The sequence below is a fragment of the Monodelphis domestica genome, chromosome 4 (genome assembly GCF_027887165.1).
Source record: "Monodelphis domestica isolate mMonDom1 chromosome 4, mMonDom1.pri, whole genome shotgun sequence".
Lineage (NCBI taxonomy): Eukaryota > Metazoa > Chordata > Mammalia > Didelphimorphia > Didelphidae > Monodelphis > Monodelphis domestica.
Window position 1 is genome coordinate 42988540 of NC_077230.1, and position 144179 is coordinate 43132718.

Sequence of the window (144179 nt, forward strand, 5' to 3'; positions counted from 1 at the left end):
AGCTACCTTCCAAATTAAATTAATTTATTCCCAAAATTCAGGGCATCTCACTGGGCTGGCTTTTGTTGGAGGCAGAGTGGAGACCTGTTCCTTATTAGGTAATTAAGTCAGTCAGCTCTAGGCCCCATGAAGATATGTGTTGGCATCATCTTGAAACTGTGTAATTTGAATTTGTTACCCAACTTCCTGTTGTTATGTGCTAATGTAGACAGGATATAAATTGGATGGAGTTCCGCGTCTAGCTCTCTTTCCTTCCTGTGGCAGCTTTGGCCAAGTGGGCTTTTTGAGCAGGTAGAAAAACTTAGTCATGTGGTTCTATTTTGTCATATAAACTTTATAAATATAATACTTGAAGTATTGGACATTAATTTGAACCCTACAAAACCCACCAGTTCCTATGATGAAGTGGTAAGGGAAGATTTGAGGTCTCTGAGGCCATTTCCTGCATGCCTGCACTCCAATCAGAGATGTCCAGGAGAGGGACAAGATGCGTCAAAAGTGGAGATATATACTGTCTCGCGATAGGAAATCACTCTCTCCCCTTGAGCTTGCCTAGCCTGGCTGCTTAGTTGCTTGAAATTATATCTCTTTCTTGGACCCAGCCTCCTGCCTTGCTTGAATACTGTGGCATCTGTTCAGACTGTGGACAGAGTCCACCAACTAGTTAGACATCTTGAACAGGCTTTTAATAAACTAATTTTATATTTTAATGTATACATCCCCCAGAAATTTTCATTTGTTACAAAAGGAAGCCATATGCAGGATAGATGGGAAGTAATTAACAGAGAGAAGATACTAGAATTATTAAGAAGGGTTGGGAAAGGCTTCCAGTTAAAATGGAATTTTGTTGGGACTAAAAGGAAGTCAGGCAGATTGGTAGATAGAGCAGAGGAGGGCAAGTACTTCAGACTTGGGGGACAATCAAAGAAAATGCCCAGAGCTGAGAGATGGAATATTTTGTTCATGGAAAAGTCACAAGTCACAAAACCTTTCCCTTAAAACCACATGGCACACTCTCTCCTTAATACACACAGAGTCTATGAGAGAGAGAATAGAACAAACTTAAAGTACAATAATCATGAGGCATATGTGTGAGGAACACACGTGATCAAGACAACTAAGTTCCAGAATTGTAGGACTTCAGTGGTCTCAAGAAGTTTATTGCATGACCCTGAACAACTTGGAGGAATCTACAAGAAAAAACACTATCCACATTCAGAGGAAACACAGTGGGAGTAAAAACACCAAAGAAAAAGAACTGCTTGAATACATGCGTCGAAAGGATATGGTTGGGGATTTAGACTCTAAATGAACATCCCAGTGCAAACAACAACATGGAAATAGGTTCTGATCAAGGACACAATACCCAATGAAATTGCCCATTGGTTGCTGGAAGAGGGGGTGGAGGGGAGGGAGGGAAATACTGTGATTATTGTAACCAAAGAATAATGTTCTAAATTGACCAAATAAACTAATTCACATGGAAAATAAATAGATAGATAGATAGATAGACAGATAGATAGACAGACAGACAGACAGACAGACAGACAGACAGACAGATAGATAGATAGATAGATAGATAGATAGATAGATAGATAGATAGATAGATAGATGAATGAATAAATAAATAAATTTTTTTAAAAAGAAGTTCATTGCAGGCAGGATATTAGTGATGAGCAAGTTGCTCCTCTGATCAGATAGGGTAGATTCTTGAAGTTCCTGGCCTCTCCATTGGATGGAAGGCTCACCTGGGTGTGCTCCTTATAGAGTATGATATTTCAGCTGGATGTGATGATCAACTGTTGGGCTCTGCTGACCAGGTTGCTCCGTCTGGGTACTTTTGGCAAAATGTGCTGTCTCTGTGGATAAAATAACCTAATGGATTCCCAATGTTTTTCCTTCAATGAGCATCTAAAGTCTCCTCTCCTTAAAGCCTCTGGCTTATCTGGATGTTCCTGTGCTCTTTTTCATAAAGAGAGATCTTTAGTCTAGGATTGACAGAAACCTTTCCTCTTAGACTCCCTAAGGGCATCATTTCTGAGGTTTGTTACTTTCCAGGAAGGAGGTAGAAAAATCACAGCCTCTCTCTCCTATTTGACAATTCTTCCTGGTTTAGAACTAGTTTCCCCTTAGTGAAACACTCCACCCTTACTTAAGGCAAACCAGTTACATTTTCCAGATTCCTATTGAAATGTTATGAAACTGAGGGGTTAGGCTAGGAGATTACAACATTTTATCACATAAATAATATACCACAATCAGATGGGTTGTATACCAGGAAAGCAGGGATGGTTCAATATTAGAAAAATCATCAGTATAATTGACCATATCAATAACAAAATCAAGAGAAATCACATAATTGTTTCAATAGAAGCAGAAAAGGCATCTGGCAAAATATAACACCTATTTATTATGAAAACATTAGAAAATACTGGAATGAAACTTTCCTTAAAGTAATAAACCATATCTATCTAAAAGCATCAGCATTATCCATAATGGATACATATTAAGACCCTTCTCGATAAGATCAGGGGTAAAGCAAGGATACCCATTATCACTACTATTATTTAATATTGTACTAGAAATGCTCATTACAATAAGAACAGAAAAAATGGAGGAATTAGAATAGACGATCAAGAAACAAAATTTATCACTCTTTGCAGATGATATGATAGAGAACCCTAGAGAACCAACCAAAAACTAATAGAAATAATTAACAAAGGGAAAGTATCTACTTGTTCAAAAATATTTATAGCTTCTCTTTTTGTCATGGCAAAGAATTGAAAATTAAAGGTATGTCCATCAATTAGGGAATGGCTGAACAAATTGTGGTATATGATAGTGATGTAATACTATTGTGCTATAAGGAATAAAGAAGAATATGATTTCAGAAAGAGCTGGAAAGGCCTTCATGGCCTGATGCAGAGTGAAATAAGCAGAACCAGAAAAACATTGTACAGAGTAACAGCAATATTGGAGAATGATCAACTGTGAGAGACTCAGCTACTATCAGCAATACAAAGATCCAGAACAATTCTGAGGGACTTATGATAAAGAATGCTACCCATCTCCAGTGAAAGAACTGTTGGAGTCAGAATTCAAATTAAAGCATAGAATTTTTCACTTCTTTATTTGGGTTTATATTTGGGAGTTTTGGTTTTATAAGATTACTCACAAAAATGAACAATATGGAAATTTTAAAAGTTAAAAAAAAAGAAAGAAAGAATTAACTTCACAAAGTTGCAGGATACAAAATAAACCCACATAAATAATCAGGATTTCTTTTTACCACCACCAAAATATACCAGTAATATATAAAAAATCTATTCAAAATAACTTTAAATAATATAAAACACCTGGGAGTATGCCTATCAAAACAAACTCAGCAAGTATATGAACACAATTACAAAACACTCTTCACACAAATAAAGTCAGACCTAACAACCGAAAAAAAATATGAATTGATCATGGATTGGACAAGCCAATATAGTGAAAATGACAGTCCTACCTAAATTAATTTACCTATTCAGTGCCATCCAAGTCAAACTACCCAAAAATTATATCACAGGACTGGAAAAAAAATTATGAAGGAAGAAGGCCTGGCAGTACCAGATATCAAACTATACCATAAAGCAGTAATCATCAAAACAATCTAGTACTGGCTGAGAAATAGAGCAGTGGATCAATGGAATAGATTAGATAATTAACACATAGCAGTAAATGTGCAAAACAACTTAGTGTTCAATAAACCCAAGGATCCAAGGGTTGGGGGAAAGTATTCACTATCTGACAAAAACTGCTGAGGAAAATGGAAATCATCATGGCAGAGATTAGGTATGGATCAACATCTCATACCATATACCAAGATAAATTAAAAATAGATAACTGATCTAGAAATAAACAGTGAAAGCTTTTAGGATAAGAATCCACTATTTGACAAAAACTGCTGAGAAAACTGGAAAACACTATGTCAAAAATTAGGTTTAGATCAATATCTCACCTATAACAAGAGAAGGTCAAAATGAGCATATGGTTTCAACATAAAGAGTGATATTATAAGTAAATTAGGTGAATGTGGAATAGTATACCTGTCAGATCTGTGGGGAAGGAAAGAATTTAAGAACAAGTAAGGGATAGAGGACATTACAAGATGTAAAATTAATAATTTTGATTATATTAAATTTAAAAGGTTTTGTATAAACAAAACCAATGCAACCAAAATCAGAAGAGAAGCAACAAACTGGTAGAAAATGTGTATAACAAAATTCTCTGACAATGGTCTAATTTCTCAAATATAGAAAGAACTAAGTCAGTTTTCTAAGAAATGAAATCATTCCCCAATTGACAAATGGTCAAGAGATCTGAATAGGTAGTTTTCAGTTGAAGAAATCAAAACTATCAATAATCATATGAAAAAATGTTCTAAATACTCCTGATTAGAGAAATGCAAATCAAAACAATTCTGAGGTACCACCTCACACCTAGCAGAGTGGCCAATATGACAGTAAAGGAAAATAATAAGTATTGGAGGGGATGTGGCAAAATTGGGATACTAATGCACTGCTGGTGGAATTGGGAATTGATCCAACTATTCTGGGAAGGCAATTTGGAATTATTTCCAAAGGGCTTTTAAAAAAATGCATGCCCTTTGATCCAGCAATAACACTACTAGGACAAAAAAAAAACAAACATTCTCCAATTGATAAGTGGGCAAGGGACATGAATAGGCGTTTTCAGATAAAGAAATCAAAACTATTAATAAGCACATGAAAAAGTGTTCTAAATCTTTTATAATCAGAGAGATGCAAATCAAAACAACTCTGAGGTATCACGTCACACCTAGCAGATTGGCTAACATGACAGCAAAAGAAAGTAATGAATGCTGGTGGGATGTGGCAAAGCTGGGACATTAATGTACTGCTGGTGGAGTTGTGAATTGATCCAACCATTCTGGAGGGCAGTTTGGAACTATGCCCAACGGATGATAAAAGACTATGTGCTCTTTGATCCAGCCATAGCACTGCTGGGTTTGTACCCCAAAGAGATAATAAGATAAAAGACATGTACAATACACTGTGGTACAATCGAATGTAATGGACTTCTCCATTAGTGGCAATGCAGTGATCCTGAACAACTTGGAGGGATCCACGAGAAATAACACTATCCGCATCCAGAGGAAAAACTGTGGGAGTAGAAACACAGAAGAAAAACAACTGCTTAATTACATGGGTCGAGGGGATATGGTTGGGAATGTAGATTCTAAATGAACATCCCAGTGCAAATACTAACAACATGGAAATAGGTTCTGATCAGGACACATGTAAAACCCAATGAAATTAATTGCGTGCCATCTACAGGAGGTGTTGGGGGGAGAGGAAGGAAAGAACATGACTCTTGTAACCAAGTAAAAATATTCAAAATTGACTAAATGAAATTTTAAAAAAATAACACTACTAGGTTTGTGTCCCAATGAGATTTTTAAAAATGGGAAAGAATCTATACAAAAATATTTATAGTTGCACTTTTTGTGGTAGCAAAAAATTGGAAAATGAGGGAATATCCCTTGATTAAGGAATGATTGAACAAATTGTGGTATATGATGGTGATGTAGAGTACTATGCAATAAGGAATGATGAATCAATGGATTTCTGTAAGAACTGGAACAACCTACATGAACTGAGGTGGAATGGAATAAGCGGAAAAAAGAGAACATTACACACAGTAACTGAAACATTGTGGTTTGTTTTGTGATTGTGTGATTGACTATGCTACTAATAGCAATAGATCCAGGACAATTCTGAGGGACTTATGAGAAAGAATGCTATCCATATTTAGAAAAAGAAATGTGGGAGTAGAAACACAGAGGAAAACATGATTTATCACTTGTTTATTTGGGCATGTGATTTGGGGTTTTGGTTTTAAAAGAGTACCTATTACAAAAATGAACAATATAGAAGTAGGTTTTGAGTGTTGGTATATGTATAACCCAGTGGAATTGCTCGTCATCTCCAGGATGGGGTAGGGGAAGGGCAGGGGGAGGGGGAAGGGACTCAACAAGAATCATGTAACCATGGGGAAAAATGTTTTTAAATAAATTAATTTCATTTAAAAAGAAAAAGAAAATAAAGAGTAATACCATAAACAAATTAAACAAACATGGAAAAATTTACCTATTCTATTTATGGATAAGGGAAGAATTTGTGACCAAACAAAACACAGAGAACAGTATGAAAAATGAAATAGATGATTTTAATTACATTAAGTTAAAAAACTTCTACACAAAACCAAAGCAACCAAGATTAGAAGGGAGACATCAAATTTGGAGTGAAAATTTTATAAGAAGCATCTCTGACAAAAGCCTTATTTCTCAAATATATAGAGAATTAAGTCAAACGTATAAGAATATAAAACATCCCCCAATTGAGAAATAGTCAAAAGATATAAACAGGCAGTTCTCAGAGGAAGTGATTAAAACCCTCCATAGGCATATAAAAAAATGCTACAAATCACTATTGATTAGAGAAGTGCAAATTAAAACAACTCTGAGGTACCACCTCATACCTTCTAGATTGGGTAACATGACCAAAAAGGAAAATGATAGATGTTGGTGGGAATATGGAAAAATCAGGACACTAAGAAGCTGTTGGTGATTCTATAAACTGATACAACCATTCTAGAGAGTAATATGGAACCAGGCTTAAGGAGCCACAAAACTATGCATATACCCTTTGATCTAACAATACCACTACTGAGTCTATATCCCAAAGAAATCAGAGATAAGGGAAAAGGATCTACCTGTACCAAAATATTTTTAGCAGCTCTTTTTGCAGTGACAAAGAATTGGAAACTGAGGGGTTGTCCATCACTTGGAAATTGGATGAATAAGTTGTGATATATGGTTGGAATAGAATATTATTGTGCCATAAGGAATAATGAACAGAATGAGTTCAGAAAAACCTGGAAAGCCTTATATGAATTGATGCAAAGTAAAGTGCACAGAAACAGGACAACATTTTATACAGTAAGAGAAATACTATTCAATGAATAACTGTGAAAGACTTAAAACATTATCTGCAAAGCAAGACTCCAAGATAACCACAAGGGACTCATGAAGAAAACGATATCCATAGCCAAAGAAGAAACTTTTAGAATCTGAGTGGAACTCAAAACAAACCATCTTCCATTATATATCCTTCAAGAGATTTCTATTATATGTGTGATATGTGCTTTCTATCATGGCATATACAATATAGAAATATGTATTACATGAAAGTATGGGCACAACTAGATTATTCATTGTCTCAGGGAGAGAGGGAGAGAGCAGGAAAGGAGAAAACTTGAATTTTAAAATGTCAAAAAACAATTGTCAAAAATTGTTTCTACATGTAACTGAAAAAAATCATTTTAAAATATTACAATGAAGGATAAAAATTAAAAAGAAACTGAGTAACTAGGGACAGAAGTACAGGTATTTTTTCCACCTCTCTACTCTCCCCATCATGGTCTTAATATATTTAGGGTCAGCATAAAAAATTAAATGAAGGGCAGCTGAGTAGCTCAGTGGATTGACAGCCAGCCCTAAAGATGGGAGGTCCTAGGTTCAAATCTGGCCTCAGACAGCTGTGTGACCCTGTGAAACCTTACCACTCTTCTGCCTTGGAACCAATACACAGTATTGATTCCAAGGTGGAAGATAAGGGTTTAAAAAAAATTTAAATGAGAATTTTTAGGAGTTTTGCAGAAGTCACAGATGACACAGAAAACACTTAGAAACTCAAAAAAGCCAAAGATCCATATATACTATCTCATATATATATGTATATATATCAACATATTTTATCTTTTAAAATCATTAATATACACAATTTCATTCTCAAAATTAAAATAAGTAAAAAGTCAAAGTTTGTAAAAAGAAAGTAAAAGCCAGTTGATGACACACAAAGGCTAAAAATGTAGAGAAATCGTGAGATTAGTAACTCATAAATGCATATAAGGTGCTACAAAAACTCCATAAAAGAAAGGGGAAAAAAATCAGATTTCTTCTCTGGCATGAAGAGAGGACCAAGAAATTCTTGAGGACAATTTGGAATCATGCCTGAAGGGCCACAACACTGTACATACCCTTTGGCCCACCATTATCATTGGTCTCTCTCCAAGAGATGAAAGATAAGGGGAAAAGACCTACTTGCACAAAAATATTTATAGCAGCCTTTTTTACAGTAGCAAAGAACTGGAAAGTAGGGGGATGTCCATCAACTGAGCAATAGCTGAACAAGTCATGGTATATAATTTTAATGGAATATTATAGAGTTATGAGAAATGACAACAGCATGATCACAAAAAAAAAAACCTGGAAAGACTATGTGTCAGAGACTGATACACTGTGGTACAATCGAAGGTAATGGACTTCTCCATTAGGGACAATGCAATGTTCCTGAACAATCTGCAGGGATCTAAAAAACACTATCCACAAGCAGAGGACAAACTGTGGGAGTAAAACCACGGAGGAAAGGCAACTGCTTGACTACAGGGATGTAGGGGATATGACTGAGGAGAGACTCTAATGAACACTCTAATGCAAACACCAACAACATGGAAATGGGTTCGAATCAAGAACACATGCGATACCCAGTGAAATCGCGCATTGGCTGGGGAGATGGGGAGGGGAGGGGGGAAAAGAAAATTATCTTTGTTTCCAATGAATAATGTTTGGAAATGACCAAATAAAATAATGTTAAAAAAATAAAATAAAATAAAAAAGAAAGACTTGTGTCCATGGGGTCATATACAGTTGGATACATCTGAATGACAAAACAACAAATATGACAGGCTCTGGGTTAAGTGTTGAGGATTCAAATAAGGGCAAAAAAAAACAGTCTAATTGGGGAGATAACAAACAACAATCTATACTTGAGATAAACACAGTATAAAAGAGGAGAGAGAAGCCATTAACTTAAAGAAGGATCAAGAAAGCCTTCTTGTATGTGGTGGGATTTTAGCAAAGACTTGAAGGAAGTCAGAGATGAAAGAGAGAATTCCAGGCAAGTGCTTGGCAAATTCTAAAGCCTCCTATAAACATTAGTTATTAAGTAATTATTTTCCTAAGTCAGTAGCTTCACACATGAAAAAGCCCTTATGACATGATTTAGGGGTGTCCCTTCCAAGACATTTTCACTTTTCTTTTGGCAAGTATTCTTACCCATCTGCCAAAGTGCACTTATCAGTGTTAATGCTTACTACAATTATTTTTCCATCCACCATTGTATTTATAGGATGCCACCAAGAGGAAGAAATTGCTATCTCCTTAGTATCTTCCCCTCTAAAAGCTTCCCAATTACAAAAAATAAAAAAGAAGCTTCAACTAAAAGTCATAAACCTGACACTTCTACTCATCCTTCTAAGTAAGGTCCTGTGGACTATCATTTTTACAGTAAAAAAGACATTGGGGAGCATCTAGTTTGACTCAATGTCCCAATGACTTCAGTGATTCCTTAGGAAAGAGTGAAGTTTATACTCTGAGTCAAGTTTGGAATGAGTGTGCTGCCTGTGCCATTGTTTCTAAGATATTTAAAAGTAAATTATTTCAAAATTTTCCATTCTGTCTCTTGATTATGAGAAGAAAAAGTCAATTTCCATGACAGTACTGAAAAACATGCTTTACAAAAAAAAAATAGTGATAAAGTGGCTGCCTTGAATTCTTGATTATTCCTAAAAAAAAAAAATTATTCCTAAATTTTTTGGCTTTTTTTTAATTTTGGGGCTGACAATGAGCAAGTCATTCCCTTTAAGGAAAAGCTGATTTGAACCTGCAAAGATTTATTAGAATTACTATATACAAATCTGGAACCTATCGGGCGACCAGTACCGAATAGTGTTAAGCACAATATTTGCCCTCACAATGCTTTACATTCTAGTTGGAAAAACTACTCATGACTATGTGAAAAGTGAAATATCACTTAAGATTAAAATGAACTACACTGATAGAACTGAGTCAGAAGGAATTCCAGAGGACCTATAGTTTATCTTTACTAGAAGAATGAATACCTTCTATAATATCCTGACAACTAGTCACAATGTACAGCATCTCCTAAAGTTAATGTCAATAATAGAATGTTACATTTTAAACATTATAGGATAAATATTCTGCCTTTTGCTACCCAATATGACTATCATAAATAATTACTTTTTTAAAAAGCCTTACCTTCTGCCTTTTACTGATTCTAAAATAGAACAGAGGCAAGGATTAGGTAATTGGGGCTAAGTGACTTGCCTAGGATACATTTGAACCCTGGCCCTCTATCCACTGAACCACTTAACTGCCCCTATAATAAATAATTCTAATAAAGAGTTTTTGCCTTCTAGTTTTCTTTTATGTATAGAAACACTTGTTTTATCATACACAGTAATAGCCATACAATAAACAACTTAAGCTACTCTCAGCAATATGAGCCAAGAAAATCCCAAAGAACTCATGATAAAAATGCCATCCACTTCAAGAGAAAGAAGGGATGGAACCCAAACACAGATCAGACCATTTTCCACTTTATTTTCTTAATTTAAAAAAAATGTATATGTATATCTTCTACAATATGATGAATATGTACATATGTTTTATATGTTAGCAAATGTGTAACTTGTGCCAAATTGCTTACCATCTTAGGGAGAGGGTTGAAAATTTGGAACTCACAATGTAGGAAAACAAATGTAAAAAATTATTTTTACATGTAAATGGGAAAAATAAAACATTACTAGAGAGTTAACAACAATGACAGCAAAAGAAATACACTTAAAAATTTCCTGAGATTATAGAAAGAAACTCACAAGATTTCAGAATGATCCACAGCAGGCCATCTCTTGGCTGGCATAGGAAGTGGAAATCCAGCTGTGACTCAAACAGTTGAGACTATTTGTAGTTTAAGAGAGACTGTGTTTAAAACAGAATATCACGATTTCTGTGTAGGTTTGCCAACTTGTGATTTGAATTCCAAGTCACAGGATTTGTAAAAAGAGAGGTCTTTTATTTCATTCTTGTTATCAGAATTTGTCCTTTGGTGACTGGTCAGTGGGTTCAATCCAAGACTTGCCTCTGATATTGACAGATACATACATAATTACATATGATAACTATCAAGTATTTATTAAGTACTTATGAGGTATCAGCGACCATGCTAAGTAGTGGATATACAAATAAAAGCAAATAAGATAGCCCCTTCCCTCAAGGACCTTATATTCTAATGGGGGAAGAAAATATAAAAATAGGTTTAAAAAAAAAAAGAGTACAGGGAGAGGGTACCAAAAAGGACCAGGGTGAGAAGACTGAAGGAATTCATCAATGAAAGGGCTTTTCTTCTCACTCTGGAAGAGATTATGAATCTCTAGCCATCATGGCATTGTGATAGGCTGAGGATTTCAAATTTTGGCCGTGATAAAAGCTGCACAGAAAGTGTCTGCTGACTAGGGGAGAAAATGGGGCTCTCCTTCACTGGAGCTGATGGGTCAACTGAGACCTGAAAACTCTGGACTATACATTCCCCTTTCCTTCTCTGTTTCTGTTCAAAAGGATAAATGTAGAGTTTTGGTTTTAGTCACATTTTAAAAAGTTGACCCAGCCTAGGTGAAATCTGGTCTACTTTATATGCTTTTGATTTGTATATGGCTTAATTGTGAACAGGAGAGAGGAACAGTATTTGCATTTGGCATACAGAAATAATAAACATCTGAGCCTAGGTCCAAAAGCACTAGCCTTCTCCTGGCTGGGGGCAGAGTACATGTAAAACATTTTTTTAATGTTCTAGCTTCTTTTTTTTTTTAATATTTAATTTTATTTATTTAATTAACTAATTTAGACTATTTTTCTGTGGATACAAGATTCATGGTCTTTCCCTCCCCTTCCCCACCCCCTCCTGGAGCCAATGTTCTAGTTTAACACTTCAATTTAATCATTTTGGAACTTGCTGGGGGCAGAACTAAAATGAAAGGAAATCTAAAGGTCCTGATTTATTGACTTTGGATAAAGTTGGAACTAAACTAGATCCAGGGTCTTCCTCCTGGCCTTTCAAGCTAAAATGAGTCAGAGCACCATTTTTACTTCTGGAACAAGGCTGGGCTGTTGGTCTTGTGAAGTTATTCATCCTTCCCCTTTCCCTGCTCTGGAAAGGAACTGCTGCTGATGACTAAAGCATAGGAAATACTTGGTGAGAGGAGAAAAGGTGTGGCTATGGTCTGTGCCAGTAGAGGCAGCTGTGGCTCAATGATCAAGAGCCTGAAGTTAGGAAGACCAGAGTTCAAATTCAGCCTTAGCCACTTCCTAGTGGTAACCTCTGATTATCTAGGAGGTAGTTAGGCAGCTCAGCTAGTGAGAAATACAAGATTTCAGAACAGGAGGATTCGGCCCAATGCTGCTCACCTCCATCCAAATTTGACCTCTTTCTAGTTGTGTGACCCTGGGCAAGGCACTGACAAAAAAGAACCCATTGGAGAAGGGACTAGCAAACTACTCCAGTATCCTTGCCATGAAACCCCTGTATAACTAAGGCACATGGGGTTATGAAGAGTCAGCCATGTCTGAACTACAGCATCGCTGGCTGCATGCCCATATTCCAGAGCCAGGGGCTAGAGGAGGTAGTCCCTTTTTTTTTAATTTGTTTGCATAGCCCTCACTTTCACACTTGGGTAGAACATGACAAATATTTACGTGGTCCGGAAAAAAGACCTCTATCCTGCCCGCTGATGGTGCTTCTTGTTGGTCTAACAATATATGGTCTGTCTCACAAGAAAACTAGCTCCTCACTCCCTCTTAGCTGGCCTCTGTCTTTCAGGGAGCAGAGCCACTCTTCTCCAGCTCCTGCATGACTTTTCCCTTGGGCAATGCTTTCACGTGGCTCCTTTAGTTGGGAGCAGGTGGCCCTTGGGAGAACAAAGAGTTAAGGAAACTTGCCTAAAGCTTTTGAGGAAAGGATTATTCACCCAACCTCTCTCCATTATTTAAATCCCCTTATTTAAGATCTGAAAGGCAGCTAGGAAGCCTGGTGGATAGCATCTTTCCTGGAGTCGAGAAGACTCATCTTCCTGAGTTCAAATCTGACCTCAGACACTTACTAGCTGTGCATCCCTGGCAAAGCACTTAACTCTCTCTGCCTCAGGTCCTCGTCTGTAAAAAAAGAGCTGGAGGAGAAAATGGCAGAACATTCTAGTAACTCTGCCAAGAAAACCCCCAATAGAGTTACAGCGTCAGAAACAACTGAAGAGCAACAACAAAAATAACTGAATAACATTCATGCAAAGGAAATCTTGAGATTCCGTTTTTTGTCTGGTTTGGGGAAGTTTACAAAATATCATCATTGATAAAATTCTCTCTTATTTCACTCAGAGGCCTTTAGCCAGGATGGAATCTAGGAGCTTTAGAAAGAGATCAGAAAGTCTTCTACTCTGCCACACCTCTATTTTCTCTGCCTTTCTCTTTGCAAATAATGAAAAACATCAGACTAGAGCAGTTATGACCAATCTATTTACATAGGCAGAAAATTCTAAACACTAACCAGAAATGATAAACATTGACCTTAAGTAATGAGAACATTTTGGAGTTTTTACATGTGCTCTCTTGGTAGGAGAAAGCAAAGTAGGGAGAAGAGAAGTCAGAATGTGGATTTGGATTAGTTATTTGGAAAGCGATGGAGAAGTTAGAACCTACCTCTTAGGATGGCTCTAAACATGTCCCATATGGTCATGGCTTGAAGCAAAGGCTTCAGTTCCTGTTGCCCTTATCCCACACTTGTTTCTGACTCACCATCATCTCCACTTGCCCCTATTTTACCAAGACCAAAAGTGAAACCTCCCTTGGACTCCAAGTGTTTTGCAACTCTTACACCATCACTCAGTCCGATGCATTTTGTCTACATTTCTCCCTCCTGTATCTCAGATACATCCTCTTACCTTCTAGCAGGAGTCTGGCAAGGCAATCTGTTCAATTCCAGCCTAGAGGACTTTCCTAGGATAATTTCTCCCAATTGGAGGGGTACCCAGGGTTCCATTGGACTTTGGAAATTGATCTGATGAGGTCAAGAAACCATGCCATATGACTTCTGATTCTTTTTTCCTATTCTTAGAATAAAGTGGAAGAGTTTATTTTTGCCAAGGAAGGTCTTGCCTGCTACTAGAGAAAATGGTTTCTCATGCAACTGAGCATGTTAGTTTGTTGCAAATTGTGTGGCAATAGTTATTCCTTTCCTTTTAAGGATAAAGATTCCCAGAGGTCTCTCGTAATTCCCTGAGGATTAAACCTCATAATAAATTATAATTTAGGGGCATTTTTCTACTAGATCCAGGACTTTTTTGTTGTTGTTGTTCAGTTGTTTCAGTCCTGTCTGACTCTTTGTGACCTCATTTGGGGGTTTCTTGGCAAAGATACTGGAAGGGTTTGCCATTTCATTCTCCAACTCATATTACAGATGAGGAAACTGAGGCAAACAGAATTAAGTGACTTGCTTAGGGTAACACAGCAAGTAAGTGTCTGATGCCAGATTTTAACTCAAGGACAGAAGTCTTCTGACTCTAGGCCCTGCACTCAAAACTAGTAGGCTATGATGCAGCAACAAGGAGTGGGGTTTTTTTTTAAACATTTATTTTACAAAATGCATATACCATTAATTTTTAATTTTACCACGAACTAAAAAATCATTGAAAAACAAGTATATTTCCATATACAAAAGTCAGAATTGTTTTTGAAATCATCAATCTATTACAAATTATTTCTATAAAAATATATTAAATTTAATGTGTTTATACCAACATTACCCTGTTTGTGTCCCATTCTGAACTTACTTTTGTTCTTTTCTTTGTGTTTTATAAATATTACACTAATGCTCTTTCTTTTTTCTTTTTTTGGTACCACTATTACTATCCCCTCATACTCTCCCTCCATTCTCCCTTTCACTCCCATTAAAGTCCTCTCATATTAAAACAAAATCAAACAAAAAAATTTGTGCTGTATTGATCATGTCTGAAAATAAATGATCTGGTAATAGGTAAAACAGAAAAAATATGCTCTTGGAAAAGAATGGAGAATTTAGAAAGACAACTAACTATATGAAAGAACTAAAACTTTTATAAATTCAAGACTATACAATAGAAGCATGAAGAATCATTATTAAACAAAAACATTTGGAAAATTAGATGGATCCATATTATCATGTCAGAGTGGTTTTTGTTGAAAAGTAAGGGCTTTGAACAAAAGACAAAAAGGAATAATATGTTTGTATAAATTGTGGCATGTATATAATAGAATGTAATTGTGTATATAAAAAGTGACAAATATGGAGAATACAAGGAAAGACAGAGTAAGTAATGAAAAAAATAACTCCTCAACTATGACTCCATTTAAAAAGAAAACAAAAATTGTAATTACACAGATAGAAGTAAGATTTTAAAAAGGTATACAAAATAAGCTGCTGTTCTTGTTATTTTTATAAATATTGCTTTTTTGTTTTTTGGATTTATACAAATTATTAACAAGTTAATAAGATATTTTGAAATAAGAATTCTGTTGTATTTTTGTTTTAAACTTTTTTATTTGCAATGTCAAATCTACCCTCCTTTTTTAAAAAGTGAGCAAAACATTCTACATTTTTGGAGAAGAGAAATTTTAGGTCATTCTTCACCCAAGTGGAGAAGCTGTCTGTAGGCCAAATTTTAACATAATTTTGCCATTTTTAAATTATTTCCTGTTGAATCATCTAAGAGCATTGCCATCTCCACCCCTAACCTCTGCAAAGTTGTTGGGAATTTTTTTTCTGGATCACAATGTGAAGCATGGACAAGAAAGGGCCTGGACATTCCATAATACATACAAAATGTCTATTGAAAAATTTTTTAAATTTCTTAGGCCAAGGGTTTTTTGTTGACATTTGCCTTATATGTCTATCTGAGGAATCATAAAGCAAGAGGACAGCCAAAAAGTTATTTCCAAACCCTCAACACATGAGCTCACACATTTTTCTAATCAACTCAGTAAACCAATGTTTACTTATGGATTTTTTTAGTGTATAATAACAGCAGAAGAAAATATAATCAGAAATATTATAGCAGAAAATGAGCAGGTGAAATTAATAGTTTGATTATTTGAAGTATAATTATATCATATATAACACTTTTTGTTAATAGCAGTATTTCCAATCAATGACTCTCAACTAAAGCCAAGATTTTAGCTTTTTTGAATGTGTCATGATCTTCCTCCCAATCCCTACCACTTAGGTAGTTTTGTGAATCTCATGGACCACTTCTCAGAATAATGTTCCTAAATGTATAAAATAAAATATGTAGGATTACAAAGGAAAACAGTTACCCTATGAAGTTATCAAAATGTTTTTTAAAAAACTTTATGTGGTTACCAAAGCATTCTGATGTTGGGCAAGAAATGATCAGTGGAATAGATTAGGTACATAATACATGATAACCAATGACATAGTAACATTGAGCTTTGATAACTCAAAGATCCAAGTTTGGGGGGTAAGAAATCAACAGTTGACAAATATTTCTAGGAAAACTGGAGAACAGGTTGGCAGAAACTAGGCATAGACATCTCATATCATATACCAAGATTAGTCAAAATAGATAAGTGATTTTGACATAAAAGTTAATATCAAGTAAATTAGGAGAACATGGGAAAATGTACCTGTCAGATCTATGGATAAAATAATTTATGACCAAATAAGATATAAAGAGCATCATAGGATATAAAATGGGTAATTTTGATTACACAAAAATTAAAAAGGCTTTTGCACAAAGAAAAGTAATATAAAGTTAGAAGGGGGAAAAAAGAAAAACAAAACTGGTAAGAAAAATATGGAAAAAAAAATTTCTCTAGAAAAGGCCTTATTTCTCAAATATTTAGAGGAATGAGCCAAATTTTTAAGAATAAGAGTCATTCACCAGTTGATAAATGCTCAAAGGAATTTTCAAAAGAAATACTCTAAGTCACTATTGATTAGTGTGACAAGGAAATCACTTTAAAAGACTGATATATATTAATTTAAGGTCGCCAAGGAATTCAGCTATGTAATTCCTAAATGAAAACTCAAGTCAGCAGTCAATCTTTTATGGAGTTTAATTACAATAGGAGGAAGAAAGGAATTAGAGATAGAGAGAGAGAAAAGGGAGAGAAGGGAATAGGGCTTAAATACCCCTTCTGCTTAGGCTGGGCCAAAAGGCCCAAGCCCTTAGATAGCTGGGGCAAAGAAAAGAGATCAGTCCCTATTACTCACGTGACCAAAATGGAGAAACAGTCTCAGAGGCCCCCACCTTCAGCTTCCTTCAGAGCAAGCTTCTCAGAGCACACTCCAACCACTCAGACAAACTCCTCAACCACCACCCTCTCTGAGTCTTCAGACCCCTCTCTCTTTAAGGAAACCATCCAAGTTCCCTCCCCTCAGTTCTCACATCTACCAATCACTGTCCATCAATTTCCCTGTGCCAATGGAGGCTCTAGCTTAACCCAGGACCGCCCAGAGGTCTCTGGCTTTGCACATGTCTGTTGAAGGTCATATTTTCAAATAATTAAATCTTTGATCCTTTGCTACAGCCCTTCCTAAATCCTGTTAACCTGAGTAGGGTAGAGATTGGAATAATTAAATTTTGATCTATGCTGCAGCCCTTCCTAAATCCTGTTAGGACTGAGTAGGGTGGAGATTGATTCCAAGTATCTCCATTGTATCAATTCTAAAATCAATCATGACTCAAAGAAATTCCTGTTCTATGCTTAAGCATAGGTCAAAGTCCTTTCCATTGTTCAGCAAAAGGTTTCTGTCCTAAAGTAATCTTAAGAAGGGAAGAGGAGGATCCTCCCATGCCAATGGGGTTCACATTCCAATAGACTATCAGTAAGAAATTTTCCAAGTATGAAATATCCCAATGGTGAAATTTCCAACATTTATAAGTCTAAGGAATTTTAAGGTTTACATTAGAGAGATACAAATTTAAAAAACTCTGACATGCCACCTAATCCCTTCCAGATTGACTAACATAACAGAAAAGGAAAATTATAAATGCTGGAGGGGATATGGAAAAATTGGGACACTAATGCACTGTTGGTAGAGTTGTGATCAAATCCATCCATTCTAGAGAATAATTTGGAACTATGCCCAAACAACTCTAAAACTGTACATACCCTTTGAGACAGCAATACCACTACCAGGCTTATATCCCAAAGGGATCAAAGAAAAGGGGAAAGGACCTATTTGTATAAAAATATTTATAGAAATTCTTTTTATGGTGGTAAAGAATTATTCATTGAGGGAATGCCCATCAGTTAGAAAATAGCTGAACAAGATGTGGTAATATAATTGTGATGGAATACTATTGAAATGATGAGCAGGATGGTTTCAGAAAAATCTGAGAAGTCTTATGCAAAATGATGCAAAGTGAACTGAACAAAACCAAGTGAACAGTGTATGTATATAGTAAAAGCAATATTGTAAGGATGATCAATTGTGAAGGATTTAACAATTCTAATCAAGACAATAATCCAAGCCAATTCCAACTGATCCACAATGAAAAAATGCTATATACCTCTAAAAAGAGAATTGATGAACTCCAAATGCAGATTGAAGCATACTTTTTAAACTCTATTTTTGTTTTATTTGTTTATTATTTCCTTCTCTAGTTCATTTTATAGATAAGAAAACTGAAGTTTTTGTATCTGGCCAATATAGGAATTTATTTTACTTGACTATACATGTTTGTTTTAATTGTTTCTTTATTCCTCTTTTAAATGGGAGGGGGAAGAGAAAATAAATGTTTATAAAAAAGTAAAAGAAAAAGAAAGAAACTGAAGCAACAAGGATAAAATTATTTGCCCAGGGTCACATAGCTAGTGTCAGATTTGAACCTGAGTCTTCCTAACTTTAGGCATGGTGGCTCTAGTCTCTGTGTTACCTAACTACCCTATTAATTGCCTGAGTTCCCCACTTTCACATGTGCCTACATCAGTGTTCACTCAATCCCTCTAAAATCTTTGAATAGTCTTGTTTATAATTCTTTATAAACTATTTATGTCAAAACGCCAACATCTAGTTAAAATAGAAACTAAAGTAACCTACTGCTGTGATTACTTAGAAGAGCAATTCCCAAAGCAGGGTTCACAGAATAATCCATTGAAGTACAGAAAAAAATTAGAATTTGTATTTATTTTTTAATCTTTAAAATAAATTAAACTTTAATGATAGTTTTAGTTTAAATTTTGTTTTCCCCAACTACTTATTAAAATAATTTATCTTATTTTATTTTATTTTGTCAATTTAGAACATTATTCCATGGTTACAAGAATCATATTCTATCCCTCCCTCCCCAAACCCTACCTTCCCCACAGCCCACACATAATTCCACTGGGTATTACATGTGTTCTTGATCAGAACCTATTTCCATGTTGTTGATGTTTGCACTAAGATGATCATTTAGAGTCTATATCCCCAATCATATCCCCCTTGACCCATGTGATCAAGCAGTTGTTTTTCTTCTGTGTTTCTACTCCCACAGTTTTCCCTCTGAATGTGGATCTTTGTCCCAGCCCAATCCCAGACTGCTAGTAGCTGCTGCTGTGTCTTTGGAATTCACAAACTTGGAGCTGTTCTCCAGGAAGCTGGTAAAGAACTGGATTGTATTTTCCTTAGCCTCCTAACTCCCTCTCCACATGGCTGGGGAAACAAATTGCTCCCTAGCATTTTACCTCAGGGGGGAAGGGGAAAAGGAAGAAGGAAGTTACTCTTCCAAACAGGAAGAAAATTACAAGCATGGTGTACTCTATGAAAGAGCAGTACTTTGCCTATTTCAAACAACTTCTACCATTCATGAGTGCACTGATCCTTTTACTTATTTTGCCTGAGATTGGGGGAGGGCGGTGGAATTCATCTCCCTACAGCCCTTTGCCATTTGGGCCTGCCTAGTCTTAATCCAGTAATGCATTAATCCAGTTTGGGATTCCTCAAAACCATGTTCTCCCTCATTTTGGGAGACACCAAAAATGTGACAAAAGGAATCTGAATGGATAGAGAAAGGAACTTTAAAGAGTCTGAAGGTGAAATTCTTCAGACTTCATTATATTATGAAAGTCTGTATTTTATTGTTTTAAGATTTAATTTTGTTGTTTTAAGTTTATATATTAATGTATTTAATACTATTCTGTTACACTGAATCAGTTTAATCTACTATATTTAACTATTAGATATATTTAGTTACCTTTCCCCTATGACTACTGAACAAAATATTGTAAAACATTATAAAAGCCCATAAACAGCTTTTTTCCATTTTGCATTTATTAATTGTCACAAAGATGATGGGTGGATTAGATATCTTAAAATGATTTAAAGGGGTCTTTAGACATGATTTGTAAAATTTTTTTCCTCAACAACCCTGACATCATTTTGCCTGCTTCTGAGTTATTTGTAACAAGAGGTAAAGAGTTCATTTTAATAGCTGAAGTGAAGCACTATTATAAGTCCCAACTCCACATTTATAAAACTGTGTGAATGGATGGGACATAACAATCTCATATCAAATGAGCTGGGAAGTTGATCCTAGGGCATGGTGCCCCTGCATGGCTCCCAAGAGGGAGCATCTTTCATTTGTAACTTGTCAGCTTATTTTACCCTTCCACCAGAATGATTTAGATTCTTGGTGATATTTTTTTAGACCCAACATCAACAGTACAGAGGTTTGGTTTTTTTCCTAGATTCCTCTGCCATATTTTTGTAATGATGGCAGTAATAGATTTTTTAAAAATATCTCGGCCACGGTTGAAACATTGCTACACCTGAAAAACTTGTGACAAGTATCCATTAGCTTCTAAGGGTTTTTTTCAATGTCATATAGCAGATTCATGTGAATCCTAATGATAGTGGGTTTGTTTGCTATTGTCATTAAATAGGCTATTATAACTTTGGGGATTTTGATACTTTGTGAATGTGCATTATATGTTGTACTATTGTTCTTTATTTAAAACACTGTTACTTTGTGAAAATTATTTGCACTTACATAGTGAATCATGGCTAAGTTTGAAGAGGAAATGGATCTCATTTTTGGGCGAGAAACCTTTGTATTCTACCTTTCCTTAGCTGATACAGTGTGTAAATGATTGTAAGCTATATATTTTTGTATTTTTAAAACTTTTTTATTATTGTTTTACTTGCATGTGCAATATGCTATTTCAGTTTTATTTTTTCTCTTTTTTGTATTTGAAGCACATGTCAACAGTATTAAGATTTTCTTTAACTTTTTTTATTTTGCAGTAATATAAGTTTAAAATACATTTGCCCTAATGTCAATGAATACCCAAAAAGCTTTAGACTATAAAAATGATGCCATTGATTGTTTTAAAAAAATTATGGGACTTTGCTTAATGATTCTGTCTGGTTCCAGTATAAGAGAATACAAAAAGAGTCATTACACAATGCCAAAGAAGCACAAAGCTAAATTGCATAGTGCCAATTGAGCACAAAGTCAAAGAGACCAACAAATCCTAATGGAATTGATGAAATTTTGAGCCAAGACAAGAGGACTGGACTTGAACTTGTTTGGGGTTCAAGGTTGTGTCTGTTTTGACATATATCAAAGGCAGGTCTTCCTTGCCCCACATTCTACCAAGTATTTCAAATTTGACTCCTATAATCTATTCCCTATTCTGTCTTTCATTGTGTGGCAAAACTTTCTGTAGTCCTGGCTGCTGGTTGAGAAATTGCATAATTACATAAATCACTTTAATTCAGTCCTGATTCAAGGACCTGTTATAGGTTTATTTTCCTTTACTTAAAAATTTTTACATAAGACTTTGATAGTCTATATTTCATCCAGAATTTTTTTTCTTTTTTCTTTGAAATTTTTTTGATGTTTTTGATTTGTCTTATCTATTGATTCATATACCTCATAACTCAGCCATGCATTCCTAAGTGATCCCTGTGTTTTTCAACACCATCTTCAGGGGGGAAATGGTGTTATTATTCTAAATGCAAAGTTTAAATTCTTTTTGAGAGTAATTTTAGGATAATAAACATTCTACCTCTTCAAATCCAGAAAGTGAACTGTTTGGAGAAGGCACCATAAATTTGCCTCCACAGATAATATACTGCACCAGAAGATCCAGAGTGAACTTTGGGATGTGGTGATTTGAACTGTGTGGGGTTGAATGCATTTGTTTTTGTATGTGTACTCTTATGCAGAAGGGGACTGCCCCCTAACTGGCTTTTTGTCAATGAGTCTAGCAATCATTAGTTTTGTTCTCTTTTCCTCTTATCCTCAAATTATTGTAATTTCAAAGTCGGTTATGTTTACAAGATCCATTGGAAAGACTAGTCTTCCACAGATCTCAGGAGGAAATGTATAAGTGAAAATCTATTACCCTAAAAAAAGAACTTCATTTCCTGGGAGCCCACTGACTTTCTGTCCTTATGTACTTCCGGTATATGGGGATATTAGGCAGGGATGTGGAGGGTCCCACCCTCTTTTTGGCCCTATTGGTGAGCATGGTGGTAGTGAGTGGGGATTATGTGTTTTTTTTTTAATTTTGTATCCCTTTTATTTCTAATGATCATTAATAAATCTCCTAAAATGTAATATTCTTTATTATTGAGATTTAAATTTAATTTTTACATATCTTAGAACCAATATTGTTTCTAAGGCAGAAGAATAGTAAGGGCTAGGCAATGGGGGTTAAGTGACTTGCCCAGGGTCACACAGCTAGGAAGTGTCTGAGGTCAGATTGGCTCTCAGTCCACTGAGCCACCCAGCTGCCCCCTTGCTGAGCCCTTTCAGAGCAGCTCATCCACCTTTGGTTGTCCATCTCTTACCCAACTCTCAACTGTGGTTCCAAAAAGTGGGCATTGGCCACACCTTGGTAAAACTGTCTCAGACTAAACCAGATTGACTGTAACTAACAGACAAACCTCAATGCATCATCTGACAAAAAGATATATGTATATATAAAACTATGTCTTGCTTATTTCTATTTATCAGTTCTTTCTCTGGAGGTGGATATATACGAATCATTCTTAAAACAATTTTTCTTTTGCTGTATATAATGCTATTTTGGTTCTGCTCATTTCAGTCTTCATAATTTCATGTAGGTCTTTCCATTTAAAAAAATTAATCTGTTTGTTATTTCTTAAAACACGATAGTATTCCATCACAATCATATGCCACAACTTGTTTAGCCATTCCCCAACTGACAGGCATTTCTTCAATTTCCAGTTCTTTGTCACCATAAAGAGAGCTGGTATGAATATTTTAGAATATATAGGTTATTTTCCTTTTTCTCTGATCACCTTAGTAAGTAAACCTAATAGTGGTATTTCTGGGTCAAAATATATACATAGTATTATAACTCTTTGAGTATAATTCTAGATTGCTATCCAAACTGGTTGGATCAGTTCACAGTTCTACCATCACTGTATTAGTGTCCCCATTTTCTGTATCCTCTCCAACATTTATCATTTTGTCCTTTTATCATTTTAGTCAATCTGATTTGTATTTCCCTAATCAAGAATGATTTAGAGCATTTTTTCATATATTTATATGTAGCTTTGATTTCTTCATTCAAAAGCTGTCTATTCATATCTTTCAGCTACTTATCAATTAGGGAATGGTTCATATATTTATATATTTGAAAAAAATTCTTCATATATTTTAAATATGAAACTTTTATCTGAGAAATTGTCTATAAAATTTTTTCCCAATTTAATGCTTTCCTTCTTATCTTGGCTACATTGATTTTATTTGTAAAAAACTTTTCGATTTATATAAATTATCCATTTTACATTTCACAATACTTTCTATCTCTTGTTTATTGATAAAATCTTCTCCCACCTATAAATCTGATATGTAATATTTTCTCCATTTTAATTTGTTTATTATATACCCCTTTATTCCTATATCATGTATGCATTTTGAGCTTATCTTGGTAAATGGTATCAGATACAGGTCTGTATCTAGTTTCTGTCAGATTACTTTACAGTTTTCTCAACAATTTTTACCAAATACTGAATTCTTATTCCAAAAACTAGAATCTTTATTTTTGTCAAATGTAAAGATTCTATGGTCTTTTACTACTGTCTGTCTATTCCACATCTACTTGATAGTTTAGAAAATTACTACTTTATAATAAAATTCAAAATCTGGTCCTGCTAGACCTCCTTCCTTAACATTTTTTCTCATTAATTCCTTTGATATTAAAGAATTCTAAATTATAGATTGTGAACTTTTTCTGAGGACACAGCCTCTCTGTCCTTTGTATTCTCTACCAGCAGATAGGATGGACTCTGTAGCAGTAGGCACTCGGTAAATTCTTGTTAATTATCTTTTATTGATAGTTTTTGGATGTATCTGCTAATTTTTAAGGGTCTGTCTTGTGGGTTTCCCACCTTTTAGAAACTATTATACTTCATTATTTCATCTCCTTTTGAGGAGGAAGAAAACAAAATGTGGCACTTCTTTTCCAAAGAACAGTGTCTTCTGCTACCAGCAATTAAGGTTATCTTAACTTGCTCCATTTCAAAGAAGGCAACAGAGTGAAAACAGATCAAAAATGTGCTGGTTTGTTTTTGCTTGAATGTGTTTGTTTGTTCTGAGGCAAAGTTCCAATAGGGGAAGGGAACAGAGAAGAAAGGAAAGGACTGATCAGTCTTTAAGTAATGAAAATGATACTAAAGACAAAGACAAAGAGAAAAGAAAAAAGGAAGGATCTCATGTATGCTCCATTGGTAAGGGACCATATGATGCCAAGAGATCTAGGGGAAAGTCACTACCACAATGGGTGGATGTGACAAGAGTGTCAGGCTGAGAAAACTGAAACACTAGAAGGACTCCTATTGATGAGATTACAGAGCCAAATATGTATTGAAGCATCATGGTACATTAAAATCAATTTAATTTGTCCATGGAGATATCTAGAATTGTGGAGAATTATAATGGTTTATATATTATTTTATATTACTATTATTAATTATATTCAACTATTTCATGAATTAACTCAAACATCTTACATTTCATTTGTTAACTTAAAGAAAAAGGTACATTTCTTTGAAAGAATTTGAAATAATGAATAATTTTATCTTGTTCCTCAGTGTGTTTTATGTCACACAAGTTGCAGAGATGGGAATGATTAAAATTTGTGATACATTAAAATTTTTTAAATCTGGATCATAGTTTAAGCTTATTAAAAGACAAAATTCCTATTGTGGCACACACATTTGATTATATTAAAATATATATTTAGGGAGCAGTTGGGTGGCTCAGTGGGTTGAGAGCCAGGCCCAGATTCTGGGTTCAAATCTGGCTTCAGACACTCCCTAGCTGTTTAGCCCTTACACTCTTCTGTCTTGGAACCAATACCCAGTATTGATTCCAAAATGGAAGGTAAGGGTTTAAAAAAGATAGATATAGATAGATAGATAGATAGATATAGATATAGATGTTGATATTGATATAGATATATTTAAAGCACCACTACTACATTAGCTATTAAGGAGGTCTGGAGAGCCGAAGACCAAACTCCTCCCAATGCCTTCCTTTATTAAGGGCAGAGATGGGGCTTTTCAGCCTACTCTGCCTTTGTTGCTTTGGCTGATTTCAATTTCACACATGATTTCCTGCCTCCTTTTGAACGTTGTCCCCCTACCCCAATTAGATTGCAAGGTCTTTGAGGGTAAAAACTGTTTTTAATTAATTATATCCCCAGCAATTTAGAACAATGCATTGCACATAGCAGGTAATTAATAAATGTTTATTGGATTGGATTGGAATTATATTTGTGATGTACCCAAAAATGTGTATCAGAACAAGTCAAGACCAATTGTCTTATTAAAAAAGCAGGGACTGACTGTTTCTTGGATCCTAACATTTACTGTTTATTGCACAATACAGCAAAGCATAGAAACAAAGAATAAAGCAAAAAGCCATGAAGCTATTTGGGCCAAGTGCAGAAGTGGGAAATTTATCAAGGCAAGATGTAAAAATATGATCTGCAAAGAGGACTGGCTTTCATTTATTTATTTTTTGCTTTGAAAAAGCTGTAAGGAGACTCAGGAACAGAGAAGAGTGGTGTTCAGTATTGTTTCCTCTAGGCCAAAATGTAATCTGTCCCTTTTTAAAGAAAACAGAGTAGTCTATGTAATGAATCTGTGGTTTTAAATCAACACTTCAATGGTTTTCTCTAGGCTAAGTTCCACATGCTCTGAAAGAAAACAGCATCCCTATTCTTAACTATCACCTCAGAACAAAGTCTCTGTGTAAAAGCAGTGAGCTATTTTTTTCTCCCAACTAACATATTTTTCTAGGAGAATAACAACTTTAATATGAAACTTTCTTTTGAAGCGTTTTTGTTGTTGTTGTTGTTGTTGTTTTTTTGCCATGTATCAAATTCCACTATAGCCAAATGAGGGATCATTTGAATTCCTCACATGTGCACTGGGCAACCTTTAATCATACTGTTCAGAGATTTTTCAGTCTGAATGGTGGACTGGTGAAATAAACCTAATCTATAACATCACTGGTTCTTCACACTATAACGAAGAAGCAAGGCATTGTAAATGACCCCAAACTTTTTTTGGCTGATGAAAAAATGAGAACTCATTTCATAGAAAATACTTCTACTGAATGGCAGGTTGGGTAATTGAAATAAAGAAAAGATGTTTTTGGTCATTGGAATTTGAACGATAGCAAACTTAATTCTATATGTTGGTTGAACAGTTTGAACAATTACAATCTTTTTCTCTCTGTTTATAATTGAAAGTATTGGTAACATTTCCTAAGTACTAAAATATTAGAACCAAAAGTGAGAGAAAGAAAGAAACAGTACATTCGTTTCTAATGGAAACTACTAGCAGTAACTACTATCCAAGGCTCACAATGGAACTCTCTTTGAAAAAACCCAACTCCAAACACCTGACTTATTTTTACTCCATTGTTTGACTTTCTCAGATTGAAGGTTATGTGTGAGTATTTACAATTTCATACATCTGCACCCTTTAATCTCTGCCCTTCAAACACCATGCTTCATGGACTGGATTCAATTTTGTAGATCACTCCAAAAATATTCTTCCCTTTATTTTGCCTGTACCCAGATTTCTCTGGAAACCTCAGAATTTAGCTCATGTCTAGATCTCCATTTATTTGACTAAAAGCATTCTTAGTTCCCTTATAAACAAGCAAGGTAACAATGCATATTGGATGTAACACAGCTTTTATTTCACTCCACAGAAAATTCAGAACAAAGAACTCATAAGAATTCATCAACAATACAATAAACCACATCAATAAGATCTCTTTCCCTCTACTTCCCATATCAGAAACCCCTAGAGTCTTCAGACATACCCAATAAGAGTTAAAATTCCCCTAAAAAGAAAATGGGCCAGCTAGGTAAGTCAATGATAGAGCACTGGACCTGGAACCAGAAAGATTCAGTTCAAATCTGATTTCAAATCTGGCCTCAGAAACTTCCTAGCTATATGACCCTGGGCAAGTCACTTAATCCTGTTTCCTTCAGTTTACTCATCTATAAATGAGTTGGAGAAGTACCACTCCAAATAGAGCCATGACAAGTGAGACCTGATGGAAAATGACTGATAACAAGAGAAAAAAACTTGAAGTTACTAGAAAAACAGCTGCCTTGACATCCCATTTCCAATACTTATATCTTCTGTGACCTTTGGCAAGTCACATAAGCTTTCTCAGCCTCAACATCCTCATTTAGGAAATGAGTTAGGGATGTCTGGATAAGATAATAATACAAAAGCTGATAGAGAAGCCTGACTCACCCAAGTAACAATGGATAAAATACTGAAAAAGTAAACAAAACAAAGCAATAGTCAAAGCAGAAAAGAAAAAGAACACCTGCCATTAAAGCCAGAACTAAACCAAACTAAACAAAAATAGCTTGAAGCCTGTGAGTACTTCTAACCCTACCTAGGATTAGATACCAATGCAGTTTCTGGTAACTGAGATCAGAAGCCAGCTGGAATTCTGACCTATTATAACAAAAGCAGGACAAAAGAAGTCTCCATGTGTAAGCAGACAGGACCCAGCTGTATATTCCCCAAAGATCTGGAAGTCAAGACAGACTCAGCATTTAGGCACCTGATGCAGATAATGAGGTTGGGTAGGTTTTGAAAGACCCTTAAGACTAGAGTATCTTCAATATTTAAAAAGTATCTGAAAGAAGAGGACAGAAGGAGCCCCTGATTTGGGAATGTTTAAGCAGAAGGAGACAGAAACTAACTTAAGCTTAAACCAAGAGACTGGGACAGAAGCCATAGATTGAGATAGATGATGGTGCCTAGAAGTAGCCACGGCATTTAGAATTGCCAGTGGGATCCAGACTACAGAGAAGACAGAAAGAACCAAATAGGGCTACTCTACTTACACAAGAATGCTAAAGGAAACGGAGCCCTGACCCTGACATAAAGTCACAATGAAAGAACTGAGGTTGGAAATATGTTTAAACTGTTGGAGTATGAATGCAGATAAAAATCTATGATTTATCACTTGACTATTTGGGTATGTGATTTGAGGTTTTGGTTTTATAAGATTATTCACCAGCAAAAATAAGTAATATGGAATGTGCTTTGCTTGATAAAAATATATATATAACCCAAATTTAATTGCTTGTCAACTCTGGGAAGGGGAGGGAAGAAATATAATGGTTAAGAGCAGACCAATAGCTGAACCTAGAAGGGTAATTCTATAAGTACAAGCTGTAAGAATTAAAAAGGGTTTGTCCAAATTGTAAGAGTTTAAAAAATTAGTGGTCACCATTTATAATAATTAAAAATGAAACTATGAGTCTATTTATTAGTAGCTTTAGTAGCTTTATTACAGCAAAGTAGAGATAGTAAAGTGAGAGAAATATAGGAAGGAGATAGGAAATTGTCTAGCCTACCACTTTTAAGTGTGCTCCAAGGAAATCTAGCTCTCTCCCCCAACAAAGTTCCAATCTCTGGCCAGAAGAGTGGGAGAGTCTCACCAAAGACAGCATCCCTCCAAAGACAGAAGAGCCGAAAAGCCAGTGTCTCCAGCCAGGCTTTCCTCAACCCAAGAGAGTCAACAAAGCCAAACTCCTCTTTCATCCAGAGCCACCAATGCAGAATGACTCTTTCAGTAAGAGCCACCAATGCAGAAGAACCACCAAGGGAATAATAATAATCTTCAGCTCTCTGGCCTCATCTTTTATAAGTCCTTTCCCATGTCACTGCCTATCTCTCTTGTTTCTACTTCTTTTCACTGTGGGCTAGTCTATATTTGCATATCTCAATGGTAAAAAGACCTCCAGATCACTGATTAATTAAATTAAAACAGAGGGAGGGGAAGTCCAAGTGCCTAATTGATTGTCAAAAGTTGCTGATTGATTACATTGAAGTAGAACATCAGAGTGGGGAAATGAAAAGAACTATAAGAGTGACTGAAGAAATGAAATTAGAGATAAAAAATGAAATTCTAAATAAAATTTGAAATCTAGGAGAAAAATTAAAAAGAGGATAAATTGATTGTAACAGAAGGAAGAAAATTATTTTGTCTAAGTAAAACTTTGCCAATTCTGAAAAGTAGAATGGAGCAACCAGAATTATGTGATTCCATGAGACAACAAGAAATATTAAAATTAAACCAAAAGATTGAAAAATACAAAGTATTTATCAAAAATAATTGACCTGGAAAAGAAGTCTAGGAGAAATAGTTTAAGATGGGAAATTGAAGAGATATACAGCAATTGGGAAATGGTTGAACATGTGGTATATGATTGTGATGGATTACTATTGTGTTTTAAGAAATGAGGGGGGGGGGGCAAGCTGGGTGGCTCAGTGGACTGAGTCAGGTCCAGAGATGGGAGGTCCTGGGTTCAGATATTTCCTAGCTATGTGACCCTGGGGAAGTTACAGCCCCCAGTGCCTAGCCCTTACCATTCTTCTGGTTTAGAACCAATACCCAGAATTAATTCTAGGACAGAAGGTAAGGGTTTAAAAAAAATGATGAGCAGGGTTGAAGCAACTAGGTGGCTCCATGGATTGAGAGCCAGTCCTAGAGCCAGTCCTGAACTCAGACATTTCCCAACCATGTGACCCTAGCCAAGTTACTTAAGTCCCATTGCCTAGTTCTTACTGCTCTTCTGCCTTAGAAACAATACATGGAAGGTAAGGACTCATTTTTTTTTTTAAAAAGAAATGATGAGCAGGATGCTTTCAGAAAAATTTGGGAAGCAATTGATAAATGATCAAAGTATAGGAATAGGCACTTTTCAGATGAAAAACTCAAAGCTATCAATAATATGAAAAAATGTTCTAAGTCCCTCTTGATTAGAGATATGCAAATTTAAACAACTCTGTACCCCCTTGTACCTATCAGATTGGCCAATATGACAGTAAAGGAAAATAATAAATGTTGGAGGGAATGTGGCAAAATTGGGACACTAATCCATATCTGGTGGAGTTGTGAATTGATTCAACCATTCTGGAGGGCAATTTGGGATTATGCCCAAAGGGCTATAAAAGAATGCATACCTTTTTAAAAAAAATTAATTTAGTCAATTTAGAACATTATTCCTTGGTTACAATAATCACATTATTTCCCTCCCTCCCCTCTTTCCCACCCTTCCCGCAAGCGATGTGCAATTTCATTAGGTATTACTTGTGTCCTAGATCAGAACCTATTTCCATGTTGGTGTTTGCATTAGGATGTTCATTTAGAGTCTACATCCCCAATCATATCCCCTTCGACCCATGTCATTAAGGAGTTGTTTTTCTTTAGTGTTTTTACTTCCACAGTGTTTCCTCTGAATGTGGATAGTGGATTTTCTGGTAGATTCCTCCAAGTTGTTCAGGATCACTGCATTACTACTAATGGAGAAGTCCATTACATTCGATTGTACCACAGTGTATCAGTCTCTGTGTACAATGTTCTCCTGGTTCTGTTCCTTTCACTCTGCATCACTTCCTGGAGGTTGTTCCAGTCCCCATGGAATTCCTCCACTTTATTATTCCTTTGAGCACAATAGTATTCCATCACCAACATATACCACAATTTGTTTAGCCATTCCCCAATTGAAGAGCAGCCCCTCATTTTCCAATTTTTTGCCACCACAAAGAGCACAGCTATGAATATTTTTGTACATGTCTTTTTCCTTATTATCCCTTTGGGGTACAAACCCAGCCGTGCTATGGCTGGATCAAAGGGCAGACAATCTTTTAGTGCCCTTTGGGCATAGTTCCAAATTGCCCTCCAGAATGGTTGGATCAATTCACAACTCCATTTTTCCATGGTCACATGATTCATGTTTTTTCCCTCCCCTCTTGTGGAGTCCACGAGCAATTCCACTGGGTTATACATGTACTATCACTCAATACCTATTTGCATGTTATTCATTTTTATAATAGAGTAATCTTTTAAAAACCAAAACCCCACATCCTATATCCATATAAACAAGTGATAAATCATATGTTTTTCTTCTGTGTTTCTACTCCCACAGTTCTTTCTTTCATTGTACATAGCATTCTTTCTCATAAGTTCCTCAAGGTTGTCCAGGGTCATTGTATTGCTACTAGTAGCAAAGTCGATCACATTTGATCATTCCACAATTATTCACGTGTATAACATTCTCCAGGTTCTGTTCATTTCATTCTGCATCAGGTCATGGCGATCTTCCCAGTTCATATAGAAATCTTTCAGTTCATCATTTCTTATAGCACAATAGTATTGCATCACCATCATGTACCACAATTTGTTCAGCCATTTCCCAATGAGGGACAACCCCTCATTTTCCAGTTTTTTACTGCCACAAAGAGCACAGCTATGAACATTTTTGTACAAACATTTTTCATTATTATATCTTTGGGGAACAATTATATCTTTGGGGTACTCAGTAGTGGTATTACTTGATCAAAAGGGCATACCTCTTAATCCAGCAATACCACTACTAGGTCTACTAAGTCTATATTCCAAAGAGGAAAAAAAAATGGGGAAAAGACCTGTTTGTACAAAAATATTTATAGCTGTGCCTTTTGTGGTGGTGAAGAATTGGAAACTAAAGAGATGTCCCTTAATTGGGGAATGGCTGAATAAAATGTGGTATATGATGGTGATGGATGTAGTACTATTGCACTATAAGAAATGATAAACAGGATGATTTTGAAAAGAACTGAAAAGACCTATGTGAACTGATATAGAGTGAAATAAGCAGAACCAGGAGAACATTATATATAGTAACTGAAATATTGTGGAATGATGAAATGTGATAGACTTTGCTACTAACAGCAATACAATGATCCAGGACAAATTTGAGGGACTTATGAAAAAGAATGCTATCCACCTCCAGAAAAAGAACTGTTGTAGTATAAATGAAGATAAAAGCATATGATTTATCACTTTACTATTTGGGTATATGACTTGGGGTTTTGGTTTTATAAGATTATTCACTGACATATATACAAATGGACATTTGAACCCCAGACTTCAATCCCCAGAAGTCCTTGGTACTTCCCAGAATTCCCTATAATCTCACCTGAGTGTGAGAACACAATTTTTATTTAAAGGGCTTTCTGCCTCCCAAGAGGCTCTTCTTCCACTTCTAAGCACACACATCTCTCTACCTGGCATGCAGGATGTAGAGTAAGTGGCTGTGAATGGGCTAATGTGCCCTAGGCACCTGCCTTTCTTATTTTGTATTTTCTTATTTCCTTGATTTCTAATAATCTTTAATAAACCTCTAAAAATATAATCCTTTTAGCAGAGAAACTAATTTAACTGTTACACATAAATATGTAATATGGAAATGTGCTATGCTTGATAATACATGTATAACCCAAATTTAATTGCTTGTCAACTCTGGGATGGGGAGGGAAGAAGGGAAGGAGACAACATGAATCACATAACTTTGGAAAACTTATGTGGAAATTTGTTATTAAAGTAAAGAAAATAAATAAAGCAGCAACCACACTCTAAAAAAAGAAGAAAAACTTGGGAAAACTTATATATGAACTTGTTAACTGGGAAATAATACAGAATTACCAAAGTAGTCAGAAAAACTACTGCTTAATCAGGATAGGGATAAGGAATGTAGCTATTTTGATCAAGATAATGATTCCCACCAAAAAGATAATAATCCAAGACAATTCCAAAGGAACTATGATGAAAAATACTATACACCTAAGAGAATTAATGAATTCTGAATGCAGATTGAATAATACTTTTTTTATTCTATTTTTCTTTTTGTGTGTGTCTGTGTTTCCTTTTGCCACATAGCTAATATGAAAATGTTCTGTGTGACTTCACATGTAAAAAAAAAAGAAATAATTTAATAAACATCAAACTATGTCTGAAATCTATGTCTAAACAAAAACCTAAGGAGAAAATTTCAAGAAGTTGTTTTAAAAAACAACAGATCCATTAATACCAAAGGACATAGAAAAAGTAGAAAAAATCCATTATGCCCTTCTGAAAGTTCAAAATGAAATCTCATAGGATTATCATGGCCAAAATCTAGAACTTCCAAGTCAAAGGAAAAAAAAATCTGCAGGTAGCTAGATACAAGAGTTGAAATATCAACATACAACAGTCAATATCACACAATACTATGATACAACTATTTTAAAGGAGATAAAATCTTGGAATAAGATGTTCTGTAGGCAAACATTTAAAGGCATATAACTAAGAATAGTTTGTCATGTGAAAATGTCTTTAATTCTAGAGAGGAAAAAAACTTTTTTAGTAAAATAGAAGACTCAAGTATTCCTGATGAAAAAGACCAGAACATTGAAAGGCAAAGAAGAGAACCCTAGAAAGGTAAATACATTTGAGTAACTGGAAGGGTCTAAATAACAATGAAGTGATTATATGCTAATTGAGGGAAAAGAGACAAATGTTTCTCCAGAATTCTCTAATTCCTACTTTTTCATTTTTTTCCCTTTTGTGGAGCAAAATTTCTCTATCCAACTCCATTGTTTAAGCATGTATGCCTTTGTATTCTTTCCTCCTTTGACCAGTCCAGATAAGAGTGAGATTCAAGTATAAGACACTTCTACCACTTTTTCTTTTTCTGTGTTTGTATAGATAATCTACTTACACAACCTGATTATGTGAGATAATTTTCCCTTTCTTCTCCCCTCTTTTTAGTCTTCTCTAAATATCATCAAGAGATAGCAGAATCACTCCCAGGCCTTGACTAGAATCTTTCTATGATCTATAATGATAATAGTATTTAAAAGTTTATTCTTGTTTATTTCTTTATCATTATCCTTTCATGTTTACACTTTTGTTTCTCAACTCCTGTGTTTGAACTTCAAAGTTTCTACAGAACTCTAATCTTTTTATAAGAATTTATAGAAAAATTTTTTCTATGTATATTTCTTCTATTTCACTAAAAGTCTATTTTTCCCTGCTGTAGTATTATATTCGATTTTGCTGGGAAAAATTATTCTTGCTTGTAAGTCCATACCTTTTGTCATATGTAATATTTATTTTAAACTGTCTTCTTCTTTATAGATGGCTGTTACATCTCCTGTGATACTTACTGTCTGTGGTTTCCAAGTATCCCAATTATTTATTTATAATTACTTGTAGTATTTTTTTATTTGAACTAAAAGCTCTTCATTTTGCCTATAGTGTTCCTAGAAATTTTCATTTGAGGGTTTCACTTAGATGGTGACCGGTAGATTCTATTTCTAATTTTGGTTCTAATAGATCAGAGCACTCTGAATAGTTCTTGATATATAACTTCTAAGCTTTGGGGGGGGAGGTTTTTTTGTTTTGTTTTGTTTTGTCTTGGTGTTGTTGACTTCGAAAAATACAAAACCACTAAGTAGTCAGAAAAAACAAATCTTTAATCAGGATAAAAGTCCTTCCTCAACTGGGGTCATTAAATTCTTTAAAGTTTATTGTTTGATCAGAGACTAGGTCTGTCTGGGGCTTCCCCCAAGGCAAGTTCTCAAGGGAAAGGGCAAACCTGGGGCTCCCAAAAACCTAGTTGGACACTGGTCCAAGTATTCAATGATTCTTAAAATTTTTTTTCTCCTTGATCTATTTTTGGTTGCTTTTGCAATGCGAAGCTATATTTTTAGTGTTTTGACTTTTAATATATCATGTTGTTTCACAGAATCATTAGCTTCTATTTTGTCCCTTAAAATTTTTAGGAAGTTTGTTGCTTGGACAAAGTTTTATTGTGACAAGCTATTAATTCCCTTTACAATTCTTTCTTCCATAGCTCTCACTTATTTTTCTATGTTTTTCTCCTCTAGTGCTTTCATTTCATGTATAAGAACATTAACTTTAAAAAAATCTCTTGCTTCATCTTGTGTGAGGTGGAATTAATGTTTAATTCTCCAAGTTACTAATATCTCCAAGAGCAATACCACTAGGACTGCAGTAGAAAGTTGGCCCCTCCACTACGACCTTCTCCCTGCAGGACTTCACCCCGTGCTTCTCCTTGCAGGCCAAAGGCCTTACAGTCTGTAAATGTTTTGGGGAGGGTCTTTGGAGTTTGTCTAAGAATTTGCCCTAGGTTGGTTCCAGACTGATCTTGTCTTAGACTGACCAGTAAACCCTGAAGTACCCAATGATAGAAACTTAAGTACCCCTTTATCTTAGAAGTTTCTCTCTTTGTATCAGAGGCCTCTCCCTAATGGTCAAGCCCCATGGTTAGAATGATGCTCTTATATGCATTGTAAAACATCAGTCTCTCCTAGGTAATCTAGCCCTATACTCCTCTTTGCACTCCTGCACTGTAAAGCTAATCAATTTAACATTACTGTTCTTTATTTCTAGATTAAAATCTGTCTCCAAAGCTTGACCATTTTCTTAAAAGTTAATTTGAAGGAAGGCTTGAATGTATAAATAAGTCTCTTGTATTTTCCTATAAATTAAGAGTTTTTCTGTAAATCTGGGGTCATTTTGTCTTAGGTAAATGACTTGAGAAATGGCCACTCATCTCTCTCTCTGTAAATCAGGGGTCATTTTGCCTAGGTCTATTCTGAGTTAACACTAACTTAAGTATCCCTACTTAGTACCTCACCAGACTGTGTAGTATGAATCAGATTTTCTTTTAGTACCCCTACTTAGTACCTCACCAGATACTAAGTAAGAGTGTTTGCAAGTCATTTGCTAAAGTGGGTAATAATTCAGTGGATTTTCTCCTACGTCACCTCCCCTAAGTTTTCACATCTACCAATCACAGTAGATATTTTCACAGGACTGACCATTTTTAATTCACACCTGAGTAGACTAAACTTTTGAGTAATTCACACCTGAATAAACTAAAGCCTCACACCTCTTGCTAAGCTTGCTTGAACTTTTAGTGATTAATTTGACCTTCATAGGTACTTAGCACCTTTTTGTATTAGATCTAAAAATAGACCCAGCTTAAGGGTTTTAGATTTACTTTAAGTATGGGTTAAGTACTTTTCATTGTTCAGTAAGGAGTTTACAACTTTATCTTCCCCTTAAGGTATACCTAAATATGGATGGAGTAATTTTTTAAAGTTCTCACATTCCTGATCAAGTACCTTCATTGTTTAAAATGGGTTTAGCTTAATCAAAATCTTCTGAAGTAGAGTCTGAGAATTTTTAAGATTCACAAGTCTGAGAAATTTTAAGATTCACAATCCCCCCTGATGATCATTGGGAGACTAGTCTCCCCACTGACCATTTAACATCATCATCTTGTAGTCCTAAACACACTTCTAACTACAGATTCATACAATATTAAATTTTCTTAAGAGGAAATTAGAGTAGTGAGGGAGGAAATAGAAAAGAAAGAAAACAAAACCAATGTTTTGCTAGGTGCATTGACAGAAAGCCAAATTAGGGGCAGTCCCTTTTGGCATAAATGTGTACATTTACAATAAATATTCAATCAAACTTCAGTTCAATCAACCATATCCAAAGTTCATTATTGATCTTCTTGATGTAGTGTGGGTTTTCTGGCATCTTTCTGCAACAGTTCATTCTCTGGATTTAGGAGTTAGCAATCTTCTTCCTTGAAGATCTTTTCTTGAACAAAAATCAAAATCTTGGATTTTTATAAAAATACAATCTCAAACAAAAAATCAAAAATCTAGGATTATAAATTAAAATACAGGATAAAATAAAATAAAAAAAATGTGCTTGTTCTTCTAACCTACTGTGTATTAGGGCTGGGCTTTACACACTTCTGAAGAGAAGGTCTGACTGGACATCTTGCTGCTTTTTGGGGAGATAATGAGTGTTCTGTTACTCTAGACTCTCAGAGACAGTTCAGCCTAGGGACCTGTAAGCTTTCAGTTCTTCTAGCCTAGTCTGACGCAAGGTGAAGTCTGATCACTATCCTCTTCCAACCTCTCCATTTGAAGTCTGCAAGTTTTTGATTCTGCACAGCAGTACACTGTTGCTAGATTCAGTTACTCTCATCTAATTGGGAAGTTCTACTGGTTTTGAGGCATAGAACTATATAGGCTACCCTTTCATCTGGGAACCCTGACCTGGTCATTTCTCTACAGGTACAGTAGTACTTCTAGTTGGACCTGAGATTCTGCCACTGGGGATGGAGTCACACTCCTGCTCTGTTATTATAAACTTGCTGCTCTGAGCCTAGGGCCAGCAGTCACTGACTACTCCTGAAGGTCACATGTACAGATCCTTTTCTGTAGCCTACCTTGGATCTGTGACTCAAAACTTCATAGTGAACCACAAATAAAGCTATTAATTGGCACCTGTTCACACATCCCACCTTGCCTCAATCTAGGTCTGAGAACTTTTCTTGTCCTGGTCCACAGATTTCTCTATCTCCCTAAGCCAATCTGGGCTGAAAAATGATTCATGGTGACTTCTTCTTGGATTTCCCCATCAGGATGCTGTCTGGTGCATTTTTCAATCTGTTTGGAGGGGTTCTAGTAGGGAGAAACTTGCTGAACTGCTCATGCTACTTTGACATCTTGGCTTTAACTCTTCATGGAGTTCATTCTGAACTGGAATCTCTCTCTCTCTCTCTCTCTCTCTCTCTCTCTCTCTCTCTCTCTCTCTCTCTCTCTCTCTCTCTCTCTCTCTCTCTCTCTCTCTCTCTCGCCTTCCTACACCCCCACCAATTCTACTCAAGACTTTAACTACTTTCCTGTTTTTCTTTTCTTTGTCTAAATTTAAACCTAGAACGATGCTTAATGCAATATTGAGATTCTTCAATTATTATAATTTTGTTATTTCTCCTCTCCTTATCCTCATTTGTTACCTAACTGGGTTTTGGTTTGTTTCATTGTTTTATTAATATATAGACATTCTGATGAATTGGAGGAAGGACAATTAAAAATAATATCCTTCTACTTTACTAAATGGAACCTCCTCCTATCATCAAGACAGAGCTTCCCTCCTTTTCTCCTATTTTTGATCCTTTCCCCCTTCCCTGTATTCACTTCTCTCCAGACTCTTTTCACCTGAAAGACCACAAGAACTAATTTCCCCTCATTAGCAGCTTTTGATTTTAATTGGACGAATCACAACTCTTTGTCTTCTTCCTTCCCTGTTCCATTCCTTATACTTTCTCATTTTGTAATGTAGTTTCCCTAAAACACTGGCTCATCTGTAGGTAAGGTGCATGTTCTGTTGACAGTGGCCCAAGGCTCCCTTTTTTTTTTTAAACCCTTACCTTCTATCTTGGAATCAATACTGTGTATTGGCTCCAAGGCAGAAGAGTGGTAAGGGCTAGGCAATGGGGGTCAAGTGACTTGCCCAGGGTCACACAGCTGGGAAGTGTCTGAGGCCAGATTTGAACCTAGGACCTCCCATCTCTAGGCCTGGTTCTCAATCCACTGAGCTACCCAGCTGCCCCCATCCAAGGCTCCCTCTTTACTATTACTTAGAACTCATTTCCACCTTCAATCCCAGTCTCTGTGTATATTTAGAAAGAAATCTCTTACTGGTCACTTTACTCTTGTGTTGCTCTCTTCCTGTCCTTGTCTGCTACATTTGTTGAACTCTTCTGCATTTCTGTTGTCTGAGGGAGTTGGAGAAACAAATAAGCTTTTCAGTTCTAATTTTCTTTAAGAACATTCAAGTGCTTTTTAATCTACAAATACCAAACCATTTTCATTTATGTTAAACTAAGATTTGCAATGTAAGTCACCCTGAGGTGCATCTGAAAAGGTACATCTGAAACTCCATTACTCTTTGGAATAGGTGATTACCTTCCTTCCTGCATTTTCAGGTACTCTTGTATTATTCAAATAGTCTTTTATTATTTGAATTTCTTTTCCTCTATATTTAATGGTCTTTCTACTACTTGCTTGCAGAATTTGTTGTTCCTAGAATAAATTTTAAAATTTAACTATTGCATCTTTGAATGTTACTGTGCTTTTGTTTGTTTTTCTTGAAGTGATTTATGAGTTCTTTCAATTAATATTTCATTTTCTCTGTTTAGAAGTTGTGAGTGGTTTTCTTGTATTGTGATGTTCAGGTTTTTTGACTGGTCATGTTCTTCTGGGGAACCTATAGTTCTTAGGTTGTCTCTAAATTTCCTGTCTTCAAAATCAATGTTTTATTTGGATAGAGGTCATATTTTCTTTTAATATTATTTCCTTTTGTTTCTTTTCTAGATTGTCTTTTACTTCTTTGTATTTCCATTCTTATTCAGTTGATTTCTCTTTTGTTTCTTTGGGGAGACTTGTCACTGGAGATTCAAGATTTTCTATTCTGACAATTATTTTATACTGGTCATAAATTCAACTCACATAATTCATATTCTGCTTTTAAACCACTCAGAAACAATGCTGTGGTTTTGTATTCTCTTCAGATTTGTCTGTGTTCTCTCTCTCATCAGTGAGTCACTTCCTTTTATTTTGTGGTATTTATTCACAGATGTCTGAATTCATTTGCTATATCTGATGTCCACATTTCCTACTGTTGTTCATATTTTCTCTGTTAATTTATTTGGTTATTTTTGAGGTCTTTGAGATTTCTTTCTCTTGATTTCTTTGGCAATTTCAGTCTTTTTCTTCTTTAATTTGTGCCTGTTGATCATTGACTTCCTTCCTTCCAATGATGGCATCCTCTTTCCACCACAGTTCACCAGCCTATGCTTCTGCCTCAGATGAGTTTAAAGGGGACACAAGTGACTCCAGCTAGATGCTGGGCAGTTTTCTCAGGCTTACTGGAATGCCATAGTCCCTATCACATTGTGTCCTGTTTGGTTCCATCTGTTCCTCAATTTTCTATCTTAGTTGTTTAGAGAGCTGCCATGTTGGTGCTATTGCAGCCAAAGATGTTTGGAATCTGGGTTTCTTAAGTTGTGGTTGTGAATCTAGGTGTATGGAGGGAGCTCTTGGGGCTTTGACAATATACAACTGAATTTTATTTCAATCCCAGGCATTTCCTATCCCATTCCCTTTATTCTTCTACTCTCTGGTAGAGTTCTTTTGCTGAATACTACTGAACTACCATAGTTTTGGCCATCAAGGCCCCAGTAAATTCCTGCAGCTTGAAGTTTGAATCTCCAATGCAGTGGAAAGAGGGAGGAAAGACTAGGTTGGATTTTGTTGCAAACCTAGGTCTGGTCAGCTAGTGTAGTTTCAGGTAGCGTGGAGAGAGAGGGTTGTCTTGAGTGAGTTTAAGATAGGTATTAGTTCATTTTTTTTTTAACCTTGTTTTGGGTTCCTGGTGTCCTAGACCACGGAGATAGCTATAGTTGCTTTATCTTTGGCACATAATTTGTTTTCAAGAGGTCATGAAGATCAGAAAAAAAAATGTGTTGTCCTCCATTTTATTTGGTTAGGTCTATGGTCACTTAAAAAAAGGATTGGTAATTTTGTTTACTTTTAAATTGGTTTTTACCAATGCCTGTTTTTTTTTAACATCATCATAACTCCTCCTATTATCTTTCTCTCTTCTTCCCTTCTACAGAGTCATTCCATAATACAAGCAGTATTTTTTTTAATTGGATAAGTTAGGGTTAGAGTTAAGGTTTGGATTAGGGATAAAGTTAAAGTTAAGGATAGAGTTGGGGTTAGATTTAGGGTTAGGGTAATAATTAGGGATTAGTAATATTTTTGTCAAAAAAAGGAGGGGTGAAGAAGAGAAAAAATCAGCATGTAATCAATACATAAAGTTTGACAATATATGCAATGTATAATATTTGTGGACTTTCCATTTCTGCAAAGGAACAGAGTTGGGATACCTTCACTTTTCTCTTCTTTCAAGTCATGCTTGCACTTTAAAATTCTTCAGCATTTACTTGACTTTTTTGGTGGTTTTTCTTTCCTTTTACATTGTGGTAATTATTGTATATGTTGTTTTCTTGACTGTTTTATCAACTCTATATCATGCTTCTCAGCATTCATCACATTCATTATTTCTTATATCACAATACAATTCTGTTAAATTTCTGAACTACAATTTGTTTAGTTAGTCATTAACCAGTTGTTAGGCATATATTTTGTTTCTAATTCTTGACTATCACAAAAAATGATAGGCAGAAAAGTGTTGCTATCAATGATTTGGTGTCCTTTGGTTTTAAAGTAATGGCTATTTGTATATCCCTATAGTTCTTCAAAGTCCTGTCTCTTCATCTGTTTGCTCAGGAACTATATTCAAATAGTTCTCCTTTCCAAAAGTTGGGTGATTTTCTTCCTTAGTTTCCATTGTTATACATTTCTTGAAATTAGGCTTCATTGTGTCCTTACTACATTTCTTCTGCCTTCCCTGCTTTATCTTACTTTAAAGGAACTCACTTAAATATATGCTTCACCCTCTTTTTTTTTTTAAACCCATACCTTCTATCTTGGAATCAATACTGTGTATTGGTTCCAAGGCAGAAGAGTGGTAAGGGCTAGGCAATGAGGGTCAAGTGACTTACCCAGGGTCACACAGCTGGGAATTGTCTGAGGCCAGATTTGAACCTAGAACCTCCCCTCTCTAGGCCTGGCTCTCAGTCCACTGAGCCACCCAGCTGCCTCCTCATCCTATTTTTTTTTACAGGTTTTACCCTCAAGAGTTATGGCATGAAATGTTTTTTGAGAAAGGCCTCATTTTTCAAATATATAGAGAACTGAGTCAAATATATAAGAATACAAGTCATTCCCCAAATGATAAATGGTAAAAGGATATGAACAGGAAGTTCTCAGATAAAGAAATTAAAGTTATCTCTAGTTATAAGAAAAAAAATGCTCCAAATAACTCACTATTGATTAGAGAAATACAAATTAAAACTCTGCAGTACCACTTTATATGATTGACTAATATGACAAAAAAAAAGGAAAATGATAACCATCAGAGAGAATGTGGGAAAACCTGGAGGAGCTGTAAACTGATATAACCATTCTGGAGAGCATTTTGGAAGGACGTCCAAACATATGTATGTACATAAAACTGTGCATACCCTTTGACCCAGCAACACCACTAATAGTTTGTAAGAATTGAATAACATTTCTACCCAAATATATATTTTATAAAGCTTGTTAAGAGGGTAGACAATCATTCCTAAGTAACCTGACAACGTGGCCCCTAGCCTGCATGTCTCTTCTCTCCTTCCCCCCCTCACCTGCCTGCTCTGTTCTCTTCTCGGTTCTCCCCAGATTCTCTCTCGATTCACCCCCTCAGAAGCCCCAAACCTTGACTTTTATTGACTCACAGTATGTAGAGGGACACAAAACTTGCTCAACTGTGTTATCTCAGGAATGTTTGATAGATAGGTAAAGCTCCTCAGGAGGGGGAGGGGATAAACTTCCTTGACACAAGGTCTATATCCCAAAGAGATCAAAGAAAGGGGGAAAGGACTTATTTGTATAAAATATTTAAAGCAACTCTTTTTTGTGGTGGTAAAGAATTGGAAACTGAGGGGATATCCATCAATTGGGTAAATGATTGTAACAGAATACCATTGTGCTATAAAAAATAACAGAGGATGATTTCAGAAAAACCTGGAAAGACTTGTATGAACTGATGCAAAGTAAAGTGAGCAGAACCAGGAGTAGGGTGTACACAGGATCTAAGACAACACCAAGAAATTAATGATGGCAAAATCTACCACTGCCATAGAAGGAAATGATGGAGTCTGAATGCAGATTGAAGCACAACATTTTTCACTTTATTTCCTTCATGAATATTTTCTTGTATGTGTGATCTGTCTTCTTTCACAACAAAATGAATATGGAAATATATATCACTTGACAGCAAATGTATAACCTATATCAGATTCCTTGCCATCTGGGGGAGTGGGGAGGGAAGGAAGAGGGAAAAAATTTTGATCTCAAAATGTCAGAAAACAAATGTTAAAAATTGTCTCTACATGTATTGGGGGAAAATACAATAAAAAATCACTGAGGAAAAAAAAGAGTTATGGCTGGCTAAGTTTTTCAAAATGGAATGAATATTATGCAAAGGCAACAGATGCCAGGTTCTGACATGAAATGAATTCATGCCATGCTAATGACCTCGGCTGTCATTCTACTATTCACAAGGACTATTATGAAATTAATACTACTTAAGCCAGATATATTTACAGAAGAGTATCCATTTTATGTCAATCAAGCCTGCTGGGAAAGCTGTGATGTTGTAGTGTACATTGCTATGTCCTTGAAGCTGACCTTATCCTTGACAGTGATAAAGACAACATAGGAACAAAAGCTTGGCTGTGGATCATAGCGGTACATCAGAAATTTTTCTCTAGTTTACATTTTAACTAGATGTTAGTACAGGCAGAATTACAGGCAAGAGACGGGGATTATTATAAACTGATAGTATGAAGGCTGAAATTATATGGAAAGCTAAACAAGTGAAAAGCAGGCAAGGAGAATAAATACAGTATGCCATATTGCTTTTCAATTGTTTTTACTTGTATCTGATTTGTTGTTGACCCCATTTGGGTTTTTTTTAGGCAAAGATACTCCAGTGGTTTGCCATTTCCTTCTCCAGATCATTTTACTGAAGAGGAATGAAGGCAAACAGGGGGAAGTGACTTGCACCGGGGTCACACAATTAGTAAGTGTCTAAGGCCAGATTTGAAGTCATGAAGATGAGTCTTCTTGATTCCAAGTCCAGTGCTGTATGTTCTATGCCATCTAGCTGCCTCATATTAGTAAACCTTTTTATTAAGTATTCCATAAATATATAATTCAAATAGCTTAACAGAACAAACAAGTGGGAAAAACGAAGTAATGAAATGAAATCCAAAAGAGGAAAATTTAGCAGTCAAGAATGAAATCATGAAAAGAAAAATTTGGGGTAAATTTAAAGAAAGCAAATGAATCAGTCACCCAACAAGAATTAAGCACCTATTATGGACCATGTTCTGTCCTGGGCTTTGGGGATACAGATACAAAGAATGAAACAATCTCTACTTGAAAGAAACTTGCATTCACATGTGAAAGACAAGGGAGGGAGGTAGTGCATTCCAGGCACTGTTGATGCCAATACAAGGAACTTGCTTGTGAAGAACAAAGTAGAAGCCAGTTTGACTGGATTGTGGAGTATAACAGAGATTAATGTCCCTGGGGCTGGAAAGACAAGTTGGGGGCCAAGTTACAAAGGGCTTGAAAAGCTAACCAGAGGGATTTCTGCGCCATATGACCTACAAGATGGAAAACTTAGACATTTTCTCTGATCCTTCTACCCTCTCCAAAGATGCCAAAGATAAAGCGACTTTAGCTGTCTATGCAGTCTAGGATACCAGGAACGCAAAAGGTTAAAAAAAAATGAACTCACACTTCCCTTCAGTCACTCAGGGACCCTGCCACCCCCACTTTCCCTTCCCCATGCTACCAGAAGTGAGGCTTTACTGGCTTTCCAGAGGACCTAACTCACACCTCAGTCTACTCTCTCTCTGTGAGTCTCAGTGGACACTGGACAGGGGCAGTAATCTAGACTGCTAAAGATTTCTGTAGGAGATTAGAGAAACAGTAAGACTGGGTCAAGACAGGTGTCTTAAGTTTGGAATATGGCTAGACCCCACACCCCAACTTTCAAAACTTGAAAAAAAAATATTAGAGACAATTGGAGGACAATATAAAACTCTCATGACTTTAAATTACTTTAAAAATTATTTTTAAAGTGAGAGTGAATAGTCTAGGCTAAAGCCAAGATTACAAACTACAAACCCTGGAATGATGGTGCTTTTGCCAGAGCTGAGGAAGTCTGGAGGTAGAAAAAGACAGTGGATTCAATTTTGGGTATCTTGAAATTGAGATGTAAGACTTATAATTTTTATCTCCCTCCTTTCTTCCTTCCCTACCTCCTGGAGTTGTTAAGCAATTCAGTCTGGGTTTTATATATATGTATTATCACTCAAAACAAATTTCCATATTATTCATTTTTGTAAGCAAATAATCTTGTAAAACCTAAATCTCAACTGTGAGACTTATACAATTTGAAATATGTGATAGGCAACTGGTAATAAAGTACTGAAGCTGACATATGACATGGGCTAGATCTAAAGATGTGGGATAGCTCAGCATAGTAATGTTAATTAAATCTTTGGGAAATGAGGTTATCAGGAGAGAGATTAGGGGCAGCTAGACAGCTCATTGGATTGAGAGCCATGCCTAGAGGTTGGAGGTCCTGGGTTTAAATGTAGCTACAGACACTTCCCAGCTGTGTAACCCTGGGCAAGTCATTTAATACCCATTGCCTAGCTCTTACTACTCTTCTGCCTTGGAACCAACACAGTCTTGATTGTTAAGATAGAAGGTAAGGGTTTAAAAAAAATAAAAGAGTCACAAACATGCTGAGGGAGAGAGACAGAGACAGAGAGAGGGGAGAGAGCAAGAGTGAGAGAGGGGAGAGAGACAGAGAGGAAAAGGGAAAGGGAGAGGGAGACAGAGAGGGAAAGGGAGAAGGAGGGAGGAGGGGAAGGGAGAGGGAGAGGGAGAGAGACAGAGACAGAGACAGAGAGACAGAGAGGGAAAGGGAAAGGGAGAGGGAGACAGAGAGAGGGAAAGGGAGAGGGAGAGGGAGAGAGAGGGAGAGAGACAGAGACACAGAGAGAGAGACAGAGACATATGAGAGGTGGGGGAAGGAAAGAGAGAAAAAGACGAGAGAGACAGAGAGAGAAAGAGAAATTGTAGATAGAGAAGAGAATGTGGTGGATGATAGAATTTTGAGGAATATTTAGGGGCATCATATGGATGAAAAACCAGCAAATGAGACTGAGGAACAACCAGATGGGTAGATGCTGAACCAGTAAAGAAAAGTATTGCAAAATCTCAGGGAAGAGAATATTCAGAAGAAGAGTGTAGTCACCAGTATCAAGTGCAACAGAGATATAGAGAAGAATGAGAACTGAGGAAAAAACCATTGGATTTGGCAGTCTTGGAAAGTTTCAGCTGAGTGACAAATTCAGTAGCCAGATTACAAAATATTTAGGAGAGAAAGTGAAGATAATGAGCATAGACAGCTTTTTCTTTTTAAATAAATTCTTGCTGACTTATTTTATTTTTTAACATTACCATAGTTTTGATTGAATTAACTTCAAAGAGATGAAATTGCTAAGTGATGGAAATAAGGAAAGAGGCTATAAGTGACAACTTGGAGCAATGATGTATTCTGATTCCACTTTTAGGATAAAGTAGCAGTGAATAGAGCACTGAGCACTTAGTCCGGTAGACCTGCATTCAAATCCAGCCTCAGACACTTACTAGCTATGTGATCATGGGCGAACCACTTTGCCTCAGTTTCTTCATTTGTAAAATGGGGATAATAATAGCACCTACTTCTAAGGGTTGTTGTGGGGATTGAATGATATAATAAATGTAAAGTGCTTGGTACACTGCCTGACACATAGTAAACAGTACATAAATGTTAGGTATGATTATGATTTTTACAATTATTACTGTGTGAGGAGAGGGTGGGAAAATGTGCTGGAGAAGAGAGTTAGAATACAGTGTTGTCAGAAGGGAACCACGTTTCGGTGATGGGTTGTGGAGTAAGAAAGAGGGCCACCATTTATTCAGCTCCAAAGGCAAAAAAATGAAAAGTTCTGATTACATTTTTGTATAAAACAGAGAGGTGTGGCCTAGAGGATGTACAGAGGGTTGCCCTTCCTCTCAGGCCAACTTGGGCTCAAGTTCTATCTGACACACTCTGAGTGACCATGGGCAAATCATTTCACCTTTCATTGGCCTTTTCACCGGTGTCTGACTTTTCATGACCCCATTTGTTGTTTCCTTGGCAAAGATACTGGAATAGTTTGCCATTTCCTTCTCCAGCTCATTTTACAGATGAGGAAACTGAGGCAAATGGGTGTGTGAATTATCTAGAGTCAGCCAGCTTCTAAGTGTGTCTGAGGCCAGATGAGTTTTGACAGTCCAACTAGAAACCAAAATTTTTCCATACAATCAGAAACTATATTTGATTGACATGATCTGAAAATTCTATGACATAATTTTAATTACTTATAGTTTTTATTTTATGATGAATTCAATCAGATCTGTAATCCCTAATGTTTGGATGGATGTTCCTCCCAATGATGAAGTTCATCCACTGTCTCTACCAGGCCAGTTTTGCTCATAGCTTCCTACAGTCAGTACAGGGGATCTACACACCATGCGGAGGAGCACACTTTTTTCTTGATATTGGCTGCCCAGTGGTTATCCCTATCGTTTACCACATGACCTGCCCATCTTATTTTCATACATTTCTTTGAAACATCTTTTACTTTGGTTCTTCTTTGTCGTCTGCTCATACCCATTCATGAGCCTCTCCACTGCCCTCTGGTTGATAATCAGTTTTAATTCTGCAAAAACTATCTTGGTCCTTTAGTTTGAAGCCATCTAATACCATCTACCTGAAGAATTTTTTGGAAAAAATTACCAATATCTTTTGTCTTTGTGGTCCCTTCTCCCTCCCCTATCTAGAGTTCCATTCATTGTAATACTGGAGAGAGAGGAGAGGAGAGGAGAGAAAAGAGGGAGGGAGAGATAGAGGGGGAGAGAAAAGGAAGGAGAGAGAGAGAGGCAGGAAGAGAGAAAGGGGCAGGAGGGGGAGAAAGCAGTTAAGTAAAACTAACACATTATAGTTTCCTACCTCTGCAAAAAAAGAGAGATGTACAGCAGATAGAGTACTGTCCCTGAAGACTGAAAGACCTGAATTAAAATACAGTCCCATACATTATTAGATATGTGATCCTGGGCAAGTCGCTTAACTGCTGAATGCCTTAGTTTCCCCAACTGTAAAATGGAGATAATCATTGCTAGGGTTGTTGTAAGGATCAACTAAAACAGGAAGTATCTGGCTGTCAACATGGAATCTAAAAGCCCCCAAACTTGTAGCCTAGAAAGATTGAATGACCCCCAATTTACTTAGCTTAAAGGTGAAAGCCTCAGGTTTGACCTTGTCACATGAGAGTTCCTCCCTGAAGGAAAGTCCAACTTCATTGGTATAGGAAGGAGGGTGTGATATACTGGGAGAGAAGAGTCACTCGACTTCGGTTTGGGCTTAGCCCCCACCTGAAGTAGGTTCAGTTTGGGCTTAGCTCCCACCTGAAGTGGATCGCCAATTCCTGTCAATTCCCCTTGGGCTTGGCCCCCACCTGAAGTGGATTGCCAATTCCTGTCAATTCCCCTTGGGTTTAGCCCCCACCTGAAGTGGATTGCCAATTCCTGTCAATTTCCCTTGGGCTTAGCCCCCACCCTCCACCCCCCAAGTGGGCTCAGTTTGGGTTTAGCCCCCACCTGAAGTGGATTGTCAATTCCTGTCAATTCCTGAGGGAAGTTTGCCACTCAGTCTGAAACTGCTAGCCTGGGATTTCCTTCAGGGTGGATTCCCATGGGAAAAGGGAACCAGGACAAGCTTTGGGGTCTCCAATTTACAAGCTAGTCCTAAAACTTTGGGTTCATCAGATCTTACTAGGCTACATTTGGGGTTCCTAGATTCCATGTTGACATTTTGTTACCATTGTAGAGTTAATCAACTATCCCTTTCATTCTTAGTCCTCATGTTCACCTAGAAAGATATTTAATGGCTCCTTGGAATTGTCCAGTCTAGTGGTTGGCTTTCCCAGGGATCAGGGACCAGAGCATCCAGGGTTTAATCCTCAGACTCTGCATAGGCATGTGGCACACAGCTCTGTGAAGAGGCCTAACTCAGCCCTATATCTCTTTCCTTAATTAAAGAGTGGTTTTCCTGACTAATAGTTCTGTGTTTTTTTCCCAGTCAATATGGCACAAAGATCGGCTTATAATAGTTCATTTATACCAGCTTGATTTCTCTTATCCACTCCCACCTTCCCTTCTGGGTTCAAATTGATCATGTCCATGAAACAGAATTGTTTTTTTTTGTTTCCTACTTGCGGTTTCCTTTATGCTTTTGCAGGGATTGTTTATGCAGTTCTCCCTTTTCAGCTAACTTCACTTTGCATCAGTTCATGTTTTCTCATACTTCTCTGTATTCTTCCTATTCATCATTTCTTGTGGTGAAATAATATTCCATTACATCCATGTAGCACATGTCTGCCTCAGTTTCCCCATCTGTAAAATGGAGAATAAAAGTAGCCCCTTCCTTTCCAGGGTTGTTGTGAGGATAACATAAAACAATATTTGTAAAGTACTTTGCAAACATTAAAGTACTATGGACTAGTTATTAAAAAGATTTCACCTGCCAATTTGGGGTAGTGTTTCACTGTTTTCTTCCTAGTCTTCTGGTACACAAACTTTTCCTTATTCCTTTCCCCCACTTTTACTCCAATAATTATAATACAATCAATTTTAGTTGGATCAGCCAACAGCCCAACAGTTGGGCTCACCCTAGTCAGGCCTCCCTGGCTGCTTCAGCCTCCACAGTGAGAACGGAAGGTCCTTGAGGGCAGGTATTCTCTCCTTTTTGCCTTATTACCCCTCTGTAGCGAGTGTGGCTCTGTAAATGCTTTCTATTTTTTCCCATTGATTCATTCACTCCCAGGATGGGATTTCAGCCTCTGACACTTCTGACTAGACCCCCAGACAAGTCCCTTAACCCTGTCTGCCTCAGTTTCCTGGTCTGTAAAATAAATTGGAGAAGGAAGTGGCCAACCACTCCAATATCTTTGCCAAGAAAACCCCCAATGGGGTCACTGGGTCAGGGATGAAGGAAATGACTGACCTACAGTTTAGGATTCCTTACTTTTTCCTCCAGTTTGTGTAGGGAAACTGAGGCAGGGATCTTGATCTTCCCAAGGGCAGAAAAGGAGTTAGTGAAAGAGCAGGAAGGGGAATTCTGCATCACCATTACACTAAAGCACTAAATCAAATGCTTCCCCTTGACCTTGTTTTTATTGTATAAAACAAAGGGAGGGAGGTCCAGTGGGAGGAGAGCCTTACATTGTTTGAAATAAGCCCCAGGCTTGGAAGGTTTTTTTGTTTTCCACTTACTTTTCATATCAAATAGGGTTAAACAAAGTAATTCCAACAGAAAAGATGAGAAAGGTCTTGTAAAGACAAACTTTTTCTAACCCAGGAAGCTTTATATGCACCTTCTAGAACTTTCTAGAACTATGTTCTTTTGTACCCCCCCCCCCCAACCCTTTTTGTGTGTGTGCAGGGCAGATCCTCCAAAGTGACAGGATGTCTCCATCGATAAGAAACAACCAAAGATTATTGGTATTTGACCCAGGATCACAATTATATATTAGGAGAATGTTGTTTACCTTCCATATAAGTGAAGATAAATGAACTAAAATTGGACCCTAAGTGAACTCAACATTGATCAACAAGGTTTAACTTAAAATGAAATACATTAAATTCCTAGTCAAGGTAGAAGAACACGTGTTAAGTCCAAGGAGGTTTATTCATGACATTTTATTCAGTTTTTTTTTCAATTGTGGCAAACCTGCTAACATTTGATGACTTTTATGCGTCTTTAGAATTTGGAATCCCTTTTTCAAAGAACTTTTTTATTAGAGAAAAATTGAAAAATGACTTGATCTTTAAGCAACCCTCAGTGAAGTGGGAAGCTCGGCCTTTATATTGTTATGTAAAAAGTTACTAATTCAAATTGTTTTCCCCCAGGAACATTTTGTCTAAACTTCCTAACATCTATGATCCCTAATAAGTATTGTCTTCAATATATATTTTTGCTTCCTATTTGGTCATGCGAGTTGGGCGATTTCCATCCCAACGGCTAGATTCACAGTAATAATAACTGTGATTTATTTACTCTGCACCTTACTTTAACCCTGTTCTATACTGGACAGACAAGAAAAATGGGGGGGGGGGGGCGGCACTTGTTGCAGTAGTTAGAAGGGGTAAGCAAGAAGCATTTTTCTTTCTTTTTTGATAAGGTAGTGAAAAGAGAGACACGCTGGAGAAAAATACCCATTTACTTTTTTGCCCCGGGAAAGGAAAAGGGAGGGCTAGTTTGTCGCGTCGTTCCCTCCCCTCTTCAAACCTAGGTCTGCGCTCTTCTATACCTAACCCGGCAAAGAACCAATTAAGGAGAGTAGCTGCTGCAGTTTCCCAGAGCTGCACCCATCAGCTTTGCACCTAAGATATTGAATTGGGAGAGATGCTGGCGCGCCCAGCAACCACTAGTCCGTCCTTCTCGGCCGGCACGCATAGGATAGAGGAGCTTTTTCTCCCAGGTTTTAAGTTTTCTCCTTCTCTCCCCTCGGTTCACTTCCCCCTCTGGGGTTAGGCAGAGCTCTTTTTTTTTCTTTCGGCAGCGGAGTTCTTTCTCCCTCCCTCCTAGCGTCCGCACGGTCGCGTCTCGCCCCTCCTCCCTCCCGTGTGACTGAGCAACCCGGCGCTCTGCAGCTGCGGGGCTGGCTCGCTAGTGCGCGCGCCCTCTTTCTCTCTCCCTTTTCTCTCCTCTCCTCCTGGCTCGTCCCTCCCTCCCCGGCCTCAAATAGCGAAGCGCACTCGCCAGTGCAGCCTAACACACACACGCGCACTCACACAGACACACGCGCATACACACGCACTCACGGTTGCACACGCAGCAGAAGCAAGCAAGCAAGCAGCAGCAGCGGCCGCCTCCACCAGGCATGGCACTGGGCTCTACCTCATTATGGCAGCCGCGCGACACAACACCCTCGACTTCCAGCTCTGTGCTAAAGGTAACACGCGGTCCCCCCCACTCCCCGGGGCACCCGGTCTAAACGCTCCCGCTCTTCCCATCCGCCTCCTTCTCCAGCTACTGGGGTCTGCAGGGGTAGGTATCGCAAAGATTGAACAATACAGGATTGCCTGGGAGAGAGAGGAAAGACGCCTTCCTCCTCGCCCTCCCTCCCCCTAGGTCTTGGGCGTCTCTTTTCTGCTCCTCCCTGGAATAACTCGACCTCCCCGGGGTGTGCTTTTTTTTTTTCTCTCCCAAAGGCGGAGGGGGGTGGTGGGGAGGCGGGAGGCGGCTGGCCGGAGCCCTAAGGGGCCAGTTCCAGGGAGTCGAGCAGGCCGGCGGCCCGGTGCTCGCTGCTTGCTGCAGAGGCCACGCTCACGTTGCTGCCGCCACCGCCGCCGCCTTTCCCCACTGCCTCCCCTGCCCCGCGCTTGCTCTTTCGCTCTCGTTTTGCTAAGCTGGGGCCTCACTCATGCAGCGCCAGCCTTCTCCCTTCCATGCTTGCAAGCTGGGGTTTCCCCCACCTTCTCTTTTAGCACCATCCTAAGTTGCTTGCTTTTTCTCAGTGTCGACCTGTCAGCTCTTTCCCCATCGCCAACCCCCCCCCCCCTCTGCGTTACCCCCCTTTATAACATACGTTGGGGGTGGCGCGTGTGCATCTCTTTCCATTCCCCCAGCTCATCCCCGACCCTTTCTGCATCAGCCCTCCTCCATCCATGCCCTCCGCTTTGCATCCTCCCCCTGGAGGCGCACCCCGTTTCTCCTGCCCCATCCCTCCCGGAGCGTTTTGATTCCTCTTGGATGGGAGGGCTCGAGGTGTGTGGAGGCACCTAGGCTAGCGAGGAAGTACAGAATCGCCGCGTACAGGAAGGTGCATGTGTACTGCTTGTTAATATTGTCTTTGCCGCATGCGTGACCTTATTATGCTCTTGGAGGAAGGTGAGCGTCCCTTCTCCGAGCCGTGGCCGCGGCTTCGTCTCCCCCTCAGCCTTTTATTGGACTTCTCGTCAGTATAATGATAAGAGCTGACCGCATCTTGGACGGCATTGTTGCCCAGAAGTATGGGGAATGAATAGAGCTGTGGGGAAAACGGGCTTAAGGAGTTAGTACGCCCTCCCCGCTGCTTTCAGCGACTTATCCTAGGACTGGAAAGTGATGGACTGTTCGCAAAGTTCCCCTTCTCAGCAGAGCTGATAGGAAAAGTTCCCGAAGTGGATGTAAACGTAATTATTATTGTTAGGATGATCTGATTGGGGATGGAAGTGACCGAATGACCCACTGGCATCCAATGTGTTACCAAGGCTGTTGGCGGCCAGAAGGGCTGACCCCCCCCCCCCCCAGTTAATTTTGTACCACTTTTTTTCACTCCTTTTTAATAGCCCGAGTTAAGGTCCCACCCTTTCCCCGTCCCTTCTTTCCCTTCTTTAGGGTTTCGAAGTTTGAAGCATCCTTTCCCCGCTGGTCAGATTCTGTGGTCTGACTGCACATTGGCCGGGGTAGCTTTCTGAGTTCTCGTCTAAGTGCAGACCTGTGATAGTCAGGAAGGAGGTCTCAAGTCATTAAAGCTATATATAGTATTGGGATTTATTTACTCTAAAGCTAGACGGAAGTGAAAACACAGATAAAGAAGAGATTATATACTAATAAGAGATTAAAGAGATGTCGATAATATTAGACCTGAGGAATGATTACATCTCCAGATTTAAGATTTAGGTCAAGGAAGTACTTAGGTTTATATCAAAGTTCTTTCTTTATAAGAGATTTTCAAAGAAACTAGCTTTAATAGTGTGAAGTTGGGATGAACTCTCCCCTTATATTCTGGTCCTTACAATAGCTAGTATTTATATATTCAAGAAGAAGGATTTACAAACATTTCTTTTGAGTTTCACAATTAGCCTGGGAGGTTAGGTGCCCTCATCACCATTTTACTGAGTAGAAACTGAACATGACTTGGCCAGGGTCACTCAGCTAGAAAGTGAAACTGGACTTAAACTCTTGCTTTCCTAAGGATAAGCCCAGTAATGTTTCCATACTAATCAACAAATCAATTGTCAAACGTTTATTAAGCATTTATTGTATGCCAGGCACTGCTTCCCCTTTCCCCCCCAAAAGGGGGAGGTAAACGATAACCCCCTTCTCTAGGAGCTTGTATTCTAATGGTGAAGACAACCTGCAAATATATTCAAAGCAAGCTGTTTACAGGATAATTGGGAATAATTAATTAGAAGGTTTGGGCCAGGCTTCCTATAAAAGATGGAATTTTAGCTGGGCCTTAAAAGGAAGCCAGGGAAGTCAGAGGAGAAGGGAGCATTTCAGGTACAGAAGGGAGGGACAGTCACCCAAAATGCAGGGAGGTAAAGAGTGAGGGTCTTGTTCTTGGAACAGCCAGGGTCACTGGATTAAACGTCCCAGGGAGGTCCCCCTTACTGGGGAAAAAAAAGCACAAACTTTAATAATACTTTTCTTAAAGATTTTCAGATTTCTTAAATTGTTGGATACATTGTAAAACTGACTCACTTTAATATTTATTGCTTTTTTTTTATTCTAGGCTCTACACAAACAGTTACAAGATAGATACCTACTTGATCATTTTTAGGATTTGTTTTGATCTTAATTTAGTAAAACTCCCTCCCACAACTCTAAGTTTCATCGTAACTGTTTGATTTTACAAAAATGGAAGAGCATAAAATTAATTTTTAAGGGTCAGCTATGCTTGGTCCCAGTGTCTGCCTTATTTTTAAAAAGGACATATTTTTATTTATCAAAACTGACCAAAACCTAAGAAACAAAATTAAGGGGGAGTTATTTAATATTGGTCCAAAGGCCCAAAACTGAAAGAAAATGTAGGCTTTTGCACTTGGAACAGCCAGGTGAGGAATCATCAGATCTCAACTTGGCAGTATTTATCTAAATACCGTGAAAGGCATGCCAAGAGGCACAAAATTTAAAAGGTGATTCAGGGCAGGGTGTGTATGGAGAGTGGAATTAAAAGCTTTTATAGAGTAAATCCCTTATAACAAAGCAAAGTTTAGCCTCCTGTAGGGTGTGCTTGCTTGAAATATAATCACTTTGTACTTAGATTTTTTTTTCCCCCTTTGAGGGTATCAGAAAAAGAATGCCCTAGTCACCTCTCTCTTTTAATGATTTTAATGGATTATGGGCAGGAAGGTTTTAGGATGGCTTTTTCTTAAGACCTTCCAGGGCCTTCCCAGGCCTGATCAGTTTTTGTGCTCTAGGAACATAAATTTATATAAAACATCTTTCCAATCGTCGTCTTTAATGCCAACAATGCCCTCCCTTTGAGATTTGTCCATTCAGTCATTGCAGTCTCTTTGTGACCTTGTTTGAGATCCTCTTGGCAAAGATACAGGAGTGGTTTGCCGTTTCCTTCATCAGCTCATTTTACAGATAAGGAAACTGAGGCAAAAAAAAAGTTGTCACTTGCCTACGGTTATACAGATAGGAAGCTTCTGAGGCCAGATTTGAACTGGGGAAGATGAGTCTTTTTGACTGCACCCTGGTGTCCCCTAGCTGCCTATTTATTCCCTCTGATTGTCTCCTGTTTATGTGTAGAGTATATCCTATTTGAAGATACTTGTTGGCATATTGTGAACTCCAGGAAAGCAGACTGCCTTGCCTTTCTTGTATTTCTACAATTTAACACTGTGCCTGGCTCATAGCAGGCACTTAATCGATATTGCTGGACTTTTAATATTAATTTCTGCATAATAGTTGTGTTGGGACAAGAAAACTAGATATGAAAATTGATTTTTTGAGTATCTTAAGTATCTGATTCTTGGCCTTTCTCAATATAAACATGAGTTTTTCCATGAGTACCTCCAAGACCTGGATCTTAAATTTGGAGATTTAATCTTTCCTCAGCTCCAATATCTTACATCCCTTTAATGTTTATTAATAAACAATCTCTGTGCAATCTCACTTCCCTCTAGCTTCAGAGTAAATAAATCCACTTCTGAACATCATTCATTTATTATTCGAGTTAATTTTGATTTTATTCAAGTTCAACGTTGGGAATATTAAAACTGGCAAGAGAGACTTGAAATCTAGTTCACTCCTGTTCATGTTCCATATGGAGAAACTGAGACTCAAATGGTGAAATCACTCATCTCTTCTGAGTGAATGTGTAGAGATAATGGATTTGGAAAGTGGTAAAGTACTATATAAATTGGAACCAAATTTAGTCCTTCCATGCCTGATTAGCTATGGGACTCTTGAGAAAAACCACAGATTTCTTTGCTTCCTGCAAAATGCAATTAGATGAGTTGATTTTAGGTATCATTTAGGGCTGAGGAATTTTTTTTTTGGTTGAATATCAGACTAACAGATCCCCCCCTTTATTTTATTCCAGTAACAAATATACACATAAATTTTTCAAGGTTATATGATTCATGTTGTCTCCCTGCCCTCTTCCCAACCCCTCCTGGAATTGACAAACAATTCCATTGGGTTATACTTGAAATAACAGACTTAATTAATGTATTTTAATGGATGAGGAACTTCAGTGCAACAGGAGTAGTTGGGATAAACTTTTGTTTTCTTAAGGTAACCAAAAAATGTTTGTCCTGTAGTTCATAATCAGTGTCAGAAAGTAATTAGATCAGAGATAATGAGAACTAGTATAGCCCTTTTAAGATTTGCAAAGCCTTAACAAATATCTGATTTTGTTCTCACAGTAGTTCTAGGAAGTGCCCTTACACACATTTTGCAGATGAGGAAGCTTAAGGCATACTGCTTAAGTGACTTGCCTAGTCAGAGGTCACATAGCAAGTAGATGAGGCTGAATTTGAAGGCCCACTGCTTCCTGTCCTAGCTGAGACCTTAAACCCTTACCTTCTGTCTCAGAATCAATCCTATGTATTATTGGTTCCAAGGCAGAAGAGTGGTAAGGGCTAGGCAATGGGGGTCAAGTGACTTGCTCAGGGTCACACAGCTGGGAAGTATCTGAGGCCAGATTTGAACCCAGGATTTCCCCATCTCTAAACCCAACTCTCAAACCCCTGAGTCACCCAGCTGTTCCTGAGACCTTTCTTTTCCCTCCATTTTCCTTAGTACTTTGTTTGGCTCCCAGTTTTGCTGCTCATCACATTCTAATTCTTAATGTGGCCTAGTCTTCCCTATCTTCCTTTTCCCCCATTAATTTGCAAAATCTTGGAATTTGGAGAACCTGATCCTTTCTTTTTCATCTTGGTATCTTTCCCAATACAGTATGTCTAATAGTCTCTTTTTTCATTTACCTTCTCCAAGGCAGAAGAGTGATAAGGGCTAGGCAATGGGGGTCAAGTGACTTGCCTAGGGTCACTCATCTGGGAAGTGTCTGAGGTTAGATTTGAACCCAGGACCTTCCATCTCTAGGCCTGACTAGCAATCCACTGAGCTACCCAGCTGCTCCCATCTAATACAGTCTTAAGATTATTTTTAACATTTTAAATTATTTTAAATATTTTAGTATTATAAAATATTTTTAAAAGTTGCTGTTACCACTATTAAGAATTGGAAAGACTCCCTAACAGGACAACCAGTGTTTTCTCCCAGTGCTAATGATGTCATGGAAACTTTTGGCTTCCTTGGGTGGTATAGCTTCTGAGTTGTCTAAATGCTAATAACCTTTATTATCTCTACTTTAGTCTGTGCCTGTCATCTCTGTATAGATTGTGGTTGTTTCCATTTTGTCTCCCTGGCTAGGCCCTGAGCTCCTGGAGAGCAGGGGTTGTTTCTGTCTTTCCTTTGGTACTCCCAGTGCCTAAAGAGTACCTGGCACGGAATGGGCATTTAGTAAATGTTTCTTAGCCAACCAGACTGAGCCCTCCTGGAATCTAAAATTGAGCGAATTCATAGACCCTCTCCTGATGGATCTTTAAAAAACAAGCCACAAAACCTGGTCCAGTGTGGAACATTTGCAAGCCAGAAGACGAAAGATAGGTCAGGTCAGAAAGAACACTCATCTCGGTTTTCAGATTTCTGGCTTCTGCTCTGTTCTTTGCCCTGGACTGGGTCACCTTGGTCAAGTGACTGACTTTGCTAAATTGTTTTCACCCTCTGTTTCCTAATTGCTAAGATCCTTGCAGTTTTTCTTTTGTAATGGATTAACATTTTACCAAAGAGAAGACAGTCTAATTTTTTTTTTTTTTTGCAATACCTCAATCAACCTGAGATTTAATATGCCTGGGCTAGATGAACTCTTACGGCCCATTTTTTAGTCTTCAGTTATTCTTTGTATTTACCTAATTGCTTCCCTTCCACTAGTAGGGTTATAGAATGCTAACTGTGAAAGAGACTTTAGGGATCTACTAATCCCAGGTCCTCTCTTGAGAGGAGGAACCAAATTCGCAGAGGCTGTGATTTGGCCAAGGTCAAATTGCTAGTTAAATCTCAAAGCAACTACATATTTTTTTCTGTCATGCTTTTTAAATTTAGGGTCTTCCCTTCTTTCCTCCCTCCCCTCCCCTCCCTTCTCCTCTCCTTTTCTCCCTCCCTTTTTTCCTTCCTTCCTCTCCTCCCTCCCTTTCTTCCTTTCTCCTCTCCCTCCCTTCCCTCCCTCCTTTTCCTCTCCTCTCCTCCCTTCTTCCTTACTTTTATTCCCTCTCCAGATTTTCAATTGTTTAATGTCTTTTTTCATCATCTCCTTAAAGAAAAATGATCGAATCTTAGGAAAACAAAAAATATTGGGTCAACAAAATGAGACTATTTTTGCATTCCTTAAGGTTCCTTAGACGGAAGAAAGCCATGAATCAGCAAATCCTATCACTGGGTTTTAAAGTTGCCCTTATTTCCCTGGAATATATCTCTTCCTGACTCAGGCAGAAATTTGTTTTTGATTGACTATATGTGCATGTTTGTAACAGTGTTCTGGTTTTCTTTGTTCTCAATTGGGAGAGTATAAGGATGGGTAGGAGAAAGGGCAGATTTTTGTCCAGTGAAAAACAATTAAATTTTAAAAAACCCTTAAATTTGCCTTAGAATATTGTGTGTTGCTTCCAAGGCAGAAGAGTAAGGGCTAGGCAATGGGGGTCAAATGACTTGCCCAGGATCACAGAGCCTGGGAAGTGTCTGAGGCCAGATTTGAACCCAGGACCTCCCCTCTGTAGGCCTGGCTCTCAATCCACTGAGCCACCCAGCTGCCCCACAGGGGCAGACCTTCTATCATGGAATAGAATCTTCAAGCCATGGGATTTTTCCTTGCATTGGCCATTCATTCTCCAAATTCCAGTGGGGCAGTTAGATATGCAGCCTGAGGGGGAATGATTTAGTTAGAAAGAGTACTCAGATTCCAAATCCAAGAGCTTGGTTCTGTTCTGTTATTAGCTGTGTGACCCGAGACTAAACTGTCTAACCTTTCCTCGTTTGGGAATGCTTTTCCTAATGACTTGACAGGGTGGGATTATTGAGGAAATGGCCAAGACCGCAGAATTGGACCCGTGTCTTCCATTTTGAATCTTTTGAGGAAATAGCTTTGAAAAAAATCCTCTTCAATGGGAGATCACTGCTTTTGGCCATAGATGGCTTTGGGGTGGCGACAGAACCAAAAGTCACATGACCAGTCAGATGGTCCCCTAGCCATCCTGAACTGTTCCCATGATGCCATGGTGTCAACACTTCCATTTATTTGAGGGATGTAGGGAAAAATAAACTCTTTATGTTAGGTAACTCCGTTGATAGCCATGAACTATGAAGTCTCAACTCTATTTGGGCATGCTGTGGCGTTACGGGGTAGATAAAGTGGGCCAAGTCCAGAATGGCCTACCACATGGAATAGTGTACTAGAATTGGGAATTGACTTTTTTTTTTTAAACCCTTACCTTCCATTTTGGAGCCAATACACAGTATTTGGCTCCAAGGCAGAAGAGCGGTAAGGGCTAGGCAATGGGGGACTTGCCCAGGGTCGTGCAGCTTGGAAGTGCCTGAGGCCTGATTTGAACCCAGGATTCCCCATCACTAAGCCTGGTTCTCAATCTCCTGAGTCACCCAGCTATCCTTAATAGACTTCATTTTTTAAAAGTTTCATTTAATTAATTCATTAAGAAAAGAGACTTCATTTTTTTTTAATGGGGACTCTGCCATTAACTAGTTGTAAGAGCTTTGGATAGTTTTCTTCATTCTTAAAGAGAGGGGTGTCAATTTTACTATTTTGTTTAACAAATTTTATTCATTTAGAATATTTTTTCCATGGATACATTATTCATGATTCATTTTCCCACCCTTCTTCCCTCCCTGGAGGGGTGTCCATTTTAAACCTCCGAAAATCCCTTTCAGCCCCTGTAGGCTTGGGTGCTCCTCGATGCTCCTTGCTGGGGAGGATTGGAATATGCCCCCCTCTTGATTTTCTACCTCCTGCCTCCAAAATCATGAAGATTATCTTCAAAGAGAAGTTATTAGAGAGGTGGCCTTAAAGCTGTTACTAAACCAAAGGTTTTTAATTATTTTGGTGTCATGGACCAGATCTGGGCAGTCTGAAGAAGCCAATAGACGCTCTTCTCAGAATGTTTTTAAATGCAAGATTACCAAGAAAATGCAATAGCAGAATTTTTTTTCTGAGATTTTTAAAAAATTAATTTATTGTTTAACTGGAAAATTTTATTTAATTAAGAATATTGTTCCACAGTTACATGATTCATGTTCTTTCCCTCCCCTTCTCCCAGAACGAACAAGCAATTCTACTGGGTTTTACATGTATCCTTCAGAACATTTTTCTTAAACATATAAAATAAAATGAAGCATGGAGCGGGGATAGCAGGGTGGCTCAGTGTCAGGCCTTGAGATGGGCAATCTTGGGTTCAAATTTGGTCTCAAGATGTTTCCTAGCTATGCGACCTCCTCCAGCAAGTCATTTCACCACCATTGCCAAGCTCTTGCTGCCCTTCTGCCTTTGAACCGACACACAAAATAAATAAAATGGCTCATGTGCATCTTTTAAAATGATTTTTACGGACGGGCATTTCAGGAGGCAGATAGTTAAAGGCAGTGCATGACTTGTCTGGCTTACAGACATCTGCCAAGTTTGGCATTTAATGCTTTCTTTATTGTGTTTATTAAATACTGCTTCCACAGCAAGAGCTTAATTGGACTTAACAATAAACACCTTTTACTTTGCCCCAAGAAAATATTTTACACATGAAAAATTCATTTTGTCAACCTAACACTTTTCTAACAAGTAGATTTCACATAAAGATAGTACTAAAGCCCCAAGTTTTGCTAATTTTCTTACATCTCTGAGGCGACACACTTTTTGATTCTTTACTCTGAGCAAGGTGTGTTAAATTTCTGATTACTGAGACATGTTTAAAACTAACACTTAAAGGTAGCCCGAAAGTGTTTTATTCAAAGCAGTTTGTAAAAAGTTGTGGGTTTGCAGTTGAGGAAGGGTTGGTTTGTTTGGGGAAATATGGGTGTTGTAAAAAGTATCAGTAATTTTTTTCTGTTAGTTGTGGTTGCTAGGGGCAATCTCAGCTTAGGAGTTATTTGTGTTTGAATTTATTTTGTTTTTATTTAATTTTTATTTCTGAACAAATTCCTCCCCACTCCCTTATGCAGTCAAGTCATTTTTTGGTAGCAAAACAAAAAGAAACTATTCAGTAACACATTAACAGAGTTTGACTATTAGGGGATATCCATTCCAACTCATTTTTGCAAATAAGGAAACTTAGGCACAAAGAGATGAGGTGAGTTGTCCAGAGTATATACAAAAGTAATAAATGGTCAATGTGATTTGAACTTGGATCTTCTGATACATATTTGAGACTTATCTCATCCACATCCTGTTTTTTTTTTCCTAAGTTCAAATTTTTACATTTTATTTTGAATGTAAAGACCCAATTAAATGATCATGTCAGTATTCTTGGAGAAGAAGGAAAGAGTAAAAAAAAAAAGTATAATCACAATGTGAAATTCTGTCATGTTGGAGCTTTTTAAAGTATGTAATAAATTCAACACATAGGTTTCAAAGCTGTCCTGTTTGTGATAACTTCCATTCTCTTATGTATATTTGAAAAAAAAAAAACTTTTGATGACTTTCCTTTTTTTTCTTACTATTTAAAATTTCATGAATTTTCTGCTTAGAGATCCCATTTTGGAGAATTCATTAATGGCTCATAGAAAAGTGTTATCTGGGCCTTAATTATTTTTTTTTCTTTACCTAGAGAAAGGGTGCAAGAGATAGAGAAAGGTAGGAAATAAGTACCAGCCCAAGGAGGCTGATGGAGCCAATTAAGGATCATTTGATTAGCCAGAACAATGTAGGAGGTGAACAAATTAGTTGGGGATTACAAGGAAATTGACTAAATCAGTTGTGTTGCTTTGTTAACCTCTGAAACCCAGCAATCCTGAAATCCTGTTACAAAGTTCCTCAGACCTTGGGAAAAGACTATTTCTTCAACCATACAGTGGTTGGGGAAATCAAATTAGGTAATAATTGTAAAGCATTTAGCAGATTGCCTGGCATGTAGTAAGATGATAATGATGATGAATCTTTATTTGAAAATTTTTATTTAATTTAGAATATTTTTCAATGGTTACATGATCTCACGTTCTTTCCCTCTCCTCCCACCTGCCTCCTGTAGCCAACACTCAATTCCACTGTGTTTTACATGTGTCATTGATCAAGACATTTCCATATTGTTGATATTTGCACTAGGTTGATCCGTTTTAGTCTGTCCCCAAAGATTATTATTATTATTAGTTGTTGCTGTTGATCCCAGAAACAGTTTTAGATTGAATTAGTCCATTAGCTAGGAGCAGTGGATAAAGCATTGGGCTTCCTATTAGGGAAACTCATTTTCTCAAGTTCAAATCAGGCTTCAAGACACAAGCTGTGTGACTGGGCAAATCCTTGAACTCTGTCTCCATTTCCTCGTTTATAAAATGAACTGGAGAAAGAAATGGCAAAGCGCTCTATTATCACTGCCAAGAAAACCTCAAATGGTATCAGGAAAAGTCAGGACTGAAAAATGACTGAACAAAAACTATTCATCTGGGCATTTACCTACTTAAAAAAAATGTTTACCCCCCTAATTACATGTAAATTTTATTTTATTTTTAAATTTTGGCCAGATTCTCTCCCAGACTCTCTTCCCTTCCCTCTTCCTGATAAAGATTTTACATGTGCAATAATCATTTACCTGCTTTTGACTAGAATCTGGGAACCTGGATTTTGAATCCCTATTATCTATGTGATCTTGGGCAAGTTACTTAGCCTTTTTTTAAAAATAAAATATTATACATTGAATGTATTTTGGCAAAATTTAGTTTGTTTTTTGTTGAGGAGATAATAGCATATATGAAATGACTTGAGAAAAGTCAAATGACATATTTTCTTTATTTTGAACCTGGACCTCCATGCAGATAAATTTTAGTAACCCAGGTAGTAAGTGACAGAAATGGGATATGACCCTTCATCTGGTCCATGGCTTCTAACGCCAGTTCCCTTTTCATTTCTCATGCTATGTGAAATCTTGTTGGTTTTAGATTATTTCATTTCCTAATTTCTCCCTTTGTCCTTTTCCAGCCATCCAGAGAGCCATCTCTCGGAACAAAGAATAAAAATGAAAGTGAAAAAAAAGCTTTTCAGCAAAACTAACCAACTATCCATAAAGTCTGAAAGTAGATGCAAAAATTCCACAAAGCAAGAGCCATTTCAAATTTGTTCAATAATTATATAGTATTTAGTTTTTTGGTATTCTTTGCATTTATTTTGTCAGTCACCAGGCTTATTGTTTACCTGTTTCTACTCCATTTTGCATCAGTTCATAGAAGCCTTCTCATACTTCTTTTTGTTCTTCATATTGGTTTACTATTTCTCCTGTACTAAAGTCTGTCTGATTCTAGACATAGGACTTGGAAGAGATCCAAGGGGTCTTTGAGTCTTAAGACTTTCACAATAAGTGAAGTGACTTAACAAGTCACTTAGATTGCTGGGCCTCCATTTCTTTATGTGTAAATGAATGGGTTAGATTAGATGGCCAAGATGAATTATTTAGTGAGGTTCATATTTCAGGTGACTCCAGAATCCAACTTTGACTCTTATTTTCTTTATTTTGATCCTGGAATCTCATGCAGATAAATTTGAAGTCTTTTGTCAATTACAGTATTTTTCCTGGGAGCACTGAGAAGTTGGAAGACTTAACTAGGGTTGTACAATTAATATTTTGTCAGAAGCTGGATTTAAAGGTCAGGATTTCTTAAGAAATTGCTTATTTAGTAGTAGAATATTTCACATGTGTCCAATAGAGATCACATTATTAAAGTACCCCACACATTGTTGTAGGGGATAACAGACTTTTAAAAGAACATGAAATAGTATATAAAGATGCAACAATAATTTCAGTAAACTTTCTGGGCTGAGTGCCTTGGGAGAAACATGGAGTCTTGCCAGTGTACAAAGATAACTCAGTTATAATGAGGTATTGTAAATGAAGGTAGATCATACCAGGCTATTTTTAGCCCCATTCAAGATAAAAGGAAATTATGTTGGCAAATGAACAGGCAAAACTAATGAGTTGTTGTTTGAAGATTGAAATACTTAAAGGGCCATAATAGTTTAGGCTGAGTTTTAAAAGACATTCTTAAGTTCTCACCAGATTTATGTTGATATTTTCCCTGTAATAGGACAGAATTGCATAATATGCACATGCATATGGACTCAAAGCATTACAACCCTTTCGAGGATTTTTTGTTACCATTTATTTTTATATATAGCAATATGTAACATAATATAATACATATTTGTTATAAATATGTAATAAATTATAATCTTATCCAAGAGAAATTCTCACATTAACAATATCAAAATCTGTCATATTTTTCTTCTTCCCAGCTCTTCCCCCTCCCTAAGAAGGCAGAAAGTATGCTATCAGTTGTACATAGGTTATCATGTAATACATATTTCCCTGTTTGTCATGTTGTTAAAAAAAAAGACATATTGTTTACGCAAGGAAAAAAAAAATTCGTGGAGGAAATAAAGTGAAGACTGGAATGTTTCCATCTGCATTCTGTCCTTTTCTGTCACGAGTCAAGGACTTCTTGTTAAGAGATGACTTTATGTGACCATGAAATTGAATGGAGAGACTATCCGTCATCTTAATTTGCATATCAATTTGAAAACTTTTTATACTCTTAAAAGATTGAAGAAAGGGCAGCTAGCTAGGTGACTCCATGGATATAGAGAGCCAGGCCTAGAGTCCATATGCATATTAAGTTACTTTCTGCCCTATTACAGGGAAAATGTCAGCAACACAAATCTGGTGAGAACTTGGAATGTCTTTTATTATGGCCCTTTAAATAAGCATTTCAATCTTTAATATTCCTAGCTGGGCAAAAACTTAGTCCCTAATGCCTAGCCCTTGCCACTTTTCTGCCTTGGAATCAATAGTTAGTATTGATTCTAAGATGGAAAGTCAGGGTTTAAAAAAAATTGAGGACAAATATTATAGCTTTCTAATGGCTAATAACTACTGATAATTCACCACATTAGAAATAAAAACAGTGGACCCCAACCCCAGATCAGTTTGTGTCTGAGGTATTATAAATTAAGGTAGATCATACCAGGCTATTTTTAGTCCCATTCAAGATAAAAGGAAATTATGTTGGCCAATGAATGGCAAGAAATGAGGAGTTAGAAAATTTAACTAGGGTCACATAATTAGTATTTGTTACAAGACTGATTAAAAAAAAATTTTTTTTAAACCCATACCTTCTGTCTTAGAACCAATACTGTGTATTAGTTCCAAGACAGAAAAACCGATAAGGGGCCAGACAATGGGAATTAAGGGACTTAATCCATCGACACATAGCTAGCAAGTGTCTGAAGCTAAATTTGAACCTAGGACCTCCAGTTTGTAGGCCTGGCTCTCAATCCACTGAGTTACCCAGCTGCCTCCAAGTTCAGGGTTTCTTAACAGATGACTATGATTTAGGAGTAGATGATTTCACATATGTGCCGTTAGAGACCAAATCTGCATGTTGGTTAGAAATTAATACTGACAAATTTAAAAAATTATTCATTTAAGAGCAACATACCCATATTACATGTTTAACGTAACTATTTTTCATGAAAAACTTTTTTTTTCCAAAACAAAAGTTTAGTGAGAAGAGTGACATTATTTTACATATTTTTGCAAATCTCTGGTGTGTGGCTTAAGACTGCTGGATTTTCATATCCACATCTACATTTAGTCCCTTTGAAGTATATAAAGATCTGGACTCACATAATGTTCCCAGCACATTGAGTAATTTTATAAGAGTGTAGACAAAAGTCCCATGGGTCATTTTCAGGAAATTGATTTATCTGTTGAAGTGGTTGTGTGGGAGGGGAGCAGGTGATAACTGTATTTAAACAGTATATATGAATGACTTATTGCCATTACCTCCTGATCCTGGCATCACCATCTTTTGGAAAAGGGAAGTTTTAAAAAGGAAAAAGAATATATTTGTCCCTTGCTATATTACGGTTTACTTATCGGAACTTCACTCTACCTCAGGTTCAAAAAATATATATATCTCTAAAGTTTTCATTATATTGTGGGATTTTGTGGGTGAATACCCTACTGTATACAATGGAAATGCAGTTTGCCACTACCACTTGTGCAAGGCACACTATTGACTGATGAAATGAAAAGCAACCAACCACAGTGCTGTATTCTCTATCCTGGGCACTGATTGGCTCAGGGACTATAGTATCAGTCTGTTTGCTCTCCTGCACTATGCCCATACATTCAGTATCTCCCCTTGTCCTCTTTATATCAATGTCTGATCGCTGTGTGTAGTGTTGCTCTGCGGTGTTGTGTTAAATTTGAATTATTTCAAGCCCTATGCCACCCAAACATTCTGCCCCTTCTAAGGCTTCTGGCAGTGAACCTCAGTGCCAAATTACATAGGTTTAAGAGTAGAAAGTTGTTTAAGAGCATACGAAGTGTTTATAAGAATGTGAGAGGTTAATAAAGTGTGGAAAAGGTTTCTAGGAGAGTGGGAAGGGTTTATAAAGTCTTTAAAATATATATATGTATATATATGAATATTAAATATAACACCACTACTAAGTAGATTTTCAACTATCACAGGGGTCTCTGGAACGTAACTCCCGTGCTAGGTGAGGGATCACTGTTTATTATAACACTTGTAGGATCTACCTGACTAGGTAAAAATTGAATAAAGTCATTTTCTGGGGACAGCTGGGTAGCTCAGTGGATTGAGAGCCAGGCCTAGAGACCGGAGGTCCTAGATTCAAATTTGACCTCAGACACTTCCCAGATGTGTGACCCTGGGCAAGTCACTTAACCCCCGTTGCCTAGCCCTTTACCACTCTTCTGCCTTAGAACCAATACATAGTATTGAGGGTTTAAAAACAAACACATCATTTTCTGATCTAGGGTGATATAGATTGGGCTCTGATCCCAAACGGAATGGTATATGGTAATGTTGAATTATTGTATTTGGGAAGTTGTCCAGCCCTTTTATCCTTGCCACAAAATAGATCTCTATCATAATCGTATGATCTCCTAATGATGTTGAGACTCCTTGATTTCTTGGGTTAATTACAAATAAATTGAAAGACCACATGGTAGGGACAGGCATTAAATTGGCATTAAAAAAAAACCTTACGATAAGAAAATTGAGGGAATTAATCTGATTGTGTTGCAGGAGCCCACAGGAGGCCTTCTAGCACATGGTAATTTTTTGAGAACTCAAGACAAAAATTCCATAGAGGAATTTTTTTTGGATATTATTGATTAATCTATTGAAGTGGTTGTGTGGGAGAGGAGCAGTGATAACTTGAATTTGAAGAGTATATACAAATGACTTATAGCCATTAACTTCCTGGATTCTTGCAGCCACTCTGAAAACCAAGCAGTTGTCTTGATTCATATTGGGATTGAGGACTCTACTCATTTCCAATTTAAATTAATTCAGGAGGCACAGGGGCAGCTAGGATTGAGAGCCAGACCTAGAGACTGAAGGTCCTGGGTTCAAATGCGGCCTCAGACATTTTCTACCTGTGTGTGTGTCTGGGCAAGTTATTAAGAAATAATCACCCATCTAGGGTGATTTAAGTCCAAACCATCAGGCTTTTAAAAAAAATTTTTTTTTTACATATCTAAATGATTTTTCCCTACCTAGATTGCTGCTAGAATTTTATGTGCATATTATGTTCACATGCTTCTAGAATTTTATATGCATGTTGTATATACATGCATATAATTCCAAGGAGTTGGATGGTGAACACACACATGTAAAATATTAGAGCAATCTGGGTGGAAATGACACATTTACAAAAATTTTATAAAATCCAAGGCTTGAGTCAAGTTAACATTATTAAACAAAAGATCATAAAATAATTCTTTAATTGGTTGCTATCAAGAAAATCTTTACTAACTACTAGTATTTTACCATAATCCAAATAAACTCTGAACTGGGCCAGAGCCCAGCCTCCCTGATAGGCCAGTGTATATTCCTTGTCCCTCCCCTGGATATCCCAGGACACTTCTGATTGGCTAACAGTCACTGAGGGGGTGGGCTCAGACCTTGGTCCCTCCCTCATGACTTAATCACAACAAAGTCTCAAGAAAGTCTGCAAATCCCATTCTTCCCTGACTGGGTCAGATAGCTGCTGAGCCCTGCCCCAAATCCTGTTCTCCACAAAGATCTCAACAAAAGGGAGCTCCCAATCCCAATTCATAGCTTGGGGAGAGAAAGTTTTAACTTCAAACTGTTCTAGGGAAGCTAAATTATTTCACCAAAGATATCCCTATTTGATATTAATTTTCTACATTGGTTATTTGCCTAAGTGTAATACAAGTTCTGGGTCCAGTTATGGACAAGTTTTAATTTTTCTCTTTGTATAATTCCATCTTGCTCTCCAGAATGGTTGGCCCAGTTCTCAGCTCCATCAACAATGCATTATCAGGGGAAGTGAGATGGCTCGGTAAATTGAGAACCAGGCCCAGAGATGGCAAGTTCTGAGTTTTTGTTTTTTTGCCTTCCTTTCTTAGTAACAGGTCTTATGTTAGAAGGGCAAAGGCTAGGCAAATGGGTTCATTTGAACTCCAATCTTCCGACTCCAGGCCTAGTGCTCTGTCCACTGAACCACCTAGCTGTCCCCAAACTGTACTTTCATAGCCTATGAAATTCTCAAAATATCCCTGAATTTAAAAAGCAACATTTATTTGTGTCACACCCATAGTGCTTACATAATAATTCTTTATTCAAAATTGTTCTTCAGTTAATTTAACTATCTCCCTACTGGGTTCAGTTCTGATTCAAATGAGTCACTTGTCTGGTGCATTTTATTTTTAAGCAAATAAAGATCTATAATTACAGTGGCCCCTTCCTCCCCCACTAAATGGTTAAGAGGAACATCCTATCAGAGACACCTAGATGAGGAGAGAGGAAGATCTGAGTTCAGATCCTATTTCAGACCAGGGCAAGTCACATAGTCTGTTTTGCTTTCCTCATCTATAAGATGGAGGTAACAATAGCCTCCTAGGTTTTTTAATAGTTAATTCTATTTAATTTTAATTTAGTAGTTAATTATATTAATTTAATTAATAATTACCTGCTATGAATCCTTCCACTTCATGTTTGCTGTCTACTCATCTAGTGAAAGGTTCTCTTTCCTCAATTGATATTCAGCATAGCAGCAGCAGCTATTTCAAATCTCCAAAAGCCTCTTCCAGCATCTCCAAATGAGTCCTTAAAAGAACTTCTCTTGCCCTACCAGATTAAACTTATCTCCTTTTCCTTATACCTGCAGATACTTTTTAAAAAAAGGATAGCTTTTTGTCATTTTTAAAGAAAAGACAAGACCTCCATGAACTGATGTGGAGTGAAATAGGCAGAACCAGGAGAACATTGCACACAATAACTGAAGTATTGTGGGACGATCAAATGTGATAGACGTTGCTGCTAGCAGCAATGCAGTGATCTAGGCCAATTCTGAGGGACTTACGAGATACGAGAAAGAATGCTGCCATTTCTAAGAGAATGAATTGTTGATGTAGAAATGCAGATGAAAACATGATTTATCACTTGTTTATATAGGTATATGATTTGGGGTTTTGGTTTTAAAAGATATATACTGTTACATATTACTATATTATATATAATAAACATAACATATCTATTATAAAATGAAGAATATGGAAATAAGTTTAGCGTGATAATACATGTATAACCCAATGGAATTGCTTGTTGGCTCTGGGAGAGGGGGAGGGAGAAAACAAGAATTATGTAACTGGGGGAAAAAAGACAAACCCCAAACATTTTACTTTTCCATAAAAAATCCTCTCAATATGCTGTCAATTGATCCATCTATTTAGAATGTCATCTTCCATAAATATTTTACTTAAAAAATAAAACAAAACCAAAACATTTTATTTTTCCATAAATTCTTTTCTCCCAGGTTCTTCATTGAAGAGAAAAAAAATAAAACCCCAAACTCCTGTTAACAAATATGTATAGGCAGGGGTGGGGGCAGTTAGTAGTACAGTGGAGAGAGCACCAGGTCTAGTCAGGAGGAACTCGGTTCAAATGTAGCCTTGGAATCTTCCTAGTTGTGTGACCCTGAGGAAAGAAAGCATTTAACCTCATTTGCCTTGCCTTTGCCTTTCTGTATTAGAGTTGTTACCAAGAAAGTAAGGGTTTAAAAAAGAAAAAAAAGACCAAATATTTAAAGGCAAATGATGCTTAAAAAAAGTCTTATTCTACACTCTTAAATGCATCTCTGACCCCTCTATCAAGAGCTGAGCAGCAGGTTTAATCAGGAGTCTTTTGGGATTATGGTTTGTCATTACATTGTTCAAAGTTCTCAAGTCTTTCAAGTTTAAATGTTCTTTTTAGATTGTGCAATTTTGGCTCCATTACCCACCCCCTGTCCACTTAGAGTGAGATAAGAAAATGTATAGCGTAGTTCCTCTGGGACTTTTAAAGGTTATGCCCCAAGGAATGCTGACCTGGGCACAAGGGGGCCTGTTTTTCCCAACAGGAAGTTCTTCTATTAGTGTACTTTCACTTAGGAGGATTAATGATCAGGAAAAGATTTAATTTTGGTTTGTGCCTTGGTAGGAATTATGCCATTAATATTGTCATGAATAGACCTAAGTTCAAAAGTCGCTTATACCTATTAATGGGATTGTATATTAAACTTCTTTCTGTGAAATCCTTTAACATGAATAAAATAATGAAACGATTTTAAAAAGTCCAGTACAAAGTTTTCTTTAATTCTTTCATTAGAGTCTTAGGCATCTTTCCCTCATTGTGTTAATATTTATGCCTTGTTCTTGTGCTTGGTAGAATTCCTTCATCTTTTGCCAATTGTAGTCATAATTTTCCATAGTCTTTGATCTTTATAGAGTCATCCCAACACTGGCAGGGTTTTTGTTTCTTTCTTTCTTTTTTTTTAATTAGTGGTCTTGGGACTCTCTTTTATGTGCCATACTTTTTGAATGCTAGATGTTTCCAAAATACAGGTTAAACGATTTAACACAGTTTTAAGTGATGCAAATGATTGCTTTCTTTTACATCTTTGTGGTGATTTGTGGTGCTATGCAACCTGGAAGGGTGAGAGCATTGATGAAGAAGAATGATGTGAGAAACCTTCTGAGGCATGAGAGGAGTTGAAGGGAAACCCAGGGGGGGAAAGTGAATCTTCAGAGAATAAATCTATGCATTCAGTACCACAAACATGAAAGCATTTCCTAGTTGTAGTTGGGGTATACATCTGGGGGAGAAGTCTGTCTGGAAAGAGCCTGATGCTTTCCTGGGAGGGTATAACTTGCCAATTTTCAGAAGGATAGAAGAGCACTTAAATGACCAGGACTTTTAGATAAGGTCATGGGGAAACTGAGGTTTGTTTATATTTTAAGCTTTATGCTAGTCATTTTCTAGTTGTCATTCAGAAATAAATTCCTATGAATAGTGCATTTTGTTTAGGCACACTTGGATAGGGTGAAGTTTAGTGAAGGTGTAATCCTTGCAAATTTATTGTTTAAAGGGAGATAAGACTACCACATATCATGCAATGACAATTATACTTTTTCTCACTTTAATATTGGCCCTTGTTGTAAGAGCACACTCAATACAAAACCAAAACCCCCAAATAAAACTGATGTGGAAGGGCGTATGCTTTGATTCACATATATCTGACTCCCAACAGGCCTTCCTCTGGAAGTGGGATAGCATTCCCGGTCATAAGTCTTTCAGGATCTTTTCAGATTGTTGCATTGCTGAGAGTAGCCAAGTTTTCACAGATTATCATCTTAAAATATAGCTCTTATCTTGTACCATGTTCTGGTTCTGCTTGTTTCACTCAGCATTAATTCCTGCAGATCTTTCCATCTTTTTCCTGAAATCATCTTGCTGATCATTCTTATAGTACAGTAATATTCCATCACCAACATGTACCACAATTTGTTCAGCCATTCTTCCTTTGATGCACATCCCTTTGATATCCAAATCTTTTCTATCACCTAAAGAGCTGCTATAAATAGGTCTAATAGTTTAGTGTCAATCTGTCAACAAACATTTATTAGGCACCTACTGTGTACTGTGTTTTACAAATACAGTAAATGAAATAATTCTTCCTTATTAGGAAGGTGCATTCCAACCCATTCTTTTAATATCATTTGGAAGGATCCTTAGATGACAATTCCCTCCCTTGCAAAAAAAATGTGGAGGAGGGGCATAATACATCTTACTCAGAATTGAAATAGATTTTATATATTCAATATATTCATATTCATTATTCATTTTTTCATTCATTCATATTCAATATATTTAAATATTCAAATAAAAATTAAATAAATTCAAATAGATTTTATATATGTAATCTATAGGTTTCTAGATATCTTCATAGATAAGAAATTTTCCTTTTCTATATGCTAACTCAATGTTTGCGTACCATTAAGTCCATTCCTATAAAGAATTAAGTCAGTCATATTTGAATAAATAAAAATTTTATTAATTTATCTCAAGATTATTTAGCCCTTGATTGAAATAACCCCCTTGTTTCAATCATTTTCTACATTTAAGTGTAGAAAGAGGATGTGAAATTTACAAACTAGATAGATAAGTTGACTATTTTCTGGCAATTCTCATGAAAGTTTTGGTGGTCACTAGTGAGTAAAAATGAGATTTGTGGATTTTAAAGCCATTTTACTATTTCTCTCTTTACTTTCACTGGCAAACATTCATAAACAAGTGGTTTCTGAGTGCCACCTCGGTTCCATCACAGTACATTTCCTCCTTTGCATTCTTAGGCTTTACTGCAATATGGTTCTTCGAGAATGAATTTTTAAGCAGTCACATGCAAAAAGCATTTATTTCTTCTTAATTTTCTCAGTCATCTTTTCAGCTTGACTGCCCTATGATATTATGCAGGTCATCTAAACTTATCCCTCAAGCTTAGGACACTACAATCTGAGGATTTTTTCCCCCTATCCTTTCCCTTTTTTTTCATCTCCTAAACTGGCTCTTTCAAATCCCATTGAACTGTGGACTTCCGCAAAGTTATATTACTTTTTTCCCCGTACTTTGGTGAAAGCATCTTTGCAAGAGGGGGGTTGGTGGTAGTTCTCATCCTGAGGTTTACGAACTTGTTTTAGAAATTATTTTGTTAACTATGGTTCAATGTAATTGGTTTCTTTTGTGTCTACATATTTTTGTGCATTTAAAAACATTACTTTGAGAAGAGGTCCATAGACTTCAATAGAAAATCAAAGGGAACCCACTGGAGCCTAAGGGAAAAAATGATTTAATTTATCTAGTATATGCCATCTCTTATCACTACTTCACAGTGCTTTTTGCAGCTTCAGCTAGGCCAGCTTGTCTTGCCCCATGGGTGGCAATGCGTTGCTTGGCAACAGAATTATGCCCATTCTCAGCTATGTGTTGGAGCCTGACTTGGTCTTTATAATTAGTTGTTTTTAAAATTTGCATTGTAGTGTAGTAGTAATTGTTCATATGCATGTAGTTTTGTTTTTTTTTAAATTCTGTGTCCTTTACTTTGGATCACTAAATATCTTCTCCCTTGCTTTGCTCTTTTTTTTAAACCCTTACCTTCTCACTTAGAATCCGTGCTTTAAGTATTGGTTCCAAGACAGATAAAGAGTAGTAAGTAATGGAGTTGTGGCTTGCCCAGGATCACCCAGATTGGAAATGTCTGAGTCCACATTGGAACCCAAGACTTCCCATCTCTAGGCCTGTCTCTAAGTACACTGCGCCATCTAGGTGTCCTGCCTTGTTTCTTTATTTACATTATTTCTTATAGCCTAGTAATTTTCCATTAATTGTAAGCCACAATTGGAGTCATTTTATCTGGTTTGTTTGGAGGTTTTTGCTACCACAAAAGTACTACTATATCCATAGGTTAACTACATAATAAAATCAAATTTCAAAAAAATATAGACTTTTGAAAGTAACTCAGTTATATTCCTTCTATCAAGTGACTCTATAAAGTGAAAAATAACTGAGTACTGAAAAGTGACTGTGAAACTAATTGAAGATGTCACTGTTATGTAAATTAAGAATCCTTTCCATCTTTTAAAATTTATTTCTTTTATTTCATTGGGGTCCTTTGGTAGGCTTTTTGGGTCAAAGGATATGGAAAATTTAGTCAATTTCTTAGCATCATAATAGTATTTCATATTGACTGGATCAATTCACAGTTCTACTGACCAGGTCCCTCTTTCAGGAGCTTCTTTAATATTCCTATTATTACTTCTTTGACAAATTGGGTTGATGACCTTTCAAAACTGGTAGGAAATTGTTGATAATCATTTTGCCCCTATAAATTGCCCACTGTAAAACTCGAGGAGGGCCATGGATTATTAGTTGGCAAACTTTATAAATGCTTTAAAAGCCCTCCTTGCCCCCCAAATATCATCTTTTAAATTTTTTAAAAAGTAATTTCTAAACCCCTCCCCCCCTTACATGATTCTCATGTTGTCTCTTTCATCCTCCCTCCTGGAGTTGACAATTCCACTGGGTTGTTTTTTTTTTATATAACTTTTAAAAACTCTTTTAAAACCAAAACCCCAAATCATACCCATATAAACAAGCGAAATCATGTTTTCTTCTGGACCAAACATCTTTTTTCTTTTTCTGCTTGTGAGAATATCAAGAAGTATTGGTGGAATAACATTTATCTGGTTGAACTACTTTTTTTTTTTAATAAAAATACTTTGAACTCTATTGTTCATATGCTTATATGAATTAATATTAATCAGATTACTTTTCTCTTAAAAGTTTCATATTGAGATAGCTAAGTGACTGAGTAGATAGTCACGTCTGGAATTGGGAGAAACTGGGTTCAAATGTGGCCTCAGATACTTGCTAGCTTTGTGACTTGGAGCAAGTCACTTAAATTCAGTTGTCATAGCCCTTACTGATGCTTGTATTGATTCTAAGACAGAAGGTTAGGGTTTAAAAAAAAATGGCTCATGTGGGTACTTCTTAAGTAGGAAGTTGTTCTATGCAGGGCAGGAATTCAGTTGGAGGAGGCAGGCACTAAAGGTAGAAACATCTCCACTGGGAGAAGGCTGCTGGAGGTGTGCTCATGGCAAGGTCAGGAGAGAGTAGCTACACTTATAGCTGTGGTTGCCATAAAGACATTATAAGCTTTCATTCATTAATTAAGCTTTCAGAGCTTAATTTGTTCTCTTGCATTCAAATGTTGGCATATATATACATAGTGGGAGAACACGACAATTAATTTCTTTTTGTCACATTTTGGTTTTTAGTTAAGTTTCTTTTTTTTTTTAAACCCTTACCTTCCATTTTGGAGCCAATACTGTGTATTGGCTCTAAGGCAGAAGAGTGGTAAGGGCTAGGCAATGGGGGTCAAGTGACTTGCTCAGGGTCACACAGCTAGGAAGTGTCTGAGGCCAGATTTGAACCTAGGACCTCCTGTCTCTAGGCCTGACTTTCAATCCACTGAGCTACCCAGCTGCCCCTGGTTAAGTTTCTTATTAAATTATTTTACTAATATTTTTGGGAAAAAAGATATCATTTTGCCTTTCCTGGAAAATGTTTGCATAGGTTTAAAGCTAGTGGGGTGTCAGGCTATTTAGGGCCCACTGCTAGGAGGAAAGAGGAAGCCTTTCTTTTCTGTTCCTTCTCTAGAACCTTGTATTGCTTTTGTTTTCAAAAAAATTTTCCCACTCTTAGTTGTGATGATACCTAATTACCAAGAAAACCCAATTGAGGGACACAGACGTTAATTTTTGAGCTTCTTCCCCCCCCTCCCCCCCAATGCTTTTCACTGAGGAAGAGTATTAAAGACTGATAACTTAAGAAGTTTCACACTGTGTCTTCTGTATTCCTGAGGAATATAATTCTAGCCTTATAGGTACATTTCAGGTCACTTTGCATTTCCTTCTCTATACTCAATATCTTAATATCACCTCAAGTTCATTTGGTAGAATTTTGAAAAATGTGATAAAGTAGATTCATGTGGGTTATCAATCAAGCATTGATTTCTTGTTGACTATGACCTTTTTATTCTGTCTTTTCTCTAACCATATCCCTCTTTTTTCCCCCTATAGCTGATGGAGATGCCATTCTTAAAGGTCTACAGTCTGTTTTTGAAGAGCAGGCAATGACAGAAACAATTCACACTTGGGAAGATCATGGATATTTAGCAACCTACATTAATAAAAATGGCAGGTAAGGGCAGGCTTTAAAAATGATTTTTATTTTTAACCTAAATATTAAAAAGGATTTTTATAACCTAGCAGAACATAGGATTCTTTTTTATTTATAAAGATACTTTATTTTTGCCAATTAGACATAATACATTTCTATATAAGTTTTCTACAGTTATATGTTCCAAATTATCTCCTTCCCTTTCCTCCCCTTTCCTGGAGCTGGGTTATACATGTATTATCATGCAAAACATAACCCAGAAATCAGGATTATTAAAAAACTTTTTTAATTTTTCAGTTATAGGGGTTTTCAGTTTCTATAGGGGAGGGAGAAAGCACTCCCATTGGGCTGCTGGGGGGAGGGATGGGTGGAGTAAGGAATATTCTCAGGGAATATATAGAGTAGGAGTGGTCTGATAACTGTTCCCCTCCAGCTCTGCCACCTGTGAGCCACCCACCTTACCCCCTGTGTACTCTCATTGGCTCCTGGGCAGAAGGGTGGGGATGTGAAAAAATATCATCAGGCATAATGGAGAGGGGGAGGGGAGCAGCTCTGCCTTTCTAGTAACAAACTGGGGAGAGTAGGGTATGGAGGGAAGGTGGCCAAGTGCCTACAGAAAGCACTCTGCCTGCTGTCTTTGGCACCTGTGATATAGATTTGCCATCACTGCTACATTGCTGTCCTATTTGTAGCATTAGATAGGGAAAATATAGATTGAATTGCTTGTCACCTTTGGTAGTGGGGGAGGGAAGAAGAGAAGGAGACTGAATCATAACTTTGGAAAACTTATGTGGAAATTTACTAAAATTTAAAAATAAAAAAAAAAGTTTTGGAAAAAGGTAAGGAAATGAAGACAACTTTCTCCTCAGCCTGTTATAGTCTGGTTCTATTCTCCTATTCCTGTATTTAGCCCCTACTGTTGCATGCTAGGCCTTCTCCAAATACCTAATCTTTCATATCATTGGTGACTTTTGAAGGAATAGTTTCACCAATCCTAAAATCAAATGGCTTTTTTTTTTCAGTCTTTATCATGCTTGACCTTACTAATATTAGCTGGCACATCAGGCTTAAGAAATTCCTTATATAAAAATCATTAGAGCCCCGTTGCAACCCTGTAAAGTTGTTCCTACAACTATCATTCTGATTTTACAAAGAAATTGAGGCTCTTATAAATTACTTGTCCAGGGTCACCCAGCTAGGCCACTGAATTCCAGGGCTCTTTACTGTCATTGTTGGACACAGATATCTAGATGACAGCCTCTTCTGATAGGTACTTGGTTTCAGAGACATTCTATCAGGGACATACAGACATCTCTAGATTTTTTTTTTTAATTTTGGTTGTTAAATGATTTCTCCAGTATAAAGAAAACTTTAAATGCTATTCGTGATAGCACACATAAATAGCGAAACTGGGTCAAGATTGTCATTTGACTTGGAAAACATTTCTTTCCCTGTTATTTGTTGGGTCCCTTTTGCTACAGTTCTATCACCCACCACTGTCCACTTTCATTTACCACCCACATATAGTGTAGGTGACAGAATGTCCCATCTCCAGCCCTAGTCTTCCTTTTCCAAGCTCTGACCTGAACATTTAGGACATTAGCTACATATCCTAATTGCACATCTCTAATTGCTGTGTCTGAAACCTCTTCCTCTAAAAATTATTCCTTCTCACTTCACTATCTTTATCAATAATAAAACTATTCACACAGGATCTCAATTAGTTGGATCTTTCAGGCATATTACATACATCAGAAACTGTATTTAAAAGTGGCCAGAAATGTAAAGATGAAAATTAATGGTTGGACAATAATTTTATAAAATTATGTGGTTGCCAATACTTATATCTCGAGTCAGAAGTTTATTTACAAGTATTTATAAATAGAGCGGAAACAATAAAGAAAAGAAATGTGAGGGGGATAGAGAAGTTATCTATCCTATCAACCTAAATGTTTTGTTCCAGGTCTTCTTAATCCAGGCAGAGATTAATTAGCTCTCAAACCAGGAAGGCTGGTGGAGAGTAACCCTCCTCCAAGATGGAAGCTAGTCTCTTAGGAAACTAGGAAAGGAGTCAGCCTTTCACTCACCGAACAGAGTTAGTCTTAAGTTGAAGCTGATCTCCAAGCCCACAATCCAAGCTGCAGTCTCCAGGAAAGCTCCCTCAGAAGACTCTCCCCAGTTAGAAGACAATCTCTTCAGACTATCAAATCCTGCCTTAGATACAAGTTGTGTGACTTCAGAAAAGTCCTTTTATGTCTCTGCCTCATATTTCTTCATCTGTAAATTGGGGATAATAGCCCTCAAATCAGTAGGATATTATGAGGAATATAATCAGATAATGTGTAAAATGTTGTACAAAGTGCTATATTCATTATTTTTGTTCAGACATTTTTTAGTTCTGCTCAACTCTTTCTGACCCCATTAAGGATTTTTTTGGGCAAAGTAGTTTTGTCTAGTTCATTTTAAGTTGAGGAGACTAAGGCAAACAGTGTTAAGTAACTTGCCCAACAAGGTCACAAAGCTAGTAAGTATCTGCCGACAGATTTGAATTTAGGAAGATCAGTCTTCCTGGAATTCCAGGCCAAACATTCTATCCAGTGAGCTGACTAGGATTTTACTGTTATTTTGTTATAATTCTTCTCACTTTCAGTTAAGGAATACTTTGAGAAATCTTGAAATCGAAGGGCCTTTTAAACCCCCAGTCCATATTATCTTATTAGCTGTCACATAATATGCTTTAAGGTTTAAAACATTACTTATGTAAAATAATCTGTATTCCTGCAGATTCTATTCTTAAATTTTTTGTTTTGATTTCTATTTCTTTTGTCTGTTACCAGTTATTAGCACCTTAATGCAGGCCTTGATTTCTTCCTCTCTGAAATGTTATAATGCAGTGACAGTTCTATTTCCTTTCTCTTCCTCATTTAATCTTCAAGCTTTTACCAGTTTTATTTTGTTGAGGAATTGTTCCAAATATCTTTCTAGTAATTCCTGAGATTTGGCCTCTTGTTTTTACTTAGCTGTGTGGTTTTTTTTTTGGGGGGGGGGGCGCAAGTCATTTGTTTCAGGGACTCAGTTTCTCCTTGAAGGTCTCTTTCCCTTCCTAAATCTATGATCTTTAAAATCTTATTGTCTCCTGAGTAAAATTCTGTCTCCCTTGCTTGGCAGTCAAGGCTTTTCCATAGCCTGGCTCAAGCCTCCCATTCCAACCTTATCATATCACTGCCCTCTATACACACACTAGCCAATTCTTTGTCCTTGGCAAACAGAACCTTACTTTGTTTCTTTTTCCCTTTGCTAAGGTTGTGTCTAAAATATCTTCCCTCTTTTCCTGGTTGAATTTCTATATCCTTTAAAGCTCAGCTCAAATACTACACCTTCTAGGAAGCTTCTCTTGATTTTTCTCCACAAAAGCCTTGTCTTGATGTTTCTACAATTAATTCACAACTAATATGTAGTCAGGAAGAAGAAATTGAAGATGCGTAAAAGATGAATAATGGAATAGTGTTGGAAGAAATCTGGGAATAAATTGAGGGATTTATAACATTAGAAATAAAGAACCCTTCTCCCTCTTGCCCCAAATATCATATTACAACACGACCCAATGAATCATCCCTTTTAACAGAGAATAAAGAAGGAAAACAAATTAGTTCAGCCAAATACAAAAACACAAAACTGGGTCTAACAGTCTGCCCTGCCCATGGTCTCCCCATCTTGGGGCAACATTTCCTAAAAGTCTTGTAGTGTTCTCTTTTGTGGTAGGTTGTTCTGACCATTTATATTGTTAAGAACCCTTTTGTGTATGCATATATTTTGTACAAATCAGAATAAATATTCTACTTTGCCAGTCAGAAAACAGTCGTGTAAATTTTAAATCACAACGGCTTTTTGTTTTCCTATTACTTACTCCTTGTGATAAAGAGGCCTTAGTTATGCCTCCAAATATCTGACTACTAAATCACCACTTCATGACTTTTCCTTCAATAAGTTTCTTATGGGAAATGTGGTGAATTTAAGAACTTTTAAATGTTTGTCCATTATAGTTTTCCTTGAGGTTTTTTTCTATTGGCCTTCTAGCAGGAATTGGTAGTAGTAGTCTCTCGGTAATCGAGGATGATAATTGTCTTTGTGTGTTTTCATCTATGGTGTATAGATGAGTGTGCACAAAGACACTTGTGCGTGAAGGAGATTTAAGTGGAAAAGTCGATGCACAGAGACAGTCCCACTCTCTTGGCGTTGGAAGCCTGGGTCCAGTGGCACTAAAATATCTATCCACCTATCCATCCGTCTATCTAAAATCACTTTTACCTGGCTGTGTACCTTAGACTTAGACCCCTTCATAATGAGCTGATTAATTTAGGGGTCTGAGGAATATGATGTTTTGCAATCACAGTTTTGGTTTGAGGGTGAAAATGAGTTCCTTTATAAAAATCTAGCCTTATAATTTAAGTATCTGAGCAGACTATACTTACCAAAAATGATAATCTTGCTTGTCACACCTAAGACATGAATAAATTCTCTAGGCAAGAGCCCTACCTGACACACAGCGATCCTTCAGAAGAAATTGAAAGTAGATTTCTTTCTCAGACAAAGGAATTGACTAAGAGAACGTTCAATTTTATGGTATAGTATTTTGAATATGAAAAGTTTTAAAAAACTGAAAGCCTCTTTTACAGGAATTTTAGAACATTTCCCCCATTCTACTATACTTGAGTATCAAATATTAAAACATATTTCATTTGCTTATATATTCATCCATTTATTTATTTCAGTTTTGCCAGTCTGAGAATTTACCCACATGGATTGGTGTTGATGGATGTACAGAGTTACAACAATGATTTGAAAGGAAAAGAAGAAATTGACAATGTAGGTATTTCTTGCTTTTTATCTGGATGGTGTTAAATGTAACTGGTACTAACTATGCCTGCTGGTTTTTTTGCCTATCTTTTTGTGTCTTGATTTTCCAGTTCCAGTTTTTTGGTAAGCTACCCAAATTATTTTCCACTAATGATGGCCAGAGACTTGTAAGACACGCAATTTTTTTTTCTTAAAAATTCTCTGCCTTCATGAGTATCGTTTTCTGGTCCTTGGCTTTTGAGTGCACAGAAAGAAAGTTGAAAACCTAAATTTTTTTCTCCTTTAATCTTCCTTTCCCTCTTTAAACACTGACTAGAGATACTTTAAGTTAAATTTGTATTTTAGGGAGGTGATTAAATTGTGTCAGTCTAACCATTAGAAAATGGTTAGAGACATTTTTTATAAATGAATCTTTAACATTAGATAAGTCCCAGAGTATTGGACTATGATTTTTTTTCTTTTTTTCTTTTTGGGTGGGGTGGGATCTGGATCTCTAACATAAACTCCACTAATGTTGTGATTCCATGGAAATAAAGACCATTCTGATCTGACAGCTTATTACAAGTTGTTACACATATCAGAGCTGTTTTGTTTGTATAAAATTCTTTTTTTTTTTGTAGCTACTAAACAAACTAGAAGAAAGAATGAAAGAACTATGTCAGGGCAATATTGGAAGGTTAAAACGGTGAGTCTTTGGTCTGTATTTGAATGTTTTATATACTTTTTTGTTTTTCTAATGACCGGTGTTCTTGCTTAACCATGATCTAAGACATAGAAAGGAACCAGATTGCTTAGGAAGGCCAGAGAGTAAGTAGATCAAATGAGGTCTCCAGTTCTAATAGGAGCCAAATTTTAGGGTTCTGTTTTCAAACATGACCTTCCTTCTGGGTGGTTAATTATATTAGAGGAGTTTATGGAATTCTGAGTCAAATAACATTGATTAAAGTTCTTTTATGTGCCAGGCAATGTGCTAAGTAATGTAAAATAGAAAAAAATGAGGCAAAAGTGCAGCCCCTGCTCTCTTGGAGTTTACATGGGGTAAATGTAAACCTCAGTATAAGAGGCTTTTGTTCTAAAGTGTATGTGGGGAAATGGGGATGACATATTTTCTATGTCCTAGACAATTTGGTTATTAAGGCAACAAATACAACTCTTGAACAGACATCTTGAGGTTCAGGAAAAGTTACCAATATCCCCTCTATCTTCCCCTTTCCTCTTTCCCCTTTTTTCCCTTCCCTTCATTTTAGAGTCAATACTGTGTATTGGCTCCAAAGCGGAAGAGTGGTAAGGGCTAGGCAATGGGGGTCAAGTGACTTGACCAGGGTCACACAGCTAGGAAGTGTCTGGGGCTAGATTTGAACTTGGGATCTCCTATCTCTAGGCCTGACTCTCAATCCACTTAGCCACCCAGCTTCCCCCTATCCTTTTTTCTTGTAGGGATACATATTTTAACTTATTGGGTCCCTTAAAAAAGGGTTTTTTTTGTTTTTTCCCTTTCTTAATTACCTTTGGTGATTCTTTTGAGTTATGTATTTGGGCATCAAGTTTTCTGTTTAGGTTCCGGTCTTTTCTTTACAAATGCTTGGAAGTCTTCTATTTTATTAAATGACCATACTTTCCCCTGAAAGAATATAGTCAGTTTTGCTGGCTAGTTATTTCTTGGTTATAGACCTAGTTCCCTTGCTTTCTGAAATAATCATATTCCATGCCTTTTAGTCCTTCAGTGTAGTTGCAGCCAAATCCTGTGATCCTAACTGTAGTTCCATGGTACCTGACTCTTAGCAGCTTGTAATATTTTTTCCTTGGCCTGGTAGTTCTTGAATTTGGCTATAACATTCCTGGGTGTTGTCAGTTGGGATTAAGTACAGATCTGTGGGGTCTTTCAATCTTCACGTCTCCCTCTTGCTCTAGAATTTTGGGACAATTTTCTTGGATAATTTCCCATAGAATGTCCAGGCTTTTTCTTTTGTCATGATCTTCTGATAGACCAATGATTCTCAAGTTGTCTCTCCTGTACTTGTTTTCTAAATCTTCTGTTTTGTGGATGAGGTGTTTCATGTTTTCCTCAATTTTTTCATTCTTTTGATTTTGTTTTATAGTGTCCTGCTGCCTTGTGGAGTCATTTGCTTCTAGTTGTTTTATTCTAGTTTTTTAAGACTGGATTTCATCCCTGGCTTTTTGGTCATCTTCCTCATCTTTCATCATCTTTGCCTCATTTTCAAGCTGATTAATTTTGGCTTTCAAGACACTATTTTCTGTTTCCAGACGATTTGTTTTGCTTTTTAAATTCTTTCCCCAGTTGTCTTCAGTCTCTCAACTATTTTTTGAATTGTATATTGAGTTCTTCCAAAGCCTCTGTCCAGTTTGCTGGAGTTTCTGTGTGTTTTCTTGGTGTTCTTTGATCTTCCTCTGTTCCATTTGCTCTTTGTTCATTGCTTGGATCTCATTTTGTGCTGGATCTGTGAGTTTGGGCTGTTCTGGCCTGAAGGGGCTTATTCTCTGTTCTGCTGTTTGATTAGGTTGGTCTGATCTTCCCTGACTGACAGCAGAAGCTGAAAAGGATCTGGGCTTCCTGCCCTGTTGTCAGAGTTGTTGCCTGTACTTTGTTGCGGCCTTTGCCATTGGAGCTCAGTTAGCGAGGCTCTCAGATCAGTCTGTGGAGGAGCCCTGTTGGAGCTTGAGCTTCCCTGTCCTCTGGAGGCTTCTTATCTGTCCTATTGATGAGATTGAGCCAGGGCAGAGTTGATCTGCAAAGCTGGCTGTGCCCTGAGGCAAAAACCTCCAGGAAAGGGAGGGGGGGAGATGGAGCTTCTAGCCTGAGATTGGGGCTGCCTGCTCTGTGTTTCTCCTCCAGCTGCCTTTATGCCACCTGTGTTCTAATCCCTGAGCCTGGCACAGCTTTGCAGGCCCAGAGATTCTAGCCATTGTTGGAGGCTTGGCACTATAGACAGGGGAGGGGTCCTGGGACCTTCCTTCTTCCCCTTAAATCTGGGTGTTCTAGAATTCAGGCTTTTTTTGGGGGCATGCCTTTTATGTTGGGTCCAGGAGAGGAGGGTCCCCTAGCTCTGTCCTGTTAGTTTTCAGTCCCCTCGAAAGGTGTTTTTGATTGGTAAGGAAGGGTTTGCTGAGGTTTTGAACTGTTGCTGCCTTTAAACCACCATCTTGACTCTGTATATGGATTTTTATATGATAACACTATGTAAAATATAATTTCTGTACAAAGAAGGCAGAATTAGTTTATCTTTATATAAATAGAAGCTGGGGGAGAGAAGAAGAGGAGAGAACATGGAAAAGTATTCTAAAAAAATGGGAGGAAAAATAAATATATAAAAGCTTCTGTCATGTATTGTTGTTCAGACTCCTCCTGCAAATTCATTGTGTGTGTGTGTGTGTGTGTGTGTGTGTGTGTGTGTGTGTGTGTGTGTGTTTGTCTCCTGGACTAATCATGATTTAGTTCTTAAAAGCCTCTGTCTAGAGTGAGTGGATATTTCCTGGTTGCAGAGAGGGAAAATGGAATGGACGTGACATTTATAAACAGAAAGTTTGGTTATATTCATTTCTTCAGATTGCCGGCTCTTGTACGAGGAGGCAAGATTGATAAGTATTGGCCTACAGCTGATGGACGCCTGGTGGAATATGACATAGATGAAGTTGTATATGATGAAGATTCACCTTATCAGAACATTAAAATTCTGCATTCGAAGCAGTTTGGAAATATCCTTATCCTCAGTGGGGATGTCAGTAAGTATTTCCCCTTCTCAATCAAGTCTGGCTGAAATGAAGTCCCTTCATGGTTTGGACTTAGTACAACTTTATTCAAGTTTGCTTTAAGAATATTGAGGCTATAAACTTGCGTAAGACACTATGTATTTAAAACATTTTAGTATTTTAAAGTAAAAACCTTTTATTTAATTGCCATTACTACATTTCCCCCCTCCCAGCACCTCAATGTTATGCAAGGCTATTGGATGAACAGGAATGTTGTTTATCCACAAGCTTCTCCTCCTCCCCAAAATCATGGTACTTGATGCATATTTTTAAAATGTTACATAATTAATTGAAATATTAAATTAAATATTTTCCCATGGCTACATGTTTTCTCCTTCCCTCTGCCCTCCCCCCTCCTGGAGCTGACAAGCAATTCCACTGTATTAATACATATATTCCTATAAAGATGATAATTTTTAAATGTTAAATAAGTATTTTCATTTCTGTGCTTAATTCATTTCCCAATAATCTGCCTGTCCTGCATATTATTTTTCTCTTATAATGGAAAAACAAATGAATCAACCAATGTGTTGACTGCAATGTATAGAATGTATCATTGCCAAATTTCTGCCAAGAAGTTAGTGTGGTTCCAGTGTCAATGATCTTGAATCCAATATTAATGGGATTTGATCTAAATTGTCTTGTTTCATAGTTTTATCTAAATCTGATTTATTCTGTATCTGTTCCTACAAGACTTCTTTTTTTTTTTGAGTTCCTCATTATTCTTTGTGGCATAATAATACAATAACTAGCATTTATGTCATGCTTTAAAATTTTGCAAAATATGCTTTTACAGATACACTACTTTTGATCATAGTACTATTCCATTGTACTCATGTGTCACAACTTGTTCAGCCATTCCTCAAAATATGGGCACTTGTTTTGTTTCTAATATATTTTTTTAAACACTTACCTTCTATCCTGGAGTCAATACTGTATATTGGTTCCAAGGCAGAAGAGTGGTAAGGGCTAGGCAATGGGGGTCAAGTGACTTGCCCAGGGTCACACAGCTAAGAAGTGTCTGAGGCCAGATTTGAACCTAGGACTTCCCCTTTCTGGGCCTGGCTCTCAATCCACTGAGCTACCCAGCTGCCCCCTCTAATATTTTTTAACTAGGTAGTGGGCATATTCTTTTTTTTTTTTTTTTAATATATGAAATAATCAATAGACAAGATGAATGGTTTTGATATAGAAGACACCAAAATCCTTGGTGCTCAAATTTTTCAACAGTAGAAATCACTATGGTTTTATTAAGATGACCTGAAAGATATTACATTACCATATGATTTTTTAATGATCACAGGACATTTCCATTTCACTTGAAGCTGAATTCTTTTCTGTCTTGTTTCCTCCCATTTAATTGTGAACTCCTTGCTTTCCTATTTATATCCATACTTCTTAGCACATAGTGCTTAATGAATGCTTTTATTATTTGTTTTTACCTGCTAATATAATTGGCTCCTAATATGGTTATAATTCAGTTTCTGCCCTGCTACTTGACTGATTGCATCTGAATCATCAGTGCTAGGTAGTAGGGAGATAAACTATTCTCTGGACAATGCACAGAACATATTGGCATTTTGAAAAATAATTATTCTTAAAGGTAAAAATAATTCTTAAGGGATTACAGTAGATTAAATGTTTTTGTTTTTTACTTTTTATGATATGTAAATTCTAAGATTTGTATAAAACACATCAATTCTAACCAATTAACTTGTGAATAAATTTCCATAAGGTCAAAATATCTAATCCTCTTTTTGCTTATATTTTCTGATTCCTAGATTTGGCAGAGAGTGATTTGGCGTATACACAAGCCATAATGGGCAGTGGGAAGGAAGATTACACTGACAAAGAAGTGCTGATTTTGGGCGGTGGAGATGGGGGTATATTATATGAAATAGTCAAATTGAAACCAAAGATGGTCACTATGGTAGAGATATCCTTTTTTTAAAAAAAGTGTCAAATTACAGTGTCTTTATTTTTCTTACCATATGCCTCTGTATTACATTTTCCTTTTTTTTCTAAGGCACATATTCTTAACTTGTGGCCTTTGAACTTTAAAAGAAATATTTTGATAACTTTATTTTTTGTATAATTTTCCCCCTTGTAATTATATATATATATGTGTGTGTGTGTGTATATATATATATTATTTTATTCATTTAAAAACATTAATTTGAGAAGAAGTCCATAAGCTTTGCCAGACTGTTAAATATTTGAAGAATATGCGCCCCTGACACAAGTTTAAGAACCTCTGATAAGGTAATAATCATTAAAAGCTAACCTTGAATAAATGAAGGTATCTCAACATTTTCACTTAATCCCTTTAGGCTTTTTTTGTTATTGTTGTTACAGCAGTGAGCAACAAGATAGCTATCTCCTGTTGTCTGATGTTGTCAAGAATAATCCACCCAAGAGCTGCAAACAAGAGCAGTCTTTGGCATAATGCTTCTTTGTCTCTTGTAGTCATTATAATGGCCTGCCTGAGCCCATAGGGAATTTACAGGAAGAAATCTTTGTTCTTTCAAGTGTCCTTGAAAGCTTTGTCTCTTCAATGCTAAATTTTCCTCCCCTCCTAAATAATCATGTTTTCCTGGAAAGGAAAATAAGATTTTTTGAACTGTTTACAGAATTATGATACAAAAACTTCAGTTTTATAAGAACTATTCTTGCTAACATTTTCTTTCAAAAGTTTGACTATTTAAAAGTCAGTTAACGCAATTGAATATTCTGGGAAGAATTTTTATGCTCCTTAACCAGTTTCAAACATTGACCAAATGGTGATTGACGGGTGTAAGAAATACATGCGTAAAACATGTGGAGATGTCTTAGACAATCTTAAAGGAGAGTGCTATCAGGTAATCCTTTTGTTGTTGTGTACCTTAAACATTAAAGCAGCATTAAGGTTGTTTATGCATCTGATAATGATTTATTGCTAAGACAGTAGATGTTTTACAGCTGCCCATTAAGTAGTTTATATCACTGGTAAGATAAGGCACACACACCATAGGAAAACTATACAAGTTCCCAATGAATGGAAAATGATCTACCACTACTTTCTGGTAACTTAGAAATCCTAAAAGTCATTAATTCAAAAGCGGTGGAAGCAACAGAGATAGCAAGTGATCAGCAACAGATATTTTTCGTGTCAACTGTATACACAGCACAGTGCTAAGGCACTGGAATTGGTGTAAAACTAAATTAGACATTGTATGATTCTTGTCTAGTGGGAGAATAAAGCACTGTAAGGATAGCTATCAATGAACATATTTATTAAATGCCTACTATGTACTCAGCACTCTGATTAAGCAGTGGGGAAAAATATTGTCCAATATAATTTGAGAGGACTGACATAGTAGCTGGTATGGGAGAAAGTGAATAATATATAATATATAGGTATATTGAACTTATAAAACAATATGAAAGTATTCTTTAGACTGTAACTATTTCCTTTCCTTTTCTGTTTATATTCTGTTTTGTATGATAGAGATGATTATATTTCTTCCCCCCATTAGATAATAAACTCCTGAAGACCTGGGGATATATCCAAATTTCCTTTTTATCTTTCCCTAATACCTATTAAAATACTAATAACAAATAACTGTTAAATGGAATGAATCAACTCTGAACTTAATTTTCAAGGTGATTACCCACAAGATTTAAATACAGAGTGGTTAAGGAAAAAAACCATGTTATTATATGCATATCATAGGGAAAGTTCTGTCATAATAAATATTGAGATTCTTTTTTTATAGTACAGAGTTCTGTGCCAGATGCTGGATGAGGTATAAAATTTAATACACATAACCACATCATAAGCATTGGATCACTTACTAGGCATATATTGATCATATTTCCTAGGGGACAAGGACTTTGTTTAACTTATGTTATATTGGAATTCCTGTATATTTTGATAATGACAAGCCCTTAACTGTCAAAAAAAAAAACAACTTAACATGGATTGCAGGTTTTTTTTTCTTTTCCATCTCTTAGAGTAGGGTATAAAAGAAAGGAGTTTGACACAAAGATAGAAAATGGATATAAATTTGAAGGCAATGTCAGATTTTTAAATTTTGCTTTTTGTGAGTTTGAGTCAGAATTGTTGAGGTCTGTTCAAGGGGGACTGAGATGTGCTGATAGTGGTATCTAGTCATTGCTGACAGGCCTTTTAAGAAAGGAAAAATAGAAAATGGCCAAATTAGTGAAATGGGAGGAGGCATTACGTTCCAACTCCCCTTCACAATGGCTCCTGAAAGACTTCAAAATTACATGAGGCCAAGGGTTGATCAGGAAAATCCCAGAGAGCCATTTTCTCAGCCCAGGTCCACATAGGGAGACAACATTGGTTCCCTGGAGCCTGGGTCTTCTAGCCTTCCAGATTAGGGACTGAAAAGCAAGGACCTAAAGCTATCTAGGGGACATGACCAGATTGGTCCTATACCCAAATGTGGTTTTGGCCTCAAAGTGATAGTACAGGACTAGGAGCAATCAGAGCCTGACACTGAAGAGCAGAACTGAGCATCTGAAGTGTGACTGCATCCTTGTGAGTTTCGAGTAATTACTATGCAACCCAGGGTAGGTACCTTAGACCAACTGGCTAGAGGGCAGAGTGGAGATAAAGCTCTGCACCTGGAGTCAGGAAGTCTCCTCTTCCTGAGTTCAAATCTGCCCTCAAACATTTAGCTGTGTGACCCTGGGCAAGTTACTTAACCCTGTTTGCCTCTGTTTCCCCATCTGTAAAATGAGCCAGAAAAAAGAATAGCAAGTCACTTAAGTATCTTTTGCCAAGGAAATCCCACATGGGGTCATTAAGAGTTAGATATGACTCAGTGACATAAAAACACCAGCACCACCTCAGACCAAAGGGCAGCCTTTGAACAGCTAGCAGCTAGATCATGATGATGAGTTCAACCACAGTGTACTAGGACTCCAAACAGGAACATGCCCACAGTTTAATTGCTTGGCACAGTTTTATTTATATTTACTTATATATTTATATTTATATATTTACTCTCAGAATCAATACTGTGAACTAGTTCTAAGGCAAAAGAGCAGTAAGGGCTAGGCAATGGGGGTTGAGTGACTTGCCCAGGGTCACACAGCTGGGAAGTGTCTGAGGTCAAATTTGAATCTAGGACCTCCTGTCTCTAGGCCTGGCTCAACCACTGAGCCACCCAACTGCCACCTAATTGCTTAGAAATTTAAAGGCAAGTCTACAGTTTGCAGAGCTTAGACTTGGAAGTCAGTGATGAGATTTTACTCTGGATCTGACTACTTTGGACACACCAAAAGGGGGCTGTCCCTTAGATCTTTGGTTGGAGCCAAGAAAACATAAAACAAGATTAACCATAGCCAAATGTTCATTTCAGAAGTAGGTAGAGCCTAGCCTTAGTGGGAATTCCAAAATTAGGAAATAAGTGTGGAAGAATTATTATAGTGACAGAGCTCTTCAAATATCTACCCACAAAGCCCCAAAGATAAACAATAGCTTGCACAAAAGTTCAACTAGAATTCCTAGAAGAAATGAAAGAAGAACTTAAAATAGTTTTAACAAGTGAAATGAGAGCACTTAGAAGAAAAATGAATTGTGGGGGGGAAAAAACCCAATGAAGTTTATAAAAACTTAGGGGGGAAAAAAGTTTATCACAAGGTATAAAATTTTATTTAAGCAGCAGACTTATTGAAAGTTAGGGTCAAATAGAAATGATATTGTGAGACGAAGAAACATTAAGAGCCAAAAAGATGGAAAATATAAGACATCTCATCAAAAACTTCTGTCTTGGAAAATAAAGAAGAAATAATTTAAGACTCTGGAGTGTGTGAAAAATATAAAGAAGTTTAGACAATCTGTAAAAAATCATAAAAATAAACTGCTCAGATATCTTGGAACAAGAGAGCAAAGTGAAAATAGAATCTGTTAATCACTTCCTGAAAGAAATCCCTGCAAAAGTCATAGTAACATTCCAGCAACAATCATTGACCTCATTGTCAAAGAGAAAATACTGCAACTACTGCAAGCAGCCAGAAAATAAAGAATGAAAAATACCAAAAGTCACGGTCAGGGTCACTTAAGATCTAGCCATAACTAAAGATGGCAAGAGCTTAGAATATGATATTCCAAGGGGAATGTGATACAGGCTTAATGTAAGCCTATATATAGGGCAAAAAATGTATCTTTAATAAATAGAGGACTTTGGTGAAAAAGAAACACTTAGAAGAAGTTTGAAGTACCCAAGAATTCTGAGAAAAGAATACCAGCAAGAAGTAGTAATAAGCGACTAAAGAAGGATTCAGTGTTTACATTCTTTAATATACAATATTACGCCTGAGCTAAAGTCTTGCCTTTTGCAAGAAGCCTTTCCCAGTACTTTCTCTTTATTAACTCCAATTTATCCTGTATATAAATTGTTTAGATGGAGTTGTTTATATGGTTGTCTTCTCCCATGTTAACTGAGAGTTTTGAGAGAGCAGGGCCTGAGAGAGAAAGAGGGTGAGGAAGAAGGAGAGAGGAGGGAGAGAGAATGTGTGCATATAATAGATGCTTAATAAGTGCTTTATATCTCTATACCAAGATAAGCTTCAAATGACTACATAACTTAGATATGAAGTTTAACTTTGTGAACAAATTAGAGAAATGAGAAGAAAAGTCCTTTGTAGTTAGGGTAGAGGAAGAGTTCGTGATCAAAGGATAGCAGTTCACAAAATAAATTTGGAATACATAGTTTTTGCAGAAATAATGTAGCTAAACTTTGAAAGGGAGCAATACACTGGTTAAAAATATTTGCAGCAAATTTCTCTGATTAAGGTTTTCTTTTGTGAGGATAATCAACAAATGTGCATCAAGTGCTTATTTTATGCCAGGCATTATGTTAAGAATTGGGGATAGAAATATAAGCAGGAAGCCATTCTTGCCATTGCTTATATTCTTTTTTTTTTTAAGTTAAAACTCTTGCCTTCTACCTCAGTATCCATACTGTGTGTTGGTTCCAAGACAGAAGAGTGGTAAAGGCTAGGCAGTGGAGGTTAAGTGATTTGCCCAGGGTCACAACTTGGAAGTGTCTGAAGCCAAATTTGAACCCATGTCTCTAGGCCTGGCACTCAATCCACTGAGCCACCCAGCTGCCCCTAAGGAGCTTATATTTTTAGGAGGAAAGACAACATTGAAAAGGGAGGTGTTGGCGGTTGTAGGGGTCTGGGATGGGAGAAAAGATGGGAGAATGGTAGAGACTTGATACTGTAGAATTGATTCAGCAGTATAAATTGAAAGAGAATGAGAAACAAAAAGAATGAACAGTGAATGAAACCTACACCCCACCTCTTAACAGAGAAATTAAAAATACAGATTGAGACAGTCATTTTTTGGAAGTGATCAGTGTGGGAATTTATTTGACTCAGTTGTTAAGATTTATGCCCCCTTCAGACAGTGAGCTATTTTTTGGGCAAAATTAGCTATTCAAACTGTTGTTTTTGCATAATGGTTTTGATTAGGTAGAAAAAACGAATCTTTTATTACTTCAAAAATCAACTTCTATTTGAAAAGTAAATTACAGAATTAGGTAAAATGCTGAGGCTGTATAAAGATAGAGAACGATGTTCTCTAAATAGTAGGTTAAATAAATTTGTGTTAAAGAATATAATATGTAATAAGTGATATTTGGGGAATAGTAGAGAAAAAGATGGGATAGCTGCAGTCAGGAAGTCTCTTCCCTAGTTCCCCTGGGCAAATCACTTTACCCTGCTTGCCTCAGTTTCCTCATCTGTTAAATGAACTGGAGAAAGAAATGGCAAACCACTCTAGTGTCTTTGCCCAGAAAACTTTAAATGGGGTCACTAAGAGTAAAACACAATCAGAACAACTGAATAGCAAACAGCAGCAACAACAGAAAAGATGGCACAAAAATGGAGTGAGGTAGATGAGCTGTATAGTTACCTCCTGTTTGATAGCAGAGTGACCGGGAGGCGTACAAAGGGTTTGGAGTCCGCTGGCGACATCCCTCACTGAGACAGCCTTGAAGGGAATAAAAGCTGTTCTCTGGAGAAGAAAGGGGTCTCTTACTGTGTGGAAGGTTTTGGATCCTACTTCTTGGAGGGGCCCAGGACCATCTACTAGATATTGTCTTGAAGCTCTGCCTCAGTTATTTTGTTGTGAATTGGACAAATATCTGGCAAATGTACAGGGATCCTTATATATGGGCTAGTAATCTGTTCCTGTTCTGAGATTGATGCCATTAGCATACAAGCCCAAGAAAGTCAGTGTCTCAAGTTAGTGTGATAGAAAAGAGCGGTTTAAAAAAAATACTGGAAGCCAAATAAGTAAATATTTGATAGAAAATAGTTTTCACTTTTCCCTATTTTAACTAATAAAATTAATAATAAATAATAAAATGAAAGATCCCTAATTTAAATTAAGAGCCTATATTCTTGAATATTGGATGATGGGCTTGATATTTAGCTCTTACCAATTGCAGTGAGTAAATTAACATGTCTATTCCCATTTTACAGATAAGGAAACTTGGACTTGGTGGAATAAAGTGACTCATCCAAGGTTACTTGAGTGCCTCAGGAATATGTGATTTTGTTGGTGTGGATAGTTTCCTGTGACAATATAGGTCACAATCCTTTTTTTTTTTTTAAACTGTCTTCATGGATTAATTTACTTTGTAGCCAAGAGGATGAAGCTCAGCTGGTTCTTAGGCAATCGTCTTTTGTCCATATTTGTAGAGCTAGGAAAATCTAGCTACTACTAGTCTCCTAATGTCCCTAGTTTTCTTTTTACCATACTACATTGCTAGTCTTGCATATTACTCTTGGTTTACTGTTATGCTGTCACATCTGGTTTGTATTCAACATTATGGCATTACAGAAGTGTTTACTCACCAATTGTGATTTTTGTTTTTTGTTTTTGTTATCTTCTAAAGGTTCTAATAGAAGACTGTATTCCAGTACTGAAGAGGTATGCCAAAGAAGGGAGAATGTTTGATTATGTGATTAATGATCTGACAGCTGTTCCAATCTCCACATCTCCAGAAGAAGGTGAATTCTGATTTTTCTCCTCTCCTCCCCTCCGCTCCCAGCTAGACAATGAGGGTTAAGTGACTTAAAATTAAAATTAAATTAAAATAAATTAAATTTAAAATTAAAATTAAATTAAAAAATAAAAAAAAATTAAAGTGGTTGGACTCTGAATATTTATATAGGTGGTCACCAGGGATTTGATTTCTAAATCCCAAAATGAATTACTAAAGTAAATGGAAGTGATGGTAGTTTATTTACAATAGAGAGAAGATATTAAGGAAGAGAGAAAAGGGGGAGGGGTGAGAGAGAGAGAGAGAGAGATATGGAGATAATAGACACGGATATCTCTGGCTTCTTTTGATATCAGTTAGAATTTCTAAGCCCCAGCCAGAGGAAAAAAGTCTCAATATGGGTCTTTTCTTGGAGGTTTAGACCTCTGAGAAAGGTAGGGTCACTAAGTCAGCCTTTCACTCACCAACAGTGATGGTCTAAAATGGAAAAGCAGTCTGAGGTCTCCTGCACGGTTCCTCCAGGGGCCCAGTTCCTCCAGTCCAACTCGAATCAGGAGTCAGAGAATCCTCCATCCAACTTGAATCTTGAATTGAATATATCTTTTTCTGGCCTGTGATCCTCTTTTTAAAGATCTTTTTCTCTTGTGTCACCTCCCCTAAATTTCATATTTACCAATCGCAGCACTCTTTAGTTCACACCTTCTTTGGTTAGATTATATCTTTTTGGGTTACTTAACACCTTTTTTGGTTAGTTCACCTTTTGTAGTTAAAATGAGTAGATCTACTTAAAATACTGAGTTACCATCTTTTTGTAGATTAAAATCTAAATAGGTTGTGGATTACAATTCAATCTTCCCAATAAAGGAAGAGCTAAGTATCTTCATTGTTACAATCTGGAGGTAGATAAATCCAATCTTTCCACATGACTTTTCCAGGGTCACACAGCTAGGAAGTATCTGAGGCCATTTGAACCCAGGCCTCCCATCTCTGGGCCTGGCTCTCAATCCACTGAGCTACCCAGCTGCCCCCTAATGTTCCTTTTTCTATTCTGTGATTTAATATTTTTAGTTAGAGATTACTCTTGGCTGAAATAAAAGTATTAGTTTAATTAAAATGGGCTTATTAGATGAATTCTTAAAAGTTAAGCAATCTAGGAGATAAATGTGTTGTCTCATGACAGTTTTAATTTTGCTAATTCTTTTACAAAATGAACTCTGTTGTAACACTTAGTCATTTTCATATATCTGACCATCTTTGGATAGAATAATGAAATCAAGTTATTTTGGTCATGTTAACCAACTAGAGTTATTTGCTGATTCTATTCATTACTTGGTATTTGACCCATATTTGCTGAAATTCATTCTCTATTTAGGCATAGAGAACTCTTCTAGTAATACTAAATATTCAAATTTTGTTTTGATTTTGCTCTAACAACTTACAGGAATCTTTGATAGAATTTTATGCTGGCCTGCGTATTCTAGATAAAGTATCTTTGGGTGATGTTTCTTTTGTTTTTTTTTTTAACTATATGTCTATGTTTATATAAACCTACACTATTATTAAGTAGCTTTATTCAGTGATTCCCTGAAAGTTAACATCAAAGTATAAATCTGGGAGATCAACATCACTAAAGGTGTCATAGAAGATAGTACAGGGAGAATCCAAACAGAAGAATTTCTTATAAAGGTTTATTATTTTATAAAGGTTTCTTCAGTTGTTTGGAGCTTAGAGAATTTAGAGTGGCTGGGAGGATCCAAACACAGATGAAGACAGTAACACCCAGAGGGTCATGACAGTATCCTAGTAGAGCTGGATTTTTTTTTCTTTAAACCCATACCTTCTGTCTCAGAATCTCAATACTGTGCATTGGTTCTAAGGCAGAAGAGCCATAAGGGCTAGGCAATGAGGGTTAAGTGACTTGCTCAGGATCACACTGCTAGCCAGGAAGGCCAGATTTAACCCTAGGATCCTGTCTCTGGACTTGTCTCAACCCACTGAATTGCCAATCTGTCTCCAGAGCTGGAATTTTAAAATCCAGGGCCTGTTATTCCAAATCCAAATCTTAGGATGATCCAGATCAATTTCATCCAACCTTAGGATGGTAGAGCACTTCCTCAGAGAGAAGTGAAGTCACACAGTGACCTCAGCATCGCGTGCCCATGTACTGATGAGCATTTGGATGGAAGCCTCTCCAATGGCTCCATGGCTGCCTTTCTCCATCCTGGACTGCCTTGGGGCTAATTTAAAAAAATTTTTTAAATTTCCATAGTATTTATTTTTGTAAGTGAATAATCTCATAAAACCCAAACCGCAAATCATAGAGATACTGTATTAATAGTAGCAAAAGTCTTATGTGCGTTTATAGAGGACTTGGGGAAAGTCGGGGCTTAATCTTCTCACGGGAAGACATGGTGGCTATACAAACACATCAGTGAGATCATCGATCCACAGAAGGATTGCTTAGTAATGTCTTCTTTGAGATTTTCAGCCCAACCTTTCTGACGCTTAGTTGTGTTCAAGAGCAGCATTGGAAAATAACGTGTATTATGTGATTGCATGCTGATTTTATACATCCTTTCTAGCTCTTGAAATTTGAAGCACTCAAATAGGAGCTAAAATCTCATCAATTTAATACTCTACTTTTTTAGTCCTTTTTTCCTTGGACTTAGCAGATATTTGTAATGGTATACATCTGTCAAACATTAGAGACACTTTCTGGCTCCTGCAATTTGAATTTATATGGTACTCACATTGAGTCAAAATCTCACAATTTAGTCCTTTTTTATTTTTTCTTGAACTTAGTGGATATTTGTAATAGCATGCATCTGTCAAACATTGGGTAGACACTTTCTGACTCTTGAAATTTGAAGTTTCATAGGACCTATGACCATATGAGCTAAAATCTCACAAATTTAGTACTTTACCCATTTCTTTTCTTGGACTTAGTGGATATTCCTAATGGCATGCATCTATCAAGCATTAGACGCTTTTTGGCAGAGAGAGAAGAGGAGAGAGGGAGGGAGAGAGACAGGAAGAAAGAGTTTGTAGAAAACAGAAGGGGGGGAGGGGATTGGACAGCTAGCTGGTTGGCTCAGTGGATTGAGAACTGGGCCATCGAGACTCGAGGTCTGGGTTCAATTCTGGCCTCAAACACTCCCCTAGCTATGTGACCCTGAGCAAGTCACCCCTGTTGCCTAGCCATTACTACTCTTCATGGTAAGGGCTTAAAAATAATAAAATTTGAAGTTACTTAGGACTTGAATATGAGCTAAAATCTCACAAATTTGGTACTTTTTAGTCCTTTATTAGTACTTTACTTTTTTTTCTTGGACTTAGTGGGTATTTATGACATGTGTCTGTTAAGTACTAGATAGACATTTTCTGGCTCTTGAAATTTGAAGGCCTTATGAACTAAAATCTCAACAAATTTGGTACTTTTCCCTTTTCTTTTCTTGGACTTAGTGGATATTTGTAATGTCAGACATTAGGTAGACACTTTCTTTTTTGGTTCTCGAAATTTGAAGTTATATTGGACTCAAATATGAGCTAAAAATCTCAAATTTAGTCCTTTTTAAGTCCTTTTTTAATACTTTTTTCTTGAACATTGTAGATATCCCTAATGGCATGTGTCTATCAATCATTAGACTCTTTCTGGGTCTTGAAATTTAAAGTTAACTATAAGCTTAAAATCACACAAAGTTAGTGTTTTCCCTTTTCTTGGACCTAGTGGATCTTCATAATGATATGCATCTGTCAGGTATTAAATAGACATTGAGTACCTGGCAATTAGAAGGTCATTTGTATGTATGTGTGTGTAGAAAATTCTACATTATATAGTATATATTTTGTTGTTATACAAACATGTATGCATTTTTGATACACATATATCAATAGATATTTACATATTTAACACCTGGCACATAGTTTGCATGGATATATATATATACACACACACATACATGCATATATATTGTGCCTTGTTTTGTGGAATTCTTTTAAGTCAGATTTTAAAAAATTTAAACAGTAAGAAACTTCTTGAATGAAATGCTCAGTAGTCTTTAAATCTTTTTTAAAGCTACATAATTCCTTTCTGCATTTAAACTTTTGTATCTAGATAGGACATATCTCTTATTCCGTCTCTACCCATTGGAGGGCAGTAATGGTGCAGTGGATAGAGTAGGCCTGGAGTCAGGAAGACCCTTCTTTCCCCCATTCAGGCCTGGCCTTGGACCCTTCCAAGCGGTATCACTGAACAAATCACGTTATCCCTCGCCTCTCTTCCGCCTTGGAGCCAATACTAAGTATTGATTCTTAGATAGAAGGTAAGGGTTTAAAAGAAGGAAGGGACCCCTGTGCTGAGACCTGAAGGAAGCCAGCAGGCCTATGAGGCAGGAGGGAAGGAGGAAGAAGCCGCTAGGTCCAAGGTGCAGCCAGGCCTTAGCTGGCTTTAGATGAGTACTGGGTATGAGGAGCTGCAAAAGCATCCCTTCTAGCTGCATTAAGAATATCCAGGCAGGAAGGGTAGACTGTGTCCAGGTTGTAAAGAAATTTGAGTATCAAAAAAGTTGGTGTTTGTTCTTGGGACATTGGACAGCCCCTTGTTTATCAAGTAGGCCTTATCTACTTTAGGAACAATTATTCTGGCAGCTGTGTATGGAGTTTATAGATAGTGGCATAATCAAAATGGGGAAAATTGGGATCTCCCTCTTAGGGTTTATTCCAGCCCTGTTTCTTACTACATTTGTGTACCTAAATAGAGCTGTTGACGTTCCTTGACCTCTTCTGCAAATTGAGAAGCTGAGAACCATTGACTTGAAAATATTTTCTTGCTCCTAAGTTTATTATGGTCTTGTGGAATTTTTTAAAGTCAGATTTAAAAAATTTTAAACAGCAAGGAACTTATTGAATGAAATGCTCAATAGTCTTTACATTTTTTTTTAAAGCGACATAACTCCTTTCTGCATTTAAATTTTTGTATCTAGATTCCACGTGGGAATTTCTCAGACTGATCCTTGACCTTTCAATGAAAGTATTGAAACATGATGGAAAATACTTTACACAGGTACGCTCCTTAACCTCATTCTCCACTCTCTTGATGAGTTTAGAATCTAGTGTATTTAAGAAAAAATTGAAGTATGTTCAGATCATAGAAAGGAGTCGGAGAAAAAGTTTTATTTTTATTTTTTTATCTGATGGTACAACAGCAGGCCTATGTTGTTTCATGGGAGTTTTAACTCTTTTAAAGATTTAGTTCTGTCATTTTTGGTGCCTGAGGTTCCCCTGATTTGTGTTAGATTTTTATAGAAAGTGACTGTTGATTTATTCACATTCTCACAGGCCTTATATACAAATTTGATGATGATGATGATACTAGTTAACAAAAAAGCTGGTATATATTATTTACAATGTGCCAGGCACTGTGCAAAACACTTTATAATATCTTATTTTCTCTTTACAACCCTTAGGAAGTGGGTGCTACTATCTCAAAACTGAAGGGAACGGGTTAAGTGACTTGCTTAGGTTCATATAGATACTGTCTAAGACTGGATTTGGTTTCAGGTTTTTCCTGACTCCAGGATCTAGGCAAGGCAACCAACTGGTACAGTGGATAGAGCACAAGTCTTCTTGTCTGGGAGACCTGAGTTTGAATTCTGTCTCAAGACATTCCCTAGCTAGGATAACTTCTAGGCAAATCACTTGGTTTCTTCATGCCTCAATTTCTTCATGTCAAAGGAAGATAATAATATACTTTAATCTTAATAAGGTTGTTAATGAATCCAGTCAGTTAACTTTTTACAAATCTTAAAGAACTCTTTATTTTTTATTTAAAAAAAATTAAATGTTCTCACTTTTGCAAAGAAGTGGGGAGAGAAATTATCTTTTTTTTTTTACTGTGCTGTAACTTATTCATTTGTTGATTGATTTAGAATATTTTTCCATGATTACATGGCAATCTCACTGGGTTATACGTTTTATTGCTTAAAACACATTTCATTTTATTCGTATTCGTAATAGAGTGATCTTAAAGAACCCTTTAAATGGTAGCTTTTTTTGTGTACTTTTTTGATTATCATTTTGTTATCAATTACTAATGTTCCACTCAGTAAATAAACATTTATTTAGTTATATTCTATGTGCCAGGCATTGTGCACTGATTACATTCTTGTTGAATTTCACTTTTCCCTTCATGTCATTGAAAGCTAGTTTGACTTGAAGAATTGTTCCTCTTTGTATTTTCAGATTAAAAAACAAAACAAAACACTGGAAATAGGATTGGTAAGAAAGAATATATTGGTTAAAAAATGTGGTTAAATAGATATGTAGCACTGGAGATTTTCAGAAATTATCTGCAAGATTATATAACTTTCACCAACAAAAAAATTCCAAATGAATTAAATTCAAGAAGAAAGTATTAATATTAAGTATGTCTACTGCATTGTTCTAATCCCTGGAGGTATGGGGAATTTTCCTTTTACTAACTGATTTTAGAACCTACAGAGAAGCAGAAATAAGGTCTGGACTTGTGGTTTCATTGGTTTAGGGACTCTATCCATGGAGAAAGGCATCTAATTTATATTCTGAGAGTTGCCTAGTGTGAGGAAGGTACTGAGATATTAAGTTATATGACCAGGGTCACATAGCCAATAGGTGTCAGTCAAGCCTAAATTATGGGATGACAAATTCTAAATTAATTCATGGAGGCTAACAGTTTCCTGCATTGTTTAATGGTAGTGATCCTTGAGCACTCCCCAAAGTGAACAGGAAAGCTGAGTCTTGGCTGCAGTATGATCTTAGACCACCAGATGGAGAGCAGTGATCATGGTTTTTCTGTAGGAAAATCCTTTTCATCATTATAAGTATTGTAGGTTGTACTCTGCCCTGCACATTTGACAAGAATCTAAAAAAAGAAATCTTCTGGAAATAATGATTTAATCCTATATTTGCAAAACTAAAAAATGAAGTTTTTATTTGGCTGGGAAGTAGAAAAATTCTCCTTCTAATTGTCTGCTCTAGAGAACCTTAGTAAGAATGGGGGAGAATTGCCTTCCTGTCCCCCCCTTTTTTTTTTCCTAAAGGGATGGTGGTGCTGAATAGGCACAGAATTTGATACCGATTATTCTCCTTGAAGAAAGAGCTGATTTTGAGCAAACTCATTCTAGTTTTTATGTAATTTGGAATCATGGTAAAGGATTTGGTTAGAACAAGAAGAGACCTTTAGCTCGTGAATGTCTCCATAATATCACGTTTGCCTTCTTAAGGATGCCTAGGAATAGAGTGGATCTTATTCATTTCTCCAAAGAAAATCTTCATTCTGTTCTTGCCTCATATGAGCAAATATATACTTAATTACTCTGTGCTCGTCACAAATATATTAAAGAGAATTCCCTAAGTCAGTTTCAAGTTGGGATAAGGGGGAAAAAAAGAATTTGATTTGCCTTCAGTTGGGAAAAGAACAAAGAATTTGGTCTGCACTCAGTTTCAGTAAAGGAAGAAAACAAAACCAAAACAAAATTTAAGTATTATGTTCCATAAAATTCCATAAGTGGCTAGATTTTTTCGTTTTTAATAGCTATTGACCTGCATTGTTCAAAGGACCATGAAATTCCTGAATCCACCTCTAGAGGGTGGCCCTATTGAGAATAGTAGAATAGCAAACTCCTAGCTATATTGCTAAGAGAATGGACAAGATAATGTTTAGAAAGGGATCAACCCAGGAGGACCAAACATGTGAGCCCTGCAATGATTCAATCAAAGAAGAGTGCTTCGCAGAATATAGATAAGCCAGTGATCCCTGGGAATGACAGCCCTCCCGGACCACTGATCCTGCTCCAACCCAGACCCTGCCCTTGAAGGCAATATATAACAAAGAATATATATTTTATTTTTTTATATTTTATTTTATATTTATTTGTTATGCACACATAAGTTATACAAAATATATTTCCATATTCTTTTAAAAAGTGAATAATTGTACAGAACAAAATCCCCCAAACATATACCCAAATTAGCAGGTAATCATGTTTTCATCTGCATTTAGGAGAAAGCAGCTAAAAGATTTCTCAGATGATAGTGTATAGTTTGGATTGGAGTGGGTGACAGACGGATGGACTTTGTGGCCTCATGACTCCAAGGCTGTGGCCCCAGGGCCTGGGAGATGAGGGCCATGCTTAATATAAGTAGGGGAGTGACCCTGCTGGAGCCGGGTTAGAGAACATGCTCAGCTGAGCGGGTCGTGAGCCCTTCTGCAGTTACAAGGGTTTTAAGAGGGTTAGAAAGGGAAGATGGCAGAGGCTAGCCGTGGAGGTGGCGATTCTAGACTCAGTTTGGCTGTGAGGAATGGTTCAAAGAAACAGATGCCCAAGTACAAATGTGCCTAGGACAGTGGCTCAGTGGAAAAAATCTGGGAGGATTTGTAGGCCCCGAGCTTGGTACAAGCCAACAATAGGACAAGCCCCCAAAGTTACTGCCTGGGGAGAGGCAAGGTGTGCCGAGGAGGGAGGGAGCACCCCAGCTCTCGAGTCTTATGTTCAAAGTTTTGCAGGCACAAGTGGATTTGCCTAAAACTTGCACAAATAGTAAGTGTCAAAGTGGAGACTTCTATGCCAGGTCTTCTAAGCCCCTTTTGTTCTTTTACTATGGCTGAGGCAGCTGGGGGTGCCGGGGATAGGGTGGAGAATACTTCTTGCTGATTCCAAATCTGACCCCAGACCCTTGCTAGCTTTGTGATCCTGGACAAGTCACTTAACCTTCCTTGCCTCCATTTCTTCATTTCTAAAATGAGCTGGGAAAAGAAATGGCAAACTATTAACATCTTTGCCAAGAAACTCCCAAATGGAGTCATGAAGAGTAGGGCATAACTGAAAAAAATAAAAATGAACAATCCAAATATGTTACCTCCTTCAAAAGTAGGGACCAGTTTCTTTTTTATGTTTCCTTACATCATGTATTTTATATATTTTAATAAATAATATTTATTCATATTAGAGTAAGTTTAGTTCAGTGATAAAATTGGGGAAAAGCTTGGTGTAGCCCTCCATGGAACATGAGCTGTATCTTGAAGGCAGCATATTATTGTAAAAAGAAACTGGATTTAGAACCACAATCTGGATTTTAAGCTTAGGTGTGTCACTTGCTACTTGTGTGGCCTTGGGCGGATCACTTAACATTTATTTGTTAAGCAAAAGGGATTAGACTAGATCAAGGTCCCTTTCCAGTCTAAATCTATGGTGTCATGCTATTCCCACTTTTATTCCCTCTTCCCTTCCCCACCCAATTATGGAATGTCCTTTCTCTCAGAATTTATTTTAGCAGTCAAAAGATGGGTAAGCTAGCCCAAACCTTCAAGAGCTTCTGGTCAGACCTGTCCTCGCTTCTAAAGTGGTTTGAGTAGTGTTAATTGCAGGCCTCATCCTGTTAGGAAGTTTGATTATCACATGAATCCAGTTTTACTTTAAATCTTGCTGTTTTCTTATTTTCATTTTCTTAAGAAAAAATTTTTAATTGTTTTCTCTGAGAAGTTTGTTTTAACATGAGATCAGGAAGTCCTAGAGCTTACTCACTTAAATTCTTTTGATTCTAAAAAAATTTCTTCTGGCTGTTTTTATCCCTAGGGGCATTTCATCCCTCTCTCTCTCTCTTGAACTTATGTGTTCTTTAAGTATATTTCTATCCCAAACAAGTTTTTTGGCCAAGTTTGGAAAATGTTGTCATGGGAAACGGAAATCTTTTTTTCCATTTTCAGAAAATAATAGTTGGGATTTTATTTTTAATAATCAGATCTTTTTTTAAAATCTGTCTTAAAAATTGTTTTATCTTTTTTATTTTATTTATTACATATTACATGTAATTTCTACAGAAATTTTCCAAACTTATGTGATCCAGATTGCTTCTCTCCTTTCTTCCCTTCACCAATCCTGAAGCTGGCAAGCAATTTGATCTGGGTTATACTTGTATTATCGTGCCAAAACATGTTTCCATATTACTCATTTTAGTAAGTGAGCATGTTAGGGTCCGAGTTAACAAGCAATCTTATAAAACCAAAACCCCAAAACATACTCAAATAAACAAGTGAAAAATCATATGCTTTGATCTACATTCTGATTTCAATAATTCTTTCTCTGGATATGGATAGCATTCTTTGTTATTAAGTCCCTTAGAACTGTCCTGTATAGTTAGCTAGCTGAATGTTTTTGTTACTTTGGGGGGGGGGGGTATTTATCTTCTGTCTTTGAATCAATACTGGTATTGGCTCCAAGGCAGAAGAGCAGTAAAGACTAGGCAATGGGAGTGAAGTGACTTGCCCAGGGTCACACAACTAGGAAGTGTCTGAGGCCAGATTTGAACCTAGGCTTCCCATCTCTTGGGCTTGACTCTCAATCCACTAAGTCATTCAGCTGCCCCTTTGTTACGTTTTTTTTATACCAATATTATTTTCCCATATACCTTCCCATTGAAACCTTCACAAAAAAATCCCAACACTATCATAAGTATGGTAAGATTAAAATTCTCTGGAGACTATATCTTAATCTAGAATTAGTTTTATATATATTATAATAATTATTTAAATTATTTAAATTTTAATCTTACCATACTTATGATAGTATTTAAAAGAGTGGGCCAGAGAAAGGAAAGGCCTCTGGCTGACTGAGCCTCCACCCAGGCCAGGAACTGCCTCCTCCATACAACTCTTCACTCTTGGTTCCCAGTCAAAAAACCCTAATTTCCTCTCTGACCGTCAAACTTACACTATGAGTGATGTCCCTTTTCCCAAGTCCCTCTGCTTTGAGGGCTCTCCCTGCTCTTAGGCAAACGGCAGGTTTTCCCTAATGGGCCCCCATGCCTGTCTGCCCTTCTCTTACCCCACTGCCCTGATTTGATCAGATGGCTCGAGGCCAGTGGCGTAAGGGCCCAAAGGCATTAGACATATCATGGAGGATCCAATATTACATTTGAGTGTTTCTTAACATGTTAAAAATGATTGATAGGTGACTTACAAGGAGCCATTAGGGGACATTTCCCTAAGCTTTTACAATCAAAATAAAATAGCAAATGGGAAGGACAGAAGTGGGTGGAGAGCCTTGACATGCTGGAGGGTCTGATTTCTGGGGACATCTTCTATTGCTGTCATCCTTTTTAGTCTATCTGAAATCATGGTTCTCACAGTATTTTCTCTGGAAGATGTTTTCCTGATCCGAGTGAATGGTAATAACATCTTGCCCTATAATTGCTTAAGAAAAAAAAATCTTAATCTATGGAGCTTTTCCATAACTTCACTTCCCCCCTACCCGGGGAAAAGGAGATAGTGTCCCGAATCTAACCCTATGCACAAGCACCACCTCAATATCTTGATGGTAACAGGAAAGATTCTTCCAGCAGGATGCATAATTCTTTTACAAAAACAGACAGTGTAGGATGTATGGCTAGGTTAATTTAAGAATGCATTAAATAAGTCACATGAATAATTGATGACTCACCTTTCCCAAAAATAAAAGAAAAACGTTAAAAAATTATAAGAAGTCCCTAATGTTCATCCACTGTCTAGTGGAGATAGTTTTTTACCTACAAGAATGTAGGTCAAGTGAGACAATATTGCAGTTACACCATCTGCCATGACTAAAGAAAGTTATCATCCTGAAGAGGGACAGAAATATGACAGGGGAATGTGGTCCCCATGTCTGATTCTCTTAATTATATATATATATATAATAAAACACAAATTATAATTAGACATTATTTCATTATTCTTATTAATGTAACATTCATTTTGGTGTTTTTCCCCCCTAAAGGTGTTATTCTCTTTAGTTTTAGTATGCATCATTCTATACAAGTCCTTCCATGTTTTTCTGAATCATTCTTAAGAGTACTGTAATATTCAACCATTTTCCAGTTGCTGATCACCTTTTTTGCTTTCGGGTATTTGCTCTAACAGAATGTATATAATTTATCTATAGGACTTTTCTGTCTCCGACAGCCTTGGGGCACATGCTCAGTAGAATCCTAGATCTTTTCATGTACTGATCCCATCTCTCTGTTGATTATTTCCAATTTATCATGTTTCTGTGTTTTTGGCACATAATCATTTTTATGTTGTCTCCCCCATTAGACCGTGACGGCCTGGAGAGCAAGGATTGTCTTTGGCCTTTCTTTGTATATCTGATGTTTATTATTAGCACAGTGCCTGGCACCTGCTTGTGGGCTATTTTGGATGGAATAGCATTTATAGATAATAGACTTAAGCTGAAAGGGACCTTAGCAATCATCTAGTCCAGCCCCCTCATGTTTCAAGTAGGTTATGTAATTGCCCAAGGTGGCACAGTTAGTGGCAGAGGTTTGATTTTGAACTTGGAATCAAATTCATTGCCTTTTGCACTCTTCATCATTTTCCTTTCCTAATAGCTTGGAAAAATACAATATTTCCTATATTCATATATAGTCTTGGGGGAAAAAAAATGAGTGGATTTGAAAAGAAATGTGGAAATAAAAGAATGTATCTTGTTTCTTTTTTTGTAGGTCTTGCTTTGTGGCATTGGTTTGGATTTTTTTAGGGTGTTTGACAATGTGAAAAAATAGCACTAAAACCTTTCCCATTTCCTTCCTGTATCTTGCCACATTGACACTCCAGAGAGGTAGTATTCCCATGTGCCCTTTACAAAAATCTGTGAATTTTAGGATGACAAGGAACAGGTCTTTAGAGACTAGTTTACTGTACCTTAGTTGCATTGCTATTCTATGACTTCCACAGTGGTTGATATGTTCTAAAAATTACCCAGCAGTATCTTCTATTTGTGAATTTTAAATTACACATGTGGTGTTTGTGTACTCTCACCGTGAACTTGATGTTGAAATAAAATTATATGCTTAGCAAAGGGCAGTTGAGCCAAATACCCACTGAAGTCTTCCAGATGATAATAGGTTACTAAACAAATAGACCTTAAAAAATAACGTCATTTTGTGTGATTGGGCTAAATTAAACCATTTAGTTTTTCTCCAGGATAAAATCTTTTCTGGTCTGTCCACTGTAGCTATTTCCAAATATATTTTAAAGACCAAAAGTGTTGGGCAGACAAGTTTATTTTTAAATGAACTTAATCTTAACAGTATTTGTCTCATATTTTGTTCAAGCCCTAATGGCACAATTAGTAGAGGGCTAGCCTCAAAGTGAGGAAGACCTCTTTTCAGACCCTGACACTGGCTGTCTGACCATTGGCAAGGGACCTAAATTTTTGGTGTCCCAGGGACTTTTTTTTTTCTTTCCCTAAATTTTTACCTTCTGTCTTAGAGTTGATGCCAAGTATCAGTTCCAAGGAAGAAGAGCAGTAAGGGATAGGCAATGACTTGCACAGGGTCATACATACAGACACTTGTCTGAGGCCAAATTTGAACTCGGGACCTTTCATCTGGCTCTTTCCACTGAGACACCTAACTGTTCCCCAGAAACTTCTCGAGACTAATTTATTGTTTGTTACTGTTATTTATTTGTGGAAAGGGTTTTTTTACATTGAGAGGTTTTGTGAATGAAATCTTAAGTCCAGACCAAAAAAACCACAAAACAATGTGAAATGGAAAGTTCCAACTATTTTGAGGACCTTTTTAAATAGAATAAATGTTTTTAATGGAATGATATTTTTTTCTCCTCAATTCCTAAGAATTTAGAAGATAACAATGGGAATTTAAGAAAGTAGTATTTGGTGTCATTCACTAAAAACCCCCTAAAGGTTGGAGCCCAAATGGTATAGTGGAGAGAAGACATTAGATTTGGAGCCCTTTCTGCCTTTTCAGTGTTTTATTTTTCCACATGTGACAAGCTGCTTGTAACTAGCTTCCAACGTTTGACCCATTGCAATGTAAACACTTAGTGACCTTTCTCAGTGTTCTTTCCCAAGTCCTCCGTTCAGAGATGGAATTTTCATTAAAAGGGGGAAACGGATAAAATAAGAAATGGCACAGAGGGTTTATTTCCCTTAAAGCTTGTTTTTACTTTCCTTAGCAAGCTAAGCTACACCTATGAAACAGTAAAATCTTGTTTTATTTCCTCTCTGCTCAGATTTTATCTTGACTATATAGGAAAGAAATTTCTGGGTCACACAAAACTAGTATTATGAAAAATAACAAGATAGAACCTTCATTCTCTTAATTTCTAGGACTTTCAATAGTTTTTTTTTTCCATAGATTTGGAAAGAGCAAATGAAAAAGTAGAACATCCATCTAAAAGACTTGAACACACTTAAAATAATACTGTGCTATTCAGTGCTTTCTTCCTGAGACCATATAAGATTAATATCGTTCCTATGAAACTTGAGTTCCTTTAAGACAAAACTTCTGTGGTAGAAATTTTCTAAAGACTATTCTGTTTTAGACCTAATGGAGTAGGTTTAATTATGTTCAAGATAAACATCATCATTTCTTTGAACAAAAACATGAAAAATGTTTAATAATTTTTTATAATGACTATTATTGGGGACATAATAAAGACAGTGTTGGGTAAGTCAGTTTGCAAGTTCTCACCTTATTATACAGTGAGGTATTTTATCATGCTTAATATTTTTGAGAAAAAATTTAAATATAGCTTTAGATATAATAAAGACCTCATAGGCCATCTGGTACAACTCATAAGACAGAATGAATTCTTCTAAAAATAAGTGGGAGAGTGAGTAACGTGATCAATTAGAACCATAGAAAGTGAAATAATTTTGATGATAAAGGAAACTGCAGTTTTATAGCACGATATAGCCTTGATAGAAAAGTGGTATTGTTTATACAACAAAATATATGGAACGAGTGTTACAATTGTCATTGATGCAGTGAATTCTTCACTAACAAGTTTTAGCATCTGAATTTTTAAAGCTGTTGTATTGTTATAAGTATTTGAAATGGATTGTTAAGTGAATTGGAAGAATGCAAAGCTGACAACTTCATTCTCTAAGTGGAATCTAATGCCATTCGTAATGAAGAAATGGAGCTATTTTATAAAGGGATGAGTACTAAGCTGGAAATGTAAAATAAGATGAAAGGAGCGTGGAAAGACATGATTTGATGCAAAGTAAAATAAACAGAAAAGAAAACATTAAAATGACTACAACAATGAAAATGGGAAGAATAGCACCCATGAAATAATTAAAAATAAGTATTATACAATTACAGAGAAACAAGCATGGTCCCAAGAGAAAATAAGAGAAGACATTACCCCTACATTCCATTGTAGAGGTGGGAGGTCTATGGGTGTTGGGTAATAAATATATTTTCAATTTGTTTTAAATATGTTGATGGGTTTGCTGGATTTCTTCCTGCCCCCCCATCCTTCTGGGGTGGGGAGAGAGGAGAAATGTAGGCGATATGAAAATATAACAAGATTTTTTAAAAAATGGATCTTCGGGAACTTTTTAGTCAGGTCTGTTACATTGTGTGCAGTTCTAAGTAGCATTCCATTTCATTTTGTTTTTCAGGGGAACTGTATCAATTTGACTGAAGCCTTGACTCTCTACGAAGAACAACTTAGCCGGCTTTATTGTCCTGTGGAATTCTCAAAGGAAATTGTATGTGTTCCCTCATACATGGAATTGTATCCTTTTTATGAATTAGATTTAGAGTCTGTGCCAAACTCCCAAGGAGCCTCTTCTCATCAAGCAATTTAGATTCATACCTTAACACTAAATGAAAATTATTTTTTATTTTTTGAACCACAATTATCCTTTTGGTATTGGGAACTTCCAATGAGGTAACTTCCTAGACTAATGCAGAGCAAATACTGGCCTAGAGGTTGTCTGAGAAAGTTGCCGGAGGCACTAAGACATTTAGGGTTAGTGAGATAGCAATTGTAAAGCTCTTGGCACAGTTCGTGGTACATAGTAAGAACTAGAAACATGTTAGCCGTGATTCTCGTTATTAGCTCATCCTCATTCTGATCCATTCCGTAAAAACCTAAATTAAGTACCCCACGTGGCATTTCCACATGATACTCTGGAAACTAGTTTTCAGTCTTTTGTGGTTGGTGACTAGGCATCAGGAACTTCTAAGGGAGAAAACTTTCCCTACCAATGCAGGCTGCTGGCTCCTCTGTACCCGAGAGTCTTAGAAAATAGCCAAGAGCGATGAGAGAGAGTGTCTGAACCCAAAGATTGCACAGCCAGAATGTGTCGGAGGCGAGCCTTGAACTTAGCTTTTCCCTAACCAGTCTGCTGTGCTGACTATATATATTCTTAGACCTAACTTTTTAGTTCATAGATTTCATCAATAATTATATACATGATCATCTTTATTGTAAGATTTTTGTTTGGAATTAAAATTAAATGATTTAAATCCCACCTTTGCATAGTGCAAAGGATAGTGAAAACTGCTAATCATTTAGCAGATTTGGAAGGAATTTGGAAAACATCTGCAGGGAGATAGAAACTGGTAATGAATAAATGGAAAGTCATGTATTAATAATAGCAGCTAACATCTCTACAACACCTGCTATGTGCTAAATGGTTTGCAAATGTTATATCATTAGATCCTCACAACAAGCTTTAGAGGTAGATACTACCATTATATCCCCATTTTACAGCTTAGTATTAGGCTTACTGAGCTGAATCTTAGATATCACAGTCTCTATCAACAGTACATTAAAAAATCTTGTTGCCTAAAAGATCCAGCTATCTCCCCAAAACTTTATTTTAATGAATAGAATTTCAGTTAGATTAAGGAAATGAAATGAGAAATTTTAGGTAGCATATAAAGTATTCCCTTTTAACTTTTCCTAAGAATTTTTTTTAAGCCCTCACCCTTTTCCTACTTTTCCTAGTTTCTCATTGTGGGAGTGGGAAGTAGTATGAAGATGATGTGGATAGTCAAGGATTGTTTGATAATAGAGGGAGCCATAAGACAATGCCTTTACCAACAAAGTTTAACGAATATATTCTAAATATATTATTTTCCTTTGTTTTCAAGTTTAGTAAGAATTTAATGAGCAATTTTAAAATAGTATATGCTAAACTTGACTAATTCCAAGCCAAGAAATGGCTGTCGTGACTTTAGAGACAATGAAATCTAATCTCCATATTTTATAGATTAGGAAACTCAGTCCTATGAATTTGTCTTGAAATACAAGGATATCCTCAGGAGCTACTAAGCTGTATCATTTTGGTACTCTTGCTCCTGGTTCCTTTTTTTTTTTCCTATTTTCTTTTGGGCTAGGGTTCAGGGATGGAAAGAAAGATCTTTATAACCTAAACCTATAGTAGTCCCTGCTTGTTTGCTGCTAGTACCTATATGTTGTTTCCTAGGGCCATATTTGCTGCTCTGATGAAGTGAAACTGGCAGAAATCCAAGGACAAGTATACCCAATAAAGCTGCCACCCACATTTTCTTTTCTACCTTCTGCTTTCTTATTGAAGATTTAATTCACATAAATTTGCGATTTGGTCTCATCTACACATTTGTTCACATCTCCCTTATGATTACTGCCTACCTATTCTCAAGTTAGTGTTTCTCATATATTGCCTTCACGCCCCTTAGATTCTTTAAAATGATTGAGGACACTTGAAGAGCTTTTTAAAGCTCTTTATACAGTAAATATTTACTATAGTAGAAATTAAAACTAATCATTAAAAAAACCAGTGATTTCATGAAAAACCAGTAATGAAACAATAATTAACATTTTTAAATGAAAAACATTCAAAAGAAAAATTGCAATAGGAAGCATGGCATTGTTTTACATATTTTGCAAATCACTCTGGCTGAATAGAAGACAGCTGGTTTCCCATCTCTCTGCATTCAATCTATTGAGCTATGTTGATTTGATTGAAGTATATGAAGAAAATCACACAAGATATGTAGTTGCAAGGGAGTATTATAATAACCAAGTAATAGCTTATTAATGTAAAATAGCTTTAAACTTTGACCTCCTGAGAAGATTTGGGGGATCCTAAGGTGTCTATAGACAACACTTGGGAGAACCACTTTTTGGAAGTCCAAGACATTTTCACCTGCCAAAGGAAGACATTAGCAAGACTTTGGTTCAGGTTTTAAAGCTTTATTTCCATATCCCTAGATCTTACTCCATAAGAAAATATTTTTAAAAGTACCAAAGGAAACAAAAGTATAAAGCGACACATCAAATTAAAGTTATTCAAAACATTGGTAAAATTCTAGTAGAAATAATGTAAACACAACTGGAAGTCAGTCACTTTTAGTATTAGGGCAGTATTTAGAGGAAAGATTTATAGTTTAGGGCTTGGATTCAAATCCCAACTTTTTCACCTTATATCTGTGCACAAGTAACTTCTTGGGACCTGTGACAAGATCCTGTTGGACTAGATGACTGCCAAGTTCTTCCACCTTTAAATCTTTTACCCTATGGAGTCAGACTTTTTGTAGCCTTAACCACCATCATTGAACTCAAAGCAAATCAAAAAAACCTTCCACAGTGCTCACTAAATCTGGGGATTAAAGTCCATTTATATTATGGAAGAGGCCTTTGGGGTCTGTCAGAGCCTTATTCTCTTAGAATTGTCTCTTAAATAAAAGAAATATAAATCTAGTTAGTTGATTACTTAAGCCCCACACAAGATTGGAAGAAGCAAATTGGGGGGCCGGGGGAGTGGCATAGGGGACAGAGAAGGTGCTAGAGTCAAGCAAGCAACACCTATAAGAGAATCATCTCATTCCCTGAATATTTCCTGAAGGCTTTGCTGTGCTAGTTTTTGTATGTGGAAGCAGTTTAGTCCTCACTGTTTCTAAGTGGAATTGCTAATTTAGCTATAGTAGAGAGAGAACTAATTTGCTTTAGAGAGAGATTATAGATGCTTAAGAAAATGAGATTTATGAATCATAACTGTTAATCTCATATAGTGCCTTGCCTATTCTTGAGTTTGTTTACCTTTAGCATCTTTGGGGGTTTCTTTTGGGTTTTCCTTAGAGAATAAAATGGAGAAAAAATTCCAAAATGTTGAACTATATATATATATATATAATGAAATCTCTAGATCAAGAAAGTGCAGTTACCTTGAAAGGTTAAAACCAAATTTGTTTTCTTTGTATCAAGGAATCAAGGGTTCCTAATAAGGTGTCTGCGTATTCATTTCTTGGCTAGATGGCTCCACTTCTGCGGAATCTCTTGTCAGCTGCCCCAGCAGTAACAAACTCACTATCAAAAACATCGTTCACCATTTTCCCCATTTTGTAAAGGCAGCCTATTCTACTTTGGGGCATCTCAGATGGTCATTAGGAAGTTTTTCTCACATTGTTTGAATTTTCCAGTCAGAGCAGAATTGACTGTTGACCATCATTTTATATTTTTATTGTCTTGTTTCTCCCCTCCTCTTGCCTTTTGCCTTTAGCATGTGTACAGTTTAAATTCCACAGGAAATTTCAATATGGGAAATCACAAAATCCACTAAATTGAACATTTTTCCCAATTGTTATGATTTCACAAATTCCCAAAAACTTTCTGGATCTCTTTCATTAGAAACTGTTAAAAACAGCATTACAAAAGAAGATAAACTTTTAGAAATGTTGAGTGTGTTGCTTTGTTCAACTCTGTTGTTCTTTTTTGCCTTTGTTTTAATTTCTCTTTATTCAGTTGGGTTGGGGAAGGAAGAAAAATAAAATGCTTGTTGATCAGGGAAAAACATTAGCATCGTATGTTAATATGGAATGTCCCTTAAGCAGTTTCCAGCTTCCTCATGTAGGTCTTTCATTTTCATTTCATAGAGAATACTATGTGGAAGAACTAGACATTCTTAGTATACAAAAGTGATTAGATTTTCATCCAGACTCTGATATGTGTGAGGTATCAACAGGTATTTAAGAATTTTTCTTTGAATGACATCTGTTTTTCTTCCTTGACTCTCTTCCCCTCCCCTCAGGTGGGTATTTTACACTGTTTGGAAGAAAACTGAATTTTGAAGATTACTCTTGCCTGCATATTGCCATCTTGAACCTTTTAAATTATATGCTCTAGAAGATTCTGAAATTAGTCATTCTATTGATTGTGAATTCCTTAAAAGTTTTTTTATTATTATTTTAATTTAAAAAGCAAATGGAAAATGTATATTTTGATGAGCTCTAGGGTGTTATTTTTTGAAAGTCAACTTAAAGATGAATTGGCAGCACTGCTGCTGAATGCACTGAACCTTTTAGAATGTGATCTTTGTATTTCTCTGTTAATGTAGGCTTTTGTGGTAGAGCTTCATTAGTGTGGTGTGTGGGTGGATGGATGGGTGAATATGGATGTATGTATGGAAGAGAGAGGAAAAGAATGGGTATGTATGGAGTATCTTTTTTTTTTCTTTAAATTTCATTCCTAAGGGAACCAGAAAAAAAGATTTTTTTTTTCCTTTTCCTAAAGTTGATTCTGTTTTAGAGATTGGGTTAAAGGAGACTTTAAGGAGAATAACAGTACTTTCATTATAAAAATTTTTTTGTGTGTTTTAAAAAAAATCTACTCTTTAATACTCTGGTCCCGTAAAACAAATTTTTCTTTGCTTGGTGTAGTTCTTTTTTTTTTTTAACGTATGTATTTATGTATGCATACATATAGTTCCATTAACCAATTTCTACAATAGATAATCGTTCCCTTCCTTCCTCTTTGGCTCCCTCCTTTCTCCCCTATCCCACTACACGTGCAAATTTTTCTTGTGAATCTAGAACCTGAACTGAAGCTAGTAAAGGTACTGTTGTTACTATCAGATTGAAAGTCAAAACGTGCTCCCTTATCCACTCTGATGTGAGATGTTGAAATGAGGCTTTCTTTGGATATCCATCCGGGAAGTTGACAGGAGTATATTTGTTACAGAATCTAAATAAGTTCATTATGTACAGAAGAGAACCGAATAGCCAAAACTCTTACACTTCTCACATTGTTAAGGGAAGGTGTGGATATGTATCAGCTTTCCAAGTTCAGCATTTCACAGAGGCCACACAAATCTGATCATTGAGATTGTATGTTTATCCAAGTTAAGATTTGAGATTTCAAAGTTAAGATCTCCTCCCTTGGACTTTTCTACCTATATCTTTGTGAAAAGTTTATTGAGTTTGCTAACTGGGTCATTTCATGTATGGTAACTGTTATAAGCTAACCATTTACTGTAAATGAGATTCTGTATGACGAGGAAAAAAGAATTTTTTTTATAATGCTTATGGGAGAATTTTTTTTTTTGAAGAAACGATTTCCTTAAAAAACTGAAGTGTTTTATTTAACTACTTGGTTTATTGGAGTGGGAGGGAAGAGAAGAGATATTAATGGTTCCTCTTATTAAGTATATAGGATAAAACAGGATGTTGTATCTGGACCTGTCTTTTAACCAAGAAATAGTTTTGTTGTATTACACATGTAGTAAAATTTGTCTTTGACAGCCTTTGTGTAATGAATGAGCTTATCTTTGAGAATGCTTGCAGAGCAGAGCAAAGGCTGGGTATAATGTTCATATATATGTGTATATTTATATGTGAACATTATAGAATATACACACATACAAATTATACACACATAATGTATAATGGTGCTGTTAATGTTCAAATTACCATTTGAGTTGAACAGTAGGAGGGAGCATTTTTCTTCACCATTGAAAAATCCACTGCCACCCAGAAGCATCTTGAAATATGTGACCAGCATTTAGGCATAACTTTGACATTGAACTTAACAAGATCAGATCAACTTGTGGGCTAAAGAGGGTCATCCAGTGATCAATGTGGAAGCACAGGTCCTGCTGCAAAGATAGCAAGTTAGAAGTGTGTGTGGTGGGTTTGGACATTCAGGTCCCTGGAAGGTACATTCAGTGCAAAGGTATATGGGGTGGGGGGGAGGGAGATCAAGTGGGGAGGTGGGTGGGAGAGTGGGAGGGAGAGGGAAAAATGTGTTGTGTGACGCTAACAATGCACACAACTCCTATAATTTTCTTATTGTCATTATTTGTGTGGAGAAAGAATGACTTTTGCTTTTCAAAATATTTTGTAGTTACTATAAAAAGATGGGCATGCAAATACTGAATACTGGTGACTTTATTTGCTATTGCTAAAGAGATTCTGAAGAAATGTTTAAAGAATGAAGCACTGTCATTTTAAGATTTATTTTTAATGCTGTAGTGTAAAATTTAAAGTTCGATTCCCTCTGTACAGTGAGCTTTTTGATTGAACATACTATAGAGCGCAATATAGACTTTTTTACAATGAAAGGAAAATGTGGACATAGTTTTGAGCTCAACTCCACACCTGTCAACAAGTACCAAGAATTCGTTCATGTTTATTTGTATTCTTTGCACCAAATGCTGCTTCCACCTAGAAATGTGATTAAGTATTTAAAAAAAAAAAAACTTGATTGATAGTGATTTGACTGTGCTTGACAAGAAAGACTGCTGGCAATGTATCTGCTGCCTTAGTGCAGTGCATATATTAAATAAAGGTATGCTATGACCACTTGGGCAGTTGACTCAATCATTTGGGTCTTATTAACATTTCCAAAGTTGTATAGAGGTTTGGGTTTGCCCCATGGCTTGGGTTGGTCACCTCCTCTTTTTGATCTGGCCCCCTCTCCCCTGTCCCCCAGGCAAAGCACCTTTTGGTGTTAGAGGGGTAGGAAAGGGAGGGGAGCATGGATATAGTGCCTGTTTCTTTTTCCATCTCAGAAAGTGCTGCAGTCTCCTCTCAAGCTTGCCCCTCTTCCCAGCTTCAAGCCCTGAAGACGTTGGCCAGAGAGGTTCTGTTGTTGTTTTAATTAATGAAATGGTCCAGGAGTCAGGAATCCCATCTTTAGTCCCAGTGTTTGTTCACTGGTCGTGGGACAACCCTCATTTTCTTTCCTATCCCCACAGGAAAGCCCTTGAATTAAAGAGCTTACAGACTTCATTTTTATGGGTGATAGTAGCCAGAGGTACCTGTTTGTGCCTTTGATGGTCCAGATACGATAGGGGGACCTGGAGTGAGCGGTAGATGTTTATTGAATCACCAAATTGTGAGAAAATTGGGTCTCTGTTATGTGATTTAATTATAACTATAGCATTGTTGCTTTGTTCATTCTTTTACAAAATTATATAATTTCATTGGTTTATAGCACTCTCAGGTGAGGTGAGGAAAACTCCCTCTCCCAGTGCAGGTCATCATTTTCTCTGCAACTTAGACTTGTCTAGATGACAGGTAGGTGTCAAACCCACATCTCCAAGTGACCCCTTAAACAGATTAAAATGTAATTGGGAAATAAAAACATTAATGTGGCTTTTTATGCCAATATATAGCCCTTAGGGATTCTTATGTAAAGTTTAGTGGCCCTTTTTTCCAGTTTGTCTAGTAGATAGCATTTGAAAATATGTAAAAGAATGGTTCACAGCCAAGAATGATGGATTCTGTGCACCTGGGAATAAGAAGTAAGCTGAGAGAATATAATTTCTGACACTGGTGTTTGGGAATGGGTTATATACTTATTAACGTTTAATCTCGGGCATCCGGAACAAGATTGGGCAACTGTCCCATTTATCGTTAGGGAAATGGACCCTGAGCAAGTCGAATCCCTGTGATCAGACTGGACTATCATTTCCTTCTTGATGTTTGTTCTACACACAAACACTTCAAACATGGGGAAGCATGGTATAAAATAGTTCTCCCCCCTCCCTTCTCGCCTCATTTTTTGGAGACAGGATAAAGTGAGTTTTTTAAAGGCCTAAAATGGAAATTCCGGATGGTGGGTGGAAGAATGTATTCAAGGAATAGCTGTATATTTTCCAGGGTTTTTTTCCTTCATCATTTTAGATAGAAATGTTTAAGGGAAACGGCAGGGAAGGACTGCCAGGAACATAGCAATTTGGTTTACCAAGATCATTATATTTAGTACTCTAATGTTAATGTCTAGCTTTTGGGGTAGGGGTGAGGGGATGTTGAATTTAAGGAAAGTAAACATTTGGTCCTGATTATACCATGCTATGGTGGTGGATGTTAGTAGGTTGTGCCCTAAGACCAATGAAGAAAGAGCTGGGTAGGAACTGTGGCCTAAAGCTTATATCAGCCAGGTCCTCACAACAGCGAGGCTCTTCTCCCCATAGTAGCCATCCCAAAATTGTCCTCTTTGATCCCTGGCCATTCCCTCACCTCACCTTCTTTGCTGAGGACCACCGAAAATCTGTCCATTCCTGGAAGATCCCCTCTTTTCTCTCCATTTTATTTATATTACTCTGATGTCATTGTCCACCGTCTCCAATCTCTGAGGATGAAGTGGCTGTTGTATTCACCAGGGACAACCCTTGTCCATGTATCTTTCATTGCGTTTCCTTCCATCCTCCCCAGGAGATTCCTTCTAGTATCTTTTTGTTTTGTAGTTTATATAGCTGTGCACGTGTTTGAAAAAGTTATTTTTCAAGTAACAGGCATCTTAAGAGTGTTTTTAATTTTTTTTTGTCAATTACATGCAAAAGCATTTTTTAACATTCATTTAAAAAAATAAAATTTGAGTTCCAAATTCCCGGCCCCCATTGCTCCTTGAGAAGACTAGCACTGATACAGATTAAAAATGTGCAAAACATTTACATATTCACCATATTGCAAAAGAAAACATCAAAAAAGAAAATAATTGTCCCTGCTAGTGATTCCCTGACAGACTTTGTATCACAGTTGTGACTGAACTGCCCATTTTCCCAATACGCTCCTAACTCTTTGTATAGATTAGGGACTACCTCTTCCCTCTTAGCTTGTCCTTCATTCTGTCCTGTCTTCCCCAATAAATCTCCTAACTTGAGAGAGAGAAAAAGTATCTTTTCTAAACCTCACAGTTCACCTTTGAGTTACTTAGAAGGTGACTAAGAGGGGGAGGGGAAAGGAGGGAGGGAGAGGGTGGAAAAAATGCTTGGCATTTGAGGGAGGAGGGTAGGCAAAATCTTGATCCATAAGCCATCTCTAGTATTGATCCATAGACAACTCCAGTATCCCCTTTATTATAACTAGAAGTATCTATCAATTTTTTGCACTCTTTAAATTTTATTTTTTTTTTTGCCAGTTACATGTAATACATTTTCCTTAGTTATGATCAGAATTATTTTCTTCCCTTCCAATCCTCATTGCTGTTGCCTAACTGTCCCAAATACCTTATTTATTTTGGATGTTATCTGTCTATAAATCTATGCCTGTTCATCAGTCATTTATATAACCATCTTGTAATCATCTGTATATCTGTCCATCCATCCAGGCAAGAATATGTATCACCTCTCCTAGTAGGATGTAAGCTCTTTAAAGTCCAAAACTTGTCTCCTTTTTATCTTTGTGTCCTCTAGTGCCTCAAACAGTACTTGTCACTCATCGGGTAATTAATACATTTCCCTGATTGGTAGATCTTAGAGATCCAGCATTTTTATTTTACATAGAAAGGAGTAAACTGAGGCCCCAGAGTAAGTGAAATGGCCACCAAAATCTCCCAGAAAGCAACCCACAGTTCCGAGATAGTAAGTTAATCCTGCCACAGAATGAAAGTTTGAAACATAGAAAAAATTTTTTTCTTCAAATGTAAATTGCTCTTGTATGAAGAAGAATAGATGTAAAGGAATGAGAAAATGACCTGAATATTCTTTTTTTACTTTCAACATTTAACTTATAATTTAAAAATCTGTTTATTGCTTTCAAAAGTAGAATCAAATCCATAGCCTACTCTTAACTGTGCATATTACAGATTAAATGCCAAGTATTCTCAAAATGTACTTAGCATTTTTTTCAAAGCACTAAAAACTTAATGGTGAATTTTTCATTTTTATAATGCATTTTTTTTTTCACTCAAATGAGTTGGAAATTTAGTTTAGGGTTGTTTTTTTTTTCTGGGGGGTGAGGTGGAGTTGTTTCCAGTACCATTGGAAGTTCATATTTAGGATGCTCTACCTCTATTCAACCTTATTTTTCAAATTAATTCTTATTTTTTCTAAAAAATGAATTTTAAGTCTATATTTTTGCTTTATGTGTGGAGAAAGACTTAAATCGTTGGACCAGTGCTAAATGGCTGTCTGATTTTTTTTTTTCCAGTATTAATTTCTGTTTTGGATAAACAGCCTATTAAATCTATTTGAGGAAGACAAGTACAAATTGGAGCTGGAACCATCATTTAAAGAAAATCTTTGTACTTTTAACATAATTCTTTGAACACAAATAACTGAGTGAATAAGCACATAATTGAATGTCATCATTAATGGTACAATTCTGAAAGGAATCATTAAATTTGTTGGCAACCAAAATATTTGCAACTTTTTTTTGGCCTCTAGTACTGTCTCTTCCTACTTAGAAAATGCCATACTAGAAATTGATTCATCCCTTTCAGTAAATCTAAACAATAGAAAGATCTAGGGAGAAAGAACAGGATCTTTATCTGACAGACATTTAGCATTAAAGTGCCCACGAAATTTGAATGATGAAGAATTCTTTTGAATATTCCCAAACACCTTGCCAGTAATAATTTGTCGTCTTACTAGCTGTTATCTGCACTTAACATGCTCTCTCCCATTTTTTGTGCTGCCTACCATGCCTAGTTTATATTACCTCCCTCTACATATACCTCATTTTGTAGCCCTTCATTCATATTTTATTCCCACCCCTTTGCGAGGAAGCAGCCAAGCTCAGGAACCAATTGAGATTCTAAAATAAATGACAATTCTTAACTACTCGTAACATGAATTCAGGATCAGAGATGAGGAGACTGATTTAGTAGGGTCTTTCTCCCTCTGCTCCATGAGGCTATAGTTACCAATGATTAGAGGTCTTTGATTCCAATAGGACACCGACTGGTAAAAGCCTTATTGATATCTAGCAAAATTCTGATAACCCAACTGAGGCCATGGAGTATATTGTGGCAGAGATTAGAAAGCTCCTTTGTAAGGTTTTCTCATTTTTGACTTGGAGATAAGTTGTGTTCTTTAGGGTACACCTACTATTCTAGGACTATCTGAGGCTGATATAGAGGTACCTTGATATATGGCCTAAAATTTCCCTTTCTGCAATATCTGCTTGACCACAAGTACCTTAAATTATGTCCTCAAATTTCTTGGTTTTCCACATGCCTATGTACCAATTGGGGGTGACCTGGATCCAAGAGAAAGTTATAGGAACCTGTTATCTGACAGATCATTGATTAGACATTGTCTCATTCCTTTTTCTAATTTAGTGAAAAACAAGTTGTAAAAGATTCAGCAAGGAGATGAGCTTTCTAGGAGATGTCACAGAGCTATTCTGACTGATGAGTTCTGTACAGCCATGGCCCTTGGATGATCAAAGCCACCTGGAAAGAGACAGAGCTGAGGGATAGATCTATTATCTGAGAACCAAAAAATTTGTGCTGCTTTCTTGATGCTCCCTCTAGAACTGGCTGGAATGCAGAACTAGCAGTGCAAGGGTGGGACTCTGAAGGATCCTAGCTTTTTGCCGATTAGGATTAGGTTAGTAACTCACAATGCCAGTGGGTGGTTTTTTTTATATCATACTTTTTTTCCAGTATTCCTGTTTCTCCCAGAGAACTATCTCATATGACAAATAGTATTTTTTAAAGACAAAAAAAAAATCTGTAACTGATTAATACATTGAAAAAGGCCTAAAACATGTGCAATGTGCAATACCGGTGATTCTGCCACCTTTTTTGCCACCAGGGCTTAGAGAGTGTCCTCTCATATCTCTCCATTCGAGTCATACTGTAAAGATTAAAATTTAGGGGAGACTGAGGCAGGTAGAAAATAGTTTCTCTCTGCAAGTAGTATTATATTTTTTAGAGGTTTATTAAGGATTAAAGAAAATACAGGATAAGGAAAATGTGCCTAGGCCCAGAGGCCTAGACAAGACCTCACCTACATTATGGAAAGAGCCACGTCTGCTCCAAAACGGAAGTCCAAAAAGAGCCACAAAAACCTTTGCAATCAGGTTAAATCCTTTCTCGATCTCGGCCAAGGTGAGATTACAAGGCATTCTGGGGAAGTGGAGCAAGGGCTTGTGGGGATTGAAGTCCAGAGTTCAAGTCTATTTTTTACAATACTTGATCATTTTTTTATGCTCACTTCAATATTATGGGTATTTTTCCATTCCATTGTTATTGGTATTGGATCTACTATTTTTTTTTTTTAAGCTCTGCTTCCTTCACTTTGCATCAATTCATGTAGCTCTTTTTATGCTTCTCTGCATTCATCATTATTTACAGCACAGGACAGGAGGCAGCTAGGTGCCTCAGACCCGAGTCCAAATCTGGCCTCAGAAACTAGCTCTGTGACATTGGGTCTCATCTCTGGAGAAGGAAATGGCAAATTGTTCTAGGATTGTAGTCAAGAAAACCCATTGGATAGTATAGTCCATGAGGTCACAAAGAGACAGACATTGAATAACTATTCTATTACATGAATTTAAAACAATTTGTTAAGCCATTCCCCCTTGATAGATGTCTACTTTGTTTAAAATTCATTGCCATCACAAAAAGTGCTGCTGTAAATATTTTAATAAACATGGGGACTTCTTGTCAATAGTTTCCTTGGGGTATAAATCCAGTAAAGAAGTCTTTGGTTCAAAGGGTTTGAACATTTTAGTCATTTTATGTGTATAATTCCAAACTGCTTTCCCAAAGTGGTCGTACCATTCTACTGTTCCACTAATAATGTGTTACTGTGCCTAAAAACAAACATTCCACATTGACGTTTGTCATTGTTTGCCATCTTTGTTCAATTTGTAGGCCATGAGGTGAAACCTCAAGAGTTATTCTACTTTGGATTTCTCTCAATATTAATGATTGGGAGAATTTAAGATTTTTTACTTTATTCTTAAATTTCCAAAAGAATACCTTTTCAATTCTTTTGACAACTTGTTCATGTTTTAATCATTTATTCGAATGACTTGAATCATATATCCATATCTGTATATATGTGTATAAATATAATTTACCTTTGTATGTTATTTTCATCTACATAGATGACATATCTTAGATACTAAATCCTTATCAGAGAAATTTGAAACAAGGATTTTTATCTCATTCCATGACTTCCTTTCTTCTAGATATGGTTAAATGAGAATCCCCAGCCTTTTCCTGATCACTCATTGTTACAGCTCTTATCCTCTTGAAATTTGTATTTACTTATATGTGTGTATGTCATATCTCCTCCCACTCCCAAAGTAGATGCAAAGTTCCTGAAGGCAGAGACTTTCTCCATTTTTGTCTTTGTAGTCCCATGCCTGGCACAGTGTTATATCTCATCAACTTTTGGTTTAATCTAATTGAGTTGAAATGAATATGCTTTTTTTTTAAAGGTCCACCATATTTTATTATATTTTATTTTTAAAATTAATTAAGAATATTTTTCCATGGTTACACAATTCATGATTCTTTCCACCCCTCTTCCCTACCCTCTCCTGGAACTGACAAGCGATTCTATTGAGTTATACACGTATCATTCATTATTCAAAACCTATGGAATTGATATACTAAACAAGGTATGGATGTCCTTGGGATCTCTGATTTCACAGGAGTACCTTGCCTTTTCAGAGTGAAGAAAAGTAGACAGCTTAGGCAACTACCCCTTATTGGCTAGTGGCTCAGGATGTTGGGAGGGACTCAAGGTATTTGTATTTTCAGTGGCTCCTCCTGGCCTCACTAGGCCTGGGTACTTTTCTACCTCGATTAGAATTGAGCAACCATCTGTGTCCACCGTGCATCTCTGTGGGAGTAAAGGTCAGCTTTTCCTGAATGTGTGGTTTTTTCCTTCTCACTGAGCCCCCTTCCCCCAAACATCCTCAAGTCTGCACCCAAGAGCATGAAATCTGTGTATTTCTGACATTTGCCCTGCCTGATTTTGATCGTTTTTTTAAAGTTGAAAACAGAAAAGAATGTTTAAGGTATACTATTATTAATAAATTTGCTTCAGACTTCAACTGTAACATAAAGTGTCTACTTCACTCTTTTCAAAGTAAAGCTTGTTTTATATCAATATTTTCCTCAAAGGTTACAGAATAATATATCTACACTTGTGGGGAACCTCTAAAAAGGTCATATTGTCCAACTCCTTTATTTAAAAATGAGGAAATTGAGGTCTAGGCAAGTTAAATCATTTGCCCAAGATCACATAGGTACTAAAAGTCAAAGATTGGACTGGAATTTGGGTCCACTGAGCTAATCCCTCTATTTCAGCAGGAAGCTAAAGATGATTTTGTGACCGGGAGCCATGTAGTGTCTTGCCATTTGATCACCTCCCAATCTTTTTTTTTTTAAACCCTTACCTTCCATCTTGGAATCAATTGGTTCCAAGGCAGAAGAGTGGTAAGGGCTAGGCAATGGGGGTCAAGTGCCTTGCCCAGGGTCACACAGCTGGGAAGTGTCTGAGGTCAAATTTGAATCTAGGACCTCCTGTCTCTAGGCCTGGCTCTCAATCCACTGAGCTACCCAGCTGCCCCCCAGAGGAACTTATGAGAAAGAACGCTATTCACTTTCTGAGAAAGAATGTGGGAGTAGAAATGCAGAAGAAAAAAGATCACATGACTCAATGAGAACTTTGACTAAATGATCACTCTATTGCAAATATTAATGATATGGAAATAGGTTTTGATCAATGACACATGTAAAACCCAGTGGAATTGCTCATCGGCTCTGGGATGGGGGAGGGAAAGAACATGAATATACAACCTTTGAATAATATTCTAAAATAAATTTTTTTTAAATAAAAAATGGCATCTCAGTATTTGGATTTCTAAATCTTGAATTAAGATATAGGAATTTCAGGCTCTTGACTAAGGATGGAATGTATCTTTTGAGATCTGGTAAAAATATAGCTGTCTTGAGACTTATGGATCTGATGGAGGTTGCTTTAAACTGAAAATGGAGGGCAAAGGAGAAAATGGCCCACATATATTTCTTCCAAGCCAGATACCACTGAGAGAAAAATATCGATGGAGGAACCCGGTAATTCATGGAGGCAGTGTCCAATAAGAGGGAAAGCAATAAAACTTCTGGGTTTGCATATCCCTAAAAAAATGAGCCAGTTATGACAATAAACCAAGGTGGACTAGAGACCTTAATACAAGGAGATGTATTAAGTCTCAAGGATATCAGTGAGACTTGGTGGTATGTGACTCATGTCTAGAATATGACTGGAAAAATTAAGTCATGAGGCATGAGTCATAAGTGGTTGGACCACTACCTCTGAATTGTCTTCAGATTATCTGATTCTGAGATCAGTTGGACAACTCATACTACATATGGTTTGCCTCACATCAATACGATGAGATTTAAAACTACAGTCATTTCATCTGGAAAGACTATTAGAATTCATGATCAATGGCAGAATGGCTAGTAAGATTCATTTTAGACTCTGCCTTCCTTGGTACCTATCAAGAGTCTTCTTCATAGAATCCTTGGAGAAAACTTGAGAGGCCACCGTAACACGAATTCTCCATATACAACATCCTTCAAAAGTGGTCTCCTTGTAGACCCTTTGGTAATTGGGATCCATCTACTCTCTGAGAGGCATCCAATTCTATTTCTGGATAGTTTGGATTGTTAGAAAGTTTTTCCTTACATTGAGCCAAAAGTAGCTTCTCTCCACCCTAAACCCACAGCAACAAGCATGGGTGGCAGGAAGAGTACTGGTCCTAAGATTCAAAAGGCTCAGGTTCAGAAATATGCACCCTTGATCGCATCCCCTCCTGCCTTCTCTAGATGATTGCCCCCATAATCATCTCTCTATTTTTTTTTCATAAGGAAGATGGATTTATTGTTTTTTAAAAAGGAGTTTGAGGAAACCTTAAGGCAAAATTGAACAAAAACCCTACAACCTTTAGAGCTCTTAGGAGCCTCATAAAATAGAATCTTAAGACACTTGTATGTTTGCTCTAGCCAACTTAAATTGATTTGAGAGCTGATTATTAAATTTTAAGTGTGGGCATTTACACCTTGGCAAATGACAAGGGCCTGATTTTTTTTTTAATTTTCTAGTCTTAAAATGATAATGAAAATTAAGTTTAAAAGTGTGTTGTAGATGTATTTATTTTTTTCTTCCAGGAAGCTGTTAAACATTTACCAGTATAGCCACTTTCAGCCAATAGCTAAAACACACACACACACACTTACTCATTCACTCACATAGAGCCCCAAGGGTCAGTGTTACCCAGTGTTACCTTCCTAGAACTCTGCAGGGGCAAATTAGAAATAGATTAGATAAAAGTCTTCCTCTCTAATTTTCAGTCTTTCCCTATCTAGTTTATTCTTTCTTGCCAACCATAAATACACCAAGTTTTTCCTTTTTTTTATACCCTTGACCTCCTGTCTTAGAATCAATACTATGTATTGGTTCTGTGATATTGAAATCACTTTAAAAGACTGATATATATTAATTTAAGGTCGCCAAGGAATTCAGCTATGTAATTCCTAAATGAAACACTCAAGTCAACTGCCAACTTTTTTATGGTGTTTTAATTACAAACAGGAGGAAGAAAGTATTAGAGGGAGAGAGAGAGAGAGAGAGAGAGAAGGAAAGGGGAGAGAAGGAAAGAGGGTTTAAATACCCACTCTGCTCAGGGTGAGCCAAAGCGGGCTTAAGGCCCTGGATAGCCAAGGCAAGGAAAAGAGATCAGTCCTTATCACTCACATGACCAAACTGGAGAAAAACAGTCTGTGGGCTCCTCCAACTCCAAGCACCAGCCTCCAACTGACTCTCCCTCCTCACAGGAAGTCCCGAGAACTCCAGAGGCTGCCCCTACCTCACTTCCTGTGTCTCACATGTGCCAATAGTGGCTCTAGCTTGACCTAAGACCGCCCAGAGGTCTGTCCTTTTTTTTGCACATGTCTGTTGAAGACCATATTCTCAAATAATTAAATCTTGAGTTTTGCTGCAACCCTTCCTAACCTTGTTACCCGGAGTAGGGTGGAGATTGTAGTTTACAAGACCTGATTCTGTTATTCCAAGTATCTCTATTGTTATTGATCAGGAAATAGCTAAATCCCATCTTCTAAAGAATGGTCTGAATAGGGTGGAGTAGTTTTGAAATTCACAGTTCCAAGGCAGAAGAGTGGTAAGGGCTAGGCAATTGGGGGGCGGGGTATCAAGTGACTTGCCCAGGGTCACACAGCTGGGAAGTGTCTGAGGTCATATTTGAAACCAGGACCTCCCGTCTCTAGGGCTGGCTCTCAATTCACTGAGCCACCCAGCTATCCCTTGAGCTCACTTTTTACTTGATGCTCTTTCTTGGTTATTTAATCAGCTCCCAAGAATTTATCATATCTTCCCCCCTTGACCCCTCATCTTTAGTATTGCATCACAAATTACCTATTTAGAAAGACGACAAATTGAACTTCAGATACTAATTAGTTATGAGCACTTAAACTGTCCACCTCTGTTTTTTTAATCTGTAAAGTGCGGATAATAAAACATATGGGGGTTGTTTTGAAGAACTAATGTGATGATATTTGTAAAAGTGCTTGGCACAGTGCCTGGAATATAATAGTTACTTAATAAATGCTTATTTCCTTCTTTCCTAATTGGGTTGGATGTTCCAGAGTGATCTCAAACTCAATATCTCCAAACAGAACTTGTATTCTGAAACCCAGTCCATTCCTTTCACTTCCCTTCTTTTCTTTTAATAACCCATATATTGTCTTAGAATCACTACTGTGTATTGGTTCTAAGGCGGAAGAGTGGTAAGGGCTGGGCAATGGGGGTTTAGTGACTTGCCCAGGGTCACATAGCTGGGAAGTGTCTGAGGCCAGATTTGAACCCTGAATCTCCTGTCTCCAGGTCTGACTATCCACTGGGGCACCTTGCTGTCCCCCCAACAATGACGGTAAGTGTCCTTGATACACTACTGGGGGAAGCTTAGTAACCTAGTTCAGGTGAGGCATCTTCTCTGAGCTCTCTTGGAGTATAGGCTGATTCTTTTCTCCTTTACCTTCCAAAACACTATCTTCTTAGGAAGCCCCTAATCTTCTGAGAAGACCTCGTGGAGGAGGTCTTCGAACTCCCCCTGGCACAGGCTAGGCTGGAGAAATCCTATACCCTTTCCCTCTCTCTTCTTCTTAATTCCCAATTAAACCACCATAAAATTTCCAAACTGACTTGGGTATTTTATTTGGGATATTCCCTGGTGACCAATTAAATTTAGATTAAGTCACAACCTTTAATTTCCCTTTATAGTCTGAACAAAAGTTCTCTTTTGCTGTCAAGGGTACCGATGTTTTTCTAATCTTTGAGGTTTACAACCAAGATGTTTTCCTTGACTCCTTACTCTTCCTGACCCATCTGCCACCCTCATTCAATCAGTTACCAAATTTTTTTCCTCTGCTTACATCTCTCTCATATCTTCTTTGTATGGTCTGACATTTATCACTTCCTCATCACTTCTTACCTGAGCTATTTAAAAAGTCTACTCTTTGGTTTCTCTGCCTCAAGTCTCTTCCAGTTCCTTTGGCACAGCTTCTAAAATGATGCAGGTCTAGTGAAATCCTTCTACTAGCTTTGTGGACTCTGGGCCTGCCCTTTCACCCCTCTTTGCCTCAGTTTTCTCATTCATAAAAAGAAGGGCTTAGACTAAGGTCCTTTTCAACTCTAAATCTATGATCCTTTTATTGTGTCTCTCTAGGTTTCGATATCAATTCTAGTGTTTGATTTTTAAGATACTCCACATTCAAGTTCCAGTCTACCATTCCATGCCCCATTATAACATGACTTTCCTTCTTTTAGCCACATTGCCCTTTTTGCTATCGTTTGCATCCAGTTCTTCATGTCTTCCCTTCTTGGAATGTATGCCCTCCTAACTTCCTTCACCGTATTTCTGTTCCTTCTAATTGCTAGTTCCCTCCCTCCTTCGACTATCTTATCATTTTTGCTTTTACTTTTTATATGTTTTAAATACACATATGGAAATTGTATATATGCCAAATGATGCATTGTATGTACACACATCTAGTGATGGGCATATATATCTCTCTCTATGGGGATTCAAGGCCTGGCAGCTGGTGGAAGGGCTGCTTATTCACCTCTGATGTCCACCTGGCACTCTACTCTCACCTGGATAAAAGAAGCTGTAGCATGTTTAGCAGCCACACCGGTAAAGCTTTTTAGTAAATGGGCCAAACCAGGTTGAGGGTTACTGGTGGGCCCTAGGCCTGTTGATGAGTTGGGGGGGGATGTGTACCCCAAATATATGGAAGTTTCCTTCCAGTGGGAAGGGCAGATAATAATTTCTTCCAGAAGCCTGGGAGGAAGCTTAGAACTTGGCTAGTCATCAGAGATGCCAAGGTTGTCCATTGCATCCAGGGCCATTATCCATTATCCTGATTTGACTTGTGTAAAAAATGGAGACTTGAACCCAGGACTCCAGTCCCCAGAAATCCTTGCTCACTTCCCAGAATGCTTTGTAATCACACTGAATTCTCACCTGGGCGAGATCACAAATTATTATTTAAAGGAGTTATCCGCCTATTGAGGGGTCTTTCCTGTTTCTGCTTCCAAGCAGACACGTCTCTCATGATGTACGTGAAATTGAATTGGGTCTCTCGGCCCTCCTAGACACGTGCTTTTCTTACTTGTATTTTCTTAAGCTCTTAATCTTTAATAAACCTCATAAAAATATAATACTTCTAGCAGAGAGAAACTAATTTCTACCTGCCTCAGTTTTCCCTAAATTTTAATCATAACAGTTGAATTTTAACTCTTACACTTGCCATTGGACTTGGATAACTCTGGAAGAGAGAGTCCGGCTGATGGCTTTGTGCAACTTTGCCTCATCTGAATCTGCTTTACATACACTCCAGTTATCACCCCATGACATCGTCTTCTTGGAAAATCAAGGACAAATACTATGTACTGGTAACCATCAAAACAATTTTCTAGGAAATAGAATAGTGGATCAATGGAATAGGTTAGGTAATTGATATACAGTAACCATGGCAACCTGGGTGTTTGATAAATCCAAAGATCCCAGCTGTCGATGTGGAATCCAGAAACCCCCAAACTTGTAGCCTAGAAAGATTTTTTTTTTTAAACCTTACCTTCCATCTTGGAATCAATACTGTGTATTGGTTCCAAGGCAGAAGAGTGGAAAGCACCAGGCAATGGGGGTTAAGTGACTTGCCCAGGGTCACACAGCTAGGTTAGATTTGAACCCAGGACCTCTCATCTCTAGGCCTGGCTCTCAATCCACTGAGCTACCCAGCTGACCCCTCTAGAAAGATTTAATGATCCCCAGTTTACTTAGCTTAAAGGTGAAAGCCCCAGGTTTGATCTTATTACCTGAGAGTTCCTCCCTGAGGGAAAGTCCAATTTCACTGGTCTCAGACTAACAATAGACCTTAAGGTAGTTTAGGTGGGAATAGCTAATGCCATTAGATACATGTTAAGTATCTCTTTTGTCCCACTGGTTTCTCCCCCCTTGCCAAAATCCTCTACCCTGGTGGTTTTGTAAAGTATCAGCCCCTCACTGTTATTCCTGTTTGGAACTCCTCTTTTTCCTTTGTTACCATTGTAAAACCAATCAAGCATCCCCCTCACTCTCAGTTCCCATGTTCCCCCTAGAAAGGTATTTAAGCTCCCCAACTTTAATGGCTCCTTGGAGTTGTCAATCTACCACCTTTGGCTCTCCCAGGGGTCAGTGTTCAGAGCTACCAGTTTCAAACCTCAGAACAGCGTGCAACTCTATGTGGAGGTCTTAATATGGCACTGAACCCCTTTCCTTAATTAAAGAGTGGTTTTTCTGACTATAGTTCTGTGTTTTTTCCTAGTCAACAAAGCTATTGTGGGAACAAATCACTATTTGAGAAAAGACTGCTGGAAAATCAGGAAAACATGGCAGAAACTAGGCATAGACCAACATCTTAAACCATACACCAAAATAAAATCAAAATAAATACTTGATCTAGGAAAAAAAGTGATAACATGAACAATTAGGGGAACATGGAAAAGTTTACCTGTCATCTTAAGAATAAGAAATTTATGATCCAACAAGATAATATAAAATGTGAAATTAATAATTTTGATTAATTTAAATTTAAAAGGTTTTGGGGCCGCTGTGTGGCTCAGTGGATTGAGAGCTAGCCTAGAGACGGGAGGTCCTGGGTTCAAATTTGGCCTCAGACACTTCCTAGATGTGGGACTCTGGGCAAATCACTTAACCCCCACTGCCTAGCCCTTACCTCCCTTCTGCCTTGGAACCAATACATAGTATTGATTCCAAAATGGAAGGTAAGAGTTTAAAAATAAATAGATAAAACAAAAGAATGAGTTTTTTGTTGTTTGCATGATATGTGTCTTCTATCATGAGGAATAATATGGAAATATATATTGCATCAAAACATTGGTATAACATATCAGACTATTTATTGCCTGGGTTGGGGATGGATTGAAGGGAGAGAATCTGGATCACAAAATGTCAGAAGACAATCATCAAAAACTGTTTCTTTATGCAATTTAAAAAATTCAATAAAAAAAGAAAATGAAAGATAATATTTCTCTAATTATTTATTATTTTTCATATTAAAAAAGATATTTTATGAACTGATAAATAGATATAAAAGGAGCAGCTAGGTGGCTCAGTGGATTGAGAACCTGGCCTAGAAATGGGAAGTCCTGCGTTCAAATTTGGACTCCTACTCTGCTGATCTACCTTGCTGCTCCCACAATCTGACTCTTGACATTCTTGAAATGTATCAACTGATGGATGGGATGTGTCGTACAAGTAGTTCTGCTGTTAGAGGTCATGACCAGTGAAGGGGTGGGCAGTGAAATCCCCTTCTGCTCTCTGGTAGATATAGGGATTATAACCTATAAAGCTATTTCTGAACTGGTTTGACAAACTGATTAATTTTATGGGCAGATTTCTGTGCCAGCAGACTTATCTATTTACCTTTAGTGGGTATGACCATTTTTTTGCTTTTTTTGTGCCATGTTTTCTTGCCAATTCAGTCCAAGAACTTGTTCACACTTCAAAAAGGGATCATTATGGGTTCTTTGATTTCTGTGACTTAGAAAGTTGCCTAGACATATTGAAAGGTTAAAGAACTTGCCCATGGTCACATATCCAGTATGTATTAGAGGCAGGACTTGAACCTAGATATTCCTAGGTTCTGAAGCCATTTCTTTATCTATTATGTCACATTCTGTCTAATTTTATAGGTTAATACAATTTTCAAATTTTCAGAATGTCTTCTTTTTAAAAAAAATTATGAATTTTAACAAACACCAAAAAAGACATTTTTTCAAACAAAGAACAGAAATATGTAGAAACACAAATCTATGTTATCTATAGCTTGATTTAAAAAATAAATATATGTGTATAATTTATAATATATTTATATTAATATAGTAAACATATTTATAGCAAATTTGACATGCTTCTGGATTTCCTTATGTTTTCTTCTATGTACTTAAAAGTTTCAATTATCTTCTTCATTTTCCTTTTCTCCTCCTCCTCCTCTTCTTCCTCCTTCTCCTCTTTCTCTTCCTCCTTTTCTCACCTCATTATTACTTGCTAGCCTCTCCTGAACAAGGGGAGACTTTAAATTAATAAATAAAATATAATCCTTGAACAAAGAAGGATAGATAAAGTAAGCATCCATACATTTTCCATTCCTTAAAATGTATCTTATTCTGTACCTTGAGTTCACCATCAACACTACTTTGTAGTTATGATTGGTCATTTCATTGATCAAACTTTTAAAGCCTTTCAATATTTTAATAATGTTTTTACTATATTACTTTATATTAATTATTATGTTTGTTATTCTCTTACATTAGGTGGCACAGTGGGCTTCAGACACTTACTAAGTGTATGATAATAGTCAAATTGCTTAACATTGTTTATCTGTAAAATGAGCTGGAGAAGCAAACCACTTTAGTATCTTTGTCAAGAAAATCCCAAATGGGGTCATGAGTAATTGGACATTAATGAACTTTGATGAATGTTACTGTATTAATAATCTTCTTGGTTCTGGTCACTTTACTCTGCACAATTAGTTCACGAAAGTCTTCCCAGGTTTCTTTAAAATTCTGTTACATTAATATTATATAATTTGTTAATATTTCCCTAATAGATGAATATTCTCTTTGTTTCTAGGTCTTTTCTACAATAAAAAAAGCTTTTATTTAAAAAAAAATTTATACATATAGACCTTTTTCCTAATTCTTTGATCACTTTGGGTACAATCCAAGTAGTAATATCAGTGAATCAATAAAAATGCAGAATTTAGTAATTTATACTTATATACATAATTCCAAATTGCTTTGTAAAACTGGTGGCCCATCTGTGCCTGTCTTCCAAAAGCAGTGATGGGCAACCTTTTGAGATTGGTGTGTCAAAATTCACCAAAAAACTGAGCATAACTCGGGTGGTGTATCATTTAGAGAAAAAACCCAAATCATAATTTCATGATATTTATAGTTAAATAACAAAAATGTATAATTATAATATGTAACTATTTAATAAACCAAAAACTAATTATTTAACTTACCTGCTTAGTGCCTTCTTTGTTCATCTGTCAGTTGGTTTCTTTTGTTGGTCTTGATATTATTTAACTTGTGTGGGGTGCCATGAACTAAGATAAGTGAGAGGGAGGGGGAATTCTTTAACTAACCTGCCTATTAGTGACTTTTTTGTTGCTGAAGTTCATTGGCTAAATCTTCAATTGAAGGTTGGTGTTTTGTACACTTCAAGCCCAAGTAAGTGCTACTGACTTCATCTGTCAATCTGTTTCTTTTGTTGTTTTTGATATTATTTAACATTGAGAATAAGATCTCACAAAAGTATATAGAGGGAAAAATTGTGAGTAAAGCCATTGCTATATTTTTCAGGGTTCTAAAAGTATCTGGTAATTGGTTCCAGAGACTCCTCTGTTGCACTTGGGTTAGAGCTGTGCCCAGTCTTCCATAGGCCCTGCCCCATCCCGCCCCTCCTGATCCAGCTGTCCCGGGGGCACTGTGAGAGCAGCAGCTGCCACCCTCCATCCTGCCTGCCTTCATGCCCTCTGTGCCTTAGCTGCCTGGTGTGGTGCTTGCCTCCAGAGACCAGCGTGTGGATCAGCCTTCCCTTTCCACCCCCTTGGCCATGGCCATGGTTATGGGTGGGGGCTCCCCCAGTGGCTCCTGGGCCTGAGGCCCACTGAGCCTGCATGTGGTGGCATGTCATAAAAAATGGCTATGCATGTCAGTGATGACACACATGTCATAGGTTTGCCATCATGGTCCTATAGTATCTCAAGTGATGGTCACTTTCTTTTTTTTTTTTGTCATATCTGCTAATCTAATAGATCTGAGGTGGGACCTCATAGTTGTTTGGATAAGTATTTACATAATCATTAGTGATTCTTAGCATTTTCCCACCTGGCTCTACTTCTGACTTTCATGACTTTGTCATCATATCTCCAGGGTTTCACTTTGGAAATTCACCTGAGACCTCCTCACTCTGAAATGTCTCCCCATTGGGCCACTTCCCTTCTCCTATTAATGAATTCCCTTCAGGGTTCCATTTTTAGCAAGGGTCTAGGTTGCCCAACATTCAATTCCCTCCTGACTCTCCTTTTGACTTAGTGAACTTTGATCCCATCCTACAGCACATATCTTTGATATCAATATAACCAGAGAAATTGAGTAAAATCCCCTCCCTTGCAGTTAAGTATTTCACTTTTTAATTTTTAACTTCATTGATTTTTTAATAATAGCTTTCCAACTTTATGTAATCAAAACTTTCCACTTTATTTTCTTAACAGGTTATGCCTACTAATCTTGGGTGTTTCCCAAGGCTCTGTCCTGAACCCTATTTTTCTCTCTCTCTCTCTCCTATCTTATTTAGTGAACTCATCAGTTCCTGTGGATTCAGTTATTATCTCTGTGAAGATAATTGTTAGGCCTACTTATCCAGGCCTAATCTACCTCTGGATATCTAGTCTTTAAAAAAAAATTTTTTTTTAATTACACATAGAAGCAATTTTAACATTCCTGGGTGTTGTCAGCTGGGGATTAAGTACAGGATGTGATCTGTGGATTCTTTCAATCTCTACTTTTCCCTCTTGTTCTTGAATGTCAGGGTAGTTTTCTTGGATAATTTGCTGTAGGATGATGTCCAGGCTTTTTCTTTTGTCATGGTCTTCCGGTAGATCAGTGATTCTTAAGTGTCTCTCCTGGAATGATTTTCTAAATCTTCTGTTTTGTGAATGAGATGTTTCATATTTTCCTCACATTTTTCATTATTTTGATTTTGTTTTATAGTTTCCTGCTGCCTTGTGAAGTCACTTGCTTCTAATTGTTGTATTCTGGTTTTTAAAGACTGAATTTCATTCCTGGCTTTTTGCACATCTTTCTCCTTCTGGTCTGATTTTCTTTGGAGGTCATCTTTCATCTTCTTTGTCTCATTTTTCATCTCCTTTGCCTCATTTTCAAGCTGATTAATTTTGGCTTTCAAGACATTATTTTCTCATTTTAGTTCAAGTGCCTCTGTTTCCAGATGACTTATCTTGCTTTTTAAATTCTTTTCCCAGTCGTCTTAAGCCTCTCTTAATTGTATTTTGAATTGTATTTTCTTTTTGTTCATTGCCTGTATAGAAGCTGTCGATTGTAATTTCTTCTTTCTTTTTCTGTTGTTTGCTCATATTTTCCCCTTCTTTCCCCCCTGTAGTTGCCTGTAGTCTTGTGCCTCTCATTATGTGCTGGATTTGTGGTTTGGGGCTTTTCTGTCAGCCTTCACCCTTGGAGCTTAGTCAGCAAATCTCTCAGCACAGTCTGTGGGGGAGGGGTGTTGGAGCTTGAGCTTCCCTGCACTCTGAAGGCTTGATGAGATTAAGCCCAGTAGAGTTGAACTTGCAGAACTGGATGTGCCCTGAGGCCAAAACCTTGGGAAAGAGGGGGCTATATGGAGTGTCTCCACTGCTACAACTAGGCTGCCTCCTCTATGCTTCTCCTCAAGCTGCCTCCCAGCCACTGGTGTTCAGAGCTCTGAGCCTGGCACAACTTTGCCCACAAGGTACTCCTTCCAGACTAGCATCCTTGCCAGCCCAGAGATTCCAGCCACTGCTGGAGGGTCAGTACTGTAGGTAGGGGAGGGGTCCTTGGACCTTCCTTCTTCCTTCCCCTTAAACCCTAGTGTTCTAGAAATCAGGCTTTTTGGGGCATACCTTTTAAGTTGAGTCCAGCAGGAGAGTTCCTTAGCTCTGTCCTTTTAGGTTTGGTTTTCAGTCTCCTAGGAGCATTTTGTTTTTAATCAGTGAGGAAGGGTTTTCAGGGGTCTGCACTTTTGCTACCTCTATACGGCCATATTGACTCCGCCCCTTGACTCCACCCCCAGAAGTCATTTTTGATAATTTTTTTTTTAAACCCTTACCTTCTGTCTTGGAGTCAATACTGTGTATTGGTTCCAAGGCAGAAGAGTGGTAAGGGCTAGGCAATGGGGCAAGTGACTTGCCCAGGGTCACACAGCTGGGAAGTGTCTGAGGCCAGATTTGAACCTCGGACTTCCCATCTCTAGGCCTGGCTCTCAATCCACTGAGCTACCCAGCTGCCCCCTTGATAATTGTTTTCTGAAATTTTGGTATTCAAATTTCCTCTTCCTCCCCTCTCACAAGACATTAATAGACCCATAGCATACACAGGAAAAAATTCATAAAGGAAAAAGTGAAAGATGATGTGTTCCTTCTTTGATGGTGGAGAGCATTTTTCATCATGAGTCTCCTGTGTTTATCTTGGCAACTTGTTTTGCTAATAATAGTTTAGTCCTTCACAGATGATCATCATATAATACTGTATCTAACAGAATTGAGAGCAATAGTTACTGGTTGCCACTCTGAAGCAGCCTTATCCCAGGTCTCAGGCATATTCTGAGCTATTTTGTCTAATAGGATTCTTCCCTAGGGAGCTACCATTTGGCCAATCATAAATATTATTTCTCAGTGTCAAGATGTAGCTATAAAAATAATTCAACGAGAATTTATTTTGGGGTAGGAAAGTCTAGGATCAAGTTTTTTTTGTCTTTTCTCCAGGTATGTTTACCTTCATTTATTTAGCTAAAATTACACAATTTGAAAGCTGTTTCTTAGGCAATCATTTCATCAAATCTTAGAGTTGGAAAGGACTGGATAGGCCACCTAGCTTATTATTTTCCCCCTAAAATCTATTCCTTCTTCTGACTTCTTTTTTTTTGTCAGTGGTGCCACCAATGACTCATGCCCCCAGCCTGTCATCACATGTGCCTTATTTTCTCTATGCTACTTTAGTGACAGCCTTCATTATCACCTTCCTAGACTATTAAGATAACACCTTATCTAATGATGTTCATCTCCAAGTAATTTTTAAGCTAGCCACCAGTTGCCTCAGGTTCTTTATGTCTGGAACGCCTTCTACCTCCATCTACCTGTAAACCTTGCTCATTTATTAAAACTTAATTGAAATGCTACCACCTCCAGGAAATTTTCCATGATTTATCAAAATGTTTATTACTTTCCTCTGGTCCTACAACACACATGCCTTGGACATCATGGAACCCTTTGCATGTAAACCCTTATTGTATATCTTGGAATCAATATTAAGTATTGGTTCTAAGGCAGAACAATGCTATGTAATTGGAGCTAAGTGACTTGCCCAGGGTCAAACATCTAGGAAACATCTGAGGTCAGATTTGAAATCAGGACCTCTTATCTCTAGACCTGGCTCTCTCTCCACTGAGGTACCTACCTGCCTCATCTTTACATCTCTCTATTTGTCTCTCTATTTATTTACTTATTTAAATTAATTAATTAATTTGCTTGTTTATTTAAATATTTGTTTATTTATTTATTCATTGGGATTTTTTTCTTTATTCCAGTAACAAATTTATATATAAGTTTTCCAAGGTTACATGATTTATGTTCTCTCCCCTCTTTCCTCCTGCCTCCCAGAATTGACAAGCAATTTTACTGGGTTATACATGTATTATTACTCAAAACCTGTTTCCATGTTACTCATTTTTATAAGAGAGTAATCTTATAAGACCACAACCCCAAATTATATACCCAGATAAATAAGTGATAAATCATGTTTTCTTCTGCATTTCTGCTCCAACATTTCTTTAGATGTGGATAGCATTCTTTTCATAAATCCCTCGGAATTGTCCTGGGTTATTGTATTGCTGTTAGTAGCAACGTCTATTACGTGGGATTGTCCCATAATGCTTGATTTACTGTGAACAATGTTCTTTTGGTTCTCCTTATTTCACTCTGCATCAGTTCATGTAGGTCTTTCCAGTTCTTTTTGAAATCCTCCAGTTCATCATTCCTTATAGCACAATAATATTCCCTCACCATCATATACCACAATTTGTTCAGTTCTTCCCCTGATGGAGGGACATCCCTTCAGTTTCCAATTTTTTGCCACCACAAAAAAAGAACAACTATAAATATTTTTGTACAAACAGGTCCATCCCTATTTTGTGTATCTCTTTTAAGCACTACTTTCACTTCCTCTGCCTCCTCCCATCCTTAGACTCTGAGTCTTGAGATTGTCTGGAAATTCTGGTGATAAAATGTAAAGAGAGATGAAGTTGTGGGAACAGAGAGCTTCTCCATTCAGGGACAGACTGGGGTCCCACAGTGGCAATGAAAGTGACAGGTTTATCTTTGGTGTGGCCAGTCATTGAGTCCATTCATCCTGTTCTATGATGGGTTACTAAAAGGCCAGAGATGGTCAGAAGGGCCAGCCAATAATTAGGCAGCTGGCACTGGTGAAAGACTAATAATTATAACAATAATAACAGCTAGCATTTATATAGTGTTTTCCAGTTTACAAATTAGATTGTCAATTTAAGGGGAGAAACTGTCTTTTATATAAAGAAAGGCAAAAAAAAAGTCTCTGTCCTCAAGAAATTCCCATTCTAATAGGTGGAGATAATATGAACACGACTACATAACTTTGAGGCAGCTATAGTGTAACTGGCAGATAATATCAGAGAAAGGGTACTAACAATGGAAGGCATTGCCTGGAAAAGACTTGGGATTAGAATTGTCTTGAAAAAAAGCAAGGGAAGGGCAGATAGGTGGTTTAATTGATAGAAAACCAGGTCTGGAGATGAGAAGTCCAGGGTTCAAATGTAGCCTCAGATACTTCTTAGCAGTGTGACCCTAGGAAAATCATTTAACCCCAAATTCTTAGCCCTTACTACTCTTCTGCCTTGGAATCAGTTGATTTTAAGATGGAAAGTAAGGGTTTAACAAAACAAAATAAAAAAAGAAGCAAGAGAAGACAGGAAGCAAGAGATAAAGATGACAGTCAGGGAAAAGAAATGGAGTTAGGAGATGGACTATCACGTGCTAGAATGGACAATGAAGCCATTGTCACTGCATCATGAGTGTGTGGGCAGAGGAAAAGTATGAGAAACCTGGAAAGGAAGGGACTCCGTTATGAAGGGCTCTTAAACATAATTTGTAGTGGCCCAAGGCAGTACAGTTTTGTGATTTTCTCCTACTCCATTCAGGAATGAAGACTGTGGATAGTTGGAGTAAACTACTGTTGTGACTTTGCAAGACTTGATTAATGATAGGATAAAGAGGCAAGGGACTGAGGGTAGAAGTCAATGTAGATGGGACTCAGTGGAAAGAAAGCCAGAAATGGGAAGTCTTGGGTTTAAATTTGGCCTCAGACACTTCCTAACTATGTGGCCCTGGGCAAGTCAACCTCCATTGCCCAGCCTTTATCACTTTTCTGCCTTGAAACCAATACCTAGTATTGATTCTAAGATGGAAGGTAAGGGCTTAAAAAAAAGCAGATGGAGAATTAAACTGGTTCACCTAGGGGTCAGTGTAGGGAAGGGAGGAAAATATAGTCAATGCAGGAGTTATGGCCTGGGAAAAGACTGAGGAGTGGAGGGATTCGAGGTCATGGGAGAGTGGCAAACAGGGTTAGGTCAAGCAATAAGACAACAAACATTTATTAAGTACTTAATATGTGTCAGGCATTGGGCTAAGTACTGGGAATATAAATACAAGTAAAAAAAAAAGCATAGTGATTTTTCTCAAGGAGTTTGCATTCTTTTTTTTTTCAACTTTTACCTTTTCTTGTCTTAAAATGGCTACTTTGGCTCTTATAACTATGACCAATATGGAAGTGTATTTTGCATGGTAATAAAAAAGGACTCTAGGCCTGGCTCTCTGTCCACTGAACCACCTACCTGTCCCTCAGTTATCCTTCAATCACACCTGACTCTATGTGACCCTATTTGGGGTTTTCTTGGCAGAGATACTAAAGTGGTTTGCCATTTCCTTCTCCAGTTCATTTTACAGATGAGAAAACTGAGGCAAATAAGATTAAGCAACTTACCCGGGGTCACATAGCTAGGAAGTGTATGAGGCCAGCTTTGAACTCAGGAAGATAGGTTTTCTGGTTCTACCCACTGAGCAACCTAGAAGTTACTCTTTTCCCTGTGGTAGTACATCTGTAAATCACTTGGGTGGGCATAGGATGTTTTGGGATCCAGAATCCTCTGTGCTTAACTGGCCTGGGTGAACAATGATCAGAGCCACATGATGGCATATACACAGGTTAATTTCAGTATAGTTATTTGTACATGTACCATCTTTCCTGTTATATGATAGGCTTCCTGGAGGCAGAGATTATGGCTTCTCTCCACTTTGTATTTCTTTTTGTGCCCAATAGAGGACTCCATTTATAGGTGGCACTTAGATGTTTGTAGAAGTAAACTATATGGAATTAAATTTAGTCCATCCCTCCACAACATGCAGAAATAAGTCCCTCTAAATTGGGCCTGAGAGTTTTAAGCTTTCTCAAAGAGTTTCCCTTCATGAAAAGACTTACAAACAATATTGTGAACTTTTCCAAGGGCACCTGTTATTTTCTATATCTTCCTCTCCAAGCTAATGTAGTTAGCAGTGCTAAGGAACTGGCTGATTTCATTGAATTAGTAAGTTGGTTTTCATTTATTTATTTATTTTTAATTTAAATTAAAAATTAATTTTTTTTGTAATTTTAATTTTTTAAAATTTAATTTAAAAGAATGAGTGATTCCTTATATCCCAACCCTAGTGGAGGTGAAAGAGTCACAGGTGGTAAACATTGCATGTGTTTTCAGACTTTTCAATATATCAATAAATTGTGGTGATTCCCTCCCCCTTCTCCCCTGCTTTTTTTCTTTCAAAATGACTATTTGTTATTTAGGATGGCTGTCTAGGATGGGAAGGGAAGGCATATTTGGGGTAATTATAATGATGTTAAAAAAACAAACAGACAAACAAACCAAAATCAGAAGGGAGCAGCTAAGCATTACAGGGGATAAAGTGCCAGGCCTGGAGTGAAGAAGACTCATCTCCCTGAATTTCAAATATGGTCTCAGACACTTACTAGATGTATAACCCTGGGCAAATCACTTAATCCTACATGTCTCAGTTTCCTCCTCTATAAATTGAACTAGAGAAAGAAATGACAAGTTACTCCAGTATCTTTGCTTAGAAAACCCCAAATGGGGTCATGAAGAGTCAGATATGTCTGAAACAACTGAACAACAATAACAAAAAGCAAAAGACATCATTAAAAATTAATTTTAAAAAAGAGTGATCCCAACCCTTCTTGAAGGCAATTTGGAATTATACGCAAAAGGCTTTAAAAGAATGCATACCCTTTGATCCAACAATACCAATGCTGGATTTATATCCCAAAGAGATAATAAGGAAAAAGTCTCATACAAAAATATTTATAGCCATGCTCTTTGTGGTGGCAAAAAATTGGAAAATGATGGTGATGCCCTTTGATTGGGGAATGGCTGAACAAATTGTGGTATCTGATGGTGATGGAATACTGTTGTGCTGAAAAGAATAATGAACTAGAGAATTCCATGTGAACTGGAAGAACCTCCATGAACTGATGCAGAGTGAAATGAGCAGAACCAGGAGAACATTGTACACAGAAAGTGAAACATTGTGGAACAATACAATGTAATGGACTTTACTACTAGTAGCAATACAATAATCCAGGACACTCCTGAAGGACTTATGTAAAAGAATGTTATCCACATTGAGAGAAAGAACTATGGGAGTAGAAATGCAAAAGCAAAACAGATGACATTATTTATCACATGTATATATGGGTATGTGATTTGGGGATTAGGCTTTAAAAAAATAGCTTTATAGCAAAAATGATTAATATGGAAATAGGTATCAAGTGAAAACCTTTATACAACCCAATAGAATTGCTTATCAGGTTTGGGAACAGGGAGGGAAGAGTAGAGGGAAAGAAAATGAATCATGTAAATATGGAAAAATATTCTAAAAAAATTTTTTAAAAAAGAGATCATTTTTGTGAGAAGCAACATTGACAAAGACCCAAAGCCTCCAGTCATTTTTGGAGTGTGACTGACATATGATATTGTAAAAGGTAAAGGGGGCTTAATTTTTAAAGGGTTGGACTAGATTATTTAAGAGTTTGGTACCCAGGAATTTAATTAATTCCAAGAGATTTTATTTACAATTTATTTACAAAATGTAGAAAGAGTGAAGCAAGAAATCAGAGAGAAGATAAGGTAAGATATCTAGCCTGAGCACAAGTAATTTACTCCTGGCCCCTCCAGGCAGAGAGAATTAGTTTCAGCTGGCCTTGTCAAAGCTGAGGACCTGGGAAGTCTCTTCAGAAAATCCAGCAGTTAAGAATCAGCCTTTCACTCACCCAGTGTTAGTCCAGTCAGCAGATTCTTCTGCCCCTCTTCACGAGCCTCAACTCAAAAGCATGAAGATTTGAATTCTCACAGGAAGTTCCACTCCAAGACTCCCATCTCCATTTCCAAAAAATGAAGAACTGAGTCTCACAGGAAGTGACAGCCCCTTTTAAAGACATTTTCTCTTGTGTCACTTCTTGTGCCTTCCCCTAATTCCACATCTACCAATCATAGTTGACACTCTGCTGTAGGATTGCCCAGAAGGCAGTCAGTTGATTCTGATTCGTTACCCACTATTTCACACGTGGGTCACACACCTCCAACTAAATGATTAAGTGAGATGTTTACATCTTTGGTGATTAGATCTAACATGGGCAGATCTTCCCACTCAACTTTAAGTATCGTGTTTGCACTTTCTGTGATTGAATCTAAAAATAGACATGAATTATAATTTAAATCTTCACAATCAGGGAAGAGCTAAGTACCTTCATTGTTATAATCAGGGGAGAGTTAAATCCAGTCTTCACAATATCATATCATATCATTTGATGTGTGGTTGATATCTTGATATCAATCAACTCAAAATAAAAAAAAATCTGAGTTCTCAGAAAAAAATAAAAGAATGATCCAAGAATATATTACTGAATGGTCCATCAAAGTGTACATATACATTGAGATTTTAGATATAAAATTGCATTCATAATGGACTTTTCAAAAAACCATTATACAGCCAACCAAGATACCTGAATCATATTTTCTGGAACCATTTTGAATGTTAAACCTAAACAGAAGCTCACCAATAAAGTGTCCTGAACATGGCATAGTTGATAGAATGTTGGGCTTGAGTTTATAAGACATGGGTTCAAATTTTACTTCAGAAACCTATTAGCCATGTGACCCTGGGCCTTATTTCTTCAGCTGCAAAATTGACAAGGTTGAATGTCTACAGATGGTCCCTTCCTTTCAGCTTTAAATCTCTATTTTTAGGATTTCTGCAAGCCTCACATTAAGATAGGAGATTGATTGCATGGAAGAAGATGAGTTCTGATCTCATTGCAAGGGCACATTGGTTTGAGAATTGGCATACAGAATTCTTTGATTGAAAGCATGACTTCTAAGAGAGTCTATGCAGAAAATCTTGTCTGTTACCTCTTAGGTGGAAATACCCACGTCCCTCAGGCTATAATTTCAAAAAGCACCAACTGCAGTGTTATTTCTGTCTCTATTTTGTTTTAGGCATGGAAGCTGACAACTTGAGAGGGAAAGGGAATAAAGGAATCATAGAATGCTAGAGTTTGCAAGAACCCTGTAAATCTCCTAATTTTACATAGGAGG

The 144179-nt window shown here is 37.0% G+C and overlaps 1 protein-coding gene across 2 annotated transcripts; it reads left to right on the top strand.

Annotated features, from left to right (window-relative positions):
- Positions 1-51353: 51353 nt before the first annotated feature.
- Positions 51354-116678, top strand: SMS (spermine synthase). Of its 2 annotated transcripts, none has more exons than XM_007493425.3 (11): positions 51354-51991; positions 76536-76656; positions 81408-81501; positions 82113-82177; positions 85058-85233; positions 87042-87196; positions 88029-88118; positions 94179-94293; positions 99269-99348; positions 109730-109845; positions 114131-116678. In XM_007493425.3, the coding sequence occupies exons 1-11, from the start codon at positions 51943-51945 to the stop codon at positions 114168-114170; spliced, it is 1101 nt and encodes a 366-aa protein (XP_007493487.1). In that variant the 5' UTR covers positions 51354-51942; the 3' UTR covers positions 114171-116678. The 2 variants fall into 2 exon arrangements, with proteins under 2 accessions (XP_007493487.1, XP_056649333.1); XM_056793355.1 differs by lacking the exon at positions 51354-51991 and adding an exon at positions 52063-52086.
- Positions 116679-144179: the final 27501 nt, after the last annotated feature.

Excerpts from the sequence above, each read along its gene's own strand:
- SMS (XM_007493425.3), top strand. The coding sequence starts at position 51,943 with ATGGCAGCCGCGCGACACAACACCCTCGACTTCCAGCTCTGTGCTAAA. Across the intron at positions 81,502-82,112 it reads GAAAAGAAGAAATTGACAAT|CTACTAAACAAACTAGAAGA; the intron begins GTAGGTATTTCT and ends TTTTTTTTGTAG. Across the intron at positions 85,234-87,041 it reads TATCCTCAGTGGGGATGTCA|ATTTGGCAGAGAGTGATTTG; the intron begins GTAAGTATTTCC and ends TCTGATTCCTAG.